We start from the raw sequence: 142,810 nt of genomic DNA on the forward strand, positions 1-142,810 counted from the left end.
GCCTTTTTTGTGCCTCCACTTCTGGTGGTACCTGGCATTGCTTCATCCAGCATGGATTAAAAAGCACTCTATAAGCTTTTATAGTGGAGGCCCCTGTGGGTATGCCTTAATTTGCTGATGGGAGGAGTGTTGCTGGAGTAGAAGTGCTGCTCTTCCACCTAGCTATTTCATTGGGGGAGGGCTGGCTAGACCAAAACCAACATTCCGTATAATTCTGCAATGCTTTTGAGCTGGCAGTAGCACACTGGGGCTAAGGGTAGCCTGTTTTGGGTTTAGCGCTTCAATGATGCTGGCTGGGATAGAATTTAGGGACCATTCGTAACCTGATGCAAGAAAAAGCATGTCTTTGGTGAATTGAGCTGGGGTACAGGCAGATGCAAAGCACACACATTCCCAAGCATCCTGCTGTCTTCTACGTATTGGATTTTGTGCCATACCCTTCTTAGGAGATTCCTGGTTATACAGCCTCTCTTAATTCTTACACGCACATCCCAATAAAAATTTCCAATCTTTGGGGAAGGAGGGAAGGAGACTTGAAATCAGGAATGAGCAGATTCAAGCCATGTCTGCTCAAAATATTAATGGTCTTATATGGCTATGTCTCCAGCTTATTACTGGTCCTATAAGGCTGCAATTCTGTCACATGCAATGGGGTTTACAGCCCATTCTTGGGCAGGTCTATTCCGCAGAAAGCATATTGTACAGTAGAATAGAATAAATGAGAGGTAGAGCTGCTGATAATACTGTTGAGTCGTAACTCATGTATATTGCGTTTTGCAAGTTGTCTCGTTTCTATAGCCCAACTTGCTTACAACCCTAATTTATTGAGAGTGATTTGTATATACAGATAGCACTTACTGCATTCTAGGCTGGTGTGGTCCATCTTCACTAGACTATTTAATTTTCAGAGAAGCCAGTTTTTAGAGGCAATAAATTTTGGTGGAGATAAAAGCATGCTCTGAAACACCCAGCGTGACAAGGATCAAAGTGAAATGACCCCCTTGTCCTGTTCAGTATTACTTATAGAGCTTAATCACAAGGGGGCGCTCGCCCCTTCTAAAAGACAAGAAGAGGGTACGGTAGCTAATGCAGAAGCAACTTATACCCAAATACAAGGAGCCTGGCTCTTTCAAAGCCCCCTGCCCAGGCACAGCCATGTCATTCCCTTGATAGAACTATTACTGAAAGATTCCACAGTGCAATATACATGCAGGGCACTAGTGTGGGCACGAAAGATGGACCTGACACTGAACAGGCAAAATGGGAAGCAATTTGCATTTTTTAAAAGATATATGCATAGTTCCAAGGGTTTATCCACACTTACCTTTCCTCCGCTGTTTCCAGGTACAATCTGCAATTTAAAGCTCTGTGTCCAATCACCTTTTTGTTGTTGTTGCTCCGGAGCTTTCACTGCGAAAACCTGCTCTTTAACACTCAATCGAAACAAATGACAATCTGCGGAAAACCCGTATTGAGGTGGGCTTTGATTCAGAATTAAGGAGTGGGTTTTTCAGGGAAAGCTCAGGGCAACAACTAGGACTGGGCGATATATTAATGTATCATCCAAAATGGGTTTGACATCCATATCGTGATAGCGGTTTCTTAATTTTTGACCTGGCAATTTATCACGAATCATGGTGTGTGTGTGTGCTATGCAAAAATCACAATGCAAGAAAAACTGAAACCAGCCAATACTTCTCCCGCTTCTTGCAGCCCCTGTTAACTCTGCCGGCTCAGCTGTTCCTTACCTCCTTATTTCAGACATCATGATATACAGTATCAGTATATCACAATGTTGAGCTGGTGATACATTATTATGTTGAAAACCAGATATTTCCCAGCCCCAGAAGCAGCAACAACAAAGCTCAGACATAAATTGTGGACCTTTGCCTGGAAAGCAGAGGGCAAAAGGCAAGAAGGGAGTTTGGATAACCTCCAGGAGGCAGATATCATAGCCAAAGCAATCTGTTCACCTAAGGCACATAGAGCAGTTGCATGTGGTTGTAAGTCCTTTGCCACCAAACAATCACAATTGCACAATATCAAGCCACCATAGATGAACCAAACACCAAACAGGTTTCTATAGTGCTAAAAGGCTCATAGGGGGAAAATGAAATTGATAGTCCCATAAGGCATAATACAGAAATTAACGTTATAGAATTATGGTGTTGTAATGTGAGTCTTCTCCATGTCATTAAAGAAAAGAAAGCTGGAAAAGCATTTCAGATATAATTAAAATTTTGTGCCTTTTTATAGAGTCAAAAAATGGCACCTGCCACAAACGTTGGAATGATAGTGTGTTGGGTTCACCTCTCATGTCATTGTCACAGCTCATATCAAAACCACAACAAGTGTTATAATGAATGTGTGCTGAGGTTGATATGGCCCACCCACAGCAGTTGTATCACGTCCACTAGTATTGGTGGAGCATAATGGAATATATGCATACCGTAGGGAAAGAGCCGTACACCTAATAGTGTGGGAAGTCAATTGCAATTCTGCTTCTTGCTTACAGCCAAAGAGCAATGATTGGGTAGCACCCTTCTGGAATCACCCTGTCTTATCAGGAAAACTGGCTGTGTCCTGTTTACAGCTTAACAAGGACCAGATACTGTCTTCCATCTTATTATGTGGGAAGAGGCCCACACAATCCAGAACTGTAGCATTGTCCTCATTTTTGCTCAGAAAGGAGGAGAAAGTTCTGACGCCACCAACTGTATTTACAACAGGTCGTTATCAAAATGTGTTATACACTGGGCTGTTCTAAGCAAAATATCTACGGCAATGTTTTATTACGGCTTCCACAGATGTTTATTTGCCTGGCTCATTGCATTGTGACAGTGCCTGCCGGCCTCTCAAAACAGGTCTGACAGAAACCATCAATATCAGAACTTGATGGATGTTCACAAAACCCACAGCAAAACGTTTATTGTGTACACCCATGGAAAGGCGCCAGGAAGCCCTGCCCCAGACCCTAGAGCATGCAGCGCCACAAAGCTGACAGCAGCGGGATATGCTAAACCACCCTTCTTCACCGCAATTTGAAAGCTGTTTCTTGAGCTGTGCGAGGAAAGTTGCTTTTCGACATTCCGCGAGGAAGTGAACTCCCACTTCACAACTGTGCAGCGTGGAGCCCAAGCCTTGTCTCTAGGAGACAAAGGAAATGTGCAGGGCAGATAAGATCTTGGTGATCCTTCCTACACTTGGGTCAGTGGCTCCAAAACTCATTGCTCCGTCATCGATTTAGGATGCAAAGTGTACACACTTACCTGTCGCCACCAAACTTGGTGAACCTTATTTCCGAGGGCAGGATTGCACTAATAATCTTACCTTTGTTTTGGGACCCAGCTGCCCAAAATCTCACCTATTGATTGCCGTGTCCTGTTTGCTTCCAGCATTTCTGTCTAGCTAGCAAAATGCTCATCATTGTGGTATGTGGGGAGGGCCTGCATTACAAGGACACTTGAGTGCGTAGGGCATTTGAGGGTGTAGAACATCTATTTGCATTTTGCATAACAGGATCTTCTTCCCATGGGGATCTGTGTCATCCTGGGAATCACTGATAACATTTGAGAGTGTAAAAAGGGAGCACTCAACAACACCATTAGGTTAGGGGGCATAAATCTGTCCCATACACCAAATGGACCCATTTCTGGATGGCAAGCCAGCTTTTGCACCCTCTCACTGTCTCAGACTTAAGTCCCTTTACTGATCTATAAACTCAGTGGACTGCACTGGGTAGAACGGAAGGGTCCATTCTGCCTAATGGGAAAGTTCTGAAAACCCAGATGTTGCTTTTTCAATCCTCTGTAGATTACTTCCCCTCCTTTATATGCTTCTGAATCTTTCCTTGCATGCTGAATAGTTCTGCTACTGCACCGTGGATAAGATTAATTCCCTACTTAGTTTGGCAATCAATATTTCCAAGCTAAACCAGGATGTGCTAGCCCACCAATACTTTCCCAATGCGCTGTGTTGATAAGAAATCTTCATCTTGCACGAACTGCAAACTTTGCTCTCACAGTAATCGACACAGATCTTGTTAAGAGCAGCAGGGGGAAAAGTGGGGGTTGCAATAATGGGTGCCAGCTTATCATGCACTGTGCAGGCAGTAAAAAGTTTTCACAGGCAGTAAAAAATGGACAGAAATCAACTTGTCAGCTATGCATCCACAGCAACCCCCCCACAGTATCTGAGAGGTACAGTTCACACATTGCATTAATTTTTTGTAACCCGCCCTCGGACCTTAGGGTGAAGTGTAGGCAATAAAATACAATATAAATAGAATAAATAAATATTATAGCAGCAGCAACAACAACAACTATAAATTATAATACATATTCTGTATGCTTATATATATATATAAATAAGCATACATCTGCTATGTGAATTAGGACAAATGCATACTTGAAAACGTGTGTCATGCAGGTATATGAATCAGACATCTCTGATTAGCTACAGTTCCTTATTGGGTGTGCTCTTGTGAGCACCCTGAAATATGCTTCACTGAGAAATTCAACATGTGCCTCCCTGAGAACTGGTTGTTGTTTTTTTAAAAACCAGGCTGTGAAAATAAAGCTTGCTTCTGGTTATGTCCTTACTGAAGATGGAGCTGCTGTTTTGGGGGGGCTGGCTGGATTTGGCGACTGAATGCATGCGATTTTTGTCAGACTGCTTTGGCTTGTAGGCACATGCCCTTCTAGGAAAAGATGGGCAGAATCTCGCTCAGGAATTCCCTTCAGCACCATAACCTGCCACTTCTACCCGTAGGGCAAGCTCTCACCCCTGCATCTCCTTTTGCAGAATAGCTCAGTCGGTAGAGCAAGAGACTCTCAATCTCTAGGTTGTGGGTTTGAGCCCCATGTTGGGCAAAAAGATTCCTGCATTGCAGAGGGTTGGACTAGATGACCGTCGCGGTCCCTTCCAACTCTACAATTCTAAGATTCTAAGAAGTGCCACTGAGGTGAGTTAATAGTTACGAATCTCTGTGAATCTGTCAGGATTATGGCTGCTGAAATCTCAAGTCTTCACTGCTTAGGTGGACAGCTCCTGCCCAGAAGCTATTGCACAAAAACACTGCTGGATGCTACTCTCTGATATAGCTGGATAGGCTTTGCTTTGCTGTGTTAGGCTACAGGCACAGGCTGCTGCAACAGTCCAAGGGTCTGAGAGCAGAGTTCCCTTTGTGCAAAAGGCTTCCCTTCACTCTCCTGTCTCCACTTACCGCACAATCTGCTCTGCAAGTGGCGCAGCAACATTGGATACAACGCAAGCTTCTTCCCAGCCTGCTGCCCTCACTAATAAGTCTCCGAGCAAACTGATCTGTGGCTTTTCATCTACCAACTTGAGAACATGTTCAGTTACTACCAATACAAAAGCAGTATGTAATTTAACTCTGGGCACATTTTTGTTGTTGTTGTTGTTGTTGTTGTTGTTGTTATATTTTTATGAAATTTTCAACAAAAAGAAAAATGAAACAACAATAAATGCAACAACAACCACAAACAAAGAAAACCATACAGAACAACAATATCAAATCCATAAAATGGGATTCTCCGAATCGCGTGACACCCCCCCCCCGGTTCCTTAAATTCCCTTTTCAACTGCATGTCATTTCTACTCCAATTTATTTTTTCTACCTCAAATTTTCCCATATTAACTCTAAAATTGCAAGTTTTAAAAAATCCTCTCAATGTATTAACCTGTTTACAATACTTTTGCAAATACATAATAAACATTTCCCATTCTTTTTTAAATTTCTCATCATCTTGGTTTCCCTGGGCACATTCAAAGAATATATGTGGCTCCCCCTAAATCAGGGGTGTCCAAACTTTTTCCAAAGAGGGCCAGATTTGATGAAGTGAACATGTGCGGGTTGTTGAGTTTTTTTGGGGGGGGGGTTGAAGTTGTTGACCGACTTTACACATGCCTGCCCTAAATATTCCTTCCTTTCTCTGCAACAGTATGTGCACTCAGTAAAAAAAAGCAATGGTGCTCATCTACTTTTCAGGGTTTAACAATTCATTTTGTATGAATTTATGAGTCAGTTTTTTCTACAAGGCATTCAGTGAACAGTAATCCAAAATAAAATCAGCTACCCAAGTAAAAGGGAAAGGGGGAAACCCTCAAACCAGAATAGAAAAAATAAAATAAAAATCAGAAGCCACAACCCATCCCTGACTGGGTATCCTTTTCCACACACACACAGGTTCATACTGCTAGGAATGAGAGTATTCTCTTTCTCCTTCTCTGCCGCCCGGGCTCAGGGCAGCTAACAACAAGAATATCAAAGCAAGCATAAAAGAAATAATTCAATTAAAATGCATATTAAATACAATGTTAAAATTCAATTTCAAAATGAGGAATCTACAAGTGCAACCTCATTTAAATATCTGTAGGATAAAGCCTTAGGAGAGGGGAACACTGGGGTCAGACTGAGTCAGTCCAAAGGCCAAGCAGAACAGCTCTGTCTTGCAGGCCCTATGAAAAGATGACAACTCCCGCTGGGCCCTAGCCTCCTGAGAGAGAGCATTCCACCAGGTCGGGGCTAGTACTGAGAAGGCCCTGGTCCTGGTCGAGGCTAGTCTAACCACCTTGTGACTTGGGATCTCCAGATGTGACAAAATCCTGAGAATTGTAGTTTGTTAAGGGAGCTGGGAATATTGCTCTGCCATGAGGGATTCTTTGGGTGAAGTCACGTGTGCTGTATGGTGTGTGGCTCTGCCACTATTTTAATATCAATGATGTGATCTTCAAAGTCCACTTGACAAGCTGGTCTTCGTTGCCCCAGGGCAGCTTGGGTGGGGCAGCTCTGAAGCCAACTTCTGAAGCCTGATGGAAATAGCTTCACTGTTCTAAAATTGCTGAGCAGGCTGGCAAAGAAGTCAGCTCCATGTTTTATGTAGCGACAAGGCAGAACGGCTCAACCATTGCCGAACAAGGCATTATTCAGATTGTTGCGAAAATGCCTCTCATCCAATTTCCCTGCTTACTGCAAGACCCAATTCCTATGTTATGAGAATGGCGTGGGAGGAACCAGGCTAACCTTCCTGGCCTCTGATATTAGTGTCCTAGCTTGCAATTCCACCCTTCCTATTGTGGTTTGTGTCTTCTTTCATGACTGCGAGTGGCTTGCGTTGGAGAGCAGCAGCTCCACCGACCCTACATCTAAGATGCAGCTGACAAAGTAGATGGGAATGTCGCCACACGCCCATATCTTGTTCATCTTGGATAAGATGCTAACAGACCTGCTTCTTGTTTCGGAGATGAACAGATTCTGGAAGGCCCAACTAGACATGGCGAGATAGGCATGTTTTATTTACGCAGGTGTCTAACCCATTCGTTGCACAGAGTGGGGAAAGAAGGTATATTTTCGTTTTAAACTGAGTGTGCAGGTGAGGGGAGCAAGCTCTTCACTCATGTTACCTGGCTGCCTTCCATTACCTCAATAATTTTTCTGCCACCCACCCCAATTGGCTTGTTCTCAGGTGATGACATCAACAACGAGGAGTGGATGGGTCGGCACAAGACTTGCATTGGTAGCAGAGCGTGTTTGGTTTGTGGTTTTGCGAAGGATTGTTTGCTCTGCTCTGTTTGGTGCGCTGCTAAGAGAGAGGATTAGAGAGATGTCAAAGAGTTCTGGCACTCGGAACGGAAGGCCGAGGTCAGTGCTGGGTGCAATGTCCTTTCGGAGGGATTGGCTCTCAGCTCTGACCTGCTTCCTGGGGGAGGCTGTGTATTTCAGCGCAAAGAATGCCGGTCACCGTTTGCCAGAAGTGTATAGATGTCTGTTGCTCTCAGCTCTTTTGCATGCCCTGGAAATCAGGATGGCAACTTTAAAACCTCGAGGGGTTGTGAGATGGGAAGGAGGCTGCTGATGTGGGGATCCCAGCATTTTAAAGAAGGACAAGATTGTCCTACTGGAGGGGAGAGAACCAGTGAAGAAATTGAGCTTTGAGCTAGGACACCTGGGTTCAAATCTCAGCCCGTTTGCCCCTGAAGAGGGTGGTCAGTGTCAACCATAATGATGCTCGCTGTGCCCCCTTGCACGAGCCACTCTCTCTCAGCTTGACCTACTGCACGGCCCACCCATGAGGCAAGGTGAGGCAACTGCCTCAGGCGGTAGGATCCAGAGGCAGCAGTCCCAAAGAAGATCTTTATTTCCCCCTTGTTCCTGATGTAGATCTTCACTCACCCCTTCTTCCCTGGTGGGGAGAGGGGGCGCAATTTTGTGGTTCGCTTCAGGGGCCAAAATGTCTTGGGCTGGCCCTGGCAAGGGGATATGGTGAGGATAAAACCATGCATATTGTAATGGGTTCCATAAAAGAAGGGCAGGATAGCAATGTAATAGTTGTGTAAGATCTCTCACCCTAAGATTCTCCGTCCCTTTCTGCAATACAGGAATGAGATGTGTTTGCTTGTTTGTGTCTTCCTTTGAGGCCGAAAAGACTCCCACAGCAGCTTACATAAGATCAATGGGAAAATAAACAGCACCTGCCCTCAGGCTTCCAATGTAAAAGACACAGCACAAAAAGAAAAAGCGATGAGGAGGGAGAAGAAAACCAGCTGCTGCAGCAGCAACCCTAACCTCACTTGCCTCACTTGAATTCATTAGGACTTACTTCCTCTTAGACAAATTTAAGATGCTAGAGGTGGGGGAACCACACCCTTAAACAGTCCCTCCTGGGAAGATACCCCTCTGGATAGAAAGGTAGCAAAATGAAGCCATTTTCTCTCTGGGATGCTAAAAAATGACATTTCATCCAGTGTTGGGTGAGGGGAAATATTCAAATATATAACTTCAGCCAGCAGCTGAAGTGATAGAAACCCACAAAGTTTTACTACTTATTTCTGCTGATTGTATCCTACAGTGTCATTGTTGTTGTTCCTTGTGGGAGCCGCTTGTACACAAGGTACAAACATCCATATCTGCCACTACTGTGAAGAGTTTTGGTTCCCTCTTAAGGAATTTCCTCATCGCAGAAGGTTCCTTCTTGTTACCATAGAAGGTAGTAAAGAGGTTGGGGGAGAACAGCATCTGTCTCACAGTGGCCAGAGGCGAAGGCAGTAGGCTTTTGTGAGCCTTTGATGTGAGCATAAAGCTGTAACCTTGCCTTTTTACAGCTGTGGCACGGAGTCACTGCAAAAAAAAAAACACGCCAAAAAATGGTATTTTTAAAAGGATAGTATGAAGAGCATTGCTGCTGGATCAGGCCTAAGCAAGCTTCATCCAGCCCAGTGTTTCGTTCTCACCGATGAAACTCATGAGCTGGGCGGCTTGGCTGATGCTCTGGAAAATGTTGCTGTCTCCACCCACCTGCCTGGGTTTTCTCACCTGTGTGCATCTGGGCTGTTGCTGGCCAGTTTTCTAAGATGGGCCACTTCTGCCACGTTTGACAGCACATACTCTACTCAGGGCAAGGTGGGTAGCAGGATATATGTGGTCAGGACAATATATCTATATATCGTCCGAAACTGGTTTGAAGTCTATATTGTGATATCGGTTTCATAATTTTTGACCTGGCGATATATCGCAAATCATGATGTGTGTGTGTGTGTGTGTGTGTGTGTGTGTGTGTGTGTGTGTGTGTGTGATGCAAAAATCACAACATGGGGAAAACCGTGAAGCCAGCCAATGCTTCTCTTGATTCCTGCAGCCCCTGTTAACTCTGCTGGCTCAACATCCCCCTGCCTCACGCAGAAGGCAGCGAATTACAAGAGCGGGCGCTGGCAAAAATCATGATGCGGGGGAAACCGCAAAGCCAGACAATGCCTCAACACAGCTCCATCCTTATTTCAGATATCATGATCCTGTGCTTTTTTTTCTGGGGGGGACGCAGGGGGACGCATACCCCTAAACATTTTGTGAATCTAACGGGAGAAGAAATTTAAAAAACTTAGTTTCTGCTCTAGCACAGTGAAACATCAAAATGAGAGTACAGTCATACCTCTGGTTACTTTTGCTGCGGGTTGCGTATTTTCAGCTTAAGTATGCGGTGGCCCCGGAAGTGTTTACTTCCGGGTTCTGCCGCACGCGCATGCCCAGAAGCGTTCTGCACGCTTCGCGCATGCGCAGAAGAACCGCTCCAGATACGTACTTTTCGGGGTGAGAACGGCACCCTGGAACGGATCAAGTATGTATCCAGAGGGACCACTGTACCCCTAAACATTTTTTTTAGAAAAAAAGCACTGTCGTGACCTATCAGTATATCACAATGCTTAGCTGGTGATAAATTGCGATGTTGAAAACCAGATATCGCCCAACCCTAGTCAGGGCACCTGCCAACCTCCACTACCATGGCAGCCCCAAGGCTGATGCCTGTCTTGGGTCCATATTTATTTATTTGCCTTTAATGTTCTTCCTATCTCCTGGAAGCTACCTACTTTGTTCCCACCAATGCACCTAAAAGACTGGTCACTGAGGTTTTAAAGAAGAAAACTCTAATAGGTTTGCCTGGAACAAAGAGATAGATGGATCTAGAGCAGTGATCGTCAACTTTGGGTCCTCAGATGTTGTTGGACTACAACTCCCATTGCGCCATTGACCGTTGGCTAAGCTGGCTGTGGATTACGGCCTACATTCCCTCCCAAATCACTTTCCAAGGGCTACAGGATGCCAGTGGCGTACAAGGCCAGAGGCAATTGACGTAAAAGGCTAAAGCATACCCTCCAAGCATCCCTAATTCCCCAGGGCATTCACGGAATCACAGAAGCAATCCTGGCCTCTGATTTCATCCAAGAATGTCCTGTTTTTCCCTCTCTAGCACTGCCGCCACTGAAATGGGAGGAGAAGGAGCCACTGCTTGCAACTGGCATTTGCACTTAGCAGCAGAACCTTTTTTTTTTTAGTTTTTCTTTATACTTTTCAAGTTTATATATTTCATTAGTTTTACAATCAATTTAACATTTCAGAGTTTGACTTCCTCCCCCCCTCTTTCTGTGGTTCCTTAAATTTATTCTTTAATATCTTCTGCATATCCACATTCATTTAATTTGCTCATCTAATTATCTACTTTAAATATATACTCTTATGAAACGGCAGGCTATTACATAGCAGCGGAACCTTCGTGGAGTGGAACCCTTGTGCGTGGGGGAGGCATTTAACCGCTGGACCAGAGGTGGCAGGTGTGTACGATGCTCTTGCCGGCCACTCTCTGCTGCCGCCAAAGCCACCGCCACTGTCATGGTGGTGTGAGGTGTGGTGTGGGTGGAGGAAGTGAGCACAGAGGGGAGGTGGGGCAGGGAGAGGGGAGGCGGCCAGTTGACTCGTGCATCTTTTGGTGCTGTGGTTCTGTCTAAGCCAGCTGACATATGTCCTGATTTTCTGCTGAAAAATGCTGGAGAGTATTGCTAAAGTAAAAAAAAAAAGCAGGTGGAGCAATGAATGTGACTTCATACAGGAAGCACCATTCCTGCCATGCGGAAATCAGAAGGTTCTCTACACACACAACATAAATCCAGATACTCTCCATAATTCAGCCCAGGAGGCAGCAAACTTTTTCAGCAGGGGGCTGGTCCACTGTCCCTCACACCTTGGGGGGGGGGGGCTAGACCATATTTTGAAAGAAAGGGAAAAAAGAACGAATTTCTATGCCCCACAAATAACCCAGAGATGCATTTTAAGTAAAAGAACACATTCTACTCATGTAAAAACATGCTGATTCCCGGACTGTCCGCGGGCCGGATTTAGAAGGCGATTGGGCCGGATCCGACCTCCGGGCCTTAGTTTGCCTACCCATGATCCACCCAGAGAAGCGAGACGCCTTAGCACATTTCGAGGACACATTTCGGCCAGACCAAAATATTTGGAGCAGAGCCAATGTGGGACATGGCCTGGAAAGAGTGCTGAGGGCCAGATCGAGGCCTGGAGAAGCACATTTGGCCCCCAGGACCGAGGCCTCCCACCCTCCCCTTTAAAAGTCAAAAGCAGCCCAACGACAACACCTGGGTCATTTGAATTTTCTTTCCACAGAATTAAACCATAGGAACATATCTTACCTCAGGCACCCTTGCCTGCGTTGCGATGCTTCTTGTAGCAATCAGGTAGCTTCGCCATAAAATGTCAGTACAGGTTGTTTATCATTTCTTTCTAAATGGGAGTCATGGGGTTGGAATTTCGCCGTGGGGCTGCACCCCATGTTCCCTGCCCTTGTCATCAGCTGCTTGCCAAATGTAATACTAGGAAGGACGGCACCCTTGTCTGTTGTACGGAGTAGATGCTTGCCTTCAACAAAGCGTTTCGATTTGTGGAGAACAGAAATCTTCTGCAGCTTTTAGCCGAATTTGCTAAGTGGAACCTCCACGTACAGAGGCAGGATAGCTCAGGGAACAAACTACAGCCGGAGGGGGGGGTCATTACATTTGTGTCCTGTTTGTGCCTTGCAGCCCTGTTGGGCCTCTCTCATCCATAAAGGTGATTCTCAGGGGGCTTTTTTGAGTAGGAACTCGGGGGAACTGGGTTCCCTTACCTTTTAAAAATTAAATAATTGTGGGGGGTTTTTTGTGAGGGGGGCTGGAATGGATATACACCCAATGCCTGAGCTAAAAATTCACCTGTATCTGTAATCAATAAAGTTGTGGCCATTTCTAATCCTGGTCATTGTCTGCTTGAATTTATTACTCACATATCACATTCAGCCATAGCCAGGGGTGGGGGTGACACTACGGGCCTGCAACAAACAAACAAACATTGTAGTTAGTTCCCCCACCATTTCCCTCCCAGAAAAAAAGGACTGGTGATTCTTAAGGTCTTTTGCAGACCCACAAAGCAAGTTCCTTCCCAAGGAAACTGATGAATGCATTACATTTCTGGCATCATCTCTCCTTTTACATTACGGAGCTATGTAGAATTTTCTAACAGTCCAGACTTTAAAAATGCACTCTCCTTAGGCATGGAGAAAACTAGCATTGCATATTAGGGTCTTAACGAGGGGGGACAGAATGAAAGATGCTTCTGTAAGGACCCCTGAAAACAGAAGTGGTGAGATTTGCTTGTTTCTTTTCACTACCAAGAAGACACAAGCCCCTCCCTTCAGGTCTGCTCCCAGGTACAGTTCCATGGAAATTCTGCTGCAAAACATTGCCCAGCAGTGACACAATGCTTGGGACCAAGTGAAATGTGCAGTAATCAAAACCAGACGCAAGTCTAGTCCAGCCTGTTAAATCCGTCTCCAAATCGCTTCGTTCCCAAGGGTCAGATCTCGATCGGGAAGGATTCGGGGGAGGCTGGGAAAAGAGACTTTAGCATTTCCCTGACATTTACTGCACACTTTTTCTCTTGCTGCTAAAAGACCCTGAATCCATTTGGCTGCCAGGGACCGGCTAAAATAGCACCGCAGCTGGCCCCAGATCAGCTGCAATGGCAAATCTGAGCTATTCCTTGACAGGAGGGGTTTTGCTTCTTATCTACAGAACGTCCACCCAAATTGCTGTTTTTCACACTACTTGGAGAGAGTATGTGGGCGTTTATAAGAATCTAGAGCCACAGCACAAAAAGACCAGAGGAAACCTCATCCATCAGAACTCTGCACAAAGAGCAAACCTCTTCCTGTATCTTAAACCCACTTTCCCCCATCCTAGGACCTCCTGATCTTTTTGGACTATAATTCTGATGGGAGTTGCTGTCCAAAGCATTTGGAGGGCACCAGGTTGGGGACGGCTGCCTTAAACCATTCTTAAACTAAAGAGTTTAACGCATGCACAGCTGAGCTTAAAAGCGTCTCCTGATTTTCAGCCAAGCTTCCTCAACTTCGGTTTTTGAGGAAATGCAAAAGTGACCAGGGTGTTGATCCCAAATCAGACAGACAAGATTAGGGATTAAAATGCTACATTTGATCAAACCAACAGTGTCAGTAGGGGAGTGTAGCAAACATCTGTGTTGCGGATAAGATCCAGATGCTTTTGGAGAAAACTGACTTTCTAGATCCATTTCAACCAGGGTTTAGGTCCAGATCTGGCATAGAAACTGCTTTGGTTGCCCTTTACATAGCTCCATTGCTATAGCTTGGGGGGACGGGACGGACGAAGACCCCTTGGCTCCTAGGAGTTGACTCCTATGACAGGAGCTCATTTCCGGTGGTCTTGTCCCATGAAATCAGTTGCCAAGACTGAAAGCCCCTGCCTCTCCACAGCTATCTATGTTCCCTCCTCTCCAGGACTTTTTCCAAGCAATCAGAGCCTATGTCTTCAAGCAGTTTGCCTTTGCTCTACCTGTTTCAGTCCTCTTCTGCTTCTGGGAGTCAAAAGTGGAGAGGAGGAAAGCTCGTGACTCTACACTAGCCTGGCTCATCTCTGCCTCTTGGCCTCCCTTCCCCTGTTCTTCTGCTTCACCTTCTGCCCCTGATTCTGGACTTCTCTCTGCCACAGACTCTCCCAGCTCACAAAGCCTTGCTGCCTTCTCAGCTTCCGACATCACCTCTTCCTCATCTTCTCCCTCTGGCCACTCATTGTTGTTCCCGCACCACCACTAATCCCTGGGCTCTGAGCCTCTTTCCCTTGGTGGTTCCCCAGCTGGTTCCTCTGCATCCATGGCACACTGCCTTTCCCAACCACCACAAGGTCATGTCCTCAAGCCCTAAACCAGCCAGTCGGCCCAAAAGGATGCCAAGGACGATGACATTGAAAGCTGGGTCAACAGAGGGTCAACAGAGTTGCACATCCATTCCATGGCATAAGTCATCCACGAGGGTGACTGGGTGCAACAGCCCTTGCAGCTTGACTCACGGTGATGACAGCTTCTGCGTGCTTGCTTTCTGCTTCCTCCTGAAGCCTCTTGTGTTCCTCTTCAGGTCTGCCTGCCGTGGTGATGGCACCCTCTGCTACGCTATGGGCCATGATGCAGCTTAACTGTGAAGGCAGAGAAGTGAGAGACAAAGCAGAGGCCAGCTACTTCCCAAACTGGTGGATGTGGGTGGGTGTGACTCTCACTTCTGCAGAACTGGGGAGGAAAGGACCCATACTCTCCTTATATCACTGCTGGACAGCATCAGGGTGAACTGAGAACACAAACTGTTCACTTACACAAGGGCATTATGGACTTCGTCCCATTGACAATGATCCATGGATCTGCCTATTATAAATATTCAGCCCAGCCTTACCTGAAGGAGCGTCTCCACCCCCATCGTTCTGCCCAGACACTGAGGTCCAGTACCGAGGGCCTTCTGGTGGTTCCCTCATTGCGAGAAGCCAAGTTGCAGGGAACCAGGCAGAGGGCCTTCTCGGTGGTGGCACCCGCCCATCAGATGTCAAACAGAAAGAAAAACAGCTACCAGATTTTTAGAAGACACCTGAAGGCAGCCCTGTTTAGGGAGGCTTTTAATGTTTAATAGATTATTTTATTTCATTTTTCTGTTGGAAGCCGCCCAGAATGGCTGGGGAAACCCAGCCAGATGGGCGGGGTATAAATAAATATAATAATAATAATAATAATAATAATAATAATAATAATAATAATAACAACAACAACAACAACTGGGCTGTAGTTCAGTGGCAGAGTGGCACATGCATTGCCTACGAAAGGTCTTAGGTTCAATCCCTAGCATCTCTAGGTGCAGATGGGGGAAGAGTTGGATCTGGAATCCTGGACAGATGCTATTACAACATTTTAAAAAATCCTTCCAGTAGCACCTTATAGACCAAGTTTGGCATTGGTATGGCCATTAGTTGGTCTCTAAGGTGCTACTGGAAGGATTTTTAAAATTTTGTTCCGACTACATCAGACCAACACGGCTACTTACCTGTAACTAGATGCTTATTACGGTAAGTAATTGTGAGGTAGAGATGGCATAAGGCAGCTTCCTATGACCCTACCAGAAATATAATATGGAGTACATAGATTCAGTTTCCAGATTCCCAGGCTCCAAATTTCAATGGCTCTTTGAAAAGCATTCTGTAACTTTTAAAGCACACTCAAAGCATGTTTCCCCCTTCAAAGAATTCTGGGCACTATAGTTTGTTAAGGGTTTCTGGGAACGATTACTCTGTGAGGGGCAAACTACAGTACCCATAATCCTTTGAGCAGGGGGGTATGCTTTCATAGAATCATAGCACTGTAGAGTTGGAAGGGACCCTGCGGATCATTCTAGTCCAACCCCCTGCAATGCAGGAAAATGTCCCATACAGGGATCGAACCTGCAAGCTTGACATTAGCAGCAGCACGCTCTAACCAACTGAGCCATCCAGGCTTTGACCGTGCTTTAAAGGTATAGTGTGTATGTCTGCACTGTTCATGCCCGGCCCACTTCTCAGCCTTCTGCGGCCCTCCATGCTGGGCTCCCTCTCACCACAGTTCCCGCTTCATGACTCTTACATGGCGATCTTGAGGGAGTGGCACTTTCCTCCCACATGTAGCTACATTTCCCGAGTACCAAGCAGGTAAGTCATCCTCGCACATGTTTTCCCCTGCGCAATATGTGACGGGCATTCATGTGCTGGGCACATGCACACAGCATATTCTCTCTCTCTCTCTCTCTCTCTCTCTTTCGGTTCCGGTGTGCCCTGCTCAGATGCCAGGATGTGCCCACACCAAACTGAGCGCACGGCTTTTGTGGAGGAGCTGGAAGTTGCAACAGAGACATGCCTCCCTTCTCTGTTTGGTCTATATGTACATTCCATCCCCCAAAGGGAAACAACTTGAGGTTAATTAGGCAACTGGCAGGATGACACTCGCAGTGGCAGAAGTCCAGCAGAACTCATGAAAACGACTTCCTCGGAGGGGGCGAGGGCTCCTTGGACGGGCTGCAGCAGCATCCTTCTTTGGCACTCCATAACCGGCTGCACTCCGCAGAAACAAGCCAAGAATCCGCACCCTTCTGTTCTCGCTCCTGCTTTCATCTGCTCCTAAGGAATCCTGCTTTTTGTTTTATGGGAAGAGGGGGTGGAATTGCAACCCAGAAGAGTTTAGCAGATATATTTGGAGAGGACACACACACACACACACATATTCCTGCATAAGCAAGCTGACTGCCAAACCTGAATTGCAGCAGGGAGAGCGGCTGAACAGCTAAGCAGCTGCTGTGAGTTTCAGTCTGCCTGTGGTGCAGGTTTTTCAAGTCACACACACACACACACACACACACACACACACACACACACACCTGCCTGTCACACACTCCTCTCATTCATATATACACACACACACACACACACACACACACACATGCAGAAAGGAGCTGTTTGAGGTTACCGCCTGCACAGGTACTTAAACATTCTTGGAGGATCTCGGCTGCTTAAAGAAGATCCGGTTCTTCACCAGGTAAGTGCAAAACTGAGCAGAACGCATTGATCTCACCTGAGAGCCCAGGCTGAAGTTAATGATTCATTGATGCTCCTTCTCTGGTGGAAGGCAAAAAGGGGTCTGGAATGTGCAAGGAAGCCGGGGCAGCTTTAGGAAAGGGGATCCAGGAGGAGAGGAATGTCATTTGCTTCCAAACTACATGCTGCAGACAGGGAACATTCTTCCTGCATCTTTGCTGCTGCTGCTGCAGGTTTTTTGGATGTTGTTTTATAAAGCACTGCCGAGTGTATGCCACTCGCAAAGCAACAGCAGAAGATGAAAAAGAAAGATGCATTTACAATCTACATTTTGAAGGTATAGGGAAGGCAGAGTCAAAAGGAACAAATAACAGAGGTGGGGGAGAAGTAATGGCCAGCTCACTTTTGATGTCAAAGAGAAAAACAACTACCAGACTTTTAGAAGACATCTGAAGGCAGCCCTGTTTAGGGAGGCTTTTAATGTTTACCAGTAATAGATGACTGTATTTTATTTTTCTGTTGGAAGCCGCCCAGAGTGGCTGGGGAAACCCAGCCAGATGGGCAGGGTATAAATAATAAATTATTATTATTATTATTATTATTATTATTATTATTATTATTATTATTATTGACATTTTCATACATGAGCATGTTGCCTTGATAAAGATTACCTTAATATATCTACAGTACCTCTTGACATATCATTGGTTTTAGCATCTAATAGCATTAGACAGTTGACGTGAAACTGTGTTTTATGATGTGACAGCGACAGAACACCCAAACGATGCCAACGAATCCAAAGTACTCCGATTTGGAGAGGGAAATGTTACATTTCAAAAAGACAATTCGAATGCTGAATTCAAAACGTATCTTCCCCATTCAAAATCTGAGCAGCAACACATGTGTACCAGACTCCAAATATTTGCAAGTATTTGCTTTGGCTCCACAATCCTGCCTTATGCAAAAGTGTATTGGACATTTATGGTACCTTTTGTAGGAAACTGCTCATTTACAATGTACCAGCTCAGCCAGGGGGAGCAGGCAAAATGAGGATCTTTTTGCGTTTGGCGTGTCTTCAAAGGCAAAAGTTTCCCCTTCGTATCCGCAAAGCGGCTTCTTTCAAATCAGCCGCGAAAGTCAGACTTGTTTTCTCCAACTGTCAAGATTCTAATTTTTTTTATGGATGCAAATTTTACCAGCTAGTAACCACCAGCCATCAAAAGTCAACAAACTATGCAAAATCCTCAAGAGGCGATCATATTGTATATAGAAAAATCAGGTGTGAAATAATGCTTTTGACTGTTGAGTTTTGCTTTATTGTTTGCCAAACTCCAGGTTGTATACATGCCATACATTTAAAGCACATCTAAAGCACACGAGGACCTCCAGAGAATCCCGGGACCTGTAGTTTGTTAAGGCTGCTGAGAGTTGAAGCTCTGTGAGGGGTGGGGAACTACACTTCCCAGAATTCTTTGGGAGAAATCATGTGCTTTAAATGCATGGGGTATACGCAGCCCCTGTTCGCCTTGTTCATTCTGCTGTGGCCCCTTGTAAGCTCAGCAAATTTAGAAAACCAGAGCTTGGTAGAAAAACTATGGAATGTATGTGTTTTCCTATAAAGATAGCCTATGCCCCTTTCCATGAGGATAGCGCTTGCCAACAGTTTGTTCTGAGGAGGATGGAAGGAGTGAGAAATAAACAGAGGCTAAGAATAGCAACTTGAGCAATGGCTTCCAGCATGATCCAGGGACCATTGAAAGGCCGTGCTGAGCACTGCAGGGCTCCAGAAACATGCATTATTCAGGTGTACACTTGTCAATTTATGACAGAGCTAGGAAGAAAAGAGCATGTTAACAGAGAGGTTTCTCTTCCGGGCAGAATGAGAAGCCTGTCGTTTGTTCTTGGAAGACAACCGCCAGCCAAATACCTGCTATTCAAACAAGCTGCTTGATAAGCGATATTTGTTTGATGCTCTTGCACCTGTTCCCTAGGTTCCTTAGTAAATAAAAAAATAAAAAAATCCCAGGGACAGGTCACTGAGACAGGTGGCCAGGGTGACATTGGAGGACTCAGCTGAATGCATCAGGTGCCCAGTTTCAGAAGTGCCAATCTCTGTCATATTAACGCTCCCGGAAGCTTTTCCACCTTTCAGTTGGGGTGGGGCAAGGTTCTTGGCAAGGTTCGAAGGCCTGCTCCTGAAGATCGTTAAGATTAAATTGCAAAAAAGCACACACACAAAAACAAAACAAAAACAAAGAGTGTTTTGGAAGAGCGTTTGTTGTGGTTGCCTGGTGCTAGCTTGTCGTTGCAACTAGGGTTGCCAGACTCAAGAGAGGACAGGACTTCTGTGCCTTTAATTGCCCTTCTCTCTTTTGAGTCTGGAAACCTTAACGAGAAACCAGCAGACCCTTTGTTTAATTTCCAAGCAAAGGGTCTGCTGGTTTCTCTTTAAGGTTTCCAGACTCAAAAGAGAGCAGGGCAATTAAAGGCACAGAAGTCCTGTCCTCTATAGAGTCTGGCAACCCTAGAACCCCTTTGTTTCCCTACCCTTTCTTGTAATACTACCATGGAGGTTGGGGTGCAGTTGAAGGACTGGCACAATGGATAAGGGAAGGCTGCTTCAATATTCCCCTACAGGCCAGTTCTCCCCTGCTGCAGTTATCCTCCTTCAAACATCAACCCCAACTAGACTCCAAACATGGACGCGATGTGCCTGGGGAGAGCGCCACAGGCAATGACATTTGCAGGGGAGGATTGGCCGGTGTCCCAGTGGCTAGATTTTCCTTCCTCCCACTTGCCAACCCTCTTGCAGCCTCCACCCCTGCAATATCTTAGGAAACATGGGATAAAGACACGTTTGCCAAGGTATCGCCTGAGCAACGTCTTAAAACATTAGTTGCTCACTGCCCACAGATGATTGTCTCCAGCTCACCTATGCTCAGGTGAGCTGAGTATAACCCAATGGCTTCCTGCTGCGTGGAGGGCTAGCTCAGGCTGTGTTGGCAACTCAACTGCTAATTAAGAAGTGCCACTTGCTTAGGCATTTTACTGGCCTGACTAGAATTTTACTGTTTGGGCCAGCAGCCAGCTGTGGAAGATGCATAGCCAGGCTAAAAATCCAGATGGTGTGTGTGTAGGTGTGTGTGTGTTGGAGTTGGAGCACACACATGCACCATACCCCCCCCCAACATTTCTCTGATAAAAATAGGTATGTCCTATTCCATAATAATGATGATGATGATAATTTTACTATTTATACCCCGCCCATCTGACTGGGTTGCCCAGCCACTCTGGGCAGCTTCCAACATGCATAAAAACGTAATAAAACATCAAACATTTTTTTTTAAAAAAGCCTTCCCTATACAGGGCTGCCTTCACATGTCTTCTGAAGGTTGTATATAGTGGAACCTCGGTTTATGAACACCTCGGTTTATGAATTTTCGGTTTACGAACTCCGTGGACCCATCTGGAACAGATTAATTCACTTTCCATTACTTTCAATGGGAAAGTTCGCTTCAGTTTATGAACGCTTCAGTTTATGAACAGACTTCCGGAACCAATTACACCCATGCTTCGGGTTAAGTACGCTTCAGGTTGAGTACTCTGCGAACCCATCTGGAACAGATTAATCCACTTTCCATTACTTTTAATTGGAAAGTTTGCTTCGGTTTATGAACGCTTCAGTTTATGAACAGACTTCCGGAACCAATTGTGTTCACAAACCGAGGTACCACTGTAGTTACTTACCTCCCTGGCTCTGGGGTCTCATGACTCCATCATACTCATAGCTGCCAAGTATCCCGTTTTGCCTAGGAAACCCCCATATTTTCTTACTGTTTCCTGCTGGTCTCCCGAATGGATTTATATCCCGTAAATCCCCCGGAAAGCAGCTCCTGCCGGCGGCCATGTTTCTGGTGCCGCTCTGCCCATTTCCAAAATGGCCGCAGCACCAGAAGTTGCTTCTACGCATGTCCGGAAGTCGCATAGAAGCGACTTCCGGTGCTGTGCTTCTGCTGGTCCTGGATTTTTCAATCCGGAACTTGGCAGCTATGATCATACCTGACACGGGCGCTGCTATGCAGTTGAATGCGCATGTGTACTCTGTCCATTTCCCACACCCAACCGCATGGCCTCGGGCCCTGGCAACCCATGCTACGCCTCTACATGGAGCTGCCTTTCAAAAGGGCACAGGAACCTGTGTTTGCCCAAAATAGTGCCACCACACTGTTCACTGGGACTGGCCAATATAGATTATGCTGACACTATGCTGTCAAAACTGGCTACCAGTCAGTTTCCAGGAGTCCCAGTTCAAAATTCTCATGTTCACTTTTAAAGCTAGAAGTGGCTTGAGGCCAAGCGACCTGGAGGATACGCACATCCACACCTTTCTGGACCATAAGGTCATCTTCAGAGGCCCTTCTCCAGCTACCCCTACGAAATGGGGGGTGACAGATGACTAATGGGGATAGGGCTTTTTCTGGGGCGGTGCCTCAATTGTGGAACACCCAGGGAGGCTCTCCTAAGGCCCACATTGTAGTATTGTCAGCACCAGGTGAAGCCCTTTTGTATTGCCCCAGGCCTTTCAGAAAGTGCATTTGAGATCATTTGCACAGCTGTCTCTTCTGTTGTACGTTTTGACTCTACACTGTGCTGTTTTTCTATCTCAGATGTCATGTGCATTGTGCATCATGATTTAAACATTTTTTGTTTAAACCGCCCAGAAAACTTTGGTTATTGGGTAGTATAGAAACGCAAGAAATTAAATAAAAATAAAGAGAGAGGAGGAGTCAGCCAGACCATAACCCTCCACATCCCACCAACCCTCTGCCAAGTACCCAGGTGGCGCTGTGGGTTAAACCACTGAGCCTAGGGCTTGCTGATCAGAAGGTCGGCGGTTCGAATCCCTGTGACGGGGTCATAGCTGCCAAGTTTTCCCTTTTCTCGCGAGGAAGCCTATTCAGCATAAGGGAAAATCCCTTAAAAAAAGGGATAACTTGGCAGCTATGGACGGGGTGAGCTCCCGTTGCTTGGTCCCAGCTCCTGCCAACCTAGCAGTTCGAAAGCATGTCAAAATGCAAGTAGATAAATAGGAACCGCTACAGCGGGAAGGTAAACGGCGTTTCCGTGTGCTGCTCTGGTTCGCCAGAAGCGGCTTTGCCATGCTGGCCACATGACCTGGAAGCTGTACGCCGGCTCCCTCGGCCAATAATGCGAGATGAGCGCGCAACCCCAGAGTCGGTCACGACTGGACCTAATGGTCAGGGGTCCCTTTACCTTTATATTACTTTCATCCCCATTCAGCTATTATAAATTTATATATGTATTTATTTAAAATATGTATAGATCACACCTTTTGTAAAAATGCAACAAGGCAGTATGCAGTGCTCAAAATGACAACAAAGTCCATAAAAACATCAATATAAATTAATTATTTAAATGTTTACAGACCTTACTTTTCCTTAAAAAAAATACAGCAAGGCGATAGACCACACACAAGCCAATGTAAGACCATTAAAAACATGAATAAATGATGTTGCACTGAACTCTTGGGTTGGGACTCAGTATGTTCAAATGGACATTGAAAGTGGGGTCATGTATAACCGCCCCAATAATACCATCATGAGCATCCCCTCCAACATGTTGATACCAAAACCCAGGAATCGTGTCTTCCCGGCCCCGCTCCCGTGTGAGTCACATGATTCATGACCCCACGTGTTTTTGTGCACCGTGCATGGTGCACAAAAACACGTGGATGTCCCGTGGATGTCCCGATTTAATTGGGGCAGTTGAGGGGTATGAAATAATCTTGAGTGCACAATAAAAAGAACTGTCCGGAAGAGCCCTAACTCTCCAACCTCTTCTCACTGATTTGGTTTCACTGGAAGAAGACACTGTGGCGCTTGACACATTGCCACAGCTCTTTGCTGGCACCGCTTGGCGAATTAATATGCCGAGCCAACCTTGGCCTACTCGAGCTTTGAGCAGGGGGGCTGAGCACCATAGCACAGCTATTCTCTCCTCGGGACCCAAGAGCTGCCAAAGGGTTGCTGAGTGAGCAAGGGCAGGGAAGAGCGAGCAACAAAGCTGTGCTTCCTGGAAGAGAGGCTGGTCCGGGATTGAGTTTCTATTCAAATCGGGGACAGAACAATCCCAAAAACAACCTTTGGTGAATGAGCCCAGTGTGCTCTACTGCTCCATCCTTGGGAGTGCCAGGTCAGCCGGTTGCTGTTAGCAGGTAGCTAATGATCCTTGGGGTGAATGCAGTCGGTTGACAGGAGTTATATAAAGCTGTATTTGAGTAAAGGCTATTCAGATAGAAATGAAGGGGGCATCACCAAGCCTGCACGCGCTTTCTACAGTCCTCAACATTCCCGTTCGCATTTGTTAGGCAAAACACGGATTTCATATTTCAAAATGCGAGTTTGCTAAGCGCTCTGTCAGCACAGCAGCTTACGGCTTGAGCGGGAAACAAAATTAGGCATTAAGTAGCTATTTCCATGTAAGGTGCAGTTGTGCGCGGCTTTTTTAAAAAATAAAAAAATGCAAATAGCATCAGCTATGATGCTAATAATTATCTGGACAGCAGCAGGCAAGGGCTGGAAAATTAATCCTGCCGCAGACCGGAGGAAGACCCCTCTTTTGAAGCTGGTATTTGCTTTGAAAAGCATCAGTGGGGGATTTCTTCTTAATGCAAGTAGCAACTCAGAGGAGGGCTGCCCCTTGGGACCACAAGATGGGGAGGAAAGGGTTAAATTTCCCTACCAACTCCTACTATGCTCCTGATAATTATCAGAACCATGCAGATGATGCCATCTTCATAAAAAAACAAAACCCTGCAGTTTAAGTGTAAATACCTTAGTAGCATGAAGGATGCCTAAGATTATTCCTCTTTCAATAGGCTTCCTGCCTACAGAGTTGTTTGCTTCACTGACTTCCGAATTGATTCTTGCAGGTTCTATATATGGAACGCGTTGTGGTGGGGGTGTTACAATTTACTGACATGAGCCTTTGCTGCCAGCCAAATTGGATGTGCCAATCTGCTCGTGTGCAGGATTATGTCTTCATCCCTAGAAACGCAGGGTTGGTCCAACCCCAGTGCATTAGTTAGCATTATCCAATTTCCTCTGCTTCACATTAGACCAGAGTACAATAGTCCACACCCACAAGGGCTTGGATTTGGATATGAGGAGCAACTTCAGTCTTTCCCCATGAGCACAGATCAGCTGACTGTGCATTTTGTTTAGTTTAGCTTTGCATTCTTTAGGAAGGGGAGAATGAAACTCTGCAGGAACCATCAGTTTCAGGTAAAAAAAAGTAGGTCATCTTCCCCAACCATGCTGCACTTTAAAAATGGGATGTGGGTGGTGCTGTGGTCTAAACTACTGAGCCTCTTGGGCCTGCCAATCAGAAGGTCAGCAATTCGAATCCCCGCAACGGTGTGAGTTCCCGTTGCTCTGTCCCAGCTCCTGCCAACCTAGCAGTTCGAAAGCACGCCAGGGCAAGAAGATAAATAGGTACCGCTGCGGTGAGAATCATAGAGTTGGAAGAGACCACAAGGGCCATCCAGTCCAACCCCCTGCCAAGCAGGAAACACCATCAAAGCATTCTTGACAGATGCCTGTCAAGCCTCTGCTTAAAGATCTCAAAAGAAGGAGATTCCACCACACTTCTTGGCAGCAAATTCCACTGTCGAACAGCTCTTACTGTCAGGAAGTTCTTCCTAATGTTTAGGTGGAATCTTCTTTCTTGTAGCTTGAATCCATTGCTCTGTGTCCGCTTCTCTGGAGCAGCAGAAAACAACCTTTCACCCTCCTCTATATGACATCCTTTTATATATTTGAACATGGCTATCATATCACCCCTTAACCTTCTCTTCTCCAGGCTAAACATACCCAGCTCCCTAAGCTGTTCCTCATAAGGCATTGTTTCCAGGCCTTTGACCATTTTGGAAGGTAAACGGAGTTTCCGTGTGCTCTGGTTTCCGTCATGGCAGTAGCGTCGCAAGGGAGTGGGGGGGGCGGTGCACCCCGGGTGCCATATTTATTAATTAATACACCACCATTATCTTCCAGGAAGCTCGAGGTGGTGCACATGAGGTAGGTTAGGCTACGAGATTGCGACTGGCTCAAGGTCGCCCAGTGAGCTTCATGGCCGAGTAGAGTTTCAAACCCTTCTCTCCCAGGTTTGAGTCCAACGCTCTAACCATTAGGCCACGCTGGCTATCCAGGGGAGTGAATTAGGCAAGTCGCTTCAAAGAACAGCCTCTGCCCAGTGGATTTTTATCACTAGAGTACTTGTGTTAGTTGGCTCATTGGGTTGTCTGCACGATCAGTTACAAGAGGCTCATTTGTGAACAATCACGTTTAATAAGGTAACAATCATTGGGGACCTCCAGACTGGTGTTTAATTGCAGGTGTATTCTGCAATATATAGCACCTGCCCTTGTCCTAGTGCATTTGTGGTGCATTTGTTTTGCTTTATTAGGGTGTTTCAAGGCAGGAGGCTTAGTGTGCAAGTCTAGCTGGTTTTATCGCTATCAGTTTTCGCCATCCCTTTTACAGGTCCGATACTTTGCTGCTTTATCCCTTTTGTTCAACTGGCAGGATGGGCAATGACAGAACATGGGCAGGACTTGGGCTGTAGCATTTCCGATCTCCTTGGAAACCTTTCTCTGCACCCTCTTTTATACATATGCTTCTCCATTGTCACCACATTATTGCTGTCTGGAAGGCTTGTGGTGCAAAAAAGAAGCGAGACACACAAACACTGGTGGCATGAAAAGCTATAGGATTTTGACATAAAGTTGCACAATATGCACTGATTGGAAATGAAGCAGCATGAGCTTCCCAAAACTTTTGCAGGTGCAAATTAAAAGCAGGGTCACGGATGATTGCCCCAATAGCATTGCGAGTGCAAATCCTGGTTAATGCACAATAAGGAGGACGTCTGTACTTTTGGGATTCTGAACATGTGTACCATGTACAGTACATGCATGCTCAGGATTAACCTTCATGCATCTGATGAAGTGGACATTGGTCCACCAAAGTTTGTGCAACAGTTCATTAATCTTCAAGGTTCTTTGTTGTGTTTACTTCAAAGAAGATCCATCAACAGCATCAAAGTCATATAATGTTAAAAAAAAAAGACTTTTAAAGGATACAAAGGATATCTTGGTGTTATTTTTGTATCTCTCTGCAGAGGCTTAAATATTGCCAAGGAGCATCACGTCCGGTGGTTTAGATAGATTTGGAGACAGGAGAATAATCGATTTCCTTCTGTGGCTTTCTGCTTCTCTGTTAACCTTGATGAAGTTTCTTTGCCATTCTGCGTCTCTGTTCTGCTGCTTCTGAAATGCTGCTACCAGAGTCTGCATCAACACCCACAAAACAGAGAAATAGATTGGTGATTATTAGGACGGATTAAAAGGCTGAAAATTGGACTGTGGATTTGAGACTTTGTTGGAGGAGAGGGAGGGCCGGGCCTTGGGGAGAGGAGGGTTGCTAGAATAAATATATTGTAAATAAGAATTGGGTATGGAAAAAAGGTTTGAAATTAAGGAGGTCTATTGAGGGGAAAAATCAGGCTAGGGAAGGAAAATAGATTGTGATTAGATTGAATTAAGATAGTTTATGAAAGTGATAAAAATTATGTTTAAAAATTTGTATGTAGATTAAGATTTGGAAAAAAGAAATTGTCAAAAATGATTTGCAAAGGAAAACTGGGAAAGGGGAGGTTGGGGAAGCCCCTATAACAATGTTTATGGAAATGAATATGTATTTTTCCTTTTTGTTTTTTATTCTGCCTTTTTTTGGGGGGGGGTTCTTTATGGAAAAGTGGCTGGGCGGACACTCCCCTGGCTTCTCCCTTGTATCTCTGGGGCTCCTCGGTGGCAGGGGGGCTTTGGGATGGGGGAGGGGGGAGGACAAACCCAATCCTAAAATGAATCATCATCGGCTGTTCACCTTCATGGGACCCGCTCATGGCAGGAGGGGGCTTGTGGGGGGGGGGACGGAAGTTGGTGGAATCAAATTATGTTATGTATATTCCTTTTGTTCTTTTTCTTTCTTGTTGCCTTTTTGTTTTTTTTAAAAAAAATTAATAAAAATATTTTTTTCAAAAACACCCACAAAACAGCTTTCCTGTTTTCCCCCCAAAAAAACCTTCAGGGGTTGTGGGTGAAACTTCTAAAGGTGGGAAGGAACAGCTGAAAAGTTTGGGGAGAATGAGTGAAAGTCAGTACTAGTTTTGCTACATTTCAGCAATTCTACTGTGTTTCCAAATAATGCCAGCACAGAGCAGCTTGGTATTGAAAAATGGCACAGTGATGCCTCGCAAGACGAATTTAATTCATTCCGTGAGTCAATTCGTTTTGCGAAAAATTCGTCTTGCGAATCGCGGTTTCCCATAGGAATGCATTGAAATTTCTTTTTTTTGCCCATAGGAACACATTAATTAAATTTCAATGCATTCCTATGGGAAACTGCGATTCGCAAGATGAATTTTTCGCAAAACCATCAGATCGCAAGATGCATTCATCTTGCAAAAAATTCGTCTTGCAGGGCATTCATCTTGCGAGGTACCACTGTACTAGGGACTGAGTAAACTAGAACATGTTCTAGGCAGGCAAGAACAGCAGGTTGCCTCTAATCCTGGAGGAGCACATAGCCAGCAGGAGTCATTGATAGCCTTTTTCCTCCAAGAATTTCTGTATTTCTGTGGGCAGATTTAACCATATGTTTAAAACACATCCAACATACATTTAAAGCATGCGACTTCTCCCAAGGAATCTTGGGAACTGTGGCTTGTTAAGGATGCTGGGAATTGTACCTCTGTGAAGGGAAAACCAGAGTTCTCATGATTCTTTGGGGGAAGTTGTGTGTTTTAAATGTGTGTTGGATGTGCTTTAAATGTATGGTAGAGATCTCATCCATCCCTGAAGAAGCAGTGGCAAAACTAGGCTTTATTTCACCCAGGTCAAAGACCCAGTTTGGCACACACATGGAGCCTTAATGACGCCCCTCTGGAGGCTTCACCTGGGGCAAAAAACCCTGGCTAGACCCCCCACCCCACCCCATAGCTACAACTCTGGAGGAAGTCCTATATGAAAAGCTTGCCTCCTAGATTCTCCACTCCCAATTACCTCCAGTGATTTCCCCCCCTTCCAGTTGTTGAAGTCAAAATAAGGTCAAATGTCAGTTCTGAACAGCAGCTAGGAGGGGTGATTTGGGGGTGGCAAAGCTGTAGGTTAAACATCACCCCTCTAAACTTTTGGGGCTGCTTCTCAGCTCCAAATTTCCCCCTACTGAGGCTGTTCTTCTGTTCTTTCTTTTTTCTTTTTTAAAGACTGTGTTGAAAGTTCTTGCGAATAATATGCAGTTAAGTCCTACACATTTAAATTTCTAAAACGGGGGAAAACCACACCCACCACCAAGCAGGAGAAATTGCAGTCCATTAGAGAATCATGAGCCACAGCAACCCTAACAATATAATTCTTTCCTTATCTGCTGAATTATTTACTGAGTTACCCATTCCCAATTCAGGAGAGTCTTTTTTTTAGAAATGAGGAAATGGGTTCGGTTTCAGATGCAGCTCGGCAAGCATAAAACCAACACGCTATTTATAAACAGAACAGCCAATTCCGGGTATTCCGTCTCGCTTTAGCACCACCCCAAAAAGTGGGTGACCTTGACAGGGACAGAATGGGATGTCTGAATGCTTGTGCATGCGCTCATGAGACATCTCTCTGCACAAATGCACACAATATATGAAGGAGCAGGCCTTGCAGTGACGTCATGGTGATGTCAGGTCGTTGCCATGTGTTGCTTGGTGTTATGCATGGGTCATCTTGTGTGGGTGCCGAGTGACTTGAAGGAACTTCCAGAGATTCTGAGGGAATAGTTGTCAGTGTGGCTGCACTGCATCAACACCACAACTCTTCCTGTGCTTTGTATTTTGCTGTCAGGTGTGCAGAGGATGGTGACTTAGACTGCAGCTTGCAACAGCTGGTGTAGCAGAAACCATCAGATTGGCCTGGCCAGGTCGTCTCAGCAAGGAGTTTCATCTCTCCATTCATTCTAAACATGAAGTGGGAAATGCCAAATAAAATGGTCCAGCCTTCAGAGCTACTTGTTAAATTCTTATTTAACACTTATATCTAAATCTTGATATACTATATTACCTCTACAAATCCTCCTCTACAGCCTCCATGTACTTCCAAATCTTATATTAAACATTTCCAATATTGCAATTATTTCTTAAATATATTTTGAATTTCTTCCAATCTTCTTCCACCGACCCTTCCCTCTGGTCACGAAGTCTCCTGGTCAGCTCGGCCAGTTCCATAAATTCAACCATCTTCATCTGCCATTCATCCACTGTAGGTAGATCTTCACTCTTCCAATTCTTAGCCAATAAAGTTCTCGCTGCTGTTGTGGCATACAGAAAAAACATAGTATCTTTTTTAGGTATTTCCTCTCTAACTATCCCAAGTAAAAAAGCTTCTGGTTTCTTAACAAAGGTGTTTTTCAACACTTTTTTCATTTGTGCTTTGGATTTTACGAAGGGGGGTCGAACATGCAGATTACAAATTCAGCATTTCACATTTAAATGATCAATGGCAAGATTGGACAATTTTTGAGAAGGGTCTTAGCTCAGTGGTAGGCCGTCTGCTTGGCATGTAGAAGGTCCCAGATTCCCTGTCTGGCATCGGCAGGCAAGACTCCTGTCTGAACCCATGAAGAGTCGCTGGCAGTCAGTGTAGACCAGTGCTCTCCAACATTGGGTCCCCAGATGTTGTTGGACTACACCTCCCATCATCCTCAGACATCTTAGCCAATGATCAAGGATGATGGTACAGTAGTTGTAGTCCAACAAAGTCTGGGGGACCAAAGATTGAAGAACACTAGTGCAGACAATTGTGAACTAGGTGGACCAACAGCAGAACTCAGTAAGGCAGCATCCCCCCCCCCCCAAAAATTGTGTGTGTCCCCAAAATTGTCTCAGTTGCAGCAAAGATCGGGTCTGACTCCGCTGTCCCTATGCCTTTCTCCGCAGCTCACTGTTGCAGGCAAACTTGTGCCAAGAGAAGATGTCCACCAATACGGCGGCCAGCCCCACAGAGGAACAGATAGAGATTCTGGAGTATAACTTCAACAAAGTCAACAAGCACCCGGACCCAGCCACCCTTTGCCTCATAGCTGCTGAGGCAGGACTGTCTGAGGAAGAGACTCTGGTGAGTGACTGAGCCGCAGAACGCAAAGGCCAGCTGCGACCCCAGGATCCAGGCCTGTAGGGACCAAATCTTCTCCCTTGGTCTCAGTGCTTTCAAAGGGTCTTCCTAACCACAGCCTCCCACTGGCTGGAGATAGCTCAGTTGGTTAGTGTGGTGCTGATAACACCAAGATTGCAGGTTTGATCTCCATATTATTATTATTATTATTATTATTATTATTATTATTATTATTATTATTATTACTACCTTGCCCATTCTCGCTGGGCTGCCCCAACCACTCTGGCAGGTACGGTAGCTTCCAACACATATAAACACATAATAAAACATCAAACATTTTTTTAAAAAACCCATTAAAAATGGGACAGCTGCATATTCCTGCATTGCAGGGGGGAGTGGACTAGATCAGAGTTTTCCAAACTGTGTGTGGCGACACGTTAGTGTTCTGGCTACAGTGTGTAGGTGTTTTGTGCGAATGCTTCCAGGGCTGGAAAGGGGTTAGTTTAACCTCCGGTTTGCTATTAAAACTGAATTAATGTGTCACGAAATGATACGTGTCCAAAAAGTGTGTCACCAACATGAAAAGTTTGAAAAGCTCTGGACTAGATGATCCTCAGGGTTCCTTCCAACTCTACAATTCTATTATTCTCTCTCAAGAAAGATGTTTGTCTTTCTCAACGTTTGCAACAGCAAGGGGGTGACTTGGACATGTGAATTGGTCGGCAGAACCACGGACAAGACCTCTGTGTCCCCACCTCACATTACCTCAGGGCCAAACTTAGAAGTGGTGACTGGGGGGTGGGGGTGGGGGTGACAAGGCCAGCCATGGTTGCTGAATCACAATAAATAGAAAAGGCTTCTCCTTACTTCCCCGATTGTGCTTTTCCTCCCAGCATGATGTGTTTGTAGTGATGGATTGAAAGAAGGAAAAGCAGGTTTGGCGGGAAGATCCAGCCCCTGTCTCTAATTAAAATTAGACTTCCACCCCAACAACCCTATTAATGAACAAGATAGGCATGTGATTATTATTTTTTTAAGGTGGATCTAATCTGAAGGGACGCGGGTGGCGCTGTGGGTTAAACTACAGAGCCTAGGGCTTGCCGATCAGAACGTCAGCGGTTCGAATCCCCATGACAGGGTGAGCTCCCGTTGCTCAGTCCCTGCTCCTGCCAACGTAGCCATTCGAAAGCACAAAGTGCAAGTACAGTCATACCTCGACATCCGAACACTTCGACTTCCGAAGTCGACAACCCCGGAAGTCTTTTCGTCGTGCGCGCTTCGACATCCGAAAACCTCGACTTACGAAGACGGCCGCGGAACGGATCGTCTTCTTAAGTCGAGGTACCACTGTAGATAAATAGGTACCACTCCGGCGGGAAGGTAAACGGCGTTTCCGTGCGCTGCTCTAGTTCGCCAGAAGCAGCTTAGTCATGCTGGCCACACGACCCAGAAGATGTACACCGGCTCCCTTGGCCAGTAAATCGAGATAAGCGCTGCAACCCCAGAGTCGTCCGCGACTGGACCTAACGGTCAGGGGTCCCTTTACCTTTACCTTTAATCCGACCCTCAGTGGTTTTCATTCCATTAGGGACCTTTCACACATTCAGCTATGAATCATCGACTTTTTGAGCAATCAAGTGACACAGAACTGGCCTGACAGTGTTTCAGTACCTCTCTGGGGCACCTCCAGCCATGTTGCTAGTGGTTTATCCTGCCCACCATGTAGTGAGTTTCGTACTTCTAACGCCAACGGCACCCACCATTAACAAGAGGTTGGGGGTTACTTCATAACTGTCATGATTCCAAGCAATAAGATAGCAAATTGGCCAGGATTGTGAGTGGGAAACTTGATACCAACATGAGGTCCCCATTGTGATGAGCAGAATCTCTAGGTCTCTCGCTGGCTCAAGTTAGGCCCGAGGGGAGGCTGCCTTCCCTTGAGTCACATATTTCAGATCTATATCAGATGAAGCCCAAATTATGCTCAAGATTAAACTCAAGATTTGTTTCCCCCCCCCCAAACCATTGCAGTGTAAAATGTATGAAAATCTAAAGTATACACTATATGGGTCTGGGGAGGTCTGCCCCTAGTCTGCTATTCTGGCTCTGATCTTTTTCCTTTCCTGGGAATGTCTTGTTTCCTCCATATTCTAAATAAGTCATTGCTTCCTATTTAGCCTGATTATATTTATTGTCCAAAAACAACAGCCTGCAGCCACACGGGGCAGAAGTTCGTAACTATTGAGCAATGTTCCCTTCTACCTTTGATGGCCCTATTTGCAGCAAATAACAGAAGAGAGGAAAATAGCATAAAGAGAAAAATTAAACTCTCTCGCTAACGCATTGTAGTCCATAGCTGCCAAGTTTTCCCTTTTCTCACGAGGAAGCCTATTCAGCATAAGGGAATTTCCCTTTAAAAAAGGGATAATTTGGCAGCTATGTTGTAGTCCCAATCTAGATTATCCCACTCCCATAACAGCTTTTGCTGAGGAGAATTGCAATTTGTAAGTGTAATTTTTAAGGCACAGGTGCAATGTAGATTAGGTCTGGCTCCTAATCTACAATGCAGCAGAAGGAAGTCGGAATGAAGTGGTGGAGTCTTGAGGTTCTAGAATGGAGTGTACCACAAGCTGCAAGTGGAGGACCATATATTTAGAATGTCTCTTGTACTGGGATGAGGACCCTCTCTGAATGCAGAAAGCTAGCAAGAAGTGGATTGTGTAGCAACCTTTCTCCCTGATGTGTGAGTTTGCTCACCTGCAGGAACTTTTTTTAAAAAATGGGACATTCTAAAATATACAATATTTTACCTGCAGTATGAAGTGGAAGTGGTACAGTCCACTCAGTCCCCTCCCCCGCACCGGATCTACCATCACATTCTGCTGTGTACAGGTGAAACTCGGAAAATTAGAATATCGTCGAAAAGTGCATTTATTTCAGTAATGCAATTATTATTTATTATTTTTACAAAAGCTTTCTTTTGGAAATTCCACAGTAATAAAACAAATACAAAAATAAACATCGCTATTACATTTCATTAATTACATTCCATTTATAATTGACCCGCCTAACGACAAATAATTACAATTCCAACAAATAAAGGCTCGACATATCTTGCTTTGCATGTCATGCATCTATTGGTTTCACCTTTTAAGTTGCGTTGCTGAAATAAATGCACTTTTCGACGATATTCTAATTTTTCCGAGTTTCACCTGTAGACCAGTGTTTCCCAACGTTGGGTCTCCAGCTGTTTTTGGACTACAATTCCCACCATCCCTGACCACTGGTCCTCCTAGCTAAGGATGATGGGAATTGTAGTTCAATAGCAGTTTGGGAAACCATGAACTAGACCATACCTGGCTCAGCATTCTTCTCCCTGTGCATCCTGCATTCCCAGCAGCTCACCCTCAGTGAAATTACCATATGCCCTCAGCTGTATTTATTATGCCAGCTCAGTTTCTCTGTTTTCATCCTGCCACGTCTCTTTCGTTTCTCCAGAAATGGTTCAAGAAGCGCCTTGCGGAGTGGAGGAGGTCAGAAGGGCTCCCATCAGAGTGTGGCTCTGTCCGAGACTGACTTGAACTCTTCTTCGAGAGACAATCCTAGAAAGCTGATGGCGTTCATCGATTAATTCATGCTGCGGAACATGTTACTATCCAAACTAATTGTGTCTGTTATTTAACCTGCTGCCTTATTTAAAATGTACATAACCCGAGGGGGGTAAATAATTATATAAAACCATATATATAGATAGATAGATACATACAATTTGCAATGTATTCTTGTATAGAAATTATAAAGGAAGAGGGTGCAACTGCCGCTGGCTGCAGCTACTTTCAAAGCAGCACAGAGTAGTTTAGGATTGATGTAATAACATTCCCCTTGATTCGTGGCAAAGCTAATATGAATGAGAAGGCTTAGCAGGAAAAAAATGGTCTGTCCAGCACCTCCCACAGGATCTCAAAAAATGAGCTCACTTGCAGAGCTCAGGAAAGCAGCATCGAGAAAACCAACTGCATTGACAAAAAGCTGGGGCGTGATTTCACTCTGTTTGTGTGTAGGCAACGATGAATGCAAAGAGGAAACCAAACTGAACATTGGGCGTTGCGTCGGCAGCGAGGATTGGGCACCATGATGACACCCTCCACCACAGCACACTAGGGAAAATCCCCGCAGCAGGACATCTATCCTCACTAGCCCCAGACAGGTGCAAACTGATCACTGATATCAATGCATCTGGACCCACTCTTCCTCAGTGCAGCCAGATTCTTCCGCTCCGCTCCCCAGATCCCTGGCCTTAAATTGTCAGACATTAGTCCACTAGCCTCGGATGGCTTGGTGTAAAGTGCCTAGCAGGCAGGTACCCAGGATCAGGATTGGATCATGCCCATAGTTCATTTGATGCCAGCGTTACTAAATGAAAATCTGCGCATGCTTACGCCGTTGCTGCATTTATTTCATTTTCTTCCAAAAGGCGTTCCCTCTGAGTTAAAAGGAGTATTTCCCTCCAGATGTGTGAATAAAAATGGAAGTTAAAAACGACTGGATATTATGCATGCTTCTGGTTGATTTGGTCAGCCTGTCAGTTTATCATCTAAAAGTCCACCCCTGGAGTTCTTGTATGACCAAGAAACAGAACCCAAGAAGGGCCAGCAGCAGTGTTTCTGCTCCCTGGGGGGCGCTGGAACAATCCGGGGGGACGGGGATGGTAGTAGCCTCGGGTGCAATTGGGGAGCGTTGAATAAAAATAAAGGGGGTGGTGGAAGCATAATGAAAGAAGAAAATGTTGAAAAACCATTTGTACATGTAACGTAGAGCAAAAGTCGCCATGATTATTTTCCAAATCAACACACCAAATGTTGTAGGGGGTAGGTAGAAATATAGAGACATAAAAGAATGCAAATATGTCCCTGCATCTTTCTGTTTGTTCCCTTTAAAGGAGGTAGATTTCCAAGGGAGTGCCGAGTAATATTTTCCACCACCACCCCCCGGAAAAGGGGATGGTAGGCCAAATAAGTTTGGAAACCTCTGGTCTACACAGATAAGAAAAGCTCACCTCTTCACCTCAGTTTCACAGTTCTATAATATTACGCGTAGCCAGAACCGAGTCCATAGAACCACTACAAAGTCCACATTTAAATCTCTAGTTGGAGACGAGAGTGGGATTAAGCACTTACTGGTGTTTAAACCAATACACTGTGAATTTTGATAGAAATCTGAAGAAGAGTCTTTTGAAATGTTTGGTGATGACTTGACCCCCCTCAGGGCCAGCTGTTAAAAAAATTATTCCCATGAGTGAGGTGGATACATGCCATTGAAATTTCAGTTTCTGAGGCAGTGTAGCTCCAACATTTGCTGGGAACCATAAGTGGGAGCAGAGCTGTGGCACTCAGGTTCTTACACATTTCCCATTGGTGTCTGGTTGGCCACCATGAGAACAGGAGGCTAACAGGAGGCTAGATAATTGCCCTGACCCAGCAGGGTTCTTATTAAATCAATGTGCTTGTATGTAACTAGGGCATGGGACTGGAATTCAGGAAAGAGTCTCATTAAAATCAGGTGTTGAAATCAGAAATAGAACCTGCGTTTCAAAAGGAATATTTTTGGTTGCTTTAAAAAAAAAAAAGTTCTGGGAGCCGGTAGCACCGCATCCATTAACTACGGAAGACAAAAGTGAAGCCACAAGACAGTGAAAACAAACCATGCCAATTCATTGCATGCTGATATGTGTAACAGGAAAGATGTTGCAAAATGGAATGTTAACACCACTATTTCACAAGTGGGCATTTGTATATGCATTTTACCAAAATGAAGCAAACAGCATGGAAATTAGGAAATCCAGAATGGTGGGGGTGGGGGGGAGAGACAGTACTTTCTCCATTATCCTTGAGTTACACTCATGGGAGAAAAATATCCCACGGTGTTGTCTTGCTGGATTGATTCGAGGACGTCAAAAATGGTGAGCAACCACCATGCTTGCACTACAAATGGAGTTGTTGTTGCAGTACTCTGTTGCTGTTTGCTGAGGACCATGAACGGCCATCTTGTGCAGCACCGTGGCTGTTGTGTAGTTGTCCTTGCAGGTCTCTCCAGGTCTGCCCCCAAACACCCTGGCCACTGCAGCCACTGGGAGCATTGGTGGAAACTTCTGCCATTACCTTCCTCAAAGCATGGGAACAGCAAAAGGCAAAAGGTATGTCCACAAACTCAACTTGCTGGAAGCAAAATGTATGCTGGTGGCAACATCAAGCATAGTAAAGGACTTTGGGAAGAATCACTGTTGGTAACGTCGAACAGGAACATCGTCATCATGTCCCAAACTGTGGAGGTAGTGGTAGTGGTAGTAGTAGCAGCAGGGGTGTAGGAAGCGGTGTGTGGTCTGTCCCTGGTGTCATCCCTGAGGGGGTGATAAAATGGCACACCACAGGGTAGGGGACTTACCACGGGGCCTGGCAAGCAACGCACCTGAGTCACGCATCTCTCCTGGGAGTGACTCGTGGCTCGGGGTCCTGCTCTGCCCAAAATGGCAGTGTGGGGCTTACGTCCGCCAGGCGGACTCCGTGGGCACCTCGCCACAGTGCCCCGCTGGGCAGATCACCACGGCACCCCCGTGTGCAAATTGCCCCACCCCCTGGGCAGATCACCCCGTCCCTGCCACTCTGGGTGCCTGAGCAGCTAGCTATGCCCCTGAGTAGTACTACTAGTAGTAGTACCAGTAGTAATTTATTATTTATACCCTGCCCATCTGGCTGGGTTTTTCCAGCCACTCTGGGTGGTTCCCAACAGAATGTTATTAATAATAATAATAATAAAGCGATAAAACATCTAACATTAAAAACTTCCCCACCCACAAAACAGATCCTCTTTTGATGCACTCCTTGTCATTCTCACAAGGGAGCAATGCAAATGTACACAGCATTACACTTTTGCGCTAAACTGAGAGCAATAAAAAAACACAGTCAGTTGAAAAGGGTGGGGTGTGTTTGGGATAAGATGATGTGTGAAGATCAGCACAGTATGCAGATTGTGCTTTAAAATGCAGTGTTTGGATAGACTGAATAAATAGTGGAAGAAAATACACATTTAACAAAATTATTGTGTGCTGTTAAATAGTTCAGCTGTTAATTAGTCCAAAAAAACCAAGATCATGGCCACTGGTCCCATCACCTCCTGGCAAATAGAAGGGGAAGAAATGGAGGCAGTGAGAGATTTTACTTTCTTGGGCTCCTTGATCACTGTAGATGGTGACAGCAGTCACGAAATTAAAAGACGCCTGCTTCTTGGGAGAAAAGCAATGACAAACCTAGAGAGCATCTTAAAAAGCAGAGACATCACCTTGCCGACAAAGGTCTGTACAGTGGTACCTCTACTTACGAATTTAATGTGTTCCGAACACACATTTGTAAGTCGAAAAAAATTGTAAGTCGAATCCCATAGGAATGCATTGGGAGAAAAAATTCGTAAGTCGAAGCAACCCTATCTAAAAATTCGTAAGTAGAAGAAATCCTATCTAAACCACATCCAAGATGGCGGACGGAGCTCCATTTGTAAGTAGAAAAATTTGTAAGTAGAGTTATTTGTAAGTAGAGGTACCACTGTATAGTTAAAGCTATGGTTTTCCCAGTAGTGATGTATGGAAGTGAGAGCTGGACCATAAAGAAGGCCGATCACCGAAGAATTGATGCTTTTGAATTATGGTGCTGGAGGAGACTCTTGAGAGTCCCATGGACTGCAAGAAGATCAAACCTATCCATTCTGAAGGAAATCAGCCCTGAGTGCTCACTGGAAGGACAGATCCTGAAGCTGAGGCTCCAATACTTTGGCCACCTCATGAGAAGAGAAGACTCCCTGGAAAAGACCCTGATGTTGGGAAAGATGGAGGGCACTAGGAGAAGGGGACAACAGAGGACGAGATGGTTGGACAGTGTTCTCGAAGCTACGAACATGAGTTTGACCAAACTGCGGGAGGCAGTGGAAGACAGGAGTGCCTGGCGTGCTCTGGTCCATGGGGTCACGAAGAGTCGGACACGACTAAACGACTAAACAACAACAACAAATAGTTCAGCACCATTTCAGACCCTTCAAGTGTCCCTATTTTCCAGGGACAGTCCCGGATTTACAGAAACGGTCTCAGTTTCTGATTTGATCCCGAAATGTACCGCTTTTCCTTGGGACATGCCTATTTTCACCGGAGAAATGTTGGAAGGTTTGGAATAGGATGTTGCTATTTTCATTGGAGAAATGTTGGAGGGTATGCCAGTGTGCCCAAGATGGTGGTGGAAAGAAAGAGAGGAAGGCAATCACAGTTATTCTCCTAATTTATTTAAAATTAGGTCCTGGGGGGTAGAGAGAGGTTGGTACATTTGATGAATTAGCTCAGCGCTGGACTGCCTGCGCTAGCTCCTTGACTCTTGCTGAGCAGTAGGCCTTTTTAGCAGTCTCCTTCACAACAAAGGCATCTGGGTTAAACTGGACAAATTGGGTCGTGGCCCTGCAAGTGCAAAGTAGGAGGGGGTAGGTAGTCGTCAGTCTAAACAATGATCTGTGATACAAAATGGATCTGAAGTAATAACAGAACAATCCCACCCTGACGTTATACCTGCTGGGCGGAGATCATAGCTGCCAAGTTCCGGAAATGCATAGAAGCGACTTCCGGCGCCGCTCTGCCCATTTCCAAAATGTCTGCAGCGCCAGAAGTCGCTTCTATGCACTTCCAGACATGTGTAGAAGCGACTTCTGGCGCAGCGGCTATTTTGGAAATGGGCAGAGCGGCACCAGAAACATGGCCGCTGGCAGGAGCTGCTTTCCGGGGAATTTACGGGAGATAAATCCATTCGGGAGACCAGCGGGAAACGGTAAGAAAATACGGGGGTTTCCCAGGCAAAACGGGGTACTTGGCAGCTATGGCGGGAATAGGGTCGCTACCAAATTTGGCAGAGCCAATGGAATGGTAAGGTACACAAGTGTTGCGAATATATGTGGGTGTTGCGCCACTGTTGTGCCAGTAGCCAGCTGGTGTGTCTCCAACCTTAAGGCCTTTGTGTGTGTGTGTGTGTGTGTGTCCCCCTTACATTTGCAGGAGGATAAAGTATGGGTAGAATCAGTGATAGTGTCTGGGGTGGGATGGAGAGTAATGAAACTTAGTTCACAGGTGATGTTCTCAAGTAGGGATAATAGAATTGTAGAGTTGGAAGGGACCGCAAGGGTCATGTAATCCAACCTCCTTTAATACAGGAATCTTTTTTGCCTGACACGGGGCTTGAACCCTGTGAACCTGAGATTGAGAGTCTCACTGCTGGAGTTAGCTGGGAAGAATTCATTCACAATAAACACAATACAAAAATTAAACCAGCCTTCAAAACAATAGATTACATATAATAATTATGTATAAATGTTTACAGGTAGCAGGCAAGTCACCTGACAGATTCTGCTTCTTTGCCATAGACTGCATGGGTAGGCAAACTAAGGCCCTGGGGGCCGGATCCGGCCCAATCGCCTTCTAAATCCGGTCCACAGACGGTCAAGGAAACGGCATGTTTTTACATGAGTAGAATGTGTGCTTTTATTTAAAATGCACCTCTGGGTTATTTGTGGGGCATAGGAATTCGTTCATTTCCCCCCCTTCAAAATATAGTCCGGCCCCCCACATGGTCTGAGGGACAGTGGACCGGACCCCTACTGAAGACGTTTGCTGACCCACGCCATAGAGCCTAGACTTTGACACCAGAAATGTGTATTTTTAGGATCCATTCTATTATTGTGATTGTATTTTTTTAATATAAAAAAACTGTTTTACTATTGTATTTTGAATCATTGCGACCTACCAAGAAACCTTTTCTTCCTCCACCATCATCATCACCATCTATCTAGAGACTTATTTAATTCAGATTTTCAGAACTTCGTGAAACCATAACTTGACTTAGGCAGCAGCCTATATTTCTAACTATGCTCCCTGGAAGCCATCCAATTTATTCTGAATTTGTCTTGTTATTGTCTATTCCTGTTAAATCTTATGCAGTGTGTTAATTTAGTCCCTGAAGCAAACTCCCACGTTTCCCATATCCATCCCTCCTTAGGTAGAATTTCTGTGTATCTCCATTTCCCTAACTATACAGTACAAGCTCCTAGTTCTCTGCCATTCTGCCTTACTGAGTCTTTTATATAAGTGAAAAAACAATGGTGGATCTAATGGAATCTCATAACCTAAAATCAGTGTTTTTTCTTTTAAAAATGTTTAGGGGTACTCTCATTTTTCCTACTCATATTGAACTACCGCCCCTCAATGAGGCCAAACTTAGATTCACAAAATGTTTAGGAGTATGCGTACCCCTGCGTACCCCCCAGAAAAAAGCACTGCCTAAAATCCTCTATGAAGCCATGAAGATGGTCACAGGTCCCTTCTTTCCTGACTCCCCCCTCCCCCGCCTCAAATCCATACCCTCCAACTCCTGGTAAGAAAAATCCGGGATCAGCAGCATGTCTGGACATGCGTAGAAGCAACTTCCGGTGCCGGCGCTGCCCAATTTCCGGTGCCCAGATATGGGCAGAGCGGCACCCGAAATCGGTTCTGCGCATGTCCAGACGTGCAGAAGGAACCTCCCTGGCGGGTAGGAGATCCGGGGGATTTACGGGATTTTTCTCTATTCAGGATAACAGCGGGAAACGGGTTTGAATATAGGGGTTTCCCGCGAAAAACGGGAGACTTGGCAGCTATGCTCAAATCTGAGAATCAACCAGACTCTGAGCGCAAGCAAAACATATTCATCGAGTCATCCCAGGAAGTCCCACCTTGCGACAGGCTGAGCAAGTTCACCAAGTCTAGGCGAAGCCACAGCATGCTTTGCCGCCGCTGAGACAGGCCACTCAGGGGGACGGTCAGGGAAACTCCCCGGAGCGGGCACTTTTGGTCTCGCAAGCTCTATTAACCTCAGAGTTGCCACCGCATTCAAGGCAGCCTGGGTTACCTGTGGAACAAAGCAGGAATGTTTGCTGCTGAACAGCACACAATTGATTAAATTCAGTACAGTGGTACCTTGGTTCTCAAAAACCTTGGTACCCAAAACACTGCAAACCCAGAAGTGTTTCGGTTTGCGAACTTTCTTCGGAAGCCAAACACGCTCTGTTTTGAGTTACAGGAAGGTAGCCGTGTTGGTCTGAGTCGAAGCAAAATAAAAAAATTCCTTCAGTAGCACCTTAAAGACCAACTAAGTTTTTATTTTGGTATGAGCTTTCGTGTGCATGCACACTTCTTCAGATACGTTTTGAGTGTTACGCTTCCAATTTGAGTGTTACGCTGAGGTCTGTCTATTTTTGCTATTTATTTTGCGTTTTTGCGGCTCTTTGTGTTTTATTTTTGTGACTTTGTGGAAACCAGTTCAGCTACTGATTGACTGATTGTGTGACTGCAGTCCATTGTTTATTGCTTTCATTTTATGGATCAATGGTCTCGTTAGATAGTAAAATTCATGTTACATTGCTGTTTTAGGGGTTGTTTTTAAGTCTGGAATGGATTAATCCATTTTGCATTACTTTCTATGGGAAAGTGCACCTTGGGTTTTGGAATGCTTTGGTTTTGGAACTGACTTCTGGAATGGATTAAGCTTGAGAACCAAGGTACCACTGTGTCCCTGTTCTGTCCTCTCCCCCGCCCACCTACTCCCAGCCAAAGCAAATGGCTTCTCTTGTCCCTGTATAAAGCTCACCACCCATTCAAACCAACCTTTAATTTCCCTCACACAATCGCTTGGAGTTTTCCATTGCACCAGAACGCCTGGCATCCCACGACATCCCAAAAGCTCACCGTTGCAAGGGTTTGGACCCTCAGGATCCCTCACAGAGCTTGCTGTCAAATATCTGTGATTCTATGATCAGGGCTTATACAGCAAGCCCCAGTTGTTGTTGTTTTTTTAATTTTTTAATTTACATATTGTAAGGGGGAGGGCTTATAGGGAACAGCCCCCCCCCCTCAACAGGAGCAGCCCATCTCCCAGCAGTAATGAAAGCGAAGGGTCGGAAGGGGAAGGTCAGGAGACGGAGAGGGAGTGCCAGAGCTCTGGCAACATCCAATAGCCACTGCTCCTCATGCAGGAAGAGAGGGAGGGGGAAAGAGAGGAGGGGACTCAGATGGGCCGCAGACCTCCCCCCCCCCTGACGCCGGAATTAAGGAGGAGGAGAAAGGGAAGGAGGTTCGGAGTCCCGTGACTCTTATGTTGGTCCAGATCACGAAAGGGGGCAGTGCCTGATTCTGATTTGGACTGACGAGACATGAAACCAGCAGCTCACTTCACTGTAAATAATGTGCACTAATAAAAACTTCTGAAAGACAAGCATGTGGAGGGTCGTTACTCAAGAGTAGTCACAACAACCCTGACACATATATTTCTTTATAACAAAGCGTAGCAACAGATGTCAAATAAAATAAAAGTAGAAAGAGATATCTAGGACTAAACAAGCTCAACTTGGGACAAGGAACTCTGCAGAACAGCGTGTAACTGCCAATCAGTAGAACAGCTCCGACCGCAGGCCTCCCTTGCCAAGCAAGGAACTATCAGGGTAGTTCCTGATACCACACAATTAGAACCGCTTCCAAAGTACATTTAAAACACATGACTTCCCCCAAAGAATCCTGGAAGGGTAGCTATACACACACACACACAGAGAGAGAGAGAGAGAGAGAGAGAGAGAGAGAGAGAGAGAGAGAGAGAGAGAGAGAGAGAGAGAGAGAGAGAGCGCTACAGTTCTGAGCATTATTAACAAACTACAGTTCCCAGCATTCTTCAGGGGGATGTCATGTGCTTTAAATGGCGCATTGGGTATGTTTTGTACATATGGTGTGGCTCTCTTCCCTGCCCAATTCAGCCCGTGGGCTGGAGATTCCCCGCTTCAGCTGTGAAACAACAGCCCGATCCATTTTTACCTACAAGCGATAGAAACAAGTGCAGGATGTGGTGAAAATGTTACCCCTCAATCACCCAGCTATTAAAGAACCAAAGCAATAGAATTACGGGTCGGATCGGAGCCTCTTTGTATCTGCTGTCGTAGCTCAAGGGATCTCTCGTCATCTTCTGTACCGGTCGGGAAATGCACATGATTCTTGAGGATGCTGAAGCACGCATTGCAGACCTACTAACACGCGTTTCAGCCTACACAGAGCAAACAAAGCAGCAGTCTTTTAATTTTAGGACAGGCGTTACAAACAAGAGCAAAGACAAAACACCTCAAACACATTATTACATACACTGTTGTTATGTACTGAGCTGAATCCTAGAACAATAGGATTCATTATTCTAGGATTCAGCTCAGTACATAACAACTGTAATGCACAAACAACCTCTCAGGTCAGGGACTTGCAGAACCACCGGGAGAAGTGGAGCTGGAGTCTGATTTGGGAGAGGGGGTCAGGGATCTGCGGAGAACTGTTACCAGGCAGGAGGCAAGAGTCAGAGGCATGGGAAGCATCAGAGCTGGAGGGTGGAGCACAGAATGGATTGGAGGAAGAGACAGATCAGGCAAGTAAAGGGCCAGGTGCTTCCCCACCCTCTCCTGCACCACTGTCTCCCAGAACCAGGAGGGGAATGAAAAGGGAAGAGCAGAGGAAGTTGCCATGCAGGCACAGTCTCCGGCTGTGTGCTCCCAGCCCATCGGGGGAAGGTACATAAACTGGTGAAGGGCGAGTGCTTCCCTGTTGCTGCAACTGCTCCATGAAGCGCGGACCTGGGAATAGCTGCCTAGACGCTAGCTTGGGTGTGTAGATTTCCAGAGTTATCTTTGACAATGAAGTTTTAACTATCTTCTGGGTACCTTCCTTTACCTTTACCTTTACCTTTACCTTTACCTTTACCTTACCCTTGACAGCTCAGGACAGTGCTGCATTGTTGTTCTGCAGCTGTGCCTTTAAAAAAAAATCACATATTGTCCGTGCGGGGAGCCCAATTTGGATCAGGGCTTTTACCCTTTGAGCCCCACTATGATCCAATCCAGATATTCCTCTTCCTCTTTGCACATGTAATTTGCATTCAGGGGAGTCTTTTTGATTGCTTCATGACTAGGCTTTTATTTTTATTTGGGGAACCTGTTAAAGCCACATAATATCACAGGGCCAACCAATCTACCTTCTTAGCCTGTTTCTTCCCTGGACGGGGCAAGAGAGAGAAGGGACGTCTGTCCACCCGTTTGAAATAAGAGCTGGCCTATTCAGCCTCACGACATGCGAGGAGCGGGAGAGAAGCCATTTTGACAATTGGCTTGTACCTCAGGGGTCTACCTTGCCCAGCCATGGGGTAGGGTGTGGGGGGGGGGATATGCAGAGGATGTGTCAGCGGCAGATGGCTTGCTCCCTGTTGTGGAAGAAGGAATAGCTGGTTGGGAAACAGGCTTGTGCCTGAGAAACTGTCCCTTTTACGTACACACACACACACAAAAAAAAACACATATTGAGAAAATGGCTTCCTCCACATTCACTTCAGTTTTCTTGCCCTTTATGGGTGGAAACAGCTATAACCGAGAGCTGCTTCTGCCCACGTCTGCAAAAAAGGGAAGAGTCTTGGCAGTCCACTCTGTAGTATCCCCCCCTATTTTACGCATTACTAAAAGAAATAGTCTATGTGTGGCTGCCGAATGTCACCCCGGCGTAACAAATCTTACGTAACAGGAAGGCTGGCCACCCATTTTAGCTGAACAGAGTGGGAGTGCATTGCATCAAGCGCAAGGAAGAAGAAACAAGGATGAATCGGAGAATGAAATGAGGTGTTTTTTTATGATGTTTGGGTGCGTGATGCTTACATAGAAAGGCCCTGAATCATTTCAGTTCTGCAATCAGCTTGCTGGATATGGAATAAAGGCCATACCATACCAGGATGGGAGCCAACTCCTAGGGGCCACGGGAGATTTGGCACCCGGATTAAAATATTTGAAGGGGTCGGGCACCGCAAAGTTGATGGGCATTGTCATTCAAATGGTGTGCGTGCATCGTGTCATGTGATTATGGGGGCGGGGCTTACCTGGGCCCCTGCAATATTTCATTCAAGCTGGCAACCCCTGTGTCTTCTGTGGCATTTTTATTTTTTATTTGGCACAATGATAGTGTGCTCAGCTCTTTTAAAACAGTTCAGCTGCAGCGAGGAGGGCAAGCTGCGGGCAACTTCCCCCCAAAGCAGTGGCAGAGCCCTGGGTCCTCCTTTGTAGTGCAGAAAGAAGCACAGAAGACTTCACAGGACAGGCAGAACCTGTGTATGGAAACGCTGGTTGGAATTGTCATTGTTGATGGCGTTCTCTGGTTCAGCAGCATCACTGATTACCTCTTTTGGAAAGCAGAAGGATGAGGGCAGGCTTCGCGGATGTGAGAGGCTCAAAATCCTCGGGGAAGCTTCCCAACAAAGTGCTGCGCTACTGACAGGCCACTCCGGGGAACTACGGGGCCTGCAAGCAAACACAAACAGGGGACCATTAGCAAGTGGCTGGTAACTCCTCACTGCCCCCACAACCAACCCCCCACAAGTGTGTAGTTATATGTATCTAGCTGTGAGTTCTATAGCTACCTGACAGAACTGCAACTCATAGATGCGAGTGGCAAGCATAATATCTATACAGTGGTACCTCGACTTACAAACGACTCGACAACCGAATTTTTCTACTTACGAATGGATCAAAAGGCCACATGCTTATGAATTTCTCGACATCCAAACGGAAACCGCGGCGGTTTTAGATAGGTTTTTTTCGACTTACGAATTTTTAGATGGGGTTGCTTTGACTTACGAATTTTTCTGTTTACAATGCATTCCTATGGGAAATTGCGTTTCCAATGGCACTTTTCGACTTACGAATTTTTTGACCTATGAAGGTGCCTTCGGAACGGATTAAATTTGTAAGTCAAAGCCCCACTGTATAATGTCTATAGTGATGTGGGTGTATTGAAAGTGCTCTTTTATATGCTACACCCAGGGCATTTTTCCTGCCAGAACTCAGTTCCGGAACCTCTCAGGTGGGTGCCATTGGCATTATAAGAGGACAAGGGAGAGTTCCAGCACCTATTTTTCTAGAAAAATAGCACTGGCTACACCTAATATAAAATCAGGGGTGTATGGGGTGTTGGTACTTCGAGTGTGTGATGCATTGTGATCCTTTATGACAGGGGTGTCCAACAGGTCAATCATGATCTACTGGTAGATCCGCGGGAGGTTTTGGTAGATCATGGTCAATCGTTGGTTCCCTTTCCTCAGTGGTGGTAAACTAGACCTGCCCTCCCCCCAAAAATGGCTTAGGAGTTGGCCGTCCCTGCTTTATGAGATAGTTTGTCCACCTTTGGTCCCTGCCCTGCACTCAGCTGTCACCATGCAACAGTGGCCACACCCCAGGAACGACTTTGACTGGCTGGTTAAACCAGGTGAGGGAAGCTGATGGGTCTCACACCTTGGGTGAGTTATGGGCTTCCTCTGCATGCGTAGACAGGCTCTAGTGGTGAAATATACTCAGAGTCGAGAGTGAATTTCATGCTCTTTATTCAGCTTTTAGTCATCAAGGAGAAGAAGAGAAGAAGAATACCCTTTTCCCAAAACCATCTGCTTATATACATTATTTACACAATGGGCTTTGCGTGATTGGCTACTTCAGGGCTACACCTGTGGGGCAATCAGTTTGTGGATTGACTTCTGCCAGCAGCCTGATTGGCTGCTCCTGCAGGCCAATCAGGTTGCGGATTCACTTCTGCCAGCCGCCTGATTGGCTGCTCCTGCAGGCCAATCAGGTTGCGGATTCACTTCCACCTGGAGTTGGATTGGGTGGCTCCTGCGGACCAATCAGACTGCTGATTCTGGATCCTATTGTTCTATGATTCAGCTCAGTACATAACAAGTGGATGGCGCAGATGAGACCAGAGGATAAGGTTTCTGCACACGCTGTAGAGGGAAAGATGGGGCAAATGGGGCTCGTCAACCTGGGAAGGTAGCCCATCTAGGAAAAATAAAACTCTGATCCTAAACCTCCGCATCCTTGCAGGATATCTTCGGGAGAAGAAAAGGCTAAGGAGTAAACCCTTCACAAATCTAGAGTGGCGTCCCTAAGACGGTTGGATGATGCCTTGTACACCTCTTTCCATCAACTCCTACAGCCAAGCTGGTACCCAAAGTATTGCTCTGCTTTCCTCTGGATCACATCAGTGAAGCTGAGAGGTGGGTCTTGGTATCTGGGCAGCCCAGGACCTCCATACACACTGTCCAGGCTTGCAACCCAGGGAGGCGCTAATGCAATGCTTTGATTTCACTCTCGGAGGCACACTCCATTATCTCTTGAGACAGACAGTTATAACAATAATAATAACAGACAGATATAACAGACGGATGATATTCTAGGGTGCATCAACAGAAGTATTGTATCCTGATCAAGAGGAGTAATAGTCCTACTCTATTCTGCCTTGGTCAGACCATACTGGAGTACTGTGTCAAGTACTGTTGCTGTTTAGTAGTTTAGTTGTGTCCGACTCTTTGTGACCCCATGGACCAGAGCATGCCAGGCACTCCTGTCTTCCACTGCCTCCCACAGTTTGGTCAGACTCATGTTCGTAGCTTCAAGAACACTGTCCAACCTTCTTCTCCTTGTGCCCTCCATCTTTCCCAGCATCAGGGTCTTTTCCAGGGAGTCTTCTCTTCTCATGAAGTGGCCAAAGTATTGGAGCCTCAGCTTCAGGATCTGTCCTTCCAGTGAGCACTCAGGGCTGATTTCCTTCAGAATGGATAGGTTTGATCTTCTTGCAGTCCATGGGACTCTCAAGAGTCTCCTCCAGCACCATAATTCAAAAGCATCAATTTTTCGGCGATCAGCCTTCTTTATGGTCCAGCTCTCACTTCCATACATCACTACTGGGAAAACCATAGCTTTAACTATACGGACCTTTGTCGGCAAGGTACTAGACACCACAATTAAAGAAGGAAATTGACAAGCTGGAACATGTGCAGAGGAGGGCAACCAAGATAACCAATGGTCTGGAAACAAAACCTTATGAGGAACGGTTGAGGAGCTGGGTATGTTAAGCCTGGTAAAGAGGAGACTGAGAGGAGATATGACAGCCATCTTCAAATATCTAAAGGGCTGCCACATGGAGGATGGAGCAAGCTTCTTTTCTCCTGCTCTGGAAGCTAAGACGTGACCTGAACCAATGGCTTCAAGTTACAAGAAAGGAGATTCCGATTAAACATCAGGAAGAATTGCAATAGCAATTGCAATATAAACAGTGGAACGATCTCTTTTGGAGGGTGGAGGGCTCTCCTTCCTTGGAGGTTAGATGTCCTGGATGCTTTAGCTGAGATTCCTGTATTGCAGGGGGTTGGACTAGATGACCCTCGGTGCCCCCTTCCAACTCTATGATTCTACGACTGCCAACCACAATATAAACTCACCACTAACACAACATTGTCCCCTACCCCACAGGGCAGGATAACTTCACACGCCTTCACTGTCCCAGCCTTGCACCCTCCTTGGGTGCTTCTGCCTGACTGGAATGTGCCCATTTACTCTGCCCATGCTTTGTGCTTGCCTGGCTGAAGGGGGATAGAGAGAGCGTTGTGCGAGTATGAAGAAAGCCGCCTCGGGTGCAGAGATAAAACTCGCATTCAGCACTCCACCCTCTCTTGCCTTCAGCACGTTGGCCCTGGAAGGCTGCCCAGAAGGGAGGACGGCTTTTGGGCTGGAAAATGTTCCCCACCCCTGCCACGGGGTGACTGTAAGGACACGCAGGCAAGAAAAATCATACAAGTCTCAACCGCATGTTAAAGTTTCTGAAAATGTTTTTGATTTACCGTTGCTTCATCTGTCTCTGTGGCTTTTTCTGCCCCACCGTTCAAGCGACCATTCACAGTGTAATGCTTGACACAGCAGTGTTGCCTTCTGGCCCTTGTAAATATGGCTGCTTGCACACTATGCCTTTAAAGCAGATTTGAAACACATCCCGCCCGCCCCAAAGGCTTGCCGGGAACCGCAACTCTGTGAGGCCTAAACTACAGGGCCCAGGATCCTTGGAGCGCATGAGGAATCATGCGCTCCAAATGTGCTTAAAAAGGTACAGCGCACACACAGGCATTATGCTGAGTTCTGCGTTCCTCTCTAGGATTGAAAATCCATTTGGTGTTCCTCCTCAGAACCCCGACTGTGCACTGTCATCATGCAATGACTTAGGCCGTACATCAAACAACATACAGTGGTACCTCATGTTGCGAACGGGATCCGTTCCGGCGGCCCGTTCGCAACATGAAACGGCCGCAACATGAAGCGCCGCATCTGCACATGCACGCGACGCGATGCGGCGCTTCTGCGCATACACAAAGTGTGATTTAGTGCTTCAGCGCATGTGCACAGGTCATGGATGCACCGATCCTGGAAGTAACCCGTTCCGGGTTCAGCGCGTCTATAACCTGGAAAGACGCACCATGAAGTGGATGTATCCTGAGGTATGACTGTATAATGTATAAATCTGCTTCTGATCTTCATGACTTAATGCTGCTATTTTGGACTGTCCAAGTACCCCTATTTTCTAGGAACAGTCTAGGATTTACAGAAGCCATCCCAGATTCTGATTTGATCCCAGAAGATCCCATTTTCCCTTAGGATGGCCCTATTTTCATCGGAGAAGTGTTGGAGGGTATGGAGTTATGTGACTCCCGAGCCAACTATACAACCTTTACAAGTCACCTGAAGGCAGCTCCGTATTGGGAAGTTTTTAATGTTTTTATATATGTTAGAAACTGCCCAGTCAGGTGTGTGGGGTATAAATATAAATACAACAACAACAACAACAACAACAACAACAACAACAACAACAACAACAACAACGGGTGGTATTGTGGTCTAAACCACTGAGCCTCTTGGGCTTGCCGATCGGAAGGTTGGTGGTTTGAATCCACATGACGGTGTGAGCCCCTGTTGCTCTGTCCCAGCTTCTGTCAACCTAGCAGTTTGAAAGCACACCAATGAAAGTAGATAAATAGGTACCACTGTGGCAGGAAGGTAAATGGCATTTCCGTGCACTCTGGCTTCCGTCATAGTGGTTTAGTTGTACTGGCCATATGACCCAGAAAGCTGTTTGCAGACAAATGCCAGCTCCCTTGGCCTGAAGTGAGATGAGTGTCGCACCCCATGGCTGACTTTGACTGGACTTAACCACCCAGGGATCCTTTACCTCCTCCTCTTCTTCCTCCTCCTCCTCCTCCTCCTCCTTTAGGACCTTCCTATTTTTATTGGAGAAACATTGGAGGGTATGGTATTTGGGGCCCATGTAACTGAATGCTCCTTCATACAAAATTCCTTACACACAGAAAACCAGATGCTAAAGAGAAGGGATGTATAATAATAATAATAATAATAATAATAATAATAATAATAATAATAAAATTTATTATTATTTATACCCCGCCCATCTGGCTGGGTTTCCCCAGCCACTCTGGGCAGCTTCCAACCAGCTTCCAACCGAATATTAAAAACAGTACAGCATCAAACATTAAAAACTTCCCTAAAGAGGGCCGCCTTCAGTTGTCTTCTAAAAGTAAAATAGCTGCTTATTGCCTTGACATCTGCTGGGAGGGCATTCCACAGGGCGGGTGCCACTACCGAGAAGGCCCTCTGCCTGGTTCCCTGTAACCTCACTTCTCGCAATGAGGGAACTGCCAGAAGGCCCTCAGAGCTGGATCTCAGTGTCCGGGCTGAACGACGGGGGTGGAGACGCTCCTTCAGGTATACAGGACCGAGGCCGTTTAGGGCTTTAAAGGTCAGTACCAACACTTTGAATTGTGCTCGGAAACGTACTGGGAGCCAGTGTAGATCTCTCAGGACCGGTGTTATGTGGTCCCGGCGGCCACTCCCAGTCACTTGTCTAGCTGCCGTGTTCTGGATTCTGGGTGTAGCCACCCTGACATGCTTGTTTTCTATGTGCAGGGATTTCTCTCTCCATTATCATCCATTCAGTCATGTGAGCCCACTGCAATTCGTACCGACCAGGGAAGGGTTACCCCTTCACCAAAGCCTTGCCTTCTTTCTTCAAAGAGGAAGACCAAGAGGCCGAGATCTCTGTGTATGAAGAGAGTTTAGCAGCAGTTCTCGTCCCATCCCTAGGCCTCTTCTCTGATCTTTCCAATTTTCCCACTGCTTCTGCGAAGCTGCTTTCTTTTTCATGCCTCACCCTCAAGTTTTATAGCTGGTGGGAAAAGGGGAGCAGACAACCGTCTCATTCGACTGGCAGCAGATCAGCGAAAAGAGGTCCAAACACGTGAGGAGGGAGAACTATTGTGTATATGATGAACAACTGAAGCATTTGTACAGAGAAATGAATGGCAAAAAAATTATGGCAGCCTGTGATTCTGGCCAAAAAGCAAACCGACAAAATGGATAAGGTCCAAATGTTATTGAGTGGCTTATCAAGTGAAGAAGTAAACATAATTAGGCTTCTGTGTCACATGACACAAACAGTAAGTGGGCGCTGATAATCGGCTGCTATTCCTGCAGCTAGAAATGCAGATCACAACTATCGTTCTGTTTGTGCGCATGTGCGATAGAAAATGAAATAAGTTTGGCAGCTTGGCTGGTATCAACTTCCAGAGGGGTCTCTCCAATATAAATGTCATTCTTTCATGAGACCACCCCTCCTATCTAAATCAAGGGCATTTTACTAGTCCCAAATGCAAAGGGCAGCCCTCCTAAATATCAGTTGCTTCTTGCTATTGTAAAGATGGCGTAGAGATTCTGAAAGGAATTTGGGCCAGTTCAGGATTCAGGCCATCGTTTTATATGTGTGTGTGTGCTGAAGAGGCAACTGCAGGTTTCCATTTATAGATTTTCATATTTCCATCTGCTCGGATCCTTGTCCCCTTTCAGTTTTTTCCCATGACATCACCTCTTTCCACGCTTCTACTTCTCCCCAATTTTTACTTGCAACTGTGGGAAAGTGCAGCTGAAAAATGGGAGAAGATTGCATACCCTCCAACTTCTCTCCGATGGAAATAGGGACACCCCGTTCCATAATAATAATTTTACTATTTTATACCCTGCCCAACTAACTGGGTTGCCCCAACCACTCTGGGCAACTTCCAACATATTAAAAAACATAATAAAACATTTAAAAAACCTTCGTTATATAGGGCTGCCTTCAGAGTTGGCTCAGGAGATCGGAAAACTCCATACCCTCCAACATATATCTGATGAAAATAGGGATGTCCGAAGGAAAAGCAGGACATTCCAGGATCAAATCGGAAACCAGGACAGCTTCTCTAAATCAGGGACTGTCCCTGGAAAACAAGAACACTTGAAGGGTCTGAGATTGTCAAGACCATATGATCTAAAGCTCTACCTTCTCATGCCCAGGGACCACCTTTAACTAAAACTCACTTTTATTTTTTTAACTGCACATGTCCATATGACTGTAGCGGTACCTATTTATCTACTTGTACTTTGATGTGCTTTCGAACTGCTAGGTTGGCAGGAGCTGGGACTGATACTCCCCTTATAATTTGCTAGGTTCCACTCAGGCTCTGTCCAGTTTCTACCACCAGGGGATTAGTAATTTGAAAGTAAGATATAATCCTATATAATAATGTGCAAGTGTCCCTGCGCCTAGTCCCTGTGTCCCTGTGTCCGCGCCACTGCGCATGTGCCCCACTGACACAGGGATTGGGCGCAGAGACTGGACACACACACGCGCACGCGCTCTTCCCACCCCCTCACTCCTCTGCCTACCGTTTACCTGCGGCCACCAACCGCTGCTCCTGGCCGGACAAGCGCCTCACTGCGCGAGGAGGAGGCTGCTTCCTTTTCCTCCCCCCCCCACACTCCCCCCACGACCAGCAGCAAGCGGAGCGCCCCAACGAAGCAGCGGCCGTGGGCACCGCCACCGCAGAAAGAGGCTGAATCGCGGCCTTCTCCTGGGCACCCGCTGGCCAGCTGGGCTCAGCGGAGCGCCCCGACGAAGCGTCTCCGCCCCCGAAACAGGCCGAATGTTCTAGCGCCCGTTTATTTAACGGGCTGAATGACACTAGTGTTGTTAATATTTTATTTCCTGAGGAATGTGACACCCAAAGCAGGCCATGGTCTCTGAGGATTTGTCTATAATTATGTTTGCATTACAACGCACTCTATATCTAACGGGTTCCCACTGCTACCTTTTGAAGCTGCATTCACACAATGTCAGCCCCAATCCTTATTGATCCTGTCGCTTCTTGACAAATACTGCTGTTTGATGCTTTCCCCTCCCCCCACCTCAAATCTTCGATCTAATTCGAAAATGCACAGATGAAAGCTTCACGAGTAGGAATTCCGAGGGGTGATTTGCTGTTTGCAGGGGTAGGGAAACCAAAAATGTCTGTGGGCATCACGGTGACAACATCCCTGCAGGGGCAGAAGAAGCATAGTTGCCAAGTCTCCCGCTGAAAAATGCGGGATCAGCAGCGGCGCGGCACCGGAGGTTGCTTCTACGCATGTCAGAAGCGACTTCCGGTGCTGCTCTGCCCAATTTCCGGTGCCCAGACATGGGAGAGTGGCACCCGAAATGGAGCCTCCCTCGCAGGTAGGAAATCCAGGGGATTTCCGGGATTTTTTTCTATTCGGGATAACAGCGGGAAACGGATTAAAATCCAGGGGTTTCCCACGAAAAACGGGAGACTTGGCAGCTATGAGAAGAAGGTGTCACTACTGAGGCGGGTGAAAAAATGCTGGGCGGCACTCACCCACCGCAAGGCCTGCAACATCGTGTGGCTCGGGCACCCGCAGGCTCCGCCCTGCCCCAAACAGTCCGCCCACCGCCTCCCTCTCAGCTGTAGGGCAACGGAGTGGAAGGAGGTAGGCAGACTCCTCGGAGACCTCGCAGAGTGTCCTGCCCTGGCTCACCCCATCCTGCAGACAGCTGGCCCCGCCCTTGGGCACAGGGCATGCATGCTGCCCCAGGTGCCTAATCAGCTTGCTCACCTGCTGCATCCTTGCACTTTCTCTGATGTGAACAACACTGAACAACTGCAGTTTGAAATGCAGCGGGGAGAGATGAGCATCGAATGTCAACATGCCGTAAGCTGGTTTCAGTGCATATAGCCCTTTCTCTACCCATTTTCAGACACATGTTGTTTTCTTTGAGGGCTGCAACTCTTGAGGTGCTACGAAGGCTGTGCATATGGGCTTCTGATGCCTGGGAACTGACGGCAAGTTAGAACAGCTAGGAAGACTAGCTCTCCAGGCACAGACCAATCTTCCACGGACATCATGGCAGCTACTACTGTGGTGTACAGTAAACGGGACGTTTATATAGTTTCCTCCCATGTAAACACTGCCTGCCTGGGAAGAAGCCAGCAATTCATGTGAGGAGGAACAAGATCAACGGCCTCTCCAACACGGTTCCTTCCTAAACACACTGCAGGTGTGTTGTGGGACCACAAACATCCTGAAGGCAACCCCCACCTTTCTGTGGTGGGGAGTGTGAATAGCACACACTTTTAGAAAACCGTTCACCCTTCCTTCCAACAAGTTCTGTGTTGGAAACCTACACAGAGCCCAGCAATCAACACAGTTGGCAGCAGGAGTCTCTCACCTTTGTTTCAGGTAAGTTTCTGGGCATCTTCTAGGTTCTGCTAGCTGTAATATCCGTTGGCTCGGGATTATAGAATATATTCCGGGGGGGCGATGCCAGATCTCAGATGCACGGCCACAACTATACAGATGGATGGACCTTGGAGAAACCGCAAGGCGTCAGTGGAGAAGAGGCAGGGCATGGCATTAATTCAAGCAGCAAGTCAAAAGTGTGAGTTCCACCTTATTTTATTCATCCTGGTCCTACGTCGTGGTTTCTTTATTTTATTTCTTTATTATATTTATATCCCACTTCCCCCCCCCAAAGGAGCCCAGGGCTTCTGCATATGATTAATATGAGCAACTGCACCATCCAGAAAGAGAAGGGTTCTAAGCTAGCCTTCTCCATTCCATCATGGATTTTTTTAAAAAAAGCATTTGGGGGTGGGGGTGGTTATTTTAACAAACAAACAAACAAAAAATCCCAATTTTTAAAAAAGTGTATTGATTTAAAAAGAATATCCAAGTTCAATACAAATGTATTAAAGACACACAACCTCTTGAAAGGGAATTGTGGCAATTTATTAAAGGCTGCTTTTCTAGGGATCTCTGCTCAGGTATAATGCCAAACTGGCTGGCATTGTATTAAGAAGCCACAAGAAGAAGAAGAAGAAGAGTTTGGATTTCATATCCCGCTTTATCACTACCCTAAGGAGTCTCAAAGCGGCTAACATTCTCCTTTCCCTTCCTCCCCCACAACAAACACTCTGTGAGGTGAGTGGGGCTGAGAGACTTCAGAGAAGTGTGACTAGCCCAAGGTTACCCAGCAGCTGCATGTGGAGGAGCGGAGACACGAACCCAGTTCCCTAGATTACGAGTCTGCTGTTCTTCACCACTACACCACACTGGCTCTCACACAAGGGGCCTTGGGTTTGTGTATTCCCTCATTCTCCTTCCTCCCCTCATCACATCCAGTGATTTCCTATCTCCAGTTCTGGTTTGCAGCAAGCCATCATTTGCCATTTCATCCAAACAAGTATTCTATGGTCTGCGCCTGCCTGCAAACTGCAATCTCTGGAGCGGCACAGGTTCCCCATCACTGTCCTACACATTGAAAAAATATATAGCCATCTTGGCTAGAAATTTTCTTGGAAATAAAAGGGGGGAGTGACATTATTAAGAAGCTGAATTCTGTACTATTTCTGCCTCTGAAAGGCAACAAACACACTGCCATTGATATAACAACACTTGTGCGATGGGCACACATTCACTTAAAGCTGATATTTCTTGCCCCAAACATGAATCTAGGGGGCAAGTCAAAGGCATGGAATATGCACTATATAGACTGTGCTCAAATCATTCCATGAATTGTTCCACTGTGCTTGAGGAGCTGGCAGTCAAAAGCGCCCCAGTGCTGGGCCTGGAATTCAAATTAAAACATCCTGCAATTCCAGCACAAACAGCTGCTCGCTTGGTGAGTCAGATCTCTTGGCAACCCAGAGTAACCCTTTTCACGATCTCTCCCTTCTGCCTGCCAGTTGTTGACAGAGAACCAAAATTAATACCGAATGCCCTTATTATTACTTACGCCGTGAATAATTCACACTGAACCTAGAGAGACACCTTTGCAGCGGCAGAAGGTGATAATAATAGGAGGCTAACACTTGGAGAAAGCAATGGCCAATTTTGGGCATGTGTTCCTTACAAAATATATATTGGGAGGGTTTTATCACTGTTAGGACCTCCCCCAAAGAATCCTGGGAATTCTAAGGCACTGGCAAGAGGGCATTGCCACGAAGACAGTTTAAATCTGTGCTACAGGTACGCGGGGTGGAGGAAGGGGGTTGCGGTGGGGGCGCGCCGCCCCGGGTGTTACCACCAGGCCCGGACACTGGAAGGGCGCCAAGTGAGCGCAGGGTTCCGGCGATCTGGCCAGGACTGTGCTCCACGAGATGAGAGGCTGTGCCGCGTCTCTCTCCTTCTCCGAGGACTCCGCGCTGTGCCTCCTTCTCGTTTCCCCAGCGCTGGGTTCTGCTCAGTCAAGCTTCGCCACCAGCGCGCGCACAGCGCCCAAGCAGCTCTTGCTGGTGCCGCGGTGTGCGCGCTGGTGGCGAAGCTTGACTGAGCGGAACCCAGCACTGGGGAAACGAGAAGGAGGCGCAGCACGGAGTCCTTGGAGGTGGCCTCCCACTGCTGCCGCGGTCCGCTTGGCACTCCCGGGTCCTTGGAGGGGCTCTGGAGGGGGGGGCGCTGAAGGGACCTTAGCGCCAGGCCGCTGGATGGGCTTAAGACGGCCCTGGTCACCACTGAGGGGGGGTGACAAAATGCTGGGTGACACTCACCACGTGGCCTGCAGTGCGCCCGAGCCACGCATCTTTCCTGGGAGAGACCCGGTGGCTTGGACATGTGCAGGCTCCGCACTACCCAAACAGTCTGCCCGCTTCCTCCCCCCCCCCCAGCTGTAGGGCGGCTGAGTGGGAGGAGGCAGGCAGACTCCGGAGGCCCCGTCTCTATGGGCGGCTTGCCCCGCCCTCGCTTCGCCCTTATGGGCAGTTCACCCCAGGCGCCCGAGCGGCTTCCTTCGCCACTGCAGGTACGGTCTTGGAGCACCGCATAATACTGTAATCCAAGCTCAGAAGCAACAAACACCAAAAACAGCAGCATCACTTCTTGCCAGCGGTGTGGTGTGGGTTGCTTTCTGCTACCCATCTCTCCCCACAGCATATTGTCTGTCTCCCACTCCATCTGCCGTGCGGCACACCTAGAGTCCTGCTTGTGACAGTGGGTGCTAGAGAGGAGAGAAGGCCTTAGTCCAGGGAATAAGCGGGAGGAGATACAGCAGCCTCCTTGTCTCGCACCATCACAGACACATTTCAAAGTATGCACTGTCCCAAATAGAAGCCATTAAATCGTGTGTGGGGAACCTTTGGCGCTCCAGACGGCGCTGAACTACAATTCCCATCATCCCTGGCCATTGACCATGTTTGCTTGGGCAGATGGGACATGTACCGTAGTTCAGATGTGGTCCAAAATTTCCCCACATCTGCCTTAAACGTATAGTTTTTCTTCTTTGCTGGGCAGTCTAACATGCCATATAGCAAGGTAAAATAATAATAATAATAATAATAATAATAATAATAATAATAATAATTCATATCCCACCCTTCCACTGAGGTCCAGCTCCAAGGGCCTTCTGGCGGTTCCCTCACTGTGAGAAGTGAAGTTATAGAGAACCAGGCAGAGGGCCTTCTCGGTAGTAGCGCCCACCCTGTGGAACGCCCTCCCATCAGCTGTCAAGGAAATAAACAACTATCTGACTTTTAGAAGACATCTGGGCAGCCCTGTTTAGGGAAGTTTTTAATGTTTAATTCTGTATTGTGTTTTTAACATTCGGTTGGGAGCCGCCCAGAGTGGCTGAGGAAACCCAGCCAGATGGGTGGGGTATAAATAATAAATTACTATGATTATTATTACATATTATTCCTCCCAAACCTTTCCGCTTGGTTTCAAAAGAGGCTTGCCATAAACAGCATGGGAAGCTGCAGTTCAGGAAGCACAAATCCAAAGCTCCGCATGGGAATCAGAAGTACAATCCTTGATTTTGGCCTGAACCCACTCAGCTCCTGTATGCTTTTAAATGAGGGAAAGTAAGAATGACAAACCTGCGTTGGAGATTTCCATCTAGTTTCTTGGGTTTTGCCAGGCCTAAGACTCTTGAAGTTGGCCGACACATCAGAGCACGTGAGGAAAGGGGCCATATTGTCTCTTGGTTTCCCCAAACTAACCTACTGTTGTGAATAAAAACAACAAAAGTGCCACTCAAACCATGGTTAGACTGTCCTGCACACAACCATAGATCAGCGTTTCTCAACCGGTGTTCCGCGGCACACTACTGTGCCGTGAAACACTGGCTGGTGTGCCGCGACGAGAAGGGCGATTTGCACTGTCACGTCGCTGACCCGCCGGAAAGGAAGCCGGCCGGGTCACGACGCGAGGCGAGCGCCCGCGTCGTGACCCGGCCGACTTCCTTTCCGGCGGGTCAGCGTTGTTTATTGGCGGCCGCCAGGCACGTGACAATGCAAATCGCCCTCCTGGGGAGGAGGAGGCAGGCGGGGAAGGCTGCGCAGGGCTTCTCTTCGCCGGGCCAGAGCGGCGGCGGCTGCCTGGGGCGGCTGGGAGGGAGGCGGCGGCAGCTGCGCGCCCGTGTCTGCCCGCCTGGGGTCTGTTCCCGCTCGCTCCGCAGGCTCTGCGCCTGGTGGGTCCGCCTGGCTACCGCGCAGCAGTTCTTCAGCGGCATGCTTTACCGGTACGTCTCCCCTCCAAACTAAACTAAATATAGGGCGGCACAGAGTTGGTGTGCCGCGGGATTTTTTTTCATAGAAAAGTGTGCCGTGGCCCAAAAAAGGTTGAGAAACACTGCCATAGATTATCGCATTAAGCATCTATTCTTATATTACGCAAATCACTCACACTCACGTATGCTGTTATAATTGTTCTCACCCGAAATCATCTATAAAGATCTGTGACTTTCTGGGAGCAAACTGATTAACAGTGGTCTTTCAATGGGAGGTTATTCATTTGATGGCTGTGGTTCACCGATTTGGCTGGCTACCCTTAATTTATACATACAGTGGTACCTCGGGTTACAGACGCTTCAGGTTACAGACGCTTTGAGTTACAAACTCCGCTAAACAGGAAGTGGTTGCTCCAGGTTAAGAACTTTGCCCCAGGATAAGAATGGGAATCGCATGCCAGCGGCGCAGCGGCAGCGGGAAGCCCCATTAGTGAAAGCACGCCTCAGGTTAAGAACCTACGTACTCCAAATCGCCCGTTCAGTTCATTTACCCCACCAATTCAATTCTCAACAGATCATGGTCCAAATTAGTTTGATTCTCCTACAATTGCCTCCCCCCAAATTATCTCTATGTCATGTAATAATAATAATATTCTACCCAAAAAACAAGATCACCTCCTCCAATCTTAATTTTCTCCAAAATTCATTACCCGTCCAGAATATACAGAAAGAAAACTATTCGGGACCTCTACTCCACAAGCCTGTCCTTGCTCTCAACCTCTAATAATGTAAAAAATGGAGCTGATAATATGGGTTTTTAGTACAAGTCTGTCATAAGATAATGCGACAGCTAAGACTCCATCTGCACTATACATTTAAAGCACTATCATACCACTTTCAACCGTCATGGCTTCCCCCAAAGAGTCCTGGGAACTGGTTTCTTAAGAGTGCTGAGAGATGTTAGGAGACCCATATTCTCCTCACATTCCCCTCACTTGAAGCACAATTCTCCTGGTGTCTTGATGCTCAGTCCCTCTTCCCAGGGGCATAGCTGCCAAGTTTCCCGTATTCCCCGGGAAACCCCCATTTTTCCGGCTGTCCCCAGCCGAAAAAACAGATTTTTTTGTTTTCCCCCGGTTTATTCTGGCGCGGCGGCCATTTTGGAACTGGGCGGAGCATGCTCAGAAGCAACTTTTGATGCTGCTTTGCCCAGTTCCAAAATGGCGGCAGCGCTACTTCCGGTCTGCTACTTCCGGTCCAGTCCCTTATTTCTCAGGCCGAAACTTGGCAGGTATGCCCAGGGGACTCTGGGAATTGTAGCTCTGTGAGGCCAAACCACAGTTCCCAGAATTCTTTGAGGGAATAAAAGTGGTATGAAACCACTTTAAATGCATAATGCGGATGCGCTCCGAGCACATTAAGGTGTCAAAACGTGAATAATTCTTATTGTGATTCACATCCTTTATGAAGCCATGCAATCTTACCGGAAAAAGTTGCACACGTCTTTGATCTCCTTTGGTTTTGCAAGCTCTTCCAACCTGGAACTGAAAACTTGTACAGTTGCAAAACAAGCAAGAAAAACATAGGTGGATAAAACCACTGTGCATAAAGTATAAGTTCCCTTCCAGGGCTAAGGAACCTTTCTTTTCCACTTTCCCTTTCTGAGACGCTACATGCCAATGGCGAGTGAGGCCAGAAACCAAAGTCGGTGTGGCGAATGATGTAACTCTTACCTTTGTACAATTGCCCACATTCTAACCAGGCAAAAACCAGGCCAGGCCACACACAGAGACCTCCACCCAGGCAAGCAAGACTGCAAGTATATTTTAAAAAGGTAAAGGACTCCTGACAGTTAAGTCCAGTTGTGGACGACTCTGGGGTTGCGGCGGTCATCTCGCTTTACAGGCGAGGGAGCCGGCGTTTGTCCGCAGACAGTTTTCCCGGGTCATGTGGCCAGCATGACTAAGCCACTTCTGGTGCAACGGAACACTGAAACCAGAGCAGCGCATGGAAATGCCGTTTACCGTCCCGCCAGAGCGGTACCTATTTATCTACTTTTTGGCGTGCTTTCAAACTGCTAGGTTGACAGGAGCTGGGACTGAGCAACGGGAACTCACCCCGTCGTGGGGATTCGAACCGCCGACCTTCTGATCGGCAAGCCCAAGAGGCTCAGTGGTTTAGACCACAGTGCCACCCGCGTCCCATGTAAGCATATTAGGTAGAGGTAAAGGGACCCCTGACCATTAGGTCCAGTCGTGACCAACTCTGGGGTTGCGGCGCTCATCTCGCGTTATTGGCTGAGGGAGCCAAACAGCTTCCAGGTCATGTGGCCAGCATGACAAAGCCGCTTCTGGCAAACCAGAGCAGCGCACGGAAACGCCGTTTACCTTCCTGCTTGGAGCGGTACTTATTTATCTACTTGCACTTTGATGTGCTTTCAAACTGCTAGGTTGGCAGGAGCAGGGACCAAGCAACGGGAGCTCACCCCGTCGCAGGGATTCAAACCGCCGACCTTCTAATCAGCAAGCCCAAGGCTCTGTGGTTTAACCCACAGCGCCACCTGCGTCCCTTGTAAGCATATTATACCAGTGCAAATGTTTGGGATCAGAACACCAGACAGTCTATGCAAAATGTTCTTATTAGAATTCCAGTCAAAGAGCTTATTCTGTTTTAATTTTTGTTTTATTTTTTATTATTTGCATTTCCAGAAGCAGGCTGGAGTCTTTGGGGTTCCTGTATTCCTACTTCCCTGTTCCTACTGCTCTGCCTTGAGAACGCTTACAGAAAATTGACAAGAAGATGACAGGTTATGTTCATTTGAAGCAAAAAACCTAGATAATGGACTTAGTCATTCTGTCATGTACAAAACTTGCTCCTAGGCAAAGGCTTCCTTGAGAGACACCTCTGCACCTGAGGCGATAGGCCTTTTCTTCAAGCCAGGACAAGCCAGGACACTTTTTATAAGCAAACAGCCTCCCAACCAAGCAGGGCTTATGATGATGTTTTCTTGACAGATAGGGGCAGGAGAGTAAATACCACGAGAGGAAGAGAGAATGAGAGAGTTCTGCATTTCCTCCCTTTTCAGCAGTTTGTTTAAAAAAAGCAGGGAAGTTAAGCACAGCGCAGTCAGGGCCCAGACCTGCTGTGGGTGGGGTGTTCTCCATCCCACAGTCTTGCTGAGAGTAACTGTTGACCTGGCAAGGTGGGGAGATCAAGTATCTAGGGTTGCAAGACTCAATAGTGGAGAGGACTTCTGTGCCTTTAATTGCCCTGCTCTGTTTTGAGCCTGGAAACCTTAAAGAGAAACCAGCAGAGAGCAGGGCAATTAAAGGCACAGACGTCCTGTCCTCTATTGAGTCTGGCAGCCCTACAAGTACAGTATCTAGGATTTCCTTGTAATTGAGACTGTCTATCAATCACAGAGGCTGATGTTGCACATCTGTAGCACACTTAAGACCAAAGTACAGGCAGCCCCAACCAGACTAAGGCCCAGCTATGGATCAGTTTTGTGGTTCTATCCATAGCTGCCAAGTTTTCCCTTTTCTCACGAGGAAGCCTATTCAGCATAAGGGAATTTCCCTTAAAAAAACGGATAACTTGGCAGCTATGGTTCTATCTCCGACAGATCCCAGCAATTATTTTTTTTAAAAAAAACCCTTCCTACAGTCAACTTTCTCCAAAGGATTTGCAGGTGACCAGGCCCCTATTTTGCTGGCCGACCTCTAGCCAGATATCTGGCTGTACTTAGCCCAGTCAGACAGAAATTGTGTGGCGATCCTGGCACAGGTTTTGTTGACGTGCTAGTAATGACAGACTGGAGTAATCTAGAACCACGAAACTGGCCAAGGTAGCTCCAAAACTCTGTATGTAAACAGATACCTTTTTCCTGTTCCTTCCTGATTTGCTTCCAGGTTCGCTTCCATCATTACTGTAAAATCCAACACCTAGAAGTTGAAAGCAGCTTTTGTGACTGGGCTCAGGTGCACAGGCGGCCCTAGAATGTTACTAAGGAGAATAGAATCATAGAATTGTAGGGTTGTGGGTTCGAGGTCCAACACCCTGCAAGGTGGGGCTCGAACCCACAACCCTGAGACTAAGAGTCCCATACTGTTCCGACTGAGGTATCAGCCTGACCCAAATGTTAAGATACATAATAGAGAAAGTAGAGCTGAAAAACCGGGAGGGACAGACCCCACTGAACTTCTCTGCAGACGTCCTTGTTTTCTTATGCGGGACAGTGTAAATGGGGAGGGATGACTTTAGTGCATTAGAAAAGAGCCAAACCTAAACATACTGTCAAATAATTACTTTGACAGGAGAATTCCAACACACCCTTTTCTTGCTTGATACAGGGCGCCCTCCCGGGTTTATTTGCTATTTGTCATATGCATTTTTCCCCAGGACTACACCCCAATGAAAATCTAGTATCATAGCCGGTATCATCACCTGCCTTTGTCCCTCCTCCCACCTCCATGGACAATCAGTTGCTACAGGAGAGATAAACACAGATTAGCACAGAATATTAGGTGGAGAGAGGCATACAGAAACTCTACAGTCCCCTTCAGTTTCCTCTACCTGCCTCCAGGTGAGCTTTCAGAACTCTGAACAGTCAAAGCGTGGCTTAGCTAGAATCACAGAATTGTAGAGTTGGGACCGCGAGGGGCATCTAGTCCAACCCCTTGCAGGGCTGGATTTGGGTTTGATGAGGCCCTAAGCTACTGAAGATAAAGGGGCCTTTTATATGTCCAGCTGTCCTTTGTCAACAACAAATTGTCACTGTTTTTGTGTTGAATATATGCTATATGGTAGTTTACGGACCTAATAGGTATCTAAAGCCATTTGTATAAAATATGTATTTTATCAAAGTAATTGTTCAACTGAAATACAATTAAGAAGAAGTATATTAATAGTGAAATAATTATTAAGCTCTAAATTAAAATGATTATTTATTCATAACAAACTTAATAATGCAAACACATTGGCATTTGGCGATAACAAAAGTTCCTTTAGAAACACAATTTACAAAGACTTATAATCTAGTCTCTAGAAACTTGCTATAACATGAAATAATAATAGTAGGTTTTATTTTGTTTTCTATCTTACATTTTGGAAATGTACATCCAGTTTGTTTTTTCCTTTAATTTTTTTGGGGGGCCCCCAAGAGAGTGGGACCCTAAGCTATAGCTTGTTTAGCTTATACGTAAATCCGGCACTGACCCCCTGCAATGCAGGAATCAAAGCATCTATTACAGACGGCCACCCTCTGCTTAAAAACATCCAAAGGAGGAGAGAAAATCTGGAGCTACTTTTCACTGGAAAAGTACTACACCGTGTAGTTGGGCTCAGAGCTGGTTCCTATGAGACCCGCCAATTCACGGGTCATTCCATCACTGTACCTATCAGCCACCCCCACACCACCCCAAATTCCTCCCAAGAATATTGAGTTCAAGCCCCACTTTTTTGGGGGGGAGATTCCTGCATTGCAAGGGGTTGGACTAGATGACCCTCATGGTCCTTTCCAACTCTGCAATTCTACGATTCTACGAAATAAACCTGTAGCACCTTAACATTGTAGCACAAGCTTTCTACAAGCAAGAGCTTGCAACTCCAGTTCACAAAAGCTCGTGCCGCACCTGTATTTTTTAATGCCAACCTCCAAAGACCATGCAGAGAGGCACATATTGTCCCAACCCACATTTGATCTTCACAACAATCCTGAGAGGTAGGTTGAGAGCTAGCTTCATGGCCACGTAGGGTTTTGAACTCAGGTCTCCTCCCTGTCCTAAAATCGACAGTGTCTCTCTCCTCTATGCAGGGACCAGCTCTTGACAGATCAAACAATAGATTTGTTACTTTGATAATGGTACAGTGGTTAGAGCAGAGGTTCCCAAACTTGGGTCTCCAGGCTATTTTTTGAACTACAACTCCCATCAACCCTAGCTAGCAGGACCAGTAGGCAGGGATGATAGGAGATCTAGTCTAGAAACAGCTGGAGACCCGTTTGGGAAATTCTGGATTAGAGCATCAGAATAGGACAGGGAACACCCCCTTCAGCCATAAAGAGGGTTGAGTGACTTTGTGTCTACTCAGCCTACTCTTCCCTTCAAATTGTGCTGCGAATAAAATGGGAAAAGAGAATCACCTACTCTGCTTTCAGCTCTATGAAGGAGAGATGGGATACAAATGTAAACAAATGCTTTAAAACTCTTTAAGGTGCCACAAGATTTGTGGTTGGTGCAACAGTGGATCAGGAGGGCTCAACTTCAAAAACAATATATTCCTAATAACAGGCATTGCATAAGATTTTGTTGGGAAAGAAAAAAAGTGAAATCATTATTTATATACTTTGCCCAGCATCATTAATATGTAGAAGTTACAAGTGGGGGTTACAATGTGTGAGTTCTGCTCTCCTCTCATTTTTGTTTTCTAGTGTTGCTGAAATATCTTGCAGGCTGGATATTGTAAAATGCAGGTGGTTAGCATGCCACAAGCAACAATTAAAATCACACTCAGCAGAATGCCTGTCTAAGAAGCTGCAGCCAAGGAGGAAGCAAGCGATGGTTACAGAATTTGGAGCAAATAACCACAGAGGCCCTGGAAGTTCCCTCTTACCTTTCACCTGATTGAAAACCAGGGAGATAAACTGCAAAGGAAGCAAAGAGAGCAGGTGGGTTTTAATGTCTGCAACCTGTGCACTCAAACCTCAAATTACCGGCAATTACATACAGAACAAATGCTCCCCATGCGCTGACTTTTAACTAACAAGGAGTTTCCCCACCTAATTAAAGGTTACTTTGTTCCAGCAAAGTGATGGCTTCGGCATTTTCTGCGTTGCGACTGATGGCAACCCAGCATCTCCCTTGTATATCAGGGTATCGGAATGAGAACCAGGATACACTGTCAGAATGCAATTCTACCTTTTGAATTCACACACTGCCCCAGATACACCTATACCAGCTGAAATCAGGAGGTTTTTAATGTTTGATGTTTTATTGTGTTTTTAATGTTCTGTTCTGAGCTGCCCAGAGTGGCTGGGGCAACCCAGTCAGATGGGCAGCATATAAATAAAATTATTATTATTATTATTATTATTATTATTATTATTATTATTATTTTATTACTTATACCCTGCTCATCTGGCTAGGTTTCTCCAGCCATTCTAGGCGACTTACAGCATATATATATATATATATATATATATATATATATATATATATATATATAATTTATTTATTGAATTTATATACCACCCTATACCCGGACGTCTCAGGGCGGCTCACAGAACAAAACCAGAAGACAAAACCACAAAAGATATAATCAAAATGAAAGCAACAACCCAATAACCCATAATAAATATAATAATACATCAAACATGAAAAAAACTTCACAATACAAGGTTGCTTTCAGGTGTCTTTTAAAAGTTATGCAGTTCTTCAACTCCTTGACATCTGAAGGGAGGGCGTTCCACAGGGAGGGTGCCACTACCGAGAAGGCCCCCTGCCTGGTTCCCTGTAACTTCACATTTCGCAGTGAGGGAACCGCCAGAAGACCATTGAAGGTAGACCTCAGTGTCTGGGCTAAGTGATGGGGGTGGAGATGCTCCTTCAGGTATACTGGGATGAGGCTGTTGTTTTTAATTAATTAAATTAGTTAATTATTTATTACTACTATCCGCACAAGTATTACAAGGACATTGTCCTCTTTTGTATCTGGCCACTACCCTGGCGCTCTCTCTCAGTAGCATCCTGGGCAGATGTGGAAAGAAAGCGAAAGGTAGAAAGTGAAAGGTATCTCATTCCCTCCTCTATAAACACCAGCCTGCTAGCACCAAGCCGCCCCCTTCCCCCCCCCCTTATAACTGCAGGTTTATAGAAGCCTGGTTTGCTGGACACCAGATGGCCTTCTGCAGGGATGAGCACTTTTCAATAGGGGCGGGTCTCTTTCTTTCCCACATTGTTTCCGCGCTGTACTCTTTTTGTTTCCTTCTGATAAAACGGAAATATTTCCAAAAAGAGGAGAGAACTTTCGGCACACGCTCAGAGCGACTGGCTGAGAAAGTTGCTCCCCGTCGGAAACAGAGCGCGCTCTGCACATGCTCACAAATCACACTCCTATTAAGCCAGTTTTTTTTCTTCAAACGACGACCACAACGTTGCTATCTTAAGAGAGGAGGATATGCAGAGGCAAACTCCTCGTGGTGCCAGATTTTTTTGAGCTCGGCAAGGGGAGGCAGGTTGGGTTGCTCCCGGAAGGAACTGTGGCTCTGCAGAGTCTTCTTTTCACACGCACCTTCCTCTGCCTGCACCATCCTGCGCGCTGAAGCCGCACTGAAAGCGCCTCTTCTAGATCTCCCCGCTGCAAAAAAAAGAGAAAAGACACGCGCTCTGCTGGCGCGCCAGTGTTTGTTTCGGTTGCCGGGGTAACCAGCGACTCACGCGCTTCCAGCCCGCGCTCCCTCGGGGCCTTCTGCACTGGCCGCCATGCGCTTAGCCAGCCGCCAGAGGGCGCTCCGACTGCTTTAACTTCTCTGATTACTTTGAAGAATCAGAATACTGTAGTAAGAGTTGGAAAGGGACCCCGAGGATCATCTAGTCCAACCCCGTGCCACGCAGGAATCTCAGTTAAAGCACCCATGACAGATAGCCATCCAACCTCTCCTTAAAAACCTCCCAAGAAAGCCCCACCGAAGTGAGCATGACTTACCTTCAACTTAAAACACTTACTGTAACCATATTGGGAGGGTTAGTCTCTTGCACAGCACGTCAGCACCTATTAACTTTTGAGTGAATATGATGCTTGCCTCAAGGGTCAGCATCAGACACGGTAGACCACCAGGGCCTCCTGACCTTGCACCTCCTCCTTGCTCCCACTCCCTGTTTACATGCTCGTCGAAGGAGAGATGTTGCAATGGAAGCTGAACCCTTGGCAGTTGTAGGGGTTGGGCCCATAGTGAGAGGGCAAGCAAAAAGGAAAAGGCCCCACCTCACCAACTAATGTCATCTTGCTGAATGCCTCCCCCCCAACTGGAGCCATTACTGCTCTACTCTCCCCCCCCCCCAGTAGCAACGTTGCTCAACCTGGTCAAATTGGGGACAAATGTTGACCTTGTGCCCAGCATTGCATTTGGCTAGCTGGATTTGCATGCTACATTGAAGGCTTGAGCACAAGCAGGATACTGGGTGGAAGATGCTTTTGATTTGATATCGACTAAATTCTCATGTTGCTTGCGTGTATGTTAATATGAAGGTGCATGTGGGAATGCTTCCTTCCTCGCGGATAAATCTTCCTGCACATAAAAGTGGTATGAGAGGAGAAACGCTAGGCTGGACCCTTTTCCGACATAGCTTTTGGGCTTTTTTAAAATAAGCTTTCAATTCAATTTCAATGACCCCCTACACTTTGATTTTGCTCCCAAGTTCTGGGAGGGAACAATCGGTATAACCCACAAGGGCAGCCTTTCCCAACTTGGGTGCCCACCAGATGTTTTGGGCTACAACTGGTACTGCTTTGGCAAAGGCCGCACCAGTGTAGTCTCCGTCACATGCTGAAATAAATGCAAGCTGCTCAATAACAGAAAAGGTGCTGGTGGACTGCACCCAAAGAGACAGGGACCAGGTTCAAATGAGAGAGTCAGGAGAGGTGGGTGTTATCAGTTGGCTAAGTAACGTTGCCATCTTTGTCCCTCAATGGTATCTTTATAAAGCCCTCCACATTTCCTATTTCGTCTGCAATTGTGTGCTGCTGCTATTGCATGACTTTGTGTTGAATATTATAAAGCGGTTGGTGGATGTTTTCCGATCCTTCCAGAAACGGTGGGGAGGGGGGCACACTGGATGCTGAGCAAATGAGTGTGTATAAATAGCCATAGACAGCAAAAGAGGCCAAAGCACTTGCTTCATTCAGATTTAGGCCCCATATGCACTATACATTTAAAGCACTTCTATACCACTTAAACTGCCATGGCTTCCCATCCAAAGAGTTCTAGGAAGTACTGTGTGCTAAGAGTTGGCTGAGAGTTGCTAAGAGGGCCCTGTTCCTCGCAGAGAGTTACAATTCCCAGTTTCCTAGGAAGAGAGATTGACTGCTAAACCATTCCAGAAACTGTAGCTCTCTGAAGGGAATGGGAGTCTCCTAGCAATTCTCAGCACCCTTAACAACCCACACTGCCCAGGATTTTGTGGGGGAAGCCAGAACAGTTTAAAGTGATAGGATATAGTACAGATGGGGTCATAGGGGACAAGAAATGATACTGGAGACAAGAACAATAAATGATCTTGTGGTACCGTGAAGGCTATGGAATTTATTATGACATAAGCTGTTGTGGAATGGAGTCTAGAACATCAGACGCATGAAATGTAATCCTAAATTGACAGGCATATATACACACACATAGTTGTGAAGGGGTTGGGCAAAAAATAAGCAGGTCGGAAGGAAACAAAATGCAAAAAAAGAGAGATAGTAGTAATTACATTAAAAAATATAATTGCAGTGGGAATTAATATGCCGACACAGCACTGATAAGCTGATTAACACATGTAGTGATAAAAATCTGTCATCTCCATTCCATCAAAAGCTGATGAAACTTGACAGCAAATGCAGGTGATGAATGTTGACAGGATTGGAGTCAACAAGGAGGCAGCGAGAAACAAGAGGGAGGTATCAGCACGTTCAGGGTAACCTTGAAGTTTGCAGGAACAGAAAATGTACAGTATTTTAATAAGACAAAAAACCACCTAAGTGTAGTAGTTAACTAAAGATACTGATTTAGGGTAGTTGCAGAATGTGCAGTAACAGTTGGGGAAGGGAGAAATGGTGTGTGCGTGTAGGAATGCTCTTGGAGGAAATGGCCTGGAACCCTAAATAGGAGCACCTTGTAGGAGGGAGGATACACTATAACATTTTGTTTGACAGTTCAAACCATCTAACTCAGGTGGCTGGGTGCCTATCAGTTTGGAAGCAAATTGGGGATATCCAAAAATAAGGCAATGGTTTCTACATACCGCAGGGGACACCTTAGGCAAGCAGATGTACATTTTGGTGAGTTCAAAAAATACAACATAGATCACCACCACTAAAAAAAACCAACAACCAAAAACCACCCTGTCTTACAGAGACCTGTGAGCTCACAAACTTTTGATGGCAGTTATATTTACAGAGAAATGTGGCACTGAAGAATCTGGACCAGTGTTTTCTGCTTGTGATTGAATAAGAACAACTCTGTTGGTTACCAGTAAAAGTAACGTAATGGTCATATATTGCACTCCATGAATGGGCAGACTTCAGGTTTGTGGGATTTTCCCCCTCAACTAGAAACTCTGAGATCCACCAACTGGTGCAAAAGTCATACCAATAATTCCCTCTCCCCCTAACTTTTGAGGGCACACCTCTCTCTCTCATCTTAGTGGGGAAGGGGAACCACAGGGAATCAGAAGGGGCATGGCAAACACCATGACCATGTGAATTAAGCCAAGACACCAAAGTAGAATAAAAATATTCTGTCTTTATATAACGGAAGTGTTTCAGCATACAACTGGAGGGGAGACGTTGCTAGAAAACATTTGTACAATTTCTACAGTTAACAAAAACATTGAAAGGTGTATATATAGCAATAGGGATATATGTACACACAGTATTTCCTTCAGTGTAATAAGAAGTACAGTGTTTAAGTAGTTTTCCTTATCTTGTCACTGTCAATACAGGTTGGTCTGCATTAACATCACCTGAGAAACGTATTAAGCAGGGGGAGGCAGACATGAATTTTCTTTTACTAATGCTGGCACCTGATAACACTGTTTTGGACCTTTGAGGAAGAAGCTACCATTTTCAGGGTGAAATTGTATGTGATGGCAGCAGATCCAAGATTTCAAACAAAAGTTCATTGAGCCTTGATTAGTAAATAAGTGGCATGACGTCCCCAGAATAAAGTGAGAGGTCAAGCTTGGCTGACAATTCTGCTTCCTCCAGTCTCATCCCCTTGAGCTCTCAACAGAGGAAAAAATATGCCTTTGCCATTGTCTTTGCCCTATCTCCCTGAAATGGCTCTTCCTGTCCTCTTGCCACAGAGCTGGCAAAGAACTAGAAATCCTTGTAAAAAGTCCTCCCCTGAGTCTCAAACAAAAAGCAAGAATGCCATCCCTTCTGTTTATCAGTGCAATGGCCAGTCAGCTAATTAACTGACCAGCTCCACTCAGATCAGCTGGCCAAAAGGGCCACACTAAAGTAGGTATGTACACTACAAGAAAAGCCCAACAATTCATTAAGTCTTTATCTAGATTTCCCCAGTACTACTAGTTAACAAAAACAGGAAAGTACTAAGGGTTAAGGACAGTGGTTCTGTTCAGATATTGTTTCTCCCTGGGATTATTCTGCAGAGAGATCAGGAAGGGGTTGTGGGATCTCTCTCTCTCTCTCTCTCACTCCCTTCGTCATGGCAAAGAAAGCAGGAGGCTATAATACTCTCAATCTACGTATCAGAAAGCACAAAAAGAATAGGAAAAGTGTTGCAGAATCAAAAGAACAGGAAAATCTCTTACACTGATTTTTTTTTAAAAAAATCCTTCTGATTAAGAAAGTGAGCCTAAGAGAAAACATGCATGAAGTTCTTGAGAAACATGAAGCTCAGTGCCTCCCTGTGTTAGGGTACACACAACTTTGGATTGTAGATCTGCATTCTGAGCAAAATCACCTTCCTATGTAAATTTGTGCTGCTTTTCCATGTCAGCCTCTCATTCAGTATAAACCACCACACAACAGAGCCTCAACTGATGGCAACAGCAGTTGTCTATACAGTATTTGGCGTCTTAACTTGGGAGTGTCCAATAATCCCATTTTCTTTCCACGTGTTTAAAACAGGGTGGTTTTCCAAATACACACATACTCTATTTTTACAACTTAAACCACAAGGTTCCTCATGACTTTGAAATCATCTTCATTGCAATTCCATGCCCAAGGAATCACCACCACCCCCATCACCACCATAAGATCTGAATTTAAAATAGCTCTATTTATGGCTGCAAGCTGGCAAGACAGGAATACTCTAGGTCCTAACATGGTACCCTATTCCAGTTTCCATCACACAACTTCTGACACCAGCTGTGCAATCAGTTCCCGTGTGTCTTTCAAGCTGGAAGAGATCTCTAAGCCATCTTCTGCCACATGAGTACCGATCAGGAACATCTTTCTCTCGTCTCCAATTTCAGATAATGCCAAAGCATCATGAATGTCTGTGATACAGTATGCACCTTCAATATCCTGTCCAAGAGAAATGGAAAAGGTTATACCTTAAGCTACCTATCTGTTACTTTGAAGAAAAGTAACACCTGCTACCTGAAGAACTGCAGAACAAAGAGCACATTGTGACCCCATTAGAAAATGGCACATTTGGAATGCTGGCAATATCAACCCTCTTGGACCCTGAGACCTTATTAGTGATGCTGCCACTACCCAGCTGGCTGTGACCCAAGGCAGGGCCTTTTCACTAGTGGTTCCCTGTTTGTAGAATACTCTCTCTGACAAGGTGTGCCTATCTCCCTCATTATTGTTGTTGTTTAGTCGTGTCCTCCGACTCTTCGTGACCCCATGGACCATAGCACGCCAGGCACTCCTGTCTTCCACTGCCTCCCGCAGTTTGGTCAAACTCATGTTGGTAGCTTCAAGAACACTGTCCAACCATCTCGTCCTCTGTCGTCCCCTTCTCCTTGTGCCCTCCATCTTTCCCAACATCAAGGTCTTTTCCAAGGATTCTTCTCTTCTCATGAGGTGGCCAAAGTATTGGAGCCTCAGCTTCACGATCTGTCCTTCCAGTGAGCACTCAGGGCTGATTTCCTTAAGAATGGATAGGTTTGATCTTCTTGCAGTCCATGGGACTCTCAAGAGTCTCCTCCAGCACCATAATTCAACTTTATTACATGCATTATTAACTTTTACAAATAATTTGAAAATATGCCGAGGCATACCCAGGCATTTGATGGCTGAAAGACACTAATGCTAGCAACCCTGAGATGACTGGATGAGAGAACATTTCAAACTGGTTTTAGAATGCTATTTTTTATTGTAACTGCTTTCAGAATTTTTAAAAAACATTTTTTTAAAAAAAATGGATGTGGTTTGCCACCCTGAACATCTGGAGAAAGGGCAGGATTTAAATTGATTAAAACAAAAACAACCTATCCTTGTAAGGTATTAAAGCAAGGAGCACAAACCACCAACAAAATAAAAGAGGAATCAGGGATAGAAAGAAAAGTGAAGCTTGCTAAACAAGACACCCAAGTGAAACTCTGTTATTATCAGAAACTGAGATGTGCAAATCACAATGGATCAGCTTAGAAATTGTCCCCCAGGGGAGCCATATACATTCTACAATGACACACTTTCAAAAGACAAAACTACAAATTTTACTCCAAGTTCTAGAGTTCACATTTACCTGCTTATTGGCTAGAATCATAAGAGGTAAGGTGGAGTTACTCTGGACCAACTGATGCAGAAGCTTCTTTGCAACAGGCAAGCGTTTATGATCTGCTGAATCCACAACATAGATTAGTAGCAGGATTCTTGGCAAGTACTTCTTCCAATAGTCCCGTAAAGACTCACTGCCTCCAACTGCAAGTCAACAGCGCAAGAAGACAATGCATCAGCAAACTTGCAAACTAAAGCCCCCAATTGTTCATCAAAACCTTGTCTGTATTCCTGGAACATCTGCTTCCAAATAGTTTTTTTTGGAACTCAGGAAAAACTTAAGGGAGAATGCAGTCATGGCAGACAAATTCCCTGAGCAGTTTCCCATCACCACCTGCCATTTCTTACACTACATATAGCTGCAGGAAAACACCAAATGCAGTATGCATCCACTCAAAACATTAGGCGTGCCTGTTGTTTATCAAACCATTTTTGTTTGATAAGCCTGATCTCTTGCCTAGCAACTTAAATATGGTTAATTTACTGCCAAATAACCACCATATGAAGCCAGGGGTTGCTGTTTGTGTTTGAATTTTGATTTGTCTTCACTATGGCTTGGCATTGTTTGTGAACCCAGCATTCTTCCTTAATTATGATTTGTTTGGCCACCCCATTCCAGATGCTTATTATTAAGCTTATTATTAAGCTACAAAGGCATGAGACTAAAAAACAAAACAAGCTTTCATTATTTGTTTGATTGGCTGGGGGACAACTTGTGGTTAGGTCACGTTCTGATAAACAAAGCATGTCTGTGTCATGTGCAAACCAGGGCAATCAATTCATTTGGGACTTCTTTTTTAGTGGACAGTTTTGAGGTCTTGTATCCCATATTAGTCTTTAGACAGATCATATCCATTCCCTTGGTCCTTCACTTATCAGCCATTCAGTTACTATATCAAACAGACATTTTCTGGTAAGTTCTTCATTCTTGTATTCCTGACCCAGCACCTATCTTTATAAACTTAAAACATTTACACTCTGCTCTTCTGCTGCAAAAGCACCACTCAGGCTGGCTTACAATGTTTAAAATTTCATAAACACCTGAACAATATTGTAAGATAAAAAATAATTTTAAAAAGCATAAAATAGTGGAGAAAAACATCCAGCAATAAAATAGTCATTTAACAGTGATAAAAGCCTGGGATTTGTTTTTATAAAATGTTATTTTTGCTAACTACTTCCCTGGGAAGAGAGTTCCACAAACAAATGCCATAAATGTGAAAAAATAAACACTTCTTTTTCTGTTCTGCTTCATTTTGTTGAGCACAATCTTTTAATAACTAGTGGACAGGCTGTCCAACCAACATGTAGAAACTGACTAGGGGGTCAACAGACAACATTGTTTCATGTTACCGTTGCAGGCCTCAAAGGCAAAACCACAACCAAGGAAGATATAATCATTGATAGTGTTTTTATGTATATTTGCCATGCAAAAAAGAGTTGCGATGTAATAGTTATGAAAGGGTCAAGGGTTACTTACTATATCAATTCCAGGTGCACTTAATCGTCTCAGTGTGTTTTGGGCCAACAGAGGGCACGATTTGCATGGAGACACCCTGAGGTTCAATATCTAACATTCTAAAATAACCAAAAGGATCTCAGGTGGCAGTGCTGTAAAAGGCTCTTCCTCGAGATCTTAGAAAGCTGCTACCAGTAGTAGACTCCTTAAGCAAAATGTTAAAATAAAGGTTGCAAAAAAAAAAAGTTTCTCATTAGATACCTATGCTTACTTTCTAGGAATTCCATCTTCATTTCTTCTGTGCTGACACACACTGCATTGAAGCCCTCCGTGGGAGCTGTGCTGCGCTTCACTTGGTTAGTTGCTAGTGAGTGCAGCACACTGGTTTTTCCAGCTCCATCCAAACCCAGAACCAAGATTTGCTTACTTGGTGGTACATCCTACAAGGCAAAACAACCAACAGATCATGCCAGAGATACCGGTACATACCGGCTAGATGGACAAACACACTGTTTGGGGGTGGGGTGGGGGGAGTGTGCCACCAAGGGTGGGGTTGTGTGTGTGGCAGAAAAGAGGGAGAAATGAGAAGGAATTTTCACAGTAGGCAACAGTAAAATGTCTTCTGGCTCCATAACTGTCAATAACAACAGGCCTCCTAGCTTCCTTAACCACCCTGATTTCTTCAACCAAACTGCCTAACAGTAAGATTTTACTTTCGTAATAAAGAGAAACTGTCAAAGTTAATAAGGGAAAGTCATTATATGGTTTAGTAAAATATAGCTGTGGGGGGGGGAGAAATATCTGGAAGGGCAGTAAGGTGGAATGGAAACTTTTTGAGGGTGGTTGTGTTTTTTTTAATTGTAACACAACTGCAGTGGTAACCTGACCCCCCAAGTTACTAAACTAAATTTAATCTTCTGTGACTTCATTTCATTGGGGCAACAGATCTTTAATCCGGTGGTAAGAAGATTAGTTGACAGAGGAAGAAGAGGGAAGGAGGGAACACGCAATCTGTAAAGAACAAAACCCAACTGCTGAACATGAATCATCACCAAGTCAGCTCTGCCTGCCTGAACGGATTCCAGCCAAGGTGGAAGAGCCACCCTCAGGGGGGTTTCTATTCTAATCTCTTTCCTCTCTACGACATTAATAGGATTCCACCTTACAGGTTTTAGTTTATAATCCAACCCTGGCCTCAAAGCATCACTGAAGTCTGCAGAGCACAATGTCTATGCCTCAGTATCAGAGTGAACATGAAGAGAACTATAAAAGCTACCAAATGTTTCCAGAAATTGAAGTTAGGCCCTTATTTTATGCTAGGTTCTTCCCCTCTTCCCCCCAAACCAATCTACAGGTATTTTTTTTTTTTACCAGCTCACCTGCCCTCTAATAGCAAACAGATGCAGTGTGTGCCAAAAGCTACATACTAACTGGAATAGCAATGCAGGGAATCAAGTGGGAGGTATCAGCATACAGTACTGAGGTTTGCAAAAGTTGCCGTTTTACAAACAAAACAACCTTAGATGGACAAAAAGCCCCAGATATTCACTGTGGACTGGGCATGCTCAGTAGTCATGGAATGCTGAGCATCGGAAAAATAAGCAGAAAACTGGAACGGGAATTGATTGTTCTGCTTCAGCTATTTTCTGCTCACAGCATTCTGGAAAAGGGCTTGGCTGGCATGCTGAAAAGGAGCAATTCAGGAAGGGATGAGGATGCACTGCAACATCTCACCTGTGTAGCTATGCTAAGACATTTGTGTAACTTTGATAGCCAGAAAACAACAAACTTTCTTTCAGTTTAGGAAAGCTCCCAAGTTTGGTCACTGCAAATGTGTTTTTGTGGCCCAGGCCAGTGACTGCTGACAAGCTGAATTTATAAAATGAGCTTCTGTGCTTCCACAATACCCCTCTTTATAACCTCATTTCATCCGATTCCACTGGGTTGAATCTGCATGTAGGAAACTGCAGAAAAACTGCATGACAAACTCCACATGGGATTTGCACATTTGTGTTGTCATTTTGTTATTTTTTTACAAAAGCTCTCATGCAGCTACAGAAACATAGGTCTTTTTTTTTATTAGCAGAAGTTGCAAGAGAGCCAATCTGGTGTAGTCGTTAAAGAGTGCTGGACTAGGACCTAGGAGACGAGGCTTCAAATCCCCACTCAGCCATGAAGCTCATAGGGTGACCTTGGGCCTGTCACTGTCTTTCAACCAAACCTACCCCACAGGGTTGCTGGGAGAATAAAGGCGAGAGAGGCAGAACGATGCAAAATTTAATCTCCTTGGAGAAAAAGTGGGATATAAACGTAGCTGGATCAGATTCACATTCATTCAGAAGTATATCTCACCGAATTAAAGAAGGTTTGTGACAATCTGTGAATTCAACTTCAGCAGTCAAAGTTCCTACAACTTTTGCCACTCCTCCTTCCAAAAACAGGCATGCTGCCTAGCATTTCCTCTCTCCCAGCTAGGCGAAGCAGACAATTAAACCCTCCAAAGTACAATATCAATATCAGCAGCAGCAGCAGCTCTTCCCAAACTATGACCTGACACTGCTCTCCCCCACCCAGAAAACAACAGTTTTATGGTGAACAAAAGCAAAACAAAAACCGACAACCATGAAAGGAAATTTGTGGGTGTGCATAAAGCCTTCCAAGTGTCTAGACTGCATTTCGTGCAACGATGGCAAATATAATTCTCGCACACGGGAGACGACCAACCTGCGTCTGGCTTGCACCTCTTCAAAAATGTAGGATGGAGAGTCTCACTCGACAGAAACCTAAGCAGAAGTCTATATACAGGTGAAACTCGGAAAATTAGAATATCGTCGAAAAGTGCATTTATTTCAGCAAGGCAGCTTAAAAGGTGAAACCAATATATGAGATAGATGCATGACATGCAAAGCAAGATATGCCAAGCCTTTATTTGTTGTAACTGTAATTATTTGTCGTTAGGTGGGTCAATTATAAATGGAATGTAATTAATGAAATGTAATAGCGATGTTTATTTTTGTATTATTGTAAAGAATTGTTTTATTACTGTGGGATTTCCAAAAGAAAGCATTTGTAAAAATTAAAATAAAAAATAATAAGTTGCCCTACTGAAATAAATGCACTTTTCCACATATTCTAATTTTCCGAGTTTCACCTGTAGAGCAAGAGCCCTCTTCCATGCTGCCTTTCCCTTTCTGTGCGCTGGGATTTATTTCCCGCTGTGCTTTCGCCCAGGCGAGCCTGAAACGGGCGCAGGGACAGACACGCGTTTTAACTTCCGTGCTGGCTGCTCGTGAGAACCGGGCCTATTAAAAAAAAAACTCCGAGGGGGCAGCGCTATATAGGGTAAACGCAGGGTGCTGGGTTACCTATAGAAGATGCTTACCTGGCTCTCGGGGGCCCTTGCGCAGCCCAGGGCAGCCCTTTCTTGAGCGCTGAGTAAGGGCTGCTGCTGCTGCTCCTCCTCCTCGGGGCCCTGAGCAGCTTCTGAGGGGAAATAGCTCCTCCACACCGCGTAGGCGACCCCGCCGGCGACAGCAACCGCCGTCCCTACCAGAGCGACCTGCCGCAAGCTGCCCGCCATAGTCAGCAGGAGGAGGAGGAGGAGGAGGAGGAGGGAGGCGGCAGCTCAGGGCGCCGCCCCTGCCGCGAGGCGGGAGGCATCGTCGCCCAGGCCAAGGAAGGGAGCGAAGGGGCGCCGGGAGTCGGAGTGAGAGGGAGGGCGCGCACCCGCGCGCGTTCTCGCGCTCCCTCAGAGGCGGCTAGGCTGGCCTTTCCCACTGCTCCGCCCCGAGTCGGAGTCCCTCTCACAAAATATTTTGTGGGGGCTGGGGGGGCACAGTGCCGGATTTACGTATAAGCTAAACAAGCTATAGCTTAGGGCCCCTCTCTCTTCGTCCCCCCCCAAAAAATGTAAAGGAAAACAACAACTGGATGTACATTTCCAAAATAAAAGATAAAAAAATAAAATAAAACTTATATACGAATACTTTATTACGGTCGAAGACCAGCTCTTATAAAAATTCCTTTGGAAGAACAATTCCAAAGAACATATCATACATGTGACGCTTTCAAACCTATATACAGCAACAGTGTTTTGTGTTGTGCAGGCTCCTATTTGTTATGTGCAAATGGCTTTAGATACCTGTTAGGTCCATAAATTACCATATTCAACACAAAAAACAGTGACAATTTGTTGTTGACAAAGGATATAGGTAAAGGTACCCCTGACCATTAGGTCCAGTCGTGACCGACTCTGGGGTTGCGCGCTCATCTCGCATTATTGGCCGAGGGAGCCGGTGTACAGCTTCCAGGTCATGTGGCCAGCATGACAAAGCCGCTTCTGGCGAACCAGAGCAGCACATGGAAACGCCGTTTACCTTCCCGCTGTAGCGGTTCCTATTTATCTACTCACATTTTGACGTGCTTTCAAACTGCTAGGTTGGCAGGAGCTGGGACTGAACAATGGGAGCTCACCGCGTCACAGGGATTCGAACCGCCAACCTTCTGATTAGGAAGCCCTAGGCTCAGTGGTTTAACCACCTGGTGCCACCTGGGTGACAAAGGATAGCTGGACATATAAAGGGCCCCATTACCTTCAGTAGCTTAGGGCCTCATCAAACCTAAATCCGGCCATGGGGGGGGGAGGTAAGCCCCGCTTTGCATAATCGATCACATCACACACACACACACACCTGACCCCCCCCATTTGAAATGGAATCTCCCTCAATATTGAGGGGGTGCGTGGGGGGGGGAGCTGGATTCCTCAAATATTTTATAGCAGTTGGCCCCTAGTTTAGTCCGTCAGAGCATAGAAGCCAACTCTTAGATGCTGAGGACCCATTGCCCCCCCTCCAATAAAAAAATTGAGGGGGCCTCCCCCTCCAAAGTCGATGGGCAATGCCATTCAAATAGTGTGTGCTATATCATGTGATTGTGTCATGTGATCAATAAAAAATTTTTATTCAAGTGGGCACCCCTGCGCCAGAGGGAAGGCTCACTTCCTTCCAAATTAATATGGACTGGCCCACCCGTGTGGCAAGGTGGTGACTGCCTCAGGTGGCAGTTTCTACAGGGGCAGCGGAACCCGATGTCACAGAAATCATAGTCCTAGAGCTGGAAGGGACACTGAGGCTCCAGGCCAGGGTTTCCCATACTTAGGTGTCCAGCTATTTTGGGGCTTCAACTCCCATCATATCTAGCTAGCAGGATCAGTGATCAGGGATGATGGGATTTGTAGTCCAAAAACAGCGGGAGACCCAAATTTGGGAAACCCTGATATAGCCCAACGCCCTGCAATGCAGGAATATGCAGCTGTCCCCTTACAGAGATCAAACCTGCAACCTTGGTGTGATCAGCTAACCAAGTGAGCTATCCAGCTAAAATTCTTGCACCTGTCGTGGAATCCAAGGGTGGCATACAGGGGTGCCAATTTGAATAACATATTGGGGAAAGTTCTTCTTGATGTTCACCTGGACTCTTTTCTTGTAACTTGAATCCACTGGTTCAGGTCCTACTCTCCGGAGTAGGAGAAAACAGGCATGCTCCATCTTCCTTGTGACCCCCCCCCCCCTTTTCCAGGCTAAACATGCCAAACTGTATCAAAAGGCTTGATTTCCAGACCCTTGATCATCTTGATCACCCTCCTCTGCACACATTCCAGCCTGTCAATATCCTTCTGAAATTGTGGCACCCAAAATTGGACACAGTACCCCCAAGAGTTGTCAGACCAAGGTAGAATAAGAGCAGGACACTATACTCCTGTTGATGCAGGCAAGAACAGCATTAGCTTTTTTGCTGCTGCATCACACTACTGTGGCCTACTAGGACCCTGAGATCCTTTTCACATATACTAATGGCAATCCATCTTACATCTGTGCAGCTGGCTATTCCTGCTCAAGTGTAGAACTTTACATTTGTCCCTATTGAAATTCATTGTTAGTTTTGCATGAAAAGGAACACGGATGTAGTAGGTGGCATAGAAATTGATTTTAAAAATTCACAGAAGGCAAAGATACACACTGAGGGCGACAGAGTTAGGACATATTTCTTTAAAATATTGTTCCTGTGCGAATATGGATAGGGTAAAGATTAGAGCTAAAAGAAGTTTGTTCCTCACAGTTCTTTGAATTTTGGTGTCAAATATTCTTGTAACATCCAACAAGTTTCCATCTCAACTGAGAAGTAGTATGTGGCAGAATTTATTATTTGACAATTGAGAAAATGAGATTATGACATTTATGTGTGATCCTAAAACTGGAGTTTTCTGGATAGCTTACAGTGGGGGAAGATGCAAATAATTATATATATATATATAAGCGTATTACTGGCACTCATGTTTGGAGGAGCTTATAAACCCAAACCTAAAAAATTAACAGTTAAAATATAAAATGGAGCATATGTGAAAATTCGGTTCAGCTTTACCTTCCACATATCCAATATTTATTACTAGGTACCAGAGATGTTTGCACCATTTAAGTATCAGGGTCACTAAAGCTGTCCAGAAAGCTAAACTAAGAGAAAAGTGCTACATTGCTAAGTAAAAGTATTTTTCTCTCCTAGCAAGTCTAGCGATAATAAATTACTTGCAGACCCTACAGATGGAGACCTTGAGCATGACATTTCTACGCACTGAGACAGTAAGGAAACTATTCGCTTTGTCTGTAGATTAATGGATACAACAACCCTCGGTCTCCAAGAGAAAAATCTTAGTTGTTATTATTTATTAAAAGTATTTATGCATTGCCTTTCTGCCCACAAGGCCCCCCAAGGCGACATAGAGCAAACAATACATACCGGTATCAAAAACACCAATTAAAAGCAGAAAAGGACTATCATTTACACAAATCCACAGAACTATAAATGCATCAAAAAGCCAGGCAGAACAAAACAAGGTTTTACAGCCCACCTAAAAAAATAGGCAAGACTGGGCCAAGCTGACCTCCCAGGGGAGGAATTCCACAATGGTACAGAAAAGACCCCACCCAAGGTATCCACCAAACTAGCATCTCTTCATAGTGGTACGTACAACAGGGCCTCTGATGAGGGTAATAATTTTTGGGCATGCTCATACAGGAGGAAGAGGTATCCTGGCCACAAACCATTTAGAGCATTATAGGTAAGAACCAGCACTCTGAATTGTTCTTGAAGCAAGTGTAGTTTATGTAAGACTAGTGTTGCGGTTCCATAAAGTGCACACTTGATGAGAGTTTTGCACCAGCTGCAATTTCTGATCACCCTTCAGGGATGGCCTCATGTAGGACAACCCATGCAAGACTGAAAACAGTTCCCTTAAAGCCTGGAATGAACAGACAATGACAATGCCACCATGCATAGATATTGGTATGAGTAGTAGTAATACCCCCAATATCACTACAGAGTACAAATATATATATAATTCAAAGGGAGAACAAAAGGACACATATCCACCCGACTTTTTGTTTGACCTTTATTCTGCTCTCGGCATTCACAATTGGAAAAAAAGGAAATAAAAGGAAGACAGGCAATTTCAATTTAAACAGCCTGCTTGCCATGATCACCAGCCTCCTTTCCCACCTTTCTTTTTCTTCTGCTGCTGTTTCTTCTTTGTGGCAGCTGCGCCAACAGGCTTTTGATGCCTTGGCGGTATCATGTTGCTTGTTGATGCAGATGGGACTGCCGTTACGGTGCCAGGCCTTGGGGATGTAGGTGGACTACTTGCAGTCTTGCTAGCATCCCTGTAGACAAGGAAGAGACAAACAAGATTAATTATCACACAGAGCTTAGATGTACGGTATATCTTCTGTCCTGCTGTCAGCAGCAAAAACAAAACTGGTTAAACTTCACATACAGACCCTCACATACTTGTCATATATTACCGTTTGCAGTGAAGAATTCATTCCTTTACATAAGAGAAGAACACCACTTATAAATTCTAGCTTTTTCTTTTCATTTTTTTTCACAATAAGCTGTGGGCAGAATTGAGCCACTGCTAGCTAGCAGTGTCGTACCTTGGATCCCGAATGCCTTGGTACTCAGACATTTTGGCCCCCGAACACTGCAAACCCGGAAGTGAGTGTTCCGGTTTGCGAATGTTCTTTGGAACCCGAACGTCTGACAGGGCTTCCAATTGGCTGCACGGTGTGGATTTGCCAAGCGTGCCTTCCTCTTAGCATGTTTCTCCCTTGCGTCCTGAGATCGAGTGTCTTCAAAGCCCATGACACCTTTGGTAAAGGCTGTTCTCCAACTGGAGCGCTCGCAGGCCAGTGTTTCCCAGTTGTCAGTGTTTATACTACATTTTTTAAGATTTGCCTTGAGGCAGTCTTTAAACCTCATTATACACCTTTAGGCACCAGGTGAAAACGTTCCTCTTCAACCAGGACTTTGGCTGCCTATCATCCTATATCCTTTTAAATGTGTCTGGGGGGGCGTTATTGTTTTGTTCTTGTTTTTATTATGAATTTTGTGGTTTTATCTTGTGTTTTCATGCTGGGAACCACCCTGAGAGCTACAAAATTTAAAAATAATAATTAAAAAAAACCCTGCATCGAGTATCAGTGCCAGTTCCAAAAAGCCAGTTCTTTAAGCCTTTTGTGAATGGCAACTGCAGAAAGAGGGCAGGGTTGCCCCCTTCTCCACTCCCTTACTGTCACTCTCATTCTCTACCTACTCCTGGAGATTGTGTGCAATAGTGATCTTCCTTTCAAGGGGAGTAGCTCTCTTTGATTACGTTACTTGCCCTGGGACACTGAGAGGGCTCTAGAATCAAGGCTCGCAAAGCTGGTTCCCGTTACTCACAATTCAGAAGAAGCTGCTGTTGTTGTTGCTCCTTGGGTTCCTTTCCCAATCTGGTCCTTCTTTTTGCCCTTCTTCCGCCCGCGATAGTAGGAACGTTCCCGCATTGGAAGCCAGCGCTCAGGGTCAGGAGCAACTTTAGGGTCATAGTTCTTTGGCAGTTTTCCTAAGGAGTAGGTTAAAAAAACAACAATACTCCTTTTCTGAATACTAAGGAGTATTCAGCATGGGAGACTCATCATGATTTAAGAACAGCTACACTGCAGGTAAACACCTTATTAGCCAAAGCTGTACAGCACTCCATGGTCGGAGACAGACAACGCTCTCTCTGTGCGCAAACCACAAATACCTTTATACTGACATGCTTTAGCTTTTCCTTGCAGCAACAAAAATTGGGTTGTTGCAATTAGCAAGCTATACCTAGACTTTAAATACTGTGGAGAACCCACTTCACATAAGAGCATGGAGACCTACTCAAAACGTTCGTGTTAGAAAAAAAGCTCCTAGATCAGTCCCCAAAATATCCATCTATTTTTGTCTCCGACAGTGGCCTGCAAAATGCTTTAGGGAAGTTCGCGTGCAGAAAATGAAGGCAACAGCCCATCCCTGCTATTAATCCCTGCAACTGGTATTGAGAAGCATGCTGCCTCTAAACAAGAAGTCCAGGACTCTAACATTAATGTCGCATGATTGCTGGAATTTCCTGACTTTGGCTCAAAGTCAACTTAATTTGAACTTAGCTTCTTGAGTCGTTTTTTTAAAAAAATTCCACCCTAGTACAGCGGGGTTTAGATGAGGAACCTGTGGCTCTGCAGATGCTGTTGGACTCCCAACTCCTATCTGCCCTAGGCAGCGCTGCTAATGGGCAGAGATAACGAGCAGTTGATAAATATTTAACTTTAATAAATAAAGTATGTATTTAAAATATTTTAATAAATAACAGACACATAAGAAACTGACTTATACTGAGCTAGTCCCTTGGTGTGTTGAACCAAAGGTGGACTGTTCCAGAAGCTCTGCTAATGCCATCCTGGTAGTCAAGGTAACATCAAAATTAATGGTAGTTGTTGTAGCAATGATTTCATATATTCACTTGCTTTGACATAGGCTAATTGGTTTGTTTTGATGCTATCCTTATTTGTGGGGTGGGGTGCTGGGCTCTAAGTCCAGAAAGAGGAATCTTATCTATGCCCTTATCTGGTCAGGTGGAATGATGGAAAGTCCTGGCCAAAGTGCCATATGCTTCTTTGTGTATAAAGAATGAATGAATGTGTGCTTGGGTGCGGACAAGACATCTTCTGGCTGCAGTGCCCATCCCTCGTCTGTAAAGGCTGGGAGACCCAGCAGGCTGATCTGCTGTAAGTCTACACCTTTTTTAATAAAGCACTAGAATTGATCACTCTGGTGTTTTGACATCCTTCTTTGGTATCCCTGCACCCAACCACTCACTCCCACAAGCCCTCCTTTCTTTGGGCCTGCGGTTCAGAACAACTGGTCCATCCAGTAACTAGTTCATTACCGTCTACACTGACTAGCAGCTGCTTTTAAGGTCTCCAAGAGAAGTCCTTCCCAGACCTACTTGGAGATGCTGGGAATTGAACCTTCTGGGAGATGAAGTCCAACAACAACTGGAAGGTCAAAGGTTCTCCACTCCTGGCTTAGATAGTTTTAGCCAACTTCTCCAGAAGCACTTTTGAACTCCAAACAGCAAGGCAGCCATAGCTAACAAGACACTCACCCTTCTTTTTCTTCTTCTTCTTCTTGACATCACCTTGGCTGAAAAAAGACAACAGCATATGATCACACCTGAGCCTGCTTGAGATGCAGCAGAAAGAACAGAGCTAATGGACGCCAAGGGGAGCATATCTAATGGCTTTGTACAGGAGAAAGAAATAGTTTGTAGTTGGAAGACAGAAAATCTATTTTGGTCTGGACTTCTTCATATTAACACTGACTCAGGATGTCAAGGTTTATTTAAAAAGCTTCTTTACCCTTGTTCTTTCTGCTGGTTCTCAACTGTGGGTTTCCCTCCTTTCTTCCGAATGTATGTAGCCCCATGCGAGTTTTCAAGAGCATCCACATCTACTTTCAGAGACATTGTGTCCGAAGAAGGCAAGTGTTTGCTAAGTCTATTGTAAAGGAGGGGTTAAGGAATAACAATATGAACACATTAAGCAAATAAGAGAGAGAGAAAATCATTCTCAGGATCTCAAAGTCAGTTTAGTGGGTACAATAACGACAGAGAGAAACTAAGGTAGGAGACTGGGAAGAATTCTCTGTTGTATAGGAAGGGAACATTATATAATGGGGTAACAAATTTCTTTTTTACTTTCTGGAAGGGCAGAGTGACCATGAGAGCCTGAGCTTCTAAAAGGAACAGAGGTGCTTGGCATTTGGGGATCAAAACAGTAGAATAGTGTTTTTGTATCTCTGCTTGATGAAAACATGGAGTTAAAAGGAAAGACTACCAACCCAGCTGTACCTGAACTTCCTAGTTGGTTGTGTGTGTTGTATGCACCCTATGAGACAACAGTGATGTACAAAGGTCGGTGAGATGTGAAAGTCTTAGAACATGCACAGGGGAATTCCAGAGACTCAGGATTTCTTTGGCAGAGAACACGGCACCATACTCCAAAAGCTGGAAACTTTGAAAAGCATCACTGCAGCAATTACTCTGATATGAGGAAGTCGTCAAAGAATGCCTCCTTGTCTCGCCTCCCTCAGCCACACAAGGAAGGATACACTTTCGCTTTCTCACCATCAACCAGGGAGTATGCAGAAATGAGCTGGGCCAGGGTATGGACATCATCTGGATTTTGCCTACAAAAGTAAAGAAGTGCGAGAGTTATAGCCTGTTCTAAAGAGAGCAGTCAGCCCAGTGTTGCACACCACAGGAAGGACACCTCATACAGTATAAGCAAGCCAATGAAGCACCCTGCCTCCACCTTCCATAGGAGCCACAAAGAGTATTTTCAAGATGCATGCTGGCTCAGGTAAAGCTGCAACTTAGAGATGGGTGGCAGGAGCAGCTCTATCAAGGGAAAGGGACAAAAAGAGAATCTAATGAGTGGGGAGGTTGCTCACTCTGTGGATGTTCCAGCAGCTCATTGTGGCAACACCCGTTCACTTCAATAGCTTGCCAAAGACCAGGTGTGCCTACATATATATAATGGATTGCAGGGTGAAAAATGTGTGTCCAAAGCACAGGTTGAGGCACCACAAACTTCCCCCTTTTTTCTCACGCAGCCCCCACTGCACACTCTCCAGAGGGACCCACTGAAGTAGATTTTGGGGGCACGTGGGGGGAGTAGAGGAATAATAATAATAATAATAATAATAATAATAATAATTTATTACTTATACCCCACCCATCTGGCTGGGTTTCCTCAGCCACTCTAGGCGGCTTCCAACAAGAGATTAAAAATACATTAAAACACCAGTCATTAAAAAAACTTCCCCAAACAGGGCTGCCTTCAGATGTCTTCTAAACGTCAGATAGTTGTTTATTCCTTTGACATCTGATTGGGGGGAGGGGCAGGAGCCACTACCGAGAAGGCCTTCTGCCTGGTTCCCTATAACTTTGCTTCTTGCAGTGAGGGAACCACCAGAAGGCCCTCGGTGCTAGACCTCACATGTCCAGGCCGAACAGTGGGGGTGGAGACGCGCCTTCAGGTATATTGGAAGGGTAAGTCCCACTGCACAAGTGGGATGCTGTTCATGTAACACCAGGCACAACCCATTTTTAATATGCCTTATCTCATTTGCTGCATAAATACATTTTTAACACTACTGAAGTAACTGTCAACTTCTGTTTCAAACGTTAGTGGGGCCACTGAGTCTTTTGCAGTAAAATTCACTTATTAGCTCTCAGGAAGAGACTTACTTCCACAGCTCCTCTAGATCGCTGATGGCTTCCTTCTTCCGTCCGTGTTTTAGCTTGAAGTTGACAGCTTCCCTAATTAACGACAAATGAACTGGAGACTTTGGCTGGGGGTGAAAAACAGGTTTGCTTAAAGTTAAGTTTGAAAACAACTAAAACAATGACATGAGGGATGACTCTCTTTTTTTACCTGCTGAAGAGACCATTCACACTTGGAGCCATCAGAGTTTAGGGGACTCTTAACAGCAGGGTGTGAAGCCAACAAAGGTTGCCAGACTCAATAGTGGACAGGAATTCTGTGCCTTCAATTGCCCTGCTCTCTTTTGAGTCTAGAAACCTTAAAGAGAAACCAGCAGACCCTTTGTTTAATTTCCAAGCAAAGGGTCTGCTGGTTTCAAGGTTTCCAGACTCAAAAGAGAGCAGGGCAATTAAAGGCACAGAAGTCCTGTCCACTATTGAGTCTGGCAACCCTATTTCTCATTCATACAAGAAATTCCCCCTGTGCACCCTCAAATCTGTTCTGGGTTCCTCCTCCACCCTCCATATCAGATGGGAACACGCAGAAGGGCAAGAAGTTCCACTGAGCCATTGAAAGTCCTTGCATGAACAGGACAACTTTGTTGGGATACAACTGCAATGGTGTATTTGTCTGTTACGAGCTGCAAGACTGCAATCACACTATCAAGCTCAGAATACTGGCTTTCAACAGCTGTGGGATTATAACTACTCCAGTGTGTAACCGAGTTTTCCCTTTGTGAAAATATGGATAAATCAGGAAAGTTCTGGACCGACTACAGAACAATTTTTTTGCAGACTTCCAAACAGCTGAGGCGCAGCACACTTCCCCTCTCAATTAAACATGAAAGCACATTTCACCTTGTGCACACAAAGAGGTTCACACTTAGAGCAGGAGCTGCTAACCTTTTGGAGCCTTGAGCATATTTTCAAACCAAGAAGCTGTCACAGGCACCATATGTACAATGCACCTATTCTAATGGCTGCAACAGAACTCCTCTTTCAATTCTGATTTCAGAGGAGGGGTGGGCACTGCAGGTGCCAGGGAAGGCCGCTGCTGGTATATGTGCACCTAGCATGTAAGCAAATCTTGACTTAAGTATGTGTAAATGTGAGAGCTACCCCACACTAGGGGATCTCTCCTGAATTTTTGCATCCATCTCTTTGAGGCCAGTTAATTCCATGGACTCTGCACCAGGAGCTGTTAGATGACTCAAATGACATCTACTGACAGATAAATTGGAGAACTGCTCCAGTGAAGGATTGGAAAGAGACAAGGCCAGAACAGGCAATCATGCAGAGAGGCAACAGGCAGCCTCTCCATTGCAGTGGAGATTTGGGGCTCATGGGAAGCTTGAATTATTTAATTCATTTCTTGCAGCACAGCAGCAGTTACAAACCATTTATGAATACAATTGGCTGGCAAATTCAGATTATAAATGTCCGTTTACATTATAAAGAGCTACGATGTACTGAATATATTTTTACTATTTTGTCAGGGATGTAAAGCAACTTTAACACAAAATACTGGGCAGCTTATCTGTTGGCATCTCATTGGACTATTACTTGCCTGAAATTCTTGATACCATTCAATCGCTTGAGCCAAGACCTCTATAGCACTATCAATATCTTCTTCATGGCTATACATTGTCACTAATGCAGATACCTATAACCGTTTAGAACACAACGTTAAAGTCAGAAATATTTTTAGCAAGCAATAAATACTGGAAAGTATGACAGGGCCACATTTTTTTAAAAAATATAAATGTAACTTTACTACTTCATTAAGAAGAATACTGTCGCCACATGAAAGCGTGCGCACACTGAAGCAATATTTACTTTTCTTTTACTACATTTCTTCAAAAGTAAAGGAGTCAAGGGGCAGTGCTCAAGGGAGAAAGCAGCCTTGACTTAATAATTCAAGAGTGCAAGTTTTCTTAAATAAAAACCAACCTTGCTGTTATGTGCTTTGCTCTCTCCAACACATGGTATCTATACAGCACTTTTTCAAAATGTCCAAGCATTTCACTTACATTTTGTTAATATTCCTTATAACTACCATGTAAGCTAAGCTATTCTAATCCCTGCAACGGAGTGAGCTCCCGTTGCTCGGTCCCTGCTCCTGCCCACCTAGCAGTTTGAAAGCACATCAAAGTGCTTTCCCGCTCCGGCGGGAAGGTAAACGGCGTTTCCGCGTGCTGCTCTGGTTTGCCAGAAGCAGCTTTGTCATGCTGGCCACATGACCCGGAAGCTGTCTGCGGACAAACGCTGGCTCCCTCGGCCTATAGAGCAAGATGAGCGCCGCAACCCCAGAGTCACACACGACTGGACCTGATGGTCAGGGGCGCCTTTACCTTTAAGCTAAGCTATATCAAAACTTTATGCACTGCTTGTTCCCATGTTGGCAGAACCTTGATTAAGATGCATGTTGGAGGCATTGCTTTGGAGTGCCATCTTAGAAAATTTAGTGAGCAAACAAGAGACAGGGCCTTTTTGGTGGTAGTGCTGCAGCTCTGAAATACTCTCCCAAATGAAATTATTTCACCAAAAACTGAATAAACTTTTATTCTGACAGGCTTTTAATGTGTAACACCCTAATTTACTACCATCAGTTTAAGTATCTTTTACCCCTGCTGCTGTTAGGTTTTTGTTTTATTTTTAATTATTTGCTGTATGAGTTGCTGTTTGGTACTGCTTTTAGAAATTGGCTATTAGTTGTACTTTTGCTCAATTGCATTGAATAGTTTTGTGTTGTATGCTTCTTTTAGCAGAAAGCAGGATATAAATATTGTCATTCCCATATTGGATGAGCAGGAAAAGCCTGAAATATTCACGCAACTTAGAAATTAAGCAAGTCATGGAAACTATATAAGACCATAACATATGGGATATCTTGGTGCAAAATTCTGGATACTGTATTTACAACCTTGCTTCAGGGCCAGGTTCGCAATCACTGCTAGATTAGTAGCCAAAAATTCATGTTGTTGAGTTACACACCTCTAGCAACAGGAGGCAGAAGAGATCAAGATGTCTGTTATTGCTAAGTCCTGTGGACCAAACACATTACTGATCAAGAGTCCAAACAGAACTTATGCATACAAAACAAAGATGCAAATGAGCAACTTGTAGTCCAACTATGATGGGACTTGTCAACCTGGGAAGGCAGCCCATCTAGGAGAATGAAAGCTCTAATCCTAAACCTCCACTGTCTTGTGGGATGTCTTCAGGAGAAGAAAAGGCCAAGGAGTAAACCCTACACAAATCCAGAGTGGAGTCCCTAAATGGTTGGATGGTAGAAGAAGAAGAAGAGTTTGGATTTGATACCCCGCTTTATCACTACCCGAAGGAGTCTCAAAGCGGCTAACAATCTCCTTTCCCTTCCTCCCCCACAACAAACACTTTGTGAGGTGGGTGGGGCGGAGAGACTTCAGAGAAGTGTGACTAGCCCAAGGTCACCCAGCAGCTGCATGTGGAGGAGCAGGGAAGCGAACCTGGTTCACCAGATTACAAGTCTACCGCTCTTAACCACTACACCACACTGGCAATGGTGCCTTGTATACCTCCTTCCAGCAACTGCTGTAGCCAAACTGGCGCCAAACATATTGCTCTGCTTTCCTTTGGACCACACCAGCGAGGTCGAGAGTGGTGACTTCTAATCTGGGCAGCCCAGGACCTCCAAAAACACTGCCCTGGCTTGTGCCCTGGGGAGGTCACTTCAGTGCTGCTAACAGAGTGGTTTGACTCCCCCCGAAAGCTCCATTGTCTCTTGACATAGACAGATGTCAAAAAGAAGAAGTCTAACCACCCAAGCTAAGGTCAGAATGGCATGCTAGGAGAAGAATGACATTGGGGGGGGGTGTCAATAGGATGCATAAAGCTCTGCATGTGTTTAGCTGCAACCTACCATGCCTGGTTTGTGCCTTAACTCTTCTATAGACCTCAGGATGATACATGCTTTCGTGACACTGCCTTTGAGAGAGAGGGGAGGGAGGGAGAGAGAACAAGAAGTGTGGTTATTGGCAATTGTCTCCAGTCCTCTGTGCTAGGACATCAGTTCTCCCATCAGGCAACTCTCTTTTTATTAGACAGATAAAAAGGAGTGATTATAGAAACCATCAAACAGGGCTGCATGCTTGCCACGATTCTGCAGAAGCCAGCTTCATGAGAAACTCAGCCTTTTAAATAGCGAAAGTTACTAGCCCTTATGACTGCAAAAAATATGTGTGAAAGCATGTGGGCAATAACTGAAGTATCAAAAGCCAAAGGGGTGTTTAAATAAGAATCTCACTGGTCACAGCTGAGAGGGTTCAGGACTCCATATTTTTTCCCTTATCCCACTCCATAATTAGTAAAACTTGAATTATGCAAAAATGCTGCTATTATTATTGTTGTTGTTGTTGTTGTTGTTGTTGTTATTATTATTATTATTATTATTATTATAGCTCTGTAAGAAAATTGTATACAAATTTGTTCAACTTGCAAACTTTCTAGATGGTGAAGACTTCAGGTATTGCCCCTTCCTGCCTTTAACCCAAGCTCCCCAGAAGGCAGCCTCCCTTTGAGAAAAAAATGAGCTAAGAATGAGTGGTCACTGTAATACCGTGTTTCTCACATTTTAAGGCGTCCCTATAAAATAAGACATGGCACGATTTTCTGGAGGCAATAAAATATAAGGCATCCCCCAAAAATAAGACATGCTGAGTGGGAGCAGTGGTGGGAGCAGGTCTGCATGGCGCTTTTGCAGCGTGCGCCTCGCCGAGCGCTGCTGTTTCTCCCGGGTCCCGCTCAGTCGGGACTCTGCGCGGTGCGCGCTACTGTCCTTGCCGGCTCCCGCTGAGTCGGGGCTCAGCACAGCGCACGCAGCTGTCTTTGCCGGCTCTTTCTTGAATGAATCCCCCACCCCGAATTCGACCAAGCCCAGAACAGCCTGCCAATCACACCAACGTGCAACCAACGTCGCTTGCTCCCAGCGGCCGTGAAGGGGCGGGGCTCCGCTCGTGAGCAGGCCGGAGGGAGGGTGAGAGCAGAAGCGGCCATTGGGTGAGAGGCGTTTCGCGCCTGAAATGGCCGCCGCCGCCGCCGAACAATGGACGAGCCTATGGCGGGAGCAGGGCCCACCGCGGCCGGTCCTGTCGCCATGGGTGGGGAAAACGAGGCTGAAAGCCGGCAAGGCCCCGCGGACCGGGCCGACGGAGAGTCGCGGCTCAACCTGTTGGACACTTGCGGGGTGTGCGGCCAGAACATCCAGAGCCGGCGGCCCAAGCTGTTGCCGTGCCTCCACTCGTTCTGTGTGCGCTGCCTACCCCCTCCGCATCGCTACCTCATGCTGCCGCCTTCCGCTGCACCTTCGCCGGGCGCTGGCGGCCCCAAAGACCCGCCGCTGCCTCCGCCGTTGCCTTTGTTTCAGCCTTCCCCGGCCCCCTCGTCGCCCGTCGCCACGCCACCCTCGCCGCTGCACTGCAACCCGGGTAAGGAAGCCCGCGCGGCGGCCGTGTAACGACTGGGGGGTGAGGAGGAGAAGAGCTCGTAGTTATCTCAGAGAGGGAGAGCCCCGACCCAGCGGGAGCCAGCAAGGGCAGCAGCGCGCGCCGCACCGAGCCCGACCCAGCAAAACTCTGAAAGCTTAATACCAGTAAAAAATTAAAAAGCTTAACAAAAAAAATAAGACATCCCCTGAAAATAAGCCATGGCAGGTTTTTTTGGAGTAAAAATAAATATAAGACATGACTTAAAATGTGAGAAACACGGTATGTGGAAACAGTGTGAAAGTGTAGCTGAATGCTCAGGAAGCTTCTTTCCAAAGGAAGTGAGGCTACAGTACCTTGAGCAACTTTCAACTGTGCCATCGTCAGCTTAATCTCTGCTGCTTTCTCAGGGTGCTGATCGGCAAACTCCTACAGGTCAGAAATGGAAACACAAATCAGGAGGCTTTCAAACAGAATCAGCTTCAGAATTTCCAGAACAGGCACCTTGCAATGAATAGCAATTGCACTGTGGAGTCTCATTTCTCTTGACTCTCCTGCAACAAACTCTTGAGTCCCTTGAACAGAAGCGCTTCTATTAGGTGACAGATACACAGCTATATGTTAAGGAAGGGTCTCATTTGCTATGCCATTACCTAAAATATGCTTAAGTGTAAACCATGATCTGCAGTAGAGCTTAGAACGATAGTTTTCGGCCAGGCACATTTATGTACTGCACCTGTCAGGGGATTGTTGCGGCTACTCTAGAGTAACGACGCTCCACATGCTTGTCTTTCAGCAGTTTTTATTTAGTGCAGTCTATTTACAGTGAGCTGGGTCTGTACAACATGTCTGCTTAGTCCGACGCAGAATCCGGCACTGGACCGCCCCTCGATCTTTTCCAGCATAAGAGCCTAGGGACAGCAAATCTCTTTCCCCTCCTTCTCCTGCGTAATTCCGGAACCGGAGGAAAGGGTCTGCGTTCCATGTTTTCCTTCTCCCCCCTTTCCCCCTCTCTCTCTTCCTCCCTCCTGTGTCGCAGGGGCTCTCCCTTGCTGAGAGAGCCCTGGCCCTCTCTCTCCACTTCCTGACTGGACTCCTGAGCGTCCTTGCTGTTACCGCTGCTTGGGGACGGGCTGCTTCTGATGAGGGGAAGCGGGTCCCTATATTCTCTTCCCCTTACAGCACCTATACCAAGACACACTTAAGACACACTCTTGTCTCTCCAATCCCTCACTGCTTGCAGATCTCAGACAAGCAGATCTCACTAGTGTATTCCCATACATAACCTCTTAGGGAAAAGGCTTAGCTCAACAAGCTAATCCATAGTTTCACTGAATGCTTGGGCTGGTGCAAAAATAACGCTGCCTAATCTAACTATGACTCCCAGTGCCCAGCATGTTCATGGATTCCCTTCCTCCTCAACCTCCTCTAGATGAACAGTGATTCAGAGCTTTGTCACCTCTCTTTATTTTCTCAAGCAGCAAACCACAGCCTACCTGTAGCAGCTCTATTGCCTTGGTATGCTGTTTCTCTCGACACAACTGTGCTGCCTGGATTAGCACAGGGAGGAGATGTTCGGGGCTCTGTGACTGTAAACTTGATGCCAGCTTGCGACATTGATCTGCCTAGGGAACAAGAGAAAAAGATTAGCTAGTTAGGAGTGCTGATTCTACAGAGAGAAGGCAGGATTTAGAAGTGTAAGCCAACAAACCAAGGTGCTCCCTGCCCTCCTTGGGAACAGACAATTCCTCAAGGCAATTAAAGTTACGTAACATTACCTGGTTGGTGTACATGGCCAGCAGAGCCTTATTGAATTCTATTGCTTGGAGCTGTTTCTTCGAGAGTTTATGTTCAACACCCTCAGCGTTGGTCAGTTTCACCTTTTTCTTTGAGTCAAAGACATTTTGGTCCTGTGAAAGACAGCATCCCAAGATCCGTCACACAATCAATAGGAACATGATGTTTCCCAGGCTGCAATTAAGACACATATCACACTCCTTTTGTGTGATTTCTTCTGCAAAACATGCTTGAGGAATTACTAGGTAGATAATGCCATACCTTGTTAATGGTAATGATGTTGTTGGCGATGACAGCAAGCAACCCGACGTCTGTTGGCCTGCAGAGAACAGGGCATATGTGCATTTGTAAATATGTCGTCTTTTTTTAAAAAGATGCCAAGTCCACTAATGCCACCATTTTACAGAAGTCACTTACTTCAGTTTGATTATCTGATTGTAAAGCTGCAGGGCTTCCTCTGTGTGACCTTGCAACTGCAAGATATAAGCCATCTGACCATGAATAATAGCCAGTTCAGCCTCAATGTCTTCTTCGGTAACATCCTAAAAGGAAACAGTAAAAAAAGAAGAAGTTAACGCACAACCTTGAAACCTTGCACCAGTTATACATAGCTGCCAAGTCTCCCGTATTCCCCGGGAAACCCCCGTTTTTCCAGCTGTTCTCAGCTGAAAAAACGGAGTTTTTTGTTTTTCCCTGGTTTATTCTGGCGTGGCGGCCATTTTGGAACTGGGCGGAGCATGCTCAGAAGCGACTTTTGATGCGATGCAGCTCTGCCCAGTTCCAAAATGGCTGCAGTGCGACTTCTGGCGCGGCGGCCATTTTGGAACTGGGCAAAACAGCATCAAAAGTCGCTTTTGAGCATGCTCCGCCCAGTTCCAAAATGGCGGCAGCGCTACTTCCGGTCTGCTACTTCCAGTCCGGTCCCTTATTTCTCCTACAGGAACTTGGTAGGTATGCAGTTATATAATATCCACAAATCAATGGGTGGAATCCAATATCAAGTCAGTGGACCTCAACCCTCCGGAGCAGATTTTTTGGGGAAGTATTCATGGGGCTGTCAAGGAGGGGAAGGGGAGAGAAAACGTAAATCCAATTTGTGCAAGTTGGAATTTAGTATCACCTAAACCTGCAAATAAATCTATTGGTAACTAGCAAACTTACTAGTAACACAGCTAGAGAGTAAGCCTCATTGAATAGAGAAAATAAGCATTGGATTGCACTCCTGGTACCATTTCTCTCGTTGAGTGAGTCACACAAGCATGCAAATCTCATCCATTGAAATCAACGGGACATAAAACTGCCTCACTTTGCCATTATTGTGTTCACTAAGAATACTTTTTTAAATGGCTTCAGCGGATAAGGGAAGCTCTGGATATTTAAATTGTTAATACCAGCAACGGCCCTTGCCACAGAATTCGCAAAGTTTGATTCCACACTGTTAACACTTCTCAGTGAAGCCATTCATGTGGAAGAGGCACACTGCTATTTAAAGGCAAAGAAGTAAAAAGAAAAGTGCTGATGGAGAGCACTTTAAATCCAGTGTTACGAAGGAAAGCAGACAGGTAACACATAACCAAGCAGATTTATGCAATTAGCTTACGTGCACGCATACGGAGAATATTAAAACCTGCCTAGCGGAAAAAGTATTCTCGGGTGTAACAATAGTGACTCACCGAATCTTCTGAGAGAGACTGGCGACACAGATCTACAAGGAAAGTGTGACACATTAATTTTGGACATAAGAAGAGCCCTGCTGGATCAGACCGAAGGCCCATCCATTCCAGGACGTACCTTGTTCTCAGTGTGGTGAACCAGATGCATACAGGAAGCCTATAGGCAGAAGTGCAGCAGCACTCTTTCCACGCGTGCTGCCCAAAAACTGGCATTCAGAGTCACACTGCCTCTGACAGTGGAGGTAGCACACATTTTGCCATAGATATGAGCCACCAATCACAGTTCCACCACTGATTAACACCTGCCTATAGAAACTTCATTCGCATCACAGAAGTGCAAGGATGCTGATATTTCTCTATACAGTGGTACCTCTACTTACAAATTTAATGCGTTCCGAACACACATTTGTAAGTCGAAAAAATTTGTAAGTCGAATCCCATAGGAATGCATTGGGAGAAAAAATTCATAAGTAGAAGCAACCCTATCTAAAAATTCGTAAGTAGAAAAAATCCTATCTAAACCGCATCCAAGATGGCGGACGGAGCTCCATTCATAAGTAGAGTTATTCGTAAGTAGAGGTACCACTGTATTTGACAGCATCCTATAATCATTCTCCACATACCTTAATTCCTAATCTGCCCTAATCTTATACTAGATCCTAAATTTCCAACTGCATGTCGATACATGATACAATTATGGATTTCTTAGTCGTACAGTGGTACCTCTGGTTACAAACTTCATTCGTTCCGGAGGTCCGTTCTTAACCTGAAACCGTTCTTAACCTGAGGTACCACTTTAGCTAATGCGGCCTCCCACTGCTGCCGCATGATTTGTTCTCATCCTGGGGCAAAGTTCTTAACCCGAGGTACTCCTGCCGGGTTAACAGAGTCTGTAACCCGAAGTGTTTGTAACCTGAGGTACCACTGTACTATCAATTTAACCATCTTGAATTCTCCCCAAATCTCCCTTCAGTTCTATTTTGCTTGGTCTTTGCTTGCTTTTCCAGGTTGCTATGGTGGCGGGGGGCAGATTTAGCTATTCGAAACTTGATTTTGCTTACCAAAATGAATGCAAATTAGTGCAGGGAGGAAATCCTGTGCAGTCTATAGGAATGACAGGTTACTGGTGGCTGTAAAGGCATTCTTGAAATACATTTGCAGATGCAGAGAATAAATTTAGGGCCACAATATTCCCCATATCTATTTTCTCAATTTCATTTATTAAAGGCTTTAGATCTTGTGACGGCTTTCCACAAAAGCAGGACAACAGGTTACAAGGAAAGGACAAATTAAACTTATCATTCATTACCTTCTGCTTTTTGTAGGCTTTTCATTGCCTCATTCAGCCTGGCCTGCCCAACCAAAGAACAAGCAGCATTGTAACTCAGCTCATATGTGGCTTCTTGAAGGCCAAGATCCTCCTGGACAGAGCAAAAATAACTAAGTAAGTGAAGGGATACCTTGTTCCGAATTACAGTGTGAACCAGTTTGCATGAACACTTTGGGTCAGATGGCTAGACGCAGATCAAAACAATTATTCCAAAGCATGAAGGGTTCTTGAATTAACATGCAGTAAAATTGAAAGCCACAAGCAGGTGATACATGCCAACAGGAAGCTGTATGAACACCCTTCTTTCTAACAAAAGAACAATATGCAAGCAAATCATCACACGATTCTAGAAGTCCAAGCTCCTTTCATCAAGCTTTTTTTTTCATTCCTGAGCACACATCGGCGGCAAGATGTTGTAGGAGCATATTCTTTTGCATATAAGCAGATGTTAAGTAAATTGCTAAACAAAGGATTATGCATACACATTTAAGGCAACAAACAATAACCACAAGAAAAACGCAAAAGTAACACTCAACCAGTATAACAATCAATATAAAAAGGCAATCGGAATTTTAAAAACTGTATCTAAGGAAGATTGTAGGAAAATGCAAGTTTGTTTTTCTAACTGTCCACCTAAATATACGCAACCCTGTGTTCAAGCAAGCTTCCTTGGGTGGGGCACTCCATGGTCTTAAAGCTACCACAGATGAGGCCATTCTGTGTTTCCAACTGCTGTACCTTCTCATGGTGTGTGTGTGTGTGTGTGTGTGTGTGTGTAGCAGGACCAGTCTCTGATGGCATGATGGGGCTGTGGAATGCATCTCACCTCTGGTCAGTCATGTCAATGCTTGCTAGGAAGTGAGAGAGGCGGCAGCAGTGAAGTCAATACAGTGCAAATGCACTGCCAGAGCTAATCCGGAGCTCCTGCTGGTGCATTTGCACTGTGCTGACCTTGCACCTTGCCCTCTACCTCCCAGTGAGCAGCAGTGGTACAACCAACCAGGAGTCAAGTGAGCAGCAGCTGGGTGTTTATCCTTCCAGCCTAGAAATATTGCAGAATCCACTTTTGTTGTCTATCAGCCCCCACGTTAAAGGTAAAGGGACCCCTGACCATTAGGTCCAGTCGCGGACGACTCTGGGGTTGCGGCGCTCATCTCGCTTTATTGGCCGAGGGAGCCGGCGAACAGCTTCTAGGTCATGTGGCCAGCATGACTAAGCCGCTTCTGGTGAACCAGAGCAACACACAGAAATGCTATTTACCTTCCCACCGGAGCGGTACCTATTTATCTACTTGCACTTTGAAGTGCTTTCGAACTGCTAGGTTGGCAGGAGCTGGGACCAAGCAACAGGAGCTCACCCCATCACAGGGATTCGATCCGCCAGCAAGCCCTAGGCTCTGTGGTTTAACCCATAGCGCCACCCACGTCCCCATGTTACAGGAATTTTAAAGTGTATGAATTTCCTCAAATGCCAAATTCCATTTGTCCTCACCCCCCAAAGTAACAGAAATAAACTATCAATGTAGTTTGACAAAAGCCTTTTCAGCATCAAGAGAAATAACTGCAGCCACATCAGCTCCTTTACTGTTTGAAGCATCCTCTTTTCCTACCAACCTTAAATTATCTGCTTCTCATCTTTGGCAAATAATATCAATGTACTACTATAGCCACCACAGTCTGGTTAGCAATGACTGCTATTATTATCTTGCTGACTACAATAATTAAGGTGATTGGCCTATAATTTGGACTAGTTTGGTCTTCACCAGACTTGAGAATAACAGAGGTATGACTTCATACGTAGGTGTTCCAATAAGACACATCCCTGTATTTCATGGCGTTTATGCAGTTCACCTGTTGTAGCCTTACAGCAAGAATAGATGAAGGAAGAAGTCTCTCTCTCTCTCTGTTGCACGTGCACATACACACTGCCACAAACTTACTTACTGGCACGACTTTCTCCCATGTGCTCTGTGCAGCAACAACTGCAGAGAGGTTTGTTTTCCGTTCCTCTTCATAATCATCTTGTGAGTTGCGTATGAGGTCCCGGTACACAGCTAAACAGTCGTCGTAACGTTCTAATCTGTACAACTGGAAGGAAAAATCTAGATTAGCAGCTCAACAGAACAGAAAATAGTCAAAACTAGGTCTGCAAAATAAAATAGCAACCATAATATCTCAGTAATGTTTATACTATACCTGTAATCTAGGCAGGTATTGGACGGGGTTCAACTAAGTTGCTGCATGCACAGAACGTAGTCAGGTCGCAAAATGGGATTTCCTCTTCTCCCTTGCATCCCCCTAAATCTTCATTGGAGTGATGGGGAACCCCCAGAACAGGTTTAGGGGGCACACAGGGGAAGTCCCATTGTGTGAGTAGGCCTTGTTCTGCACATGCATACCCCACTTTACACTACTGTACAATGAAATCCACACCCCCAGTTCTTCTTCTTTTTTGGAAAAAAAAAACTTTATTGAAAAAAAAACACAAACATGCACAGTGTTATGGAAGAAACACTGAACAAAGACCAAGCCCCATCCATGGCGTTCATGTCACTAAGCAACAACTTTCTTCCAGCAGAAAGAGTGAATGTATAATAGTTACCAAGGTCATAAATTCCAAACTATTACCTCTGGTTGTTGAGAAAATCAATCCCAAAAGTTCTAGGCTGAAGAGCAACAACATGGCATGTGCCTATAGACCCAGAGTTGTCATGGGAAATACACTCTTCCTCCAATGCATTTTGTCCATCATAAAATATCCCTCTTGGTAATTCTCAGAACACTTCACAATTGCTGGAATAAGTTTCCATGCTAAGCCCAGGCAATTCTAGTTTCTACAAGATGTTTCTCTAAAGCATTTTATCACACCTTAATCCTCAACCAGGAAGATATTGAAAAGCAAGTAGAAGATCAAAAATTTATTCTTGCCTTTATTTATTTATTTATTTATTTATTTATTTATTTATTATTATTATTATTATTATTATATGAGTCCAATAGGTTCATACATATGCAGAATACCCCCATAAATGAAAAAATATTATCACTTGCTTATATTGACATTTCCAGCATTAAAACCTGCTGGTTTTAAAGATCAGTGATCTTTAGGTGAAGTGAAATACCAGTGAAGAATCATATAAAATTCTGATCTCATGATGTTGTGCACTATGAAAAATACATGACTAAGCTGCATTTTCAGTTTTGAAATGTTCTTATTTCATAGCACCATCCACGAGGACAAGAAAGATGGCAAAAAGTAAGAACAGGTCGGCTTAATTAACAAGAACTATTATAATCAGTCTTCATTATTCAACCCAGTCTTGGTATACTGTCAGCATCCATTGCTGCAGGACTATACTGTGGCTGACCTATTTAGGCGATTGCTAACCTGCCGTAAAAGAGCACACATTTAGATTGAGAAAACTCCTCCACCACAGCATCTGAAGCCTTATATCCAGTTATTAAAAGCAGTAAGAGTTTGCAAGGCAGTAGTTACCACTTGTCCATACAGCTCCTTTAGCTTGTCTGTCTGCTGACTGGCTCCTTGAATGGTCTTCAGAGCATTTTCAATCCTATTCAGCCTGTATTCACAGTAAGCCTTCTCAAAGGCTATCAAATCACTGAAACATAAGCCAGAAGTGGGATGTGATTTCTCATTATCAACTCTTCAAAAAGCAGTTGTGTTTGCTAAGACTCATTACTGAAGAGGGAATCCTATATACACTGACATTATATTGAACCAAACAACACAAGAAAAGGGAACTAATACTTTAGAAATCATAAAGACATATTTTTGGACATGTGTCAAGTTTGTAATTATGTAAAATAATCAATATGATAAGCTTCAAGAAATGTGCTAATATTCATAAATTTCTCATTGCATCAGACTAATATGGCAACAATATTCAAACAAAACAGATATATTGCAACACAGAAAAAGCAAAGATAGAATGGCTTCACAATAATACGGTAATTCTTATTTGCTTAACAAGACAAAGGAGTGTGTCTATATTTTGTGCACTGAACACATAATCCTTTTGCACGCCACACTGAATGGGTCTGCTTTTGAAAGTGCTGGCTTACTGACTGATACAATCCTTATTTGACTGATATTTTTCTTGATATCCCATAAACTGCTTTTTTATTAACACTATATTAACATTCTTGCATTGTAGGGGGTTGGACAAGAGGGCCCTTGGGTTCCCTTCCAACTCTACAATTCTATGACTTGTCTTGTAGCTTCTTTTCCCACAATGCAACTAGGAAACCTTTTTTGATACATACAGACACACAGGATTTAGGTCAGCAATTATGCAGCTGCATGCTGGGACATATTAGTGTGCTGCAAAAGAACTTCTACTGTACCAAGAAACTCATTCAACAATAAAAAGCTCTAGTGCACCTAAAAGCACACATTCACACTGAAGGCTGCCTGTTGCATCTCTGCATGGTCTTGTCGCCTCCCAATTAGCTTTCACTGGCAGCAGCTAATTCTGTTGTCTCTCTGTATGGGTGTGATACAGAGACTCACCAGTGTTACCCACCCTTAGCAGAGGCTGCAACATGAATTTGTTGGGGAATTACCGGCCTTCCAATTAGGAAGAATGCTCATTACAGTAATGCACATAGAAACCCAACTGAATAACTCCTGTAACATCTGGGATTTTTTTTAGCCTACACTTTTGAGAATTAATTGACTAAGAAGAAAGAAATTTTTCTTGAAACTGTATTTTTCTTTATTTTGTAAATGTTTCCATTTGCATATTTTGAAAAACTGAAAGAACTCTTGCACCGTCTAAAAGCCATGTTGTTTGATAAGCAGCTAATATTCAACACTCACCTGGTTAATACTTTGGTATGGGTGTTAATCACACTGAGGGCTTCCTTAAAACTTCCGTTATGGATAAGGCATACCACTTTGCAGTGAAGAGCAGTTGCATCATCCTTGCTGATCTGCAGTACTAGGAAAAGCAAAGGCAATGAATTAAACAATGAGAACCCAGACACTGTTATTGTGAGGGACAAAAGGTACAGAGAGCCCCCTCCCATACTGAAGAGCAGCTCCTCCACCAGCAGCAGCGCCAGCGCGGAGGGGGAAGAGTCCAGCGAGTCCGGCTCTGGCAGCATAGGAGAGCCTGTGCTCCACGTGGGACAGGAAGAGAGAGAGGGGGAAGAGGGGGAGAAGGAAAACATGGAAAGGAGACCCTCTGGCCCTCCGGTTCCGGAATTACGCAGGAGGAAACGCGGGAGGAGATTTGGGGTGCCCAGACTCTTATGTTGGAGGAAGACGCGAAGCGCGCCATTCCAGGGTTCTGACCAAGACTGAGCAGATGTATCCTGTATAGCTCTAGCACTGTAAATAGCCTGCACTAAATAAAAGTATGAAAAGGCAACGGTCTGGAGTCGTTACTCTAGAGTAGTCGCAACACATCCCCTGTGACAGTTATTTATATCTTGAAAACAACCAGTTTAGATTATCACAGCACTTTTCCAACTGTGGTCCAGGGAACCAAGTAATACCAGTTGGAAGCTTATTAAAGGCTCCTTAGTGAGAAGTTTGGTGGGCAAACCTCCTTCCTTGGGAGGTTTTTAAGCAGAGCGTGGATGACCATCTGTCATGGATGCTTCAGCTGAGATTCCTGCCCTGCAGGAGGTTGGAATAGATGACCCTTGGGCTCCTTTACAACTCTACAAGTCTATGATACAATGGTAGAAAGTCAGATTGCTAGGGAACATCAACAGTGAGAGGGCAATGTATAGCTGCAGGAGGGAATACTTTGCTGCAAGCCTAAACACACATTCCAGGCATTAAGTCCCACTGAACATAGCAGGACTTATTTCAAAGTGATATGACAGTTCCATAGATTAGCATCCTAACTCAATTCAGTATGGCAATTCAATTCTTTAACCTACAGATGCATAACTGTACAACCCGCTTCCTATTTACATACGTGGCAAGTTTTTCCCTAGCACATCCCCTGTACAACCAAATAACAATTCAGCAAGCAAGTACAGTGACATGAATGACCACATCAGGTATTTCTGCCTGTCACACAATTGTTAAAGCCACAGAGCACTTCAAGGAATAAGTGGCTGCAATCCTAGCCTCACTTACCTGGGAGTAAGTCCACTGAATTGAACTGCACTGTTACTAATACTCAAGTTACAGCACGCTTTGAAACATTCAAAACACTTTACCTGCATTATTACCTCACTGCGGTCTTTACAAGCACCCTAGATACCAGGCCGATATTGCCGTTAACCATTTTTAATGTTTGACGTTTCCTTATGTTTTTAAGATGTGATGGAAGTCGCCGAGTGGCTGGGGAAACCCAGCCAGATGGACGCAGTATAAATAATAAAATCATCATCATCATCATCATTCCCATACTGAAGTGGGGCAACAGTGCTAAAGTTGAAGGACTAGGGTGAACCAAGCCTTGTCACTCATGAAGATCCAAACGAGGAGAGACTTTCTTAATGCAGGATCAGCACGAAAGGGGCACGGGAGCACAGCCTGCTGTGTGTTACTGGAGTAGCTAAGCGATTGAGCCACCCCTCAGCCACCAGCAAATCTGAGGCAAGCCGTTCTTCCCGCCCTGAAGGGTTGTTGTGAAGGTTCCAGCGAAGCTAATGCACGCGAAGCGCTTGGGAACGTGTTTCGAAGCTACCTCCCGCGCAAAGGGAAGGGGGTTAACTAAGAAAAAGTTGCCGGCTGCCCGCCACCGCCACCCCACCGCGTCTCCCCGAAGGGGCGCCCCAGAGCGCCCACCCTGGAGAGAGAGCATAAGGGAGGCGACGCCAGGCGCAAAGCACCGTCCGTCGCCCTCCACTCACTTTTATTGACCGACTTGAGGGCGCGCCCGAAGTCGCCGTTCTGGCCGCAGCGGTTCACTTCGCTCCACAGCGAGGCCACCGAGGCAGCCCCGGCCGCGCCGGCACCACTTCCGCCACCCGCGCCCGCCGCCATCTTGGCAGAGGGAGAGAAGCAACGGAGGGCGGGGGTGCAGGATAGGCCAAGGAAAGTAGTCGCCGGCAATGGCCTTTCGACCCGGAAGTGCATCCGCGTAGCACTATAAGCCTTCGTCGTGTACAAAACCCCCGCGCCGCTCTAGGATAACGGGGGGGCAAATGCGCATGCGTCTCCAGGGCCCACGCGCTCGGGCCTCCCAAGCAGGCGTGCAGCGAAGCCGCATGCGCAAGTTGTTGAGACTGGTTTGGCTTAGAATCATAGAGTTGGCAGGTGTCCCCCGAGGGTCAGCTAGTCCAAGCCCCTGCGGTGGGCGTGTTTTATTCCCTACTCGTTTCCTGGGAAATCTTGGCGCCTCTGGACATACCGTAGGCAGAATTCCTTTACCTCAAGTGGTGTTGCTCAAACTTGGGTTTCCAGCAGTTGTTGAACTACAACCCTGACCACTGGTCCTGCTAGCTAGGGATGATGGGAGTTGTTGTCCAACAACAGCTGGGGACCTAAGTTCATACCCTCCAACACTTCTCCGATGAAAATAGGGACATCCTATTCCATTATTAATTTTATTATACCCTGCCCATCTGACTGGGTTGCCCCAGCCATTCTGGGCAGGTTCCAACATATATAAAAACACAATAAAACATTACACATTTATTTTTTTAAAAACTTCCCAATACAGGGCTGCTTTCAGATGGCCCCGGGGTCAGACAACTCTATACCCTCTGATTAAAATAGGGATGTCCTAAGGAAATCAAATCAGAAACCGGGGTGGCCATACTGAAACTTCAAACCTGGGCCAATCTTGGCCCTAAAATGCTGCATTTCCCCCTTGGTCCACGTGCTTCTTTTGTTGTTATATAGCAATAAGCAAGAAAGGCCAATATCCTTTCACCTGTGGCACTGCTGCCCTCCAAACTAGTCTTTCCTTTAATGCTCCACAGTCTCTGCAGATGAGTAATACCCTGTCTTGTGAATTCGTGATGAAAAACACAGGAGTCCCCAATGGCAGGTAACAAAAATACCAAGTGTAAACCATTTTCACCCCTTTTCTATGAATGGAAAATCTTGTTCCTGTAGTTTTGGTTTACATAGTGGCACTACCGGTAGCTTGTATACATTCAGTGACCTTGGCTTGTATTAGTTTTAGCTTATTGTATTATCTGTAGTTCATTGGACTATTCTGTACATGTTTAGTACATCAATATCACTTTTACTTTTGCTAAATTGAGTTCCTGCAACTTGTGAATTTGTGGAGACAGAATTTGCAGTGAATTTTTATTTTTTAGATGGGGAATACACACAGCTCTGTCTATATGCTCAGCTTATGGCACAAGTCTTAAAGCAGGGGTTCCCAAACTAAGGCCCGGGGGCCGGATGCGGCCCAATCAGCTTCTAAATCCGGCCCGCGGACGGTCTGGGAATCAGCATGTTTTAAAATGAATAGAATGTGTCCTTTTATTTAAAATGCATCTCTGGGCTATTTGTGGGGCCTGCCTGGTGTTTTTACATGAGTAGAATGTGTCCTTTATTTAAAATGCATCTCTGGGTTATTTGTGGGGCATAGGAATTCGTTCATATTTTTTTTTTCAAAATATAGTCCGGCCCTCCACAAGGTCTGAGGGACAGTGGACCGGCCCCCTGCTGAAAAAGTTTGCTGATCCCTGTCTTAAAGAGAGCCAAGCCATAGATAGATCTATTTGACTGTCTGAGTCAATTTCATCAGACCAGCTAACGTCTATATATCAGGACTAGGTAATTGGCTTGCTGCTCTCCAAGCATGAAAAACTACTTCACACATTATAGTGAAGCTGGATTTCTATCCTGTTATTAAGAGAAGATGGTCATTAAAAAGCCAAAACATTCTGATATTTAAATTTTTTATTGTTTTCTCATCAAAATTTCTCTTTGTAGAAGGATGGCAATGCTGCTCAGTGCATATTACATGAAGAAAGACATACCTCTCAAATGTCTAACCTGATAATAGGAGACAGCACTATGTCTAAAAATAAGCAAGATCACCACCACAATGCTGTCCACACAATTAATACACAGAAAATACACTACTATTAAATATAATAGACTTGGCGCCCAACTGAAGAGTAGCCAGTAATTTCACAAAGAAAAGTAACAGTACAACAGGGGAGAAGAGAACTCATTTGCTATAATACATGATTGGAAGGATCACTAAATGAGTTATCTATTTGACAGCTATAACTGTTCCACTGTCAATGTAAAGAATTTCCAAAGGAATTTCAGGGATTTGAGAGCATAAATATCTGTGTCATGCAGAAGTCATGCTTCAACATCCTTGAAGGACCTGGATAAATGTTCAGACATTTAAAACTTGGACCAAGATTCAAATAACTGGGCACAAGTACTTCACAATCACTTTGTACATGTCCCTCTTCTCCTCTTGAATCTCAGGACAAAAATGCTTTTGAAGTTACAATAGGGATGTAATTGTCAATATCACCCTCAGACTTAGTTTTGAATTTTAAGTCGGTATCACATTATTTTTTAGGAAACAGAACCCATTCATCGCCTATGCTTCTGTAGACTGATGCCCTGATAACTACAATCTGTTCACCAACTCCTTTGTTTTATGATGCCAGCACATGAAGGAGGACATGATGCAGCTTCCCTTCCATGGACAGAGTTCTCTCAGTAAAAGGATGCAGCAAAGAGTTTCCATTCAACTCTCCTACTTGCAGTGGGAGACCAATGCATACTCACTGCCTCTATCTCTATCCAGATGCCCCTCACCCTCCCAAGATCCTGGGGAGGTGAGGGATGCCTAGATGGGTATGTGGAGCATGCATGTCTATGAACCAGTCAGGGAAGGAAAGAAGAAAGCTCCACTGAGTTGTGCCAGCAGAAAGGTATATTAAGAGGGGAATGTGTTCAGGTGACTATACCACTTGGCTAGACTGGGCTAGTTTGCATGACTGCATAGACAGAGCATAGACAGAGACATCTGAGTATCTTACTAACGAGTCACCAGCAAAGCACCACTCCAAAAGAATTGGGTCTACAAAATACGGTTATTTATGGTTAATGGAAAAGACAATTAAGAGGTATGCAACAAATATAAATATTGTATGGTATGTGTAATATACTCTAACAGAACTACAATTATGATTAACATTTATTAATGCATAAACCGGAACATTGACAGGACCACTATAAAACCTTCATAGTCAAAGATCTTGCAAGGTAGCCAAGCTTTGACTGTATATCAATACAATAATTGATCTGTCAGGTAAGTTATTACCTACAGTGAAAAGTTTCAATCTAGATTTGAAAAGCCTTTTTATACCATTTATAAAATAAATTAAAAAGGGAAGCAGAAATTCTCCTTTTATACTTTGCAAACATAGTGGGTGCAGTCCACTCAGTAGTTCTCCTGTACATGTCACGGTGACAATGAAAGTGAGCTGGACAAGAGTACTACCATTCATTTCTATGTGGCCTGTGCAGGAGATCTTCTGAGTTGTGCCCATAATCAGTAGTTCCATGGGTGTTCCTTTTACCTCCCCTTTGGTAAAACCTATAAAGAGTTGACTTCATAGATTTTCAAAGCGTATAATACATATAAACAGAAAGATTTCAAAATGGGATTTTTAAAAAGTGGATTTTAAATGTCAGACGTCTTCCACTTCCCATTGAGAAATTAGGTTTCCCCCTCCTCATCTGGAGTGTCAACAATAAAAACTTGCAAAATATTTGTACAATGAGCATAAACTTCCAAAACAATAAAAAAATTCCCCCTTATTAAAAGCTATCCCCATACCATTGGCATTATCACATTTTCAGCTGTCTATGGAAACAAGCAACCCATTAAGCACTGCAAAGCTCTTTACACTTCACTTCCAAAATCCCATAACCATGTACACATTTGCTAATAAACAGCACATGCCAGCTATATCTAAGCACTTTCTATTTATTTCAAAAGTGGGTGAGCGTTGAGCATATGCTTCACTCCTACTGAGTTCAATAGGACACGTGAACAATCCTATGCACACTTGCTTGGGAGTAAGCCCTATTGAACTCAGTGGGACTTGCTTCAAAAAATACCTGTGCAGGATAGGGCTTCAAAAACACTTCCATATGACTGGACTGTGTCCTCCATTTGTTGCCAGTTTGGTTACACGATTGTACATTGTAGCTTAAAAATAATTCATGGTCAAAAGATCAATTTTATATTTAAACGCAGTTATGTTCTTCAAAAAACAAAACAAAGAAATAAAACAGATTTAAACATCACATTTAAGCATTCTGATCCCCACATTAAAGTAAAGCATTAAACTGAAACAGCATCAACAATTAATAACATTTAAATCAAGCAAGACGTTAGAAGTTGAATGTGGAAGGAGAGGAAAAGTGACTACAGAGTATCCTACACCTAGAGTCCCTCTGTGGAAAGAGTACATTCGCTTTATTGCCCGTTCTTGCTGTTGGATGGATGGCCACTGAATGAAACAAGATGCCGATAGTTCTCTTTCCAACTCTTTTCACCACTGTTGCCAGCTGAAGTCGTCATTGCTGCCAAATACCAAGAAAAACCCTAGGATGGTAGCAAAGATGACTGTGTTTCCTGTGAGAACAAGCGCACAGGCTCCCCAACGAATCTATGGTCGAGGGGGAAAGGAGAGTTACATGGCATATACAAAGAAGCAAACAAACACGTACACATTATGCTACCTATTGAGTTGCAACCAACGTAATTGCTCTGTGAATGGAGGAAGCTCTTTCTGTTCAGAGTGATTACACTGGATGCAAGCCACTTCATACTTTTATAATATTTGCTTATATGTGGAACCCATTGTTCCTAGGAGCTCAGAGGGTTCCCAAGTGGCCTCCCAAATAGATCCTATTTGTTTCAACAGTTTTATGTGCCTGATACCATAATCTGGGCTATATATCTGCCAGATGCTCTGTCAAATAATCTAGAGTCCTGCCTACAAGCTTTATAAACTACCCATCATCGTTTTCCCTGTTCTATGCTTCTCACTTTTTAAACAAACAGAACACCACAGTGAAACACATGCTCAAAAGGAGGAATTACTAACCAGTAGTGCTCTGGCAAACACAATTGGGAGCCCAAATGCTGAGACAACAATGCCCGTCGTAAGAAATATGGCAAGTTCCTTGCAGGCATTACTTGTAGCATCTGTGTCTTCGACGACTCTTCTTGCTATGCAGTATGGAATTGGAGAAAGGGTGTAGAAGAACAGGACAAAGAGAGGCCAATATTCGCTAGAAGAAAAGAAAGCAAATAGCATTTTACAGGTATTCTTCTTCTTGTCCTCAGAGTATCTTTAGATAAAGTCTGCCTTTACAATACACAGCAAAACACAATAAAACAGCCACACCCATATATAAGTAATGTAATAATTTACGATAAAGCAAATAAAAGTCATGTGCAAAGACAGCTGGGGAAAATACAAGCCCAACAAAACATCTAAACCAAGGCTTGGTGCCCTTTGGAATAGGAGGGACCATTTTTTTAGGACCAGCTGAGGTACACGGTAAGAAAGCTTAGGCACTACCGATTAACATCAGCCCATGTGAGATTGATGCTCAGACCTAATATGAGTTTTTGAAATAATCTCTTAACATTGGTTTGTCCACTTTAAGAACAAATTTATTAAGCATATAAGCAACTATTCAACTGTAGTAAAAAACTGATGCACTGAAGAGAGTGGGATAGAAAATCATACGATTTGTTTCAATTTATAGTTCAGGCTTTACCCAAAGCTATATTGTAGAGCAGATTGAAGCTGTGAAGGCCACTCTGTTTATTGCTTTAGGACTCTTCAGAAGAATAAACGTTTTGGATTACAACCTGAGAGGCTTTCCATCTCCAAGTCTATACACGATTCCGAGATAAGTCAATGTGGTGCTCCTCAGATATTGTTGGACTCCAACTCCCATAAACTCCAGCCAGTATGGCAAAAAGGCAGAAATGATGGGATAGCGATAGTCCAGCAGCGCCTGGGGGGTCAAATTGGCTGCCCCTGAACTATCCAGTATGGATTATAATGAACAGAGCACCTTTGTAGCTGCAAATTACAATTAGAATTTCATCACATAGCTAGGAAGGGTCTGTGCTCAGTTGGCAGACGTTGGGAAGGGCAGTGGCAGAAGACCCTGGTTTCAATCTCTGGCATCGCCAGACAGGTCTGGAAGACAGTCTGAAATGCTAAACAGTTTGCAGCTAATGTGATGTTACTGACTTAACAGACTAATTGTCTGATTTAACATAAGACCATAGCTTGCTTCATTTTCTCACTGGAGTGTATCAACAAAGGGGTGCTAGTGATTTGCCAGGATTGGTGTTGGTTTTGTTTGCTTATTTAAACCCAATAGCTACGAAGTAAGAAAAGAGAGTTAGAAATTAAAAGGAAACTACGACAACAGCAAACATGAATATGCTTTTGAAAATGCATTACGTACTTGTACTGCGGAAGGGCACAACCAAGCATCAGGAACATTAGTCCAACAGCTCCCCCAAAGGACAGGCTAATCAAAGCTGTAAAGACAGACATAAAACTGTATCAGTCCTCCAAAATATTTGATCATTTCCCCCCTCTACTAACAAGAACTGCAGGCAGAAGGGAGACCAGAGTACTGCTTCTATTCCTCTCATCTACAGCCTTCTCATTCAGTCACTTTGAATATACCATACAATAGCAAAGATGCAAATCCAGCTTGGGGAAAAATAAGAGAGGGGCATTACTAAATAGTGCAAATGGCCCCCTTTCCAAAAATTATATCTATATAAGCTGTGAGCTGCTTTGACAGCTCCTGGTAGAATGTTCTTTATGAAAATAATACAAGTAATGCATTATGTGAGATGAAAAACAGTTGTATTTACACTTTCTAAATTTGATGCTGATACTTGGGGATCTCATGACTGTTCTGTTGAATTTAAGTACTGCTGGTGAGAACCCAATTTTATGCTGGGTTGCTGCTGATTTTATGGAAAGGAAGGACATCAGTACATAAATTACTAAATGATATTGACTGAACTGTTAAGACTGCAAAAGTCTTATATGGCCTTTTCTGACTGTTCATAGCACTTCGCAAAAATTACACCCATCATTCCTACAAGATCTCTGTAAGGTAGATGAATATTATTTTTTCCATATTTCAGACTGGGACTGACGCGGAGACAAAGTAGCTTACCTAGGTATACCGAGCAAGTTCATGGCAAAAGCAAAAGCAAAATCCTATATACTTACATAAGATGAAGTCTCATTCTTGAACTCAAAAAGGCTTACTTTTGTGTTAATTTATATAAGTTTGTGTATTAAGGTATCAGCACTTCCCTGTTGTCTGCCCCAGTATCAGTGATTGAATCAGTGAGTTCTCATAAAGCCACTCCACCTTCTTTTATTCATGCTTGCCAATTTACAAAACTTAGCCCAGCCTCCCTCCAAGTATGTATGTATATTGCTATTTAAAGGTGTAAGATTAACATTGCGAACCACTTCAAGATGAGAGACAAATAAGAAATGTGTGAAATAAACAGTTATTTAAATGCACAGGAGCCTCATCGTCCTCCTTTGCATCTGATAACTTTTACTGTAGACTCAATAGGTTGCACGATCAAGTGTACTTACTGGAATGGATTCAGTCCTTCTCAAACGTGGGTCCCCAGCTGTTGTTGTATGCAATTCCTATCTTCCCTAGCTATCACCCCTAACCACAGCTAGGGATCCAAGTCTGAGAAACATTGGTAAACCTATGTGTGTTTCTTAATCAGCAAATTTTTCCAAGCTAAATGGTGCTGAATTCCAGAAGAAGCTGCATAGTCTAATGCAGGCATCCCCAAACTGCGGCCCTCCAGATGTTTTGGCCTACAACTCCCATGATCCCTACCTAACAGGACCAGTAGTCGGGGAAGATGGGAATTGTAGTCCAAAACATCTGGAGGGCCAAAGTTTGGGGATGCCTGGTCTAATGCAACAAAACCATCAAAAAGTCCTTTCACAGCTCAGACTAACAAATTCATTGTGGCAGGATCTTTTGTGGAAGAGATCAGGTTCATAGTTTATGCCACAATAAATGTGTAGCTGCAATCTTACACACACTTACAGTATTTGGCAGCCCCACTGCACTCAGCGGGGCATTGCGTCTGCCTAGAAAGGCCACAGGATCACAATGTTTCTTGCATTTTAAGGTACCGCAAAGCTTGGCTGACAAAGTTTAGCCATGCCCATTGCCACGAGTGTGCATCAGGTTGCGGCCCAAAGGCTTGCAGAGCTCAAGATTTCATTTTGCATGACAATCGGAATACCTTTGGAGAGCATACAAGAAGGGCAATTATTATTATTATTATTATTATTATTATTATTATTATTATTATTATGTGTTTTTAATATTGCATTTTTATGTTGTGAACCGTACTGAGATCTACGCAGATCCAGATTTAATAATTAACAGTAACATTAAGTTGTCATCCCCTCCCTGGTCTGTCCCAGTACCTGGCTCTAGGGAAAGTGGGGGGAATACTATCTCTGCACAGGCTCTGCAGCAGCATCTCCTACACCCGCTACCGGTAACTCGAAAAGTTAAAACTCCTATGAGGCGGGCCTTGCTTCCGGCAACAACACTGGGATCGCCTTGTGACCCGGCCCATGCCTAGGGATGTCGGAACCGGACGTGAGGGGTGGGGAGCGTCAAACCCACACAGGCCTTGAAATGTGGGTCCAGGTATTGGGGGGAGGAGAGAAAGAGACATCGAGACACTCGTTCCGTTTGCGCGCTTTTCTAGCCAAGCGGCGCATCCTCACAGGCGGGGAAGGCGCACGTTGCCATGGAAACAACGCGGCCCCTCCCCCCCCGACAGAAGACGTCACCGCCAGGGCAGATGGGCGACGTCCTCCTTTACAGGGCACGGAAGACCTCCCCCCCGCCGCCCGCCCGCCTTTAGCTTTCTCCCAGGCCCTTTCCATGCCACCCCTCGGAACCGCCACAGCGGCGCTACCTTTGATGCCGGCCATGATGCTGCTGTTATTGTCGCGCACAGGCCGCTCCCAGCCAACCACAAAGCGGGAGGAAGACGGCCAGACAAAACCCGGAAGTGAGCGCTCTTTAAGACGAGAGGAGGATTTCGGGCGGTCAGAAGCCGGATGGCACCATAGACTTAAATAAAAAATAAAAATGGGTAGATAGACACGTAGGGCGCAACTTCCAGGTTCTGTAGGGCGTTTCGCCTGCGCCTTCCTCCAGGGCGGAAATAAAACACGTCTATTGGAACAGGGATTTTAGCGCAAGATGCGATCGGACGGCGCCTTGGCTTATCCAACGAAAGCCAGAATGAAAGAAGGGGAAGGGGCTTTTGATTTCAAATCTAAACCAGCTTCAGCTCTATCTCCTCCTTAAAATATTAACGGAAGACAGTCACTCTCTCCCAAATACAGCCCCATCCGCCTTGTAATATAGAGATAAGAGAATTGAAGTAGCGTTAATTTTCACGTAAAATAAGAACTGAGCTGGAAGCAGCGTGAACTCCTGTCTTTGCAGCTGCCTTTTGTTGTTGGTGGTGTTTGGAGGGGGGCTCTTTGTGCCCAATAATACCTACTACACTTTAATATTCTAGATTCGCCTATTGCGTAGGCAGCTTTCACTACTTTCCTGGGGTAATCTTAAAAAAATCATGGCTTCGACCATGAATCTGGAAGTCCGTCACCCCCGCCGACAATGAAATATGTTACCCGCCTGCTTATATTCTTATTTCTTTGATTGAATGTATTTGGAGGTGGGCAACTCTTGAACCTCATGGGAAATTCTGTTCTGTCGCGCATGATTTAGTTGAGATTCCTGCATTGCAGGGGGTTGGACTAGATGACCCTTGGAATCCCTTCCAGCTCTACAACTTTATGGTTTGAAAGGTAGAGATGATGCTCTTTCTCATAAGAGCAGGGAATGATGCAATCCTGCCGCCCAGACACCAAAAGGGAATGGAATTCATGCAACCTTTTGTCCTGCCTCCTTTTTATGCCCTTTTCCTCCAACCTCATTACTTCCCTTCATCACCATTCAACATCGCTGGTTCTTCTTACTAGTGTGGTAGAGTATAAGCAGCTTTCTGTGAGACCAAGTTAAAACTGTTTGTATAACACTTAACTTTTAATTTCATGGTTGTGTGTACAATGGTGTTGCAACAAGATGCAAATAATAAAATCATTTAAATTGTACCAGTGCCTGAGCCTATTTTTTGAAACCACACCTTGATTCAAGGAAAATCATCAATCCACCAAGTCCAGAAGGCATGCAGAGATTCCCTGGCCTAGGATATTCGCAACAGCTCTCAACAAATATATGTGTAAAATTATTGTGGGGGTTTTTTAAGGTGGCATCGTGTATGCTCTATAAAGCAATTGGAAGGCATAAGAGTGTTGTAAATCAGTACAGATAATTAATACAATTGAATGTGTGTGGGAGTGGGGAATTAAAGGTCAAATATCCATGGCATTGGAAAAATCATTTTGTTGCAATTACTTAATATAAAGGAGCCAACACCTTTTACTATAATGTCAAGTAAATGTCGAAGGGAGATGGTGGTGCTGTGGTCCAAACCACTGAGCTTCCTGGGCTTGCTGATCAGGTCAGCGGTTCAAATCCGTGTGATGGGGTGACGGTCCCAGCTCCTGCCAACTTAGCAGTTCGAAAGCACACCAGTGCAAGTAGATAAATAGGTACCACTGTGGCGGGAAGGTAAAAGGTGTTTCTGTGCACCCTGGCTTCCATTGCGCCAGAAGCAGTTTAGTCATGCTGGCCACATGACCCGGAAAGCTGTATGTGGACAAACGTCGGTCCGAAGCAAGATGAGCGCCACACCCCAGTCGCCTTTGACTGGACTTCACCGTCCAGGGGTCCTTTATCTTTACCTTTTACTATAATGTCACTACCCATAGATCAAGGTGCTGTTAAAATGTCAGGTCAGGCTCTTTTTAAAAAAAATCTCCTCTGTTCACAACCTTAACTGAATCATAGTGCATTGCACGGCTGGGTAATATATTGCATCATATATTATATCTGTTGTGCTTCATGCATGGATTTGCGCAAGTATAGCCCTGCCTACAACAGCTCAAGCCACATTGTGCTCAGTGTAAGGTGTCACAAGACTCCAGCTTGCTTGCCACCAAACAACCACAATAATAATCCACTATCACTGGGGAATTTTTCCCGTGTCCGGTCCCGTGTTCCTCAAACTTGGGTCACCGGCTGTCGATGGACTACAACACCCATCATCACCCGTGACGATTGGTCCTGCTAGAAAGGGATCGTGGGAGTTGTAGTCCAACAAAAGTTGGGGACCCAAGTTTGATCCCTGTAGTATTATTAATCGCCCCCTAAGCGGCCTTTGTTTATTGACACTGACTCACCGGAAGCGACACTACACTTTAATGTACACCCAGCACAAGCCCATTGGTTCCCGGCTGCTGCTTGCTTTGCCCCGCCTCCTATAGCAAGCAGAGCCAATGAGAGGAGAGGAGCTTCTCCAGCCAGCGAATAGGATTGCCGGGCGACAGGTGGTGGTGGGCGGGCGGAATGGCCAATCATCCCATTGCCTTGTCGGACAACCCTCCAGTCGCGAAAGGCGAGCAACAAATTCCCGCCCCCCTCCAACTGCGTGTCGGTTAAAACACCGTTGCGCTGTCGAGAAGGTTCGATCCTTGAAGAAGGCAGCAGCCGCGAGCCGGCGAGGGAGCCAATCACAGACGTCGAGATCTCCGACGCCACAGTCGCTGAGAAAGAAGACTCGTCGGCGGAGGCGCCGCGATGGTGGCGCCGCTGAGGCTGCCGCTGGTCTTGCCGCTGTTGGTGGTGCTGACGGGGACCGGGCTGGCGTGGGGCTGGGCCCAGCAGGGTAAGGCCAGGCCGGAGCGGCGGGCGTGTGGGGAAGTGGAAAGGAGTGTTGCCGCTTCCTTGACACCGCTTCCTGACATCCTGTCAGAGGCTTCTGTTGTCAGTCTTGACAGGGAAATGGGGCTTCCAGGCTCAGGAGCAGTTTACCTCGGAAACGCCTTCGGTGCGGGAGGGCGGCTCTCCCGGCGTCCTGCTTGCTTGGGAGCTTCCGGGTTTTGGCGTTCGTTGCAGGCAGAAGCGGGACCGGCCACGCCAAAAGGTGGCATGTCGGGGCGTCCAAAGGGTGACAGCCCCCAAAAGACTGAGTTTAATATTTGGAAAACACACTAGAATTGGACATTCAGTTGGAGTTTAAAATTTGAAAAGTGCATTGGAATTAGATATCAACAGTTTGTTTTCAGAGTTGTTTGCTTGTAAGTCTCTGTGGCTTTTACATAAGGCTATATATATATATATATATATATATATATATATCTAAGAAGTTTGATAAACATTGTATGATGAATAATGTAGAATTGATTTGGAGATCATTGTGTGTCGCCCACGTGTTGCATGTATTATACTACTTTCCGCCCAAGCGGGCATTTGTAAGCTTTTAGAGAACTTGATGCCTGAACTTGGTCGTTTCCCACTTGCCTCCACATCCCCTTTTTCCTCCTGTGACTGGTGGTGGGTGTGGTTGTAAGCCTGAGCTGTGTTGCTTTTGTTGACAAATTCATTGAATTGCAAAGGGCTGGGACCAATGCCCTTTTAAAATGTGTTGGAGTAGGGGGTTATTGGGTGGTTCACTTATTTTTATTATGTATTTTATGTTTTTATATTGCAATTTTATCTTGTGAAACATCTGAGTCCTGCAGGTATGGGGCAGTATACAAATTTAGTAGTAGTAGTAGTAGTAGTAGTAGTGAATGGACCACAGAGCCCCTTCCAACTCAACAGTATTATGATTCTATGAATTAATGAATTAACAAATGAAAGATGCAGGCTCCGAGGCAGTTTGTCTCTGGATATGACTGGGGTTTGGGGGGTGTAGGTGGGGGAAAGAAATAAACAGGAGAGCAGTTGCCTTTTTGTAAGAGTTCCAGAATAATCTGGTCACTAAGTGAATATTTGGTGTGACGCAACAAGTGTCTTTTCATATTCTCAGTAACGGTGGTGACAACATGAAAACCTTCCTATTCAGCAGCAGTATCTCTCTGCATACTACCCTAATCACTAGTCAGACCAGGGGAAAGCTGTAGCTTTCAAAGGCATCTTATGAATAGGGTAGTGGGATAATTGGGCCTCAGTGTAACAGCCCAATGCTGTGAATTTCATGGACTCTGGAATTCAGATCCAATGTGCTGCAGTTCAGTTGTAGATAGGATTGTAAATTAAATGGAACCTCCATGTCCAAACACTATATACAGTATATTTGATTATTATTATTATTATGCTGGGCAAATCCTATATAATAATGAGCAAGTGTCTCTGCATCCAGTCCCTGTGTCCGCGCTACTGCGCATGTGCCCCACAGACACAGGGATTGGACGCAGAGACTGGACGCACACACACACACTCCCCCCCCACCCCTCTGCCTACCGTTTACCTGCGGCCGCCAACCGCCGCTTCCGGCCGGACCAGCGCCTCACTGCACGAGGAGGAGGCTGCTTCCTTTCCCCCGCGACCAGCAGCAAGCAGAGCGCCCCAACGAAGCAGCAGCCGTGGGCACCGCTGCCGCCGCAGAAAGAAGCCGAATTGCGGCCTTCTCCTGGGCGCCCCATGGCCAGCTGGGCTCAGCGGAGCGCAACGACGAAGCGGCGGCCGTGGGAGGGGCCAATCGCCCCCCCCACGCCACCGCCGAAACAGGCTGAATGTTCTAGCACCCGTTTATTTAACGGGCTGAATGACACTAGTAGAAAATAAGATACATACAGTACCTTGCTTACTGAGATTTCAGAAGCACCTGACTGACAGATCTTGGAAACAAAATACTTGACAATATGGAACAGCCTTTCTCAAACTTTGTTCCCCAGATGTTGTTGGACTACAACTCCCATCACCCCTAGTTACCAGGACGAATGGTCCAGGATGATGGGTGTTGGTAGTCCAACAACATCTGGGGAACCAAGTTTGAGAAAAGGTGAAATGGGGTATTGGCCTGATCCAGCAAGGCAGTGCTTTCCTGTCCTCCGGTAATTATGTATCAGCATATATGTAGAGCATAAGAAAAGAAAATCCTTTTTTCTGTGCTTAGTTTTCGGACAGTAGAGAGCTTTGTAATATTATTTGTTAAATCAGTATTTGGGATTGTCATAGACAGCTGGGAAATACTGGGAAAATGGTAACAGGAATTATTCTACTGAGAAGTTAACTGTTGGCTTTTAGTGTTTACCCTGGTTTTTTTTTTTAAGAAAAGTCTGCATTCCTATTTTTGCCTAGTGTTTCTCAATGTATTTTTGTAACTCACACATTCTTCCAGATAAAATTTTGTTGCGAGAAATCCAAGCCCTGACACTCTACCCAGGCAGGTTTACAAATTCTCGACGGACATCTCCAGTTCCCCAGTTACACTGTACTGGCGGCTCAGCTGGATGTGCAGCGTATACCCCTGAGGTTGTCCAGTGTTACAACAAAGGCTGGGATGGCTACGATGTACAGGTATAGTTACTTGGGAATCTGTATAAATTAATTAATCCTGGTGTTGGGGTGAGAAAATGCTGTATGTTCCCTTGATAAGGCATACACAAGGCAAAATGGGCAGGACTTAAGGTGATGAACCATTGATGCTTCCATTTCCAGCCAGATGTACCGTAGGAGGTAAAAAACAAACAGCTAGATTGAGAGAAGCTGACTCCTCTACAAAGTGGGTCCATATTTCTTTCAAGTGTTCCCGTGCTATTAAAGAGTACATACTTCTGTTTGACAGTCTTCCCCAAGCCACTTTGTGAATCCTGTTAAGTGGGTAAAGACAAGCTTCCCTCATTTATGGGACTGAACTGTAATAAAAGTTCTCTAAACAAGATTGTTGACCAACCTGCTTCCTCAGCCACAAGAATAAATTAGTGGAATATTTTGAAATCTTCAACAACAAGTAGACTGACGATTCTGGTTTGAATGTTAGATGAGTGAACTCCATAAGGATAATTTTTTATTGCATTGCATTCTTTAAAATAACTAATTTATAATCCTGGAAGATTGAACTCTTTAGGCCAAAAATACAGTATTTACGGCATATAATAAAGTCAAGTACTGTTTTTGTTTTCTTTTTTTGTAATTTGATAATGCATTGTGCCAAGTCATTAGAAAATAGAGAAGTGCTTTAAAGCGGTACCTCGACTTACGAAGACAATCCGTTCCACGGCGCCCTTCGTAAGTCAAAACCTTTGGATGTCGAAGCGTCCATTTTGTGCATGCGCAAAGCGAGATTTTGCGCTTCTGCGCATGCGTGGACTACACGCATGGCAAAAAGACTTCCGGGTTTGCCAACTTCGTAAGTCGAAACCTTCGGAAGTCAAGGCATTCGGATGTCGAGGTACCACTGTAGTTCCTTACCAAAGGGATGTGACTTCTAAAAGACATATTCATTTCTGGCTTACTTTTTAAATCTCAGGCAGAGAAGAAGCTGGCACAGAATGTATGAAATGTATGCTATTTCACTCTGAACAAAAGTTTTGACAGCCTCTCTGCCAACTTTTGTTTAAAACTTTAACCATTTAAAATAATAATAATGACATGCTGTTTTAATATTTTGAGGATACATGCATCCTATTAAATTTTAAAAGCCCTTGAGAATAAAAATAAAGTACCATATATATGCAATCAAACAGCTGGTGTTGACTGCTACAGAACTAAGAGAATGAATGTTTAAAGTCTTACTACAAGGTCCAAATTTATTAATTATTTAGTGTTATGTTCTTGTGAAATTCCTTTTGAGAACCTGCCCCCAATTTGCAGGAAACAGAAATGCTGTGCGTGTTACACTGTTTTTAAGTAACATTATTTGTGAGATCCACGGTCATGTGAGCAGAAGTCCTTTCATATGATAGGACTTCTCCTTCTCTCCCTGTATGCTCAGTCAGATCTGCTCCATAAAGTCATCTAGCTTACATTTAAGGGGCAGGGAGGGGGAATCCATTTTGCTCATAGATATCTAGTCCACTTGTGGACAGACACAATTTGGTATCTGTAGTTTATTTTATTCTACTTAAAAGGAAGCAAAAATAACAAATGATGTTTCCTTTTTCAGTGGGAGTGTAAAGCACATATGGATATTTCATATCGCTTTGGAAAAATCGAAGTAAGCTGTGAAGGATACGATTACCCGGATGACCCTTACATATTAAAAGGATCATGTGGCTTGGAGTACACATTAGAATTAACCAAGGAAGGACAGCAGAAAGCGAATTCCTTTGGTGGGAGTTACTATTCCACAACGTCTCATGATTCATTAGGCTCAGGTGTTGGAGTGGTCCTCTTAATATTATTTGTGGTCCTTGTTTACGGCGTCTACAAGCTATTCCTCTGTGATAACCGGCCACAACATGGTTTCTCTCACGATGATGGCTATCCAGGAACCAATGGGCAGGATCATCGAAGTCCCCCTCCACCAGGATTTAAATCAGACTTCTCACCTCCTCCAGCATATAAATCCCACTTCACAGGTAACGTTCTCTCTTGTATATGACAACAGGAACACAGGCATTGAGAGATCTTGTCCGAAGCTGGACAATAGTGTTTGCTGACATAGCAGTGATGCTATTTTTTATTTTTTTATTTGGGGGCACTATTTGGGGCCCAGGTGGCGCTGTGGTTAAACCACTGAGCCTAGGGCTTGCCGATCAGAAGGTTGGCGGTTCGAATCCCTGTGACGGGGTGAGCTCCCGTTGCTTGGTCCCAGCTCCTGCCAACCTAGCAGTTCGAAAGCACGTCAAAATGCAAGTAGATAAATAGGAACTGCTACAGCGGGAAGGTAAACGGCGTTTCCATGTGCTGCTCTGGTTTGCCAGAAGCGGCTTTGTCATGCTGGCCACATGACCTGGAAGCTGTACGCCGGCTCCCTCGGCCAATAATGCGAGATGAGCGCGCAACCCCAGAGTCGGTCACGACTGGACCTAATGGTCAGGGGTCCCTTTACCTTACCTTTACCTTGTTAACTATAGCATCATGATGATTTGCATGTATGAATTAACATCAGATGAATTGCCTTCATATTACCCATTGTGAATCTGGAAGCATTACGTAATGGGAATTATGAGTGTGCATGTGTGAACTGTTAGTGTGGTTCCCCTTCATTACTTCAGAGTTTTTAAGCAGCCCTTGATTCAACGTCTGAAATAATTTGAGAGGATGCCTTGTTCTTGAGTGACATTCCAAAGCAAATAGCCCTCTTGTAACTTTTCTTAAACATAGCAGCACTGCTTCTGTTTCAAAGATTGTTTAATCTAAATCTATATAATTTTATTTGGATTAAGGTGATGCTAGTGGCTCGTATTCTGGTTCAAATTCAAATTCTGGGCCTGGATTCTGGACTGGGTTAGGTGCTGGAGGGCTACTGGGATACCTGGCAGGCAACCAAAGGTAAGCTCTAAGACTATCTACCTTGTTTTCTCTTGGCAACAATACTTTCTGGGCCTGGTGGGTGATATATTTACATAAAATGTGTGAGAGGTGAAAGGAATGGCATTCCCAAGGACAAGAAACCAAAGTGAGAGATTGTCTTCTTCATGCAACATCCAATAATTTATGTCTTCTATTTTTAAAGTTTTGATTAACCATTCTCTAATTTGGGGAATAAAGACAGGAGTGCCTGGCATGCTCTGGTTCATGGGGTCACGAAGAGTCGGACACTATTAAATGACTAAACAACAACAACAATTAGGGGAATAACTGGAATTTTTTGGTGTATAGCTAAAACAATCGTCGCTGCAATCAATACATTCAAAATCAATTATGAGCCCTAACATCTAGAGTAAAATTAATCCCTAACGTAAAGCCAAAAACTTCCAGAATCTGTTCTCATTTCATTTGGAATATATTTCTTCTAGAGATGATATAAAATCTGCAGTATTGATATTGCGTTTCTAGCATTTGACGTGATATAATTTGTAATATTTTATTAAGCATGCTACAGTTTCAAAAGGGGAAAAAATGCTTAAAGTCCTGAGAAATATTTATCTTGTACTTGAAGTGCTGCATCTCTGTACATAGTAATCAAGCCTGTAGTCACTTGGAGACTTTATTATAGTAGCCATGAAGGAGTTAGGTTGTGTGCAAAGTATTCTTCAGGCCCACAGTCTGGAAACCAGATTGGCCACCAGAGAATATAGAAATTGGCTATCCTTGATACAATGCTCTTTTAATTAGGCTCCTTGTTTTGCAGTTGCATAGCATTGCATCATTCAGTGAAGAAATTCCTGCTACCCTCTTTATAGTAAAGCAGCAGCTTCAGGAGAAATGAGGTGTTAAATGGTGGTCTTTGCTTTCAAATAACAGAATATTTCAAATACTAAAAATTCTTAAATTGTGTTTTGCTTGTTGCATATTATCTTTTGTTTTGGGGAGTTCTTAAAAAACAAAAAGGAGAGGTGTACATTTGAAAATATAATTCAAAGGTCAAGTTACTATAAATTGTCTTTAAGCTGGTCTTCCTTCTTTCTAACATAAGCTTCTAATATTTGTTTTGCATTCCTGTGGCCTGCCTATTCCAATATACAACTACAGTAATGTTTCTCCAGTTTCGTTCGTTATGAACTAGCTACTTTACATTACCAGATCTAGGTATAATTCTGTTAATTACTTATTTGATCTCCAGCTCCTCTTAGCTCATTTTACATTCCAGGTTATTTCTCCCCAGACTGGTTTCTTTGGCTCCTTTTGCTTATCAAGCCTCCCTTTTCTCTCCATTTCCCTTTGTGCTTTCCCCCGACATAATTGTTTTGTAGTATAGTTTATTAACTGCTGCTTCAAAAGGAATGAAATTTAAGTAACAGCTTATCAGTGCTCAGTTATCAGTGTAAAACACAGCCAAGATCCCAGCCCATGTAAATCGGAGGAAAAAGGAAATTGATGACAACTCAGTAACCATGCTATTTACATAGAAAAAGAAACAGAAAAAGAGCTAAAATGCAATCCTGTTGTTTTCCGTCTTGCTATTAACAGTGTTTCTGTTAAAACACTGTTACCAACATGGCCCTATTGTGATCTAACCTGTATATAATATCCCATCTGAATTATACATTTAAAGCAGTATCATATCACTTTAAACAGCCATGGCTTCTTCCCTCAAAGAATCTTGGAAACTGGTTTGTTAAGGGTGCTGAGAGTAGAAACAAAAAAATTAAGGTCTTATATATATATATAATAAATGTTCACCAATGTACCAAGCAGACACGTACACAAGTGTATGGGCCCCATGTGTGAAGCAGCACAGGAGGACAGCCCTTAAACCATTTTGACTCCCAAAACTGACAAAATGTTTCTCTGCAAGGAAAGGAGGGGGTGAGGGAACCTTCCCATTGTCTCAGGAATTAAAGTGATTACCATCTCAAAGGAATGGCCAGACTACCAGGAAGAGCAATCAGAGAAGGCATGATCAGATAACTTGGCAGAGGGGATAAACAACAGACTCAGATATCTGCCTGTAGACCGCCTTTTCTGTGATGTATGTATGATGCTTCTGGGGGTGGTCTACGACTCGAGAATGGGCAGTTTAAAATGTCGATATAAGGGCAGGCAGGCACGCCTTGGTTCTGGGTCCTCCTCTTTCTCCTGCCTGTGAGGGGAGCACCATTGTTGCAACAGTTCAATAAAGATCAGGCTTACTACCTAGCTGCTTTGCTTCTCAATATTCTCTGGTTGGCCTCTGCTATTCTCTCCTACTGATGGAGAACCTACAAAGGACATAAGGGAACAAGGGCAGGTTTTGTTTATTACAGAGTTGTTAGGAGACCTGTGAGGGAAATATAGGGGTGCTTTGGGGAAAGCCATGGCTATTTAAAGTGCATGATACTGCTTTGAATTTATAAAAGGTAAAGGGAACCCTTTACCAGTCGCGGACGACTCTGGGGTTGTGCGCTCGTCTCGCTTTACTGGCTGAGGGAGCTGACGTACAGCTTCCGGGTCATGCGGCCAGCATGACTAAGTCTCTTCTGGCAAACCAGAGCAGCACACGGAAACGCTGTTTACCTTCCCATCGGACCTATTAATCTACTTGCACTTTGACGTGCTTTTGAACTGCTAGGTGGGCAGGAGCAGGGACCGAACAACGGGAGCTCACCCCGTCGCAGGGATTTGAACTACCGACCTTCCAATTGGCAATCCCTAGACTTTGTGGTTTAAACCACCACGTCCCTCTTTGAATTTATAGATGGGGCCTAGATAGCAACCTTTTACCAGCATTGGTTGTAGCAGCTTATGCCATAATTGATCCTTGTTTACTAGATTGGTTGGCATCTGTCTGTCTTGGGGGACAATGGAAGAATGTGCCTTTGGGGGTGAAGTCACTGTTGGAAGGTTACAGCCCTCCTGTGGCTGTAGAGACCATTATGGGAGAGACACGTTTTGTTTACAGCTGGGGCAAATGAAGGTGTCCAGTTGTGCTGCTGGTTTAAGGCCAATGCAAAATCAAGAAATGTTTCAAAGAAATGTCCCTTTGGGGTTTCTTGACACATTTAGAAATTAAAGGATGCAAAACATGAGACTGACTCAAAAGCTGTTCTTGATTACTGATATAAATTGTCTTTTGCTGGGTGAGCTATGTTTACAACTTGTGTTTTCAAGACCCATCCTATTCCTGTGCCTGTAATGGGTTTTAATTGTTTTTAATATAATTTAACTGTAACCACACTAGGATCCCTATTTTCTTATTGAATAAATAATAGCAACAAGAAACTGAAAGCTACATCCAACATTTTGATTTGAATTTTTTTAAAAAAAAAAGAAAAGAAAAAAGTTTCCAGTATCTGGATGAATGCATCACTTTAAGGCATTCCAGCAGAGTTCTTATTAAAATAACCAGTCATGTGTTACTTGTATGGTGAAAGTTTACTTGTAATTTCTTGCTGTTAGGAACTAGAAAACTGCTTTATATGTCAGACCCATTGATTCACCTACCTCTGTATTCTCAACACTGACTGGAAGCATAACTCTATGGTTTGAGGCAGGGTTCTTTCTCAGTCCTACCTCAAGATGCTGGATATAGACTCTGCTACTGTGCTATGACTCTTCCCAAAATTACTGAATATCCACTTGCATATACAGTATAAATGTGTTTTTCCTATGGTGACCTTTTTAAAAGAAAGGGGTGGTTTCTGGGTTCACAATGCCTTTGTTGCTGGTGAGGAGTTTCACATTATATGACCTTCCACTTTTTAAAAAACAGACTCCTTTATAGACTTTTTTGCCTGATAAAGAATATGAACATGCGATATCTGGGTTTAAGGATTGAAGAAAATATTGGTTTATAGAAAGTGTAATTGTAGGGTGTTACCTTAGAGTGGATGTTTGGAATAATTTTCTTTATATAGCTAACAAAGAATCAGCAGTTCTTTTTTCTTCATTTTGGATTGTTTTTATGTAGATTAGTTTTGTTTTTGCTTTTTTGATACAAAGGTTAGTATCAAACATCCAATATATTTATTATTTTCTTTCAAACTTTAATAAAATCTATAGGGGGAAAATATTTTATCTCCCCACTTCTATTCTAGCTTATCTGTTTCTTTAAACCTTTATATTACCGTAGGATCTAGGAGTCCTGGTAGACCACAAACTTGACATGAGTCAACAGTGTGATGCAGCAGCTAAAAAAGCCAATGCAATTCTGGGCTGCATCAATAGGAGTATAGCGTCTAGATCAAGGGAAGTAATAGTACCACTGTATTCTGCTCTGGTCAGACCTCACCTGGAGTACTGTGTCCAGTTCTGGGCACCACAGTTCAAGAAGGATACTGACAAGCTGGAACGTGTCCAGAGAAGGGCAACCAAAATGGTCAAAGGCCTGGAAACAATGCCTTATGAGGAACGGCTTAGGGAGCTGGGTATGTTTAGCCTGGAGAAGAGAAGGTTAAGGGGTGATATGATAGCCATGTTCAAATATATTAAAGGATGCCATATAGAGGAGGGTGAAAGGTTGTTTTCTGCTGCTCCAGAGAAGCGGACACGGAGCAATGGATTCAAACTGGTACAAGAATGAAGATTCCACCTAAACATTAGGAAGAACTTCCTGACAGTAAGAGCTGTTCGACAGTGTAATTTGCTGTCAATAAGTGTGGTGGAGTCTCCTTCTTTGGAGGTCTTTAAGCAGAGGCTTGACAGCCATATGTCAAGAATGCTTTGATGGTGTTTCCTGCTTGGCAGGGGGTTGGACTGGATGGCCCTTGTGGTCTCTTCCAACTCTATGATTCTACTGCTATTGCATGTGGTGGGGAAATGACATTTACCACTAAAATAGTTTAATTGATTTCTCCCCACCACAGGTCATCTACGTATCACCCACATTCACCTTACCATAATACGTGGGCTGGCCCAACTGCTCCACCTCCTGCATTTGGTACTTCAAACAGCTCTGCAACGTCTTATTCAGGGACAAAGTCCACCTCAGGTAAGTTATAAGCTATGTTATCTTTATTTTCCTGGTGAACCTTGATTGCATTTAATTCCTGTTTAATTTTAATTTTGCTTCTTCGTGATCTTTTTATTTTATTTGCATTATTACATTCAGTTACACATTTTAACATTCTTAGCGATACATTCAAAATTATTATTGTTTTCAACACTATATATGTAAATCTCTGTTTATATATTTCCTTATTCCAACCGCTGTGACTTCCCTCCACCACTTTACACCTTTTGTTTTTGTTTGTTTTTGTATTGTGTTGTGTATATTGTTTCTATTTTCCCCATAAGACGCCTGTCATTATTCTAGCTTTACAAAATTTAGTCGATGCATATCAATTAATTTGTTTTGGAACAATGTTTTGTCATTACCATTCTGTAATGTAATTCCTGTTTAAATCTTTGGGGGTAGGTAAGTGACAAGTCATCTGCCTCACTTTTCATACAATTTAGGCTTAGTTTTCACCAAGCTGATAAACCTGTCTGGACTGTACAACATAATGTAGGATAAAGCACACATAATTTAATACTCTCCCATATTACTGCCTCGCATCTGGCATATAGAAAATTAGTATATTAAAATATGCGAGTAGAACTGCTTTCCACCTATTTTCAAAAGGTCTTGTCTTACGTGTACAATATTTACTCAAATGCAGCTCTATTGAACATTGTAATAGATGAGAGAGGATACAGACAGACACACACCACACAACACAACACAACACATTTGTAGTAATGTTTAATTGTTTATTGGTGGTGGTTGTTATATACATATTTATTTATTTTTTCCTTGCCTTTTTCTCTGACAGTGACTTAAGGCCGCTTACAGATAAAATAAGAACAGTTGAAAACAAAGGGTGGGGGGGCGGGGAATAATTTTAAAACAAGTAAACATTAATAGAATTTATGTATACAGTATAATATAAAATTATTTTTTCAATCTGTTCTCAAAAGTATTACCCATTGACTGATCATCTTTCTCTTTCTGTCTCTTAGGTTTTGGAGGCACAAAAAGGAGATAAAGTTCCTGATCTGCTTGAGTGTGTCAATAAAAACAACTTTCCAGCAATTTTTAAAAATTCTTTCCAACAATTTTGAAACCTGTTTAGGCCTGGCTTTGTAAAAGTTTAACTTTGGTTCAGTTATACATATGTGTATTTGAGTTTGAACTTAAATATATAGTTTCAGGAGTTGTTTTGGATAATTGCTTAGAATAGAAAAACAAGAAGCGGACACAAATTCTTTCTGAAACCATTAAGTCCCAGTGAAAACAATGGTACATTTCTGAGTAAACCATAATTTACAATCTGCAACATTTTTTTTAAAAAAACAAACAACAAACAAACCCAAAAATAAAGAGCATGAAGAAATACTATTACAGCGGTTTGAAAGAAGCATGAAGGTGAATCTTCTCATTAAACTTGTTCCAAAATGTTAAAAAAATACCAATTTCCCATAAACCATAATCATAGTAACTATTGTACCAAACTTTATCCATTCAGATATATTAAGAGATATACTCCCCCCCCCCATATTTAGCTGTTACAATCTTAGTAGCAGTTACAGTATAAGGTTAAACTCTTATTTCTTGATCATTTTATGGAAAAACATCTTCTAGATTCATTCCTTCTCGGTGGTGGCGCCTTCTCGGTGGTGGCGCCTGCCCTGTGGAACGCCCTCCCAACAGATGTCAAAGAGGAAAACAACTACCAGACTTTTAGAAGACATCTGAAGGCAGCCCTGTTCAGGGAGGCTTTTAATGTTTAATAGATTACTGTGTTTTATTTTTCTGTTGGAAGCCGCCCAGAGTGGCTGGGGACACCCAGCCAGATGGGCGGGGTATAAATAATAAATTATTATTATTATATATTATTATTCTAAATAATATATAATATTATTATTCTGTAGTGGGACAAAAAGTTCTTGGTGGCACAAGCGCCTGTACAGTACTTCTTGACGAGCTTGTAACAGAACCACCCCCCTCCCATCAGTCAACCTTGAAACAAGGGACAAATTTCAAAGTAGCTCCCACTGTAGGGGGGAAGAAGGATAGAGAAGGGTGGGTGAGAGAGAAGGACCTTTCTGGATGGTTACCTTTATGCCTGAGAAGTAAAAAACGGAAGTGAAAGTTTGAGAATTCCAGTTTGCTTTTTGGGGATAATAACATGGAAGTAACATTGGGGATAATAACTAAGAAATGGCATATCTACATCTTTGAAAAAACTGCTTTAACTTGTTTTTATTTGGTTTCTGAAGGAAAACACAAGAATAGACATGCATGCAGTTTTTAAAAGTAAGTCTTATTTGGGTTGCAACCAACTTAGTCATAGTTTGAGTAGACTCATTGAAATAAGTGGATTCAGTTGGCTACAACCCATTGAGCTCGGTGGAGCCTGTTTCCAGGTATACATATAATTGTAGACCTTGACCCTAACCAGTTCTGGTCATAGGCCACTAGTACATAGATCATAGAACTGTAGAGTTGGAAGGGGTCCCAAGGGTCATCTAGCCCAACCCCCTGCAATGCAATACAGTGGTACCTCGCAAGACGAATGCCCTACAAGACGAATGCGTTTTGCAATCTGATGGTGACTTTCAAGACGAATTTGTTTTGCGAAAAATTCGTCTTGCGAATCGCGGTTTCCCATAGGAATGCATTGAAATTTAATTAATGCATTCCTATGGGCAAAAAAAAGAAATTTCAATGCATTCCTATGGGAAACCGCGATCGCAAGACGAATTTTTCGCAAAACGAATTGACTCGTGGAACGAATTAAATTTGTCTTGCAAGGCACCACTGTAATCACATTAGTTGTACACAGTAATATATCATCAAATGACATATCCAGCCAATTCACCTAGATGAGCACCATGATGTGGATTTCATCAACATCAGGTCCTTGTCCTACCCACATGATGCTGACACAAAGTCCTACTCTAACACTAGGCAACAGAAGGAAGGAACAATCCCCCCCCCTTTCCCACCAACTGCAAGATGTCTATGACAAAAATGTCTTTCACTAAAGATGAACGAACTGTGAAAAAGACTTATGAATGGAAAGTGGAGATGATAGGTGTACCTTTCCCTGTTTCTCTGTTTGTTTTGTAATGCATTTTTTTTTTGAAAAATAAAAAACTAGTTTTAAAAAATCAGGTCCTTGTGCAGAATACAGCTTCCCTGTAAATCATCTCTCTTGCTGCATCAGAGGGCTATCTTTTTCATAAGGTAGAATTTGGGTGCCATAATAGACTTTGTACATGTGTTCATTGATATCTTTCTTCATGCCCTTCATTCTGCTGAATATAATTATATGTTACTAGTTCCTTGTACACAACCTTTTACTCTTATTGAGAGTACAGTTGTGACTGTTGTCTTGGTTCTCCTTCCTCTCCTGTGAGGGGGAGAAAAACCCAAATGTTTGCATTGTAAAAATCTTCATACTTTGGATTTAAGACTGTGTCAAAGTAACTGATTTCTTCATTTAGTAACTCCTTTAACACTAGAAAACAATGGCTAATGGAATGTTTGGCTGGCATTCGTCTGTCTCATGAAATAAATCATGAATTCATAAGAACTGGATTAATTTAACTGAAAAATCCAGTGTTCTGCATTGACAGCCATTCTTTAAAAAACTACTATATAGATTTGTTAGTTGTGATCTTCTGGATGGTTGTTTATAAACTGCTTTCCTATATGGAAAAGAATAATGTACTGTATTGGAGGTAGTGGAACTGGCTTGGTTTGCACATAATGTTAAGTCAAAGGTTGGCTTGGTGTGAATGAACAAACATGCAGGTACACAGAGCAAAAAAATGCAGCTGGTTTGCTTCTCCCCTGGTCCTGTTGTTGCTGTACTATCCAGAACTGAGCCATGGTTGGGTTTAGCATTACTGATTATCTAGTCCACTCTGCATTTCCCCCCCATTGATCAGACATCTAACAGATGTAACAGTAAAGAGAATGGGTTTGGAACTGCGTCTATATTGTTGCCTTTTATTCAGCAGTGGTCATGCTCTCTTTTTGCTGTATGCTTAACTCAGTAAATAAGCACAGTTGACAAATAATAAGCAGCAAACGTTGAAATAAAATGCAGAACTAATGTTAATATGTGCAAAGCTAAAACTGAGTAAAGGAAATAATTCTTTTTTCACTACAGATTTTTGAACATGTGGGGAGAGGGCCTGGAGCTTCATTGAGGAAGCCAGGCCCTCACAGGCTCTCCCTTTGCTTCTGTCCTGTGTATCTTCACATACTCATGGGGTCCAGACTGGTGGTTACTGACATGGAATGAGACCTTGGGGTTTTAGCAGATACCTCTGTTAAGATGTTGACCCAGGGTGTGGCAGATGTGCAAAAGGTGAATTCCATGCTACGGTTCATTAGGAAAGGATTGGTCTCTACAGCAGGCACTGTAACTCTCCAGCTGTTTGACTTCTCCCTAGAAGGTACACACTTTGATTATCTCATGAGACAGACGAATGCCAGCCAAACAATTCTATGAGACCATGCTTGAATTGCCTTGTATAGTTCTGGTCTGTCTCCATGAAAAGCAACTTCACAGATATATTGGTATTTACCATGATGAGGCCATTCAAGTTTCTCTTTACAGTGGCTATGATTTACCTTAGTACCAAAATAGCTGCATCGTTCTAGTTAGCATTTGAGCTCCTTTGGAAGGGGTGATATGAATTGAATGGATAGCACTAAGAGTGATGAGAGCTCACTAGCATTATTTCTAACACATTGAAAAGAGGAAGAGTGCAAGGACTGCCTTCTTTCTCCACTTCGTCCTTGGTCTGGTCTACCTTTAAGCCCTACTGTAGTCTGGTAAACCAGTCTAGCTGAAACATACAATGGTTAGATCCTAAGATACTTGAATGGAAGGAAGTTCATTGGGGAAAGTTTCTTGTCCCCTTCCTGGAGTCACCTGCACATCTAAAGTCTCTGAAATTGTCCTCAATTTGAGCTCCTGTTTAAATAGGGATTGTGCAAGAGAACTTTCTTGTGAATTGGGTCTTGTGTTAATTCTTATGGGATACCATGTGGATTCTGTGCCTAGGGCACCAGTGTGTTGCCAACCAGCCCTTCCTGTTGCATAATCAAAGTCTCAAGAAACAGCAGAGTGTGCCTCCAAGGGTGAAGCCAAACCACTGTTAGCAGAATCAAAGTGACCTCCCGGGGCAGTGTGTATGGAGATCCTGGGCTGCCCAAATGGCAATACCCCCCTCTCAGCCTCACTGATGTGATCCAGAGGAAAGCAGAGCACCAGCTTGGCTGCAGGAGTTACCAGAAGGAAGCATACAAGGCACCAACACATGCAGAAACCGTCTTACTGACCACTGGACCCACTATTGGTCTTGCCTGCTCAATCCACCGGAGCCTGTCTTCGCATGCATCATCGAAATGGTAATTGCAATCCATACAGCACCCACACTCATGCAAATCAGTTGCTGCCTTCAAGCAAGTACAGCTCAGTTGGGAACTTGCCTGACAGGATCTCCTGCCTTCCTGAGGCAATAGCCTAAGGCTTGCTTTCATGTGCTATTGTACCTGGTCAAATCCTTGTCTTGCCATGAACTCACTACTACGGTAGGTGGCCTTGGGAGAGCCAATTTTCTCCCAGCAGGTGCCCCTCATCTACAATATGAGGATCATGGTATTAGACAAGCTTCAAGGGCAGGAAGGAATACTGAAATCTATATTTTCGAATGTGGATGTTTTCTTCCACCTCAGGAACAAGTTTGGAGACGATCTCTTGAGAAATCAAACTTGGCATAAGGGTTCCCCAGATGGGAACAGTGGTCTTTATCCATTTTGGATGCCAGGTACAATTTTCAATCAATATGGCATACCAAAACATGACTTTGGATTGATTTTACCCAATATTGGGCTTGATGGGTCCAAATTCTCAAATTGCACTATACATTTAAAAATTACAATTTTTTTTGTTTCAAAAAATACCCGGGCAGCATTGGGCACTCCTCACTAGTAACATATATGAAGCTCTCCCCCCCCCCACCCAAACAAAATAAATTTGCAACGTACATTTCTAGTATTTTATGTCAGTTTGCAAGGAATAGCTTGGGAGTGTAAAAGTGAAGTGTGTGACTGCAATTTAAAATTTGTAAGATGCCAGAAACAAATAATAATCTGTGCACCTGATTATCAAAACTTATCAAATCTCTCACGAGGTGACGAAGTTCCATACAGTGAGGCACTTAACATCAGTATCAACATACACTGTGTAAGTCCTAGCACTCTAATAGGCTGAAGATGAAATTATTATACATCCTACCAAGGAACTCAGGACAACACATATGGCTCTCCCCTCCCCCTCTTTTTTATCTTCACAACAACCTTGCAACATAGTTTAGGCTAAGGGACAATGATTGGCCCAAGACCATCTATAATCATCCATACCTGAAAGGGGAGGAGAATCTGGATCTGCCTGCTCTAATACCAAACGTACCACTGCTATAACATACTAGCAGCTCCAGCACCTGTTTCCCTGTTCCGCTGAAGATACCACACACACTCTGGGCATGTGCAATGTGAAATACCCACCTTGTAAAATTTAAACATTACCACAAATATTTTTTTCCCCCTAGCAGGGCTTTGAAATGCTAATCTTTTCTGAGTCATTCCTTACTTAACTCCACTTAAAGTGATGCCAAACCAGTCAAACCAGGATTCAATTAACCAGATTTTGAAAATCAGCAAACACTTCCAAATTGTCAGGTATGAAATCATGCAAATTCCAACACACCCCTTGGTCTACCCCAGGCATCGCCAAACTGTGGCCCTCCAGATGCTTTAGCCTACAACTCCCATGATCCCTAGCTAACAGGACTAGTGGTCTGGGAAGATGGGAAGTGTAGTCCAAAAAATCTGGAGGGCTGATGTTTGGGGATGCCTGGTCTACCCTATTCTATATAATCTATAAAAATAAGTCACAGCATTCTGTCACATTCTAGGGTTTCTCTGGCAGAAGGAAAACCTGTCATCCCTTTTGAGGCGAAAACATAGGTAGGAGCAGTGCCCTTCCTGTCCCTTTTTGAAGGCTGAAGTGGGGCAACTATATGTTTTGATGCTTTCATATGTGTGTCGTTTCCCAGTTACTCCAAGGCCTGGGGAGCAAATATGGGGTAAGGCAGGCTTCCTCAACCTTGGCCTTCCAGGTGTTTTGAGACTACAGTTCCCAGCATCCCTGACCACTGGTCCTGCTAGCTAGGGATCATGGGAGTTGTAGGACAAAAAATCTAGAGGGCCACGGTTGAGGAAGCCTGGGGTGAGGGCTGTTGTCATGTGGGGTTTCCAGAAGCTTCTGGCAGGCCACCTTTCATTTGATCCAGCAGCAGGGCTACGTGCTTGTCTTGGGTACAAGGAGAGCCTCAACTCAGTGGTGGTGAAAAAGACAAATGTAACGTTTGGGATTCTTAGGGAGAGGATTGAAAATAAAACAGCCAGTAAATGCTTTTGCCTTTGCAGAAACGGATAATACCGACATATCTGGAATAGCAATTACAGTCGCTTCAAGTTTCTGCTTGCGAGGAGGCCCTAACCTTAACATTATTAACTACTCCCAGATTGGCAGGTGCTTTGGGGGAGGACTTGCTGTTTATCTTCCTACAGGCAGCGCCTGAGGGTACTGGCCTTCCGCAGTAGACATCACATGCCAAGTGAGGAATTCTGTTGGTTTGCACTAAGGCAGAAGATCTACATGTGCAAAACAAATGTATGCAAAGCTGCTTGTAAGCCACCTTGCAGTTCTACAGGGTGGAAAGGCAGGATAGGATCTGTCGACTGGCTGGCTGGCTGGCTGATTCTGCTTGGCTCGCCTTGAAAGGATTTCACAGAGTTGGGAAACATGCAAAGTAAGTAAGATAGGAAAGAACCAAGGCTGTAAAGCAGGGAGTGGACCAGTGGGCACATGTTTAATGTTGAGAGAGTGCAGTGGGTGCTGCAGCAGGAAGGTAAACGGCATTTCCATGCACTCTGGCACTCATCACAGTGCTCAGTGTGCCCGAAGCAGTTTAGTCATGCTGGCCACATGACCTGGGAAAGCTGTCTGCGGACAAATGCTGGCTCCCTCGGCCTGAAAGCGGAGATGAGTGCCACACCCCATAGTCAAGTTTGACTGCACTTAACTATCCAGGGGTTCTTTGCCTTTATCTTTTCTACCTTTATAATAATAGAAATGTCAAAGTATCAGCAATACAAGAACTAGAAAGCCCCCTTCCCCTCGAGAGAACAGGCAATACTCAACAGGCCAAGTAAAACACTTCTCACAGTAATGAACCACAATTCAGGCCATGAAATATCAGTAATAATAATAATGATTTACAAATAAGATGGTTGGAAGATGTGTTTCTTTAGGGCTTGACACATGGGATGACCCGCAGCAATCACATGTTGCTAAATAGTCAGCAAAGATATTATAGTCTCCTTACCTTACCAGTGTCCTACTTGGTTGAATTATTCACCTACTATTGTACTTTCAGGTGGCACTATTTTGAAAACAGTCTAAGACCATTTCTCTGAACAGTGGTACCTTGGTTTAAGTACACAATTGGTTCCAGAAGTCTGTACTTAACCTGAAGTGTACTTAACCTGAAGCGAACTTTCCCATTGGAAGTAATGGAAAGTGGATTAATCCGTTCCAGTCGGGTCCGCAGAGTACTTAAACTGAAAGTACTAAAACCGAAGCGTACTTAAACCAAGGTATGACTGTACCAGGATATTCTGTTGCTGATCTGCTACTGGTCCTAAAACAAAGGAATCTCAAAGGGAAAATGCTGGAGTTTTGTTCTGTTCATTTGAGTCTGAATACAGGCAATGGTTTCCTGTCCCAGGTTAATTAACTCAGCATTGCTAAGCTTCTAACATTATCATTTGTGTTGTGAATGAATAACCCTGCAAACTGATAATGCTCCATCATGCATCTGAAGAATGGAACTTGAACTTGTCATAATAATTTGTTTGTCTTTTAAGGTGCCACAAGACTCTTTGTTAATTAGAATACCGTAGTTGCTGTTCAGTGCAAAATGATTTCAGGAGGAAGCTGCTGGGACAAAGAAACAAAACTGGACATTCTCCCATGTTTTGAAATGATCAAATGGTGCCAAGTAATTCTTCTGTTATGTAAATTTTGACCTGTCTGTCTATTGGAAAACTCTCAAGCAAAATTTCCCAGGACAGATCTATTTATGAGTTTTTCAACGGAAGATATAACCACTGTTTGAATCAAGATAGAACAGTTTTTCTGCTGATTAGCATGTCAGAGCAGGGTGAGTGATTTTTAGGAGGTGAAACTTATTTTTTGCAAATTTCTTCAGTGAAATATGTTTTTGGGTGTGATAAATTATTATTTTTTTGTGAATGGCAGCATTTCTCTTAGTAATTATGCATTTGATGAAGAAGCATGTAAATTGCTCTTGGAAAACCAAAGAATTTAAATTTTACTTTCTGAAAATGTCAGATAACACTAAATAATACATACATACCTACATACATAAAAATAATATTAATTTTAACTGCAAGTATTTGGCAATTTTTAAAATTATTCCTATGCAATTTTACAAACATTTTACTTACCAAGCTAAACAAAATTATACTAATTTAATCAAAATAATTTAATCAAAATATATTTTGCATTCCCAAGTCACATTACAACTTTTTAGCACAACTTTTTTGGAATTTCAAAGTATTCAAAAAAAGTCGTGCTAAAAAGTTGTAACAGCTACATGCTTTATTTCCCAAAGCTGTGTTTCCCAAGGTATTATAAGTTTACTGCACTGGCTATGGTGGAAGAGGATCTTAAACCTTCCTATGGCTGTTGATTATGTCCTGGAAATACCCCCCAAGCCAATTCTCTAGGTTTACATTTACATTTCAGACCTTGGCAGGAGTGGGGGTGGGGGGTGGAAACCCAGAGGAACACCAGACTGGGGGTATAGTCAGGAGAACATTTGTGGATGGGAGAAGGAAGGGAGGGATGTGATATGGTACTGGCCCAGGGGGGCTGAACTCTGGGTGTTTTCTGTTGGGTCTTGGAATAGTTGTGCCTCCTCCACTAAAAAATCCTCATGGCACCCTATAGCCACTGACACACAGAATAAGGCCTAACAGGCTGAGTTGTTTCCCTCAACAAAAGTAAGCATATTTATTTACTGTATTTACAAAGAGCTGTGGTTGGTGGGTGGGTAAATTGTGTCTCATTTGCCTATATAATGGCATATACACCTTCTCCTGTCCCTGGCCAATTACCCCATACAAGTGCCCAAACTATCAGTTTTTGCTGTGCCATGACGACCTCCAAAAAAGGAAGGGATAAAACATTGTGAAAGCCTGCAGGTTGTTCCCAATCTTCTAAACACAGGTAAGAGATACGTTGGAGAACATTATATTTGTCTTAGGCCTTAGTCACAGTTAACTTGTGCAGGATTGTGTACAATGTCTTTTGTGTTCCGTACCAGGAATTATGCTGTTTGTATGCTGTCTCTGAACGTCTTCCCACCAAAATACTTTCTACAAACATGTAACTTTAATCTCTGTAAAATGTTGCATTTTGCACAAGCAGTATACAGCATTGTTGTAGAAAAATTGGGGGTTGGCTTTTGCTGCCCAACTTCCCAAGTGAGTCCCCTAAGTCCATGATCAGTCAGAGAAGAATGGATGGGGACAGGATCCAGTGAAAGAGAGGCAGATTTTGCTTTACTATTCTGTTGCAACAGAGTCCTTCCCCACCCCCACCCCACCCCCACCCCTGCCGCCTTTTTGCAATGAGGTGAGAGACCCAGAACAAAGTGTGCAGGAACCTTTAAAGACTTTAGAAATTTCCCAACCCCTTAGCCAAATACCACCCTAATATACATACATCACAGAAAAGGGGGGACTTCCATGGAAATTTGGAAGTGTTGCTTCTCTCCCCAAAGTCTGATAATGTTTTTACTGATTGCAATACAGTACCTGGGCAGTCTGGCCCTTCTTTTGAGATGATAAATAGTCTTGAATCCAAGTCGCAGGCATACCCTTTTCATACAGAAAATATGCCCTTAAGGCAGGATTTGAAAGATTTGTAAGTGAAATAACTATTGGAAAACGTTTTTTTTATTTTGCAGAGGAAATAGAGAGCAAAGATGCCTTTTGGGATTGTTCAAAGTGTATTTGTTTCCTCAGGGAATATTTCCTGAATTTTGAAGGGTGAAGGATTGTTTCTCTGTGGAGTGGGTGTCTGCTATGTGTGTGCACCCTAAAAATTTTATAATAATACTGTGCTGTGCATAATTTATAATGCTGATTTATCTATAACCATACATATTATTATAGGTTATTTTTTCTGCACTCCTTATCTTTCTCATAACATCTCAACAGACTACTGGAATGAGAAGCTAATGAACATAGAAGCCCATAACTCTCATTCCCATAACTCTCATTAACCATTAATATTATTTCTAGCTCCTTTTTACCCAGCTGGCTTTGTAATATTTGATATGAGCTGGAGCACATAAAATAAAATTTAAATACTGTAACTACAGCTTTCCCCATCCGCATGTTGTAAAAATTTTGCAGAGCTACACGGCCCTAGAATTAAGTGGATCCTCGACCCAGGAAGAGTCCAGGTATCCTGGCAAGCAGACAAAGTTTAAGCGTCTCCTGCCCACCAAATAACAGAGACCAAACCAGGACGTGCGAAGCAAGGCACTTTTATTTTTGCTGTTGCAACAGGGTCCTTCCTCTCACACAGGAGAACAAGGAAGGAACCCCAAACAAAGATGTCTTGTCCTTAAAAAGAGATTTGAAATTGGTTTCAGCCCACCCCCCAGAAGCATCATCCATATGTCACAGAAGGGGTGTAGCCCAAGACCCCCCCTCCCTAGATTCATCATAGGTACATCATGAAAGGGGAGGTCTGGTGGCAGTAATCTGAGCACCCTGGACCCTGCCCCCTGCCCCCAGAACCTAATCAACAAAATTGAGAGATATTTACATTTCCCTGTTTCCCAGCCAAGTTAATCACACCCTTTTGTCTGGCAGTCAGGTATCAGGATGCCAGGGATTATCACTTTAATTCCTGAGACAATGAGAAGGTTCCCCCCACCCCACTTCTTCCTTGCAGAGGAACACCTGGTCAGAGAGAGAGAGTCAAAATGGTGTCAGTCAGGCCTGTTTTCCTGTGCTGCTTCAGACATGTTTCTGTACATTCATGTACATGTTTTATGAACAATTATTATATATATATATATATGACCTCAAAATTCTTATAACAATATCCCCCATTTGGGGCTATAATTTTTCTTAAAAATTGTTGCCCCACAAAAGAATAACCAGATGTGTTGTTTTAGTACTTTGGGAGAAGCATTTCTCAAAAATGGTCTACGTATTTCATTTAACAGGATGGTCCACCAATATTGACTGGAAAGTGCAGTTTGTTTGTTTACCCTTTTGTGTGTTCTTCAGGTGTCAAAAGCTAGCTCTCCTCTGGTTGCACACCTCCATCGTGGCACAACAGCAACAATCCCTGGTGAATCCCCTTAGGGCTTTCATATTGACCATGTCGCCTGGCACCCCCCATAGCTGCCACAGGTTTGGACATGTCATGAGAGAGATGCCTTTGCCTTGGGCTTCCTATGGGCCTTTATTATAGGCTCTGGCCTTGCACTGTAGGGAGTTGCCCAGTTGCTCTTAAAGGAAGAAAGCTACTTGCACCTTGGATACACTTGCCCAATTAGAACTGACCCAATTAGAATTTATACAGCCCCATAAAACATGTCCAAATTAGTCAAATTTAACTCTAAAAGGGATCATTCCTGTTAAATCAAGACATAAATACCTTCATTTATCTGGTGTTTCATGGATCTTGGGGCTTATTCTTGGTAAAATGATTTAAAACAATCTAAAATTGTGTAAGAAGGCTGGCACACTGCAGAGTGCCAGGTGGGACAAGAAAACGTGGTCATAAGTTGATCTAATCTAAATACTGGACTATGCAATATCCTGATCCTTTAAAAGGCATACAATAATACAAAAAAAATCATTGGGACACTATACATTAACATAAAAAAAACAATTAAACACAAAATTGGTTCACCCCCCCCCCCCTTGTGGAAATAACATACTGTCAGACATAGTTCAATGTTTCTGTCGAATATCACACAACATAAAACATAATCATATATCAGTTGTATGTCTTGAGGCCATCATGATCTTGAGACAATTCCGGCTGCTTTTAAATCCTAGGGCACAGAGTCTTGAGGTCAAGGAGAGAGAATGTCCTTGCAATTCACTTTCCCCCTTTGTCCCAAAGTCATTTGACACATTTCAGTGTTCCTATATAACACATAATGCACAAAACCTTCAAATTATTAATTATACGCCACTTGTATATCTTGAGGCAATCAGGTGAACTTGAGATAATTCTTGCTGCTTTTGCATGTATCTCCAACAAGGGGGTTTTCTTGTCTGCCTTCGAGTCACTGGGAGGAAGTTAACAGTACTTCTATAACAGCACTTCTAAACCTTGCTGAAACGTTATAGCTTTCTAGGTCCTCCTTCTTAGGTTGTGATCAAAGAGATAAAATGTCAATTTGGTTTCCTGTAAAACATCCTTTTGAAAATAGGCCTGCAGGGGGTTGGGGTCTGAAGATATAATTAGTTAAAAAATAATAATGATAAATAGTATAATAATGATAAAGTCAAGAAAGGGGAGAATATTCTAGAAATTTCTTCTTGGGAAGCTGCAAAGAATATAAGATCATAGTTAAGCATTTTATTCATTTTAAATATTACTATTATCATTCATATTTAATTACTGCTGTTATTGTCCACTCAGTCAGTTTAATTTACTTCACCTAGTTTGGCTGTGGAGGAAACAAAGGACAAAAATTTTGTTAATTAGGACACAATCGATAAGTTATTAACATTTTCCTTATGTGGTTCTGAATTCTCTTTGAGGTTCACGTATCTTGTTTGAAAGGGATTAATATTATTATTATTTACAGGAAAGAATGACTTAGATGCTACATTTGTATGTACAGAAAGAAAAAGTAGAAATACCAAAAAAAAAATACAAAAATAAAACACTAAAATTTAGATTACCACTCACACAACAATTTTTCAAATGAAATTGGACTTGACACAAAGATATCAGATTTTTTTAAAAAAAGAATTATCATTAAATAATACAAAGACATTATAAATTGGAGAGGAACCTTAAAGATCTGAAGGTGAAATATCCAATTAAGATGGAAAAATGGTAAAATAACGGAAAAAGCTTTGAAATTCATCATAATAAGAAATACTCAGGCAAGACTACCTGACAAAATACAGTCACAAAACAATACCTGGTTATTGTTAGAATAATTTCATAGACATAATGGAAAAACTGATTTAATAAATGGAAGCAGATTATTTATAAGCTAAAGAGAAGCGCCAAAGAGAAATGAAATTACTGTTTGTATCTCCTCACTCCTCACTTTTTCTTTTTTCTTTTTTTTTTGTGCTGTGGAAGAAAAAAATTGGCAAAACACTCAATCATTGCTACATTAGAAAAGGGAGGGTTATATTAACATAGGGTAATGCCTCGGGGTGAAATGCAAATGAGAGATAAGTATCCATCCTGAGTACCTGCTAGGAAAGAAATGGAGCCTTTTGTTTGCATAGTCTGTCAACTGGTAGACAGCAATTTTCTATGAATTTCCAAGTGTGGAGGGGGCTTGTTTAGGTGGCGTCCCCCCCCCATTGGGAGATAATTTTGCATTAAGGTTCTGAAAGAATTTCTCTGCACCCTGAATCTCAGTATCCTGCTGGAAAGGGAAAATTATTTCATGTGAAAATCAGTCAGGAAATGTTCCTAAAATGTACAGAGTTTTGCATGTTGAACTGGAATTGGCAGCTTCTAAACAGTTGATGGTTCTCAATGGTTCTTTATCTATTTATTCATTTTTACATAAGGAAATTTAAATTTAAGTTTCATGTGCAAAGCATAACCTTGAACCTCTTAATTAATTTATAAACTACTCAAGAGACAGACTTATAGTAGTACTCTGCTATTTATACCTGTGGAAAGAATCTGGCATGTTAAGATTTTGAAACTTGGCAACCATTTAACTTTGATGGACCAGTAACATACATGAGGTTGTTTTCCCTCAGTGGTTCAAAGCTTTACATTAAGAAATTTGAATAATATTTCATGAGCAGATTATAACTTTCTCGCCCCTTAGTTAAAAC

General features: G+C 44.3%; 6 protein-coding genes and 1 non-coding gene across 10 annotated transcripts; 3 read left to right on the plus strand and 4 right to left on the minus strand.

Annotated features, from left to right (window-relative positions):
- The first annotated feature begins 4,798 nt into the window (after positions 1-4,798).
- Positions 4,799-4,872, plus strand: TRNAE-CUC (transfer RNA glutamic acid (anticodon CUC)). Its single transcript has one exon. It is a non-coding gene; the product is annotated as a tRNA-Glu (tRNA).
- Positions 4,873-16,772: 11,900 nt separating this feature from the next.
- On the plus strand, positions 16,773-35,020 carry HOPX (HOP homeobox). The gene is made up of 3 exons (XM_035097185.3): positions 16,773-17,251; positions 30,304-30,481; positions 33,977-35,020. Exons 2-3 carry the CDS (start codon positions 30,338-30,340, stop codon positions 34,052-34,054), a joined length of 222 nt encoding a protein of 73 aa, XP_034953076.1. The 5' UTR covers positions 16,773-17,251; positions 30,304-30,337; the 3' UTR covers positions 34,055-35,020.
- A 3,758-nt stretch (positions 35,021-38,778) lies between these two features.
- On the minus strand, positions 38,779-67,715 carry SPMAP2L (sperm microtubule associated protein 2 like). 4 transcript variants are annotated; one of them, XM_060268800.2, is made up of 10 exons: positions 67,587-67,715; positions 65,910-65,940; positions 63,177-63,241; positions 60,782-60,841; positions 58,666-58,791; positions 55,026-55,163; positions 45,775-45,895; positions 43,483-43,620; positions 41,267-41,442; positions 38,779-38,969 (listed from the first exon to the last, which is right to left on the minus strand). In XM_060268800.2, the coding sequence occupies exons 3-10, from the start codon at positions 63,221-63,223 to the stop codon at positions 38,855-38,857; spliced, it is 921 nt and encodes a 306-aa protein (XP_060124783.2). In that variant the 5' UTR covers positions 63,224-63,241; positions 65,910-65,940; positions 67,587-67,715; the 3' UTR covers positions 38,779-38,854. The 4 variants fall into 4 exon arrangements, with proteins under 4 accessions (XP_060124783.2, XP_088515002.1, XP_088515003.1 ...); XM_088658876.1 differs by having other exon boundaries at positions 58,666-58,788; positions 67,587-67,651; XM_088658877.1 differs by lacking the exon at positions 58,666-58,791 and having other exon boundaries at positions 67,587-67,686.
- Positions 67,716-70,777: 3,062 nt separating this feature from the next.
- ARL9 (ARF like GTPase 9) lies at positions 70,778-78,950 on the minus strand. Its single transcript, XM_035140517.3, has 4 exons — positions 78,593-78,950; positions 75,482-75,650; positions 73,720-73,895; positions 70,778-72,548 (listed from the first exon to the last, which is right to left on the minus strand). The coding sequence occupies exons 1-4, from the start codon at positions 78,788-78,790 to the stop codon at positions 72,369-72,371; spliced, it is 723 nt and encodes a 240-aa protein (XP_034996408.1). The 5' UTR covers positions 78,791-78,950; the 3' UTR covers positions 70,778-72,368.
- A 3,690-nt stretch (positions 78,951-82,640) lies between these two features.
- On the minus strand, positions 82,641-105,128 carry SRP72 (signal recognition particle 72). The gene is made up of 19 exons (XM_035140515.3): positions 104,976-105,128; positions 102,979-103,099; positions 101,635-101,758; positions 100,083-100,226; positions 98,119-98,230; positions 96,810-96,841; positions 95,554-95,678; positions 95,398-95,455; positions 95,118-95,249; positions 94,836-94,964; positions 93,696-93,768; positions 91,779-91,843; positions 89,445-89,540; positions 87,863-87,966; positions 86,722-86,799; positions 85,971-86,108; positions 85,718-85,755; positions 83,983-84,145; positions 82,641-82,922 (listed from the first exon to the last, which is right to left on the minus strand). Exons 1-19 carry the CDS (start codon positions 105,106-105,108, stop codon positions 82,742-82,744), a joined length of 2,046 nt encoding a protein of 681 aa, XP_034996406.1. The 5' UTR covers positions 105,109-105,128; the 3' UTR covers positions 82,641-82,741.
- Positions 105,129-106,968: 1,840 nt separating this feature from the next.
- Positions 106,969-114,140, minus strand: LEPROTL1 (leptin receptor overlapping transcript like 1). The gene is made up of 4 exons (XM_035140514.3): positions 114,101-114,140; positions 111,565-111,640; positions 110,178-110,364; positions 106,969-109,736 (listed from the first exon to the last, which is right to left on the minus strand). Exons 1-4 carry the CDS (start codon positions 114,114-114,116, stop codon positions 109,620-109,622), a joined length of 396 nt encoding a protein of 131 aa, XP_034996405.1. The 5' UTR covers positions 114,117-114,140; the 3' UTR covers positions 106,969-109,619.
- A 2,650-nt stretch (positions 114,141-116,790) lies between these two features.
- SARAF (store-operated calcium entry associated regulatory factor) lies at positions 116,791-128,899 on the plus strand. The gene is made up of 6 exons (XM_035140513.3): positions 116,791-116,989; positions 119,450-119,628; positions 121,217-121,631; positions 122,442-122,547; positions 127,443-127,567; positions 128,578-128,899. Exons 1-6 carry the CDS (start codon positions 116,902-116,904, stop codon positions 128,601-128,603), a joined length of 939 nt encoding a protein of 312 aa, XP_034996404.2. The 5' UTR covers positions 116,791-116,901; the 3' UTR covers positions 128,604-128,899.
- The last annotated feature ends 13,911 nt before the right edge of the window (positions 128,900-142,810 follow it).

The sequence above is a fragment of the Zootoca vivipara genome, chromosome 15, assembly GCF_965207765.1.
Source record: "Zootoca vivipara chromosome 15, rZooViv2.hap1.1, whole genome shotgun sequence".
Taxonomy (NCBI): Eukaryota; Metazoa; Chordata; class Lepidosauria; order Squamata; family Lacertidae; genus Zootoca; species Zootoca vivipara.

What these genes read in the sequence shown, in the direction of transcription:
- SARAF (XM_035140513.3), top strand. Translation starts at nt 116,902, where the DNA reads ATGGTGGCGCCGCTGAGGCTGCCGCTGGTCTTGCCGCTGTTGGTGGTG. An exon ending in GTGGGGCTGGGCCCAGCAGG is followed by an intron (nt 116,990 to 119,449) that starts GTAAGGCCAGGC and finishes ACATTCTTCCAG; the next exon opens with ATAAAATTTTGTTGCGAGAA. An exon ending in TACCTGGCAGGCAACCAAAG is followed by an intron (nt 122,548 to 127,442) that starts GTAAGCTCTAAG and finishes TCCCCACCACAG; the next exon opens with GTCATCTACGTATCACCCAC.
- ARL9 (XM_035140517.3), bottom strand. Translation starts at nt 78,790, where the DNA reads ATGGCGGGCAGCTTGCGGCAGGTCGCTCTGGTAGGGACGGCGGTTGCT. An exon ending in GAAGATGGAATTCCTAGAAA is followed by an intron (nt 73,896 to 75,481) that starts GTAAGCATAGGT and finishes GTTGACTTGCAG; the next exon opens with TTGGAGGCAGTGAGTCTTTA. An exon ending in TGATTCTAGCCAATAAGCAG is followed by an intron (nt 72,549 to 73,719) that starts GTAAATGTGAAC and finishes TCTCTTGGACAG; the next exon opens with GATATTGAAGGTGCATACTG.
- SPMAP2L (XM_060268800.2), bottom strand. Translation starts at nt 63,223, where the DNA reads ATGATGGAAGCGAACCTGGAAGCAAATCAGGAAGGAACAGGAAAAAG. An exon ending in CCTTCTGCTTTCCAAAAGAG is followed by an intron (nt 43,621 to 45,774) that starts GTAATCAGTGAT and finishes TGCTCTGTGTAG; the next exon opens with GCTGAAACGCGTGTTAGTAG. An exon ending in CTTGCTCAGCCTGTCGCAAG is followed by an intron (nt 38,970 to 41,266) that starts GTGGGACTTCCT and finishes TTGCACTTGCAG; the next exon opens with GGCCACGACCCAATTTGTCC.
- SRP72 (XM_035140515.3), bottom strand. Translation starts at nt 105,108, where the DNA reads ATGGCGGCGGGCGCGGGTGGCGGAAGTGGTGCCGGCGCGGCCGGGGCT. An exon ending in ACAGTTGAAAGTTGCTCAAG is followed by an intron (nt 91,844 to 93,695) that starts GTACTGTAGCCT and finishes TCTCTCTCAAAG; the next exon opens with GCAGTGTCACGAAAGCATGT. An exon ending in ACAGCAGCTTCTTCTGAATT is followed by an intron (nt 82,923 to 83,982) that starts GTGAGTAACGGG and finishes CCTTGTCTACAG; the next exon opens with GGATGCTAGCAAGACTGCAA.
- LEPROTL1 (XM_035140514.3), bottom strand. An exon ending in TGTGCCCTTCCGCAGTACAA is followed by an intron (nt 110,365 to 111,564) that starts GTACGTAATGCA and finishes CTTTTCTTCTAG; the next exon opens with CGAATATTGGCCTCTCTTTG. An exon ending in TGTTTGCCAGAGCACTACTG is followed by an intron (nt 109,737 to 110,177) that starts GTTAGTAATTCC and finishes CCTCGACCATAG; the next exon opens with ATTCGTTGGGGAGCCTGTGC.
- HOPX (XM_035097185.3), top strand. Translation starts at nt 30,338, where the DNA reads ATGTCCACCAATACGGCGGCCAGCCCCACAGAGGAACAGATAGAGATT. An exon ending in TGTCTGAGGAAGAGACTCTG is followed by an intron (nt 30,482 to 33,976) that starts GTGAGTGACTGA and finishes TCGTTTCTCCAG; the next exon opens with AAATGGTTCAAGAAGCGCCT.